Below are 144,179 nucleotides of genomic sequence, written 5' to 3'. Positions count from 1 at the left end.
TTCTAAGGGAATCAATTTTGAGAAAATAAATGCCTTTTTATCAAGACTTAGACGTGTCAGTTGCGCACTTGGTCCGTTTAAGCTCATCACGGTGCTTCCGGATCACGAGCCTCATGACCATCATGTGAACGCCGGGTTATCCAGCTTCTCGACAACACGAACCTAGTGGGAAGACTTAAAAGAACTAAACTAGAGTTAGTGTAGTTAAGAGCTAATGCAACGTAGTGCAGTGAATAGTAAAAGTAACATATACTAAGTGTAATCATGGCAATCAAGAACATAACCCAATTATACACAACCACGATACTCGGTTGATGTCCGCTGGTAAGTTCGAGGTTCCTAGAATCAATAACTACTACGGAGACAGAACTTTAAAAAAACGCCTACCTTATCTATTAAACAGCTTGCCTGAGGACATCCGACAAGAAACCAGTAAAAGAAAATTTAAAACTAAATTTAAGAAATATTTATTGTCAACACTGCCTTAAAATTAAATTTTTTATTATATTTTTATCAATATTTGTTAATTACACTTGTATAAAATCAATGTTCTAATAAGCATTAATGTATTACAAGAGACTTGATCCTGCAGACAAACTGTCCGAACAGTTTTGCGGGACTATGTTAGCTTGTAAGATTCTTTCTGTAAATGATTAATAGTATAAATAAATAATAAAGAACACAAGAACATAGTTTCTTCCCCTTAATAGAGACAATAACAATAGTCTTACAGCCGTTCCCAATATAGTATCTATAGATAAAGATAAATTACTACCTTCTACTGTCAGTAATCAGCTGTCAATAATCTGAAGCTGTCCCAATATACCCGATAAGTCATTCTTATCGCCTTATATTGGGACGCGTGAATTGCAATTTCCATACAAACTTCTATCGCTGGTAAGCTATACGTCGTCCCACTGACAGTCAGCGTGTATAGATAAGGTGAGTTACCGTCGATAAGTTTATTGGGACAGAAAAGTCAACGATAGTTACGATTTTTATCTCAAGTAAGAGATAGACTGAATATTGGGAACGGCCGTTAATAAACATGCTCATAAGTCTTACTATTAGGTCCTTAGTAAATTAAGTTAAAATTTTATTACTTAATAGTCTAAGGCAAGATTGCAAATAAAATGATAAATCTTACGTTTTTATAATAAAAGGAAAAAAACTCTGGTGTTAGAAGAGAGCAAGTTTGTCTTTCTGTTCCATTAAAAATCATTTTAAATAAGGTACCCATAGATTTATCTACATATTTTGCAAATTTACTGTGCAATTATGACACTAACACTAAAATTATGCAAAATTATTAATGCGCTTAAATGTAATTTAGTGATAAGAATTATAAAGTAACATCCTGTTTTGTGCAGCCGTAATAGCACTCAAAGATTTCATTAGTGTTCGCTATATTATTACTACTATGTTTCTATTCGCAGTCAATGATAAGTTTACCAGATGCTGCTTTATAATAATAATAATATTGACACACTTTTTACACAAATTATCTTGCCCCAAGTTAAGCATCTATAGCCTGTGTTATGAGTTACAAGACAAAGATATATTTAATACAATATACTTACTTAAACATACATAAATTCACATAAACATACATAAATACATTTAAACATCCATGACTCGGAAACAAACATCCATATTTATCATATAAATGCTTGCACCTACCGGGATTCGAACCCGGGACCTCTAGCTTAGCAGGTAGGATCGCTAACCACTCGGCTATACAGGTCGTCATATCGATATCATGATGCAGTTAAGACAAGATAACTTCTGTGTTCACGTTCCTATCTGACATTTTTCAAATGCTTTGTCGTCGTTCAGGTAAATCGACTATTAAATCAGGTTTAACATCTTTTACTTACTCTCCTCTGCTATATAGGTCATAAGTGCACATTTTGAACTGATTCAAAGTCGATTGTGTTTAAGAGGAAATATTAGCGACCATTTTCCAAACAAACGGTCTCGACTCTATTCTATATGGTTTTTAACACTAGATCAAAGTTTTTTATTTCAAATTAACTCAATATCATCGTTATCATGATCAAATTTCTCATGAAAGATCAATGTCTCTGTGGCTTTATATGGCTTCATCATCATCATCAGTCGGAAGACGTCCACTGTTGGACAAAGGCCTCCCCCAAAGATCTCCAAGACGATCGGTCCTGCGCTGCCCTCATCCAACGTATTCCGGCGATCTTGACCCAGATCGTCAGTCCATCTTGTGGGGGCCTACCAGTGCATCTTTCAGTACGTGGTCGGCATTCGAGGACATTTCTACCCTACCGGCCGGCCATCTGTCCGTCGAACTACAGTTTCGCAATCATTTCGGCTGACATCAGTGAAGTTGGTTCTCCTACGGATCTCCTCATTTCTGGTTCGATCTCGCAGGGAAACTCCGAGCATAGCCCTTCCCATTGCCCTCTGAGCGACCATGAGCATTCTCATCAGACCCATAGTTAGCGACCACGTCTGCAACCGTAAGTCATAAGTGCTTATAACGGTTAAATCACATAGGCCACAAACAGAGGCCTAGTATACAAATCCGACAGCAATAGGCGAAAAAACCAAAACAGTCCGATATCCGATATAAACAGGCGCCTATTTCTGCCATGAAGGAGTAATGTGTAAACATTACTGTTTTTCGGACTGAAGGGCACCGTAGCTAGTGAAATTACTGGGCAAACGAGACTTAACATCTTATGTCTCAAGGTGACGAGCGCAATTGTAGTGCCGCTCAGATTTTATGTTTTTCAAGAATCCTGAGTGGCACTGCATTGTAATGGGTAGGGCGTATCAATTACCATCAGCTGAACGTCCTGCTCGTCTGGTCCCTTATTTTCATGAAAAAAAAATACAGAATATTTACTTCCCATTCAGTTTCCAAAACGTCGTTACGAATGGTTAATTTTTGGAGGAACAAATTTCTGAGTACGAAACCCTGATGTTTAAGTTTTTAACCCACAACTTACAGTCTAATGTTGTTTCGCCCGTTTTAGTCCAATAGTATGTTGTTTAAGAACTCTTAAATCTGAAAAAAAACCTCTGCTTATGTTTCCTCCTTATTGTGTTATCATATTTACAAGTTCATCTTGTACCCTTGGTCATTTTGTAATTTGATATTTTTTGTTAACTAACTGTTTATTTAGTGATAACGAATTATACCTACTTAAAAGCAATTATGTAAATTATTATTAGATACTAGCTGATACCCGCGATTTCGTCCGCATACACACATGACTAAGCACGTAGTAATTATAAAATTTTTAGATTAAAACTTAGAAGACTTAATTATTAAAATAATTGTTCCACGATGCGCGCACACTCGAAAACCTCTATCATTTTATTTATATTGATATATTATATTAGTTGGTTGTTTTTTGTTTGAGTGGAAAAGATTCATAGGAAAGTAACAGGTATGAAGATGGTTCAAAAAGTTCTCATCCATTTAATATCTCAATTCGATTCGTGTGGCTGGTTCGTGTGGCGGGTCATCTGGTCCATGTGCGTGAAAGGTTGTTTTGTGTGACTTGTCGATCCTGTCATAGCAAACTTTGCTTTCATTGGTATTAAAAAGCGTGATTGTATTTTTTTTCTTAATTCAAATGTTGATACAACTTAGTTGGATATTGTACTCAATAGCTTTTTTGTGGTTCAAGTACTTAGATCATTTAGCTACACAACATGTAACTTAATCAATTAATTCTAAGCGTTCTAGTTCTGTCTGTCAAGACCCTTTATCTCGGGCACGCGTGAAGATATGGAGTTGAAATTGAAGCTGTGAAAAAATCAAACTTGTCTATCTATAGTTATTAGAATTACAATTCATAGGGGTAAATGCTGCCCGCGACGTCTTTCGCGTACATGCTATAAAGCAGTATCGATTTCCCATTATTTGTTCATGCAAAATAAGAAATCCATCTAGTAGTTTTTTCGTTTAGCCCGGACATACACACTGACATTCTTTAAAATACCCAAAAAGGCGTCCGTGTTGTTTTCTTTAATACAAACTTAATGTACAGTTTTTCATTTTTACAATTTTATTATTTGTGTAGAATAATCTTATAGATAGTTTTATTATTCAAACAAAACAAATCTTATAACTATATTTACAATACTATGACTACATAAAATTAAAACTATCATTACGTGGAAGCGTACCAAGAATACTGGTAGCATTACCACGTTGGATAGCAAGGCTGATCCGTTGACCGAAATAGCATACATAAATACATCTTTGTGCCATTTGGTGTCGAGAAACTTGGCCCGTGGGGCCCAGAGGCGCGGAGAATGTTCAAAATACTATCTTCGCGCCTCAATAAGGCTACTGGAAGCCCAGGCGCTGGCAGCTATTTTGGTCAATGGATCAGCCTTGCTATCCAACGCGGTAATGCTGCCAGTATTCTTGGTACGCTTCCACGTAATGATAGTTTTAATTTTATGTAGTCGTAGTATTGTAAATATAGTTATAAGATTTAGATAGTTGAAAAAAAAATACTTACATTAAAAAAATTTTTCTCATAAGTTTTTTTTCGTTGGGAAGCCATAACATCGAAAAATTATATTTAAAATTAGATGATTCAAACACCAATATGGAGTTTGCCGCTATTGATGAAAAAGTGAGATATCTTTGTGTCTATTAAAAATATGCTTTTTGTAAAAGTACGCTCATTTGTCCTCCTCTTCTATAAAGAAATGTATACTAGTTTAAGCTACCCTTCCGCTTTGAGGAACTAGATATCTTCAAATGGGACTCATCTGTAGGTAGCAACATTTCGTTAATAAAAATAATTCAAACAAATTCATTAACTAGTAACTACAGAGTTCTATACCAATTAAATAAAATACTTTGAAAGGTTTAAAACGCGTTAAATTGTGACTGACATTTTTAGAGGTAGAGAGCACGTTAAGGGGGGACAAATTAAAAATGTAACTTTTTCGCAAAATATGTTTTTTTTAATAAAAATAAGGGACGAGGCGAGCAGGACGTTCAGCTGATGGTAATTGATACACCCTGCCCATTACAATGCAGTGCCGCTCAGGATTCTTGTAAAACGCAAAAATTCTGAGCAGCACTATAAATACGCTCGTCACCTTGAGACATGTAAAAACACAGTTACAATTACACGCGTTTTATCCTTTATAAATTGTTTTATTTGAATTTGTATCAGTCGAACACTATATATTAGTTAAGTAAAAAAATCACACGATTTGAGAATCTCCGCCTTGAAGAATATAAGTACCTAGATTTATAACGTTCATAGAATTCTGTCGACTTAGAATTATTATATTCAGTTATTTAACTACTTAACATATCATTGAGAATTAGCAATGAAGTGGGCGGTGGCTACAGAATACATACAAGTGTCAGATATTGTAAACCTTTGAACAGCAATTGTTTTTTTTTTTTTTTAAATATTGTAGCTACATATAATATTACCGTTAATAAAAACCCATTTTAGTTCAAGTGCTTTCAATATTATTAGTTACTAGCTGACCCAGCAAACGTTGTATTGCCGATATTAAAATCGCGATACAAAAGTAACTGTTGATCGTAGATGGGTGAAAATTTGAAGTTGTATGTTTTTTTTAATGCTGATAAAAAATTCTGCTGAAAAAAAAATTAATGGTGATAAATAAAAAATGTCGCGGTGTTTGTAGTTAAACTCCTTCGAAACTGCTTGACCGATTCTCATGAAATTTTGAGTGCATATTGGGTAGGTCTGAGAATCGGACAACATCTATTTTTCATCCCCCTTAATGTTAAGGGTGGTCCACGCCGAATTTAATTTTTTAATTTTTACCGATTATTAAAATCGCGATACAAAAGTAACTGATGATCGTAGATGGGTGAAAATTTTAAGTTGTATGTATTTTTAATGCTGACACATAATCAAACAAATTTAAAAAAAAAAAAAAACAGAATTTGGCGTTGCCCACCCTTATCATTTAGGGGAATGAAAAATAAATGTTTTCCGATTCTCAGACCGACCCGCGAAATGAGAATTTTATATATTAGATTACTTGGGTATTTGGTTAGATGTTCTTATATAAAGACGCTAAAACTATGTTATAACCCAAGGCGTGATTGGTTTAATTAGCTATTATTGTATAAAGCAATTATTTCCTGTAATATAATCAGACATAGTTACCATGAACAATGAGGCATAATTAATACGACATCTTTGTATTAAAAAAAAATACATACACAATTGAAATGAAGTACTGATTTATGAATTACACACCGGAAATGAATTATTTATTAAAAATAGCCATAATTACAGAAAGATTTTCCAGTGGGAGGCTCCTTTGCGCCGGATGCCGGCTAGATTATTGGTACCACAACAGCGCCTAGTTCTGCCGTGAAGCAGTACTGTGTAAGCATTAAGGAGCAGTCGCTATTGATATAACTGGGCAAATGAGTCTTGACATCTTATGTCTCAAGGTGACAAGTGCAGTTGTAGTGCCGCTGAGAATTTTTGGATTTTTCAATAATCTTGAGCGGCACTGCATTTTAATGGGTAGGGCGTATCAATTACCATCAGCTGAACGTCCTGCTAGTCTTGTCCCTTATTTTTATTTAAAAAAAGATATCTTTTTTAACTTTATCATAGGTATTTTTTGGAAAAGGAGATCAATCGAGCGTATGGGTCTCCTGATGTTCAGTGGTCACCGTCGCCCACATTCTTTTGCAACACTAGAGATGCCTCTGGCGTTGCACACAGGAGCGCTGTCCTATCGTCCTGGAAACTCCACGCAAGGATGCCCATTCCATAGTTTGGGTGTACGTGGAAGAAATAGCCTTGAAAACCTCACTGTAGTGGAACGCTAGGCATCCAGATGTTGGGGAGGGTGGCGTGTGCGAAAGTGGAGTTCGGCGCCAGAGATCAGGTCAAACGGCTCTCCGGTAGAAGACGTCTCTACGGAACTCCAAGTGATCTAGCCGTTCAAAGAGAACTGGATCTCCGACAGTTCGATTTTAATAAACATATTTAAGAATTATATAAGTAAAGTAATCCTTAAATATGTTTTAAGAGTTAGAATACGAAGGCCTTTCAATAATTATGATCTTAATTTGATTCAGGCCCGGTTTCCACCAAAGCGGAGAGGAGATGTTTAGTGGAATGGAAGAGTGAATGATGTTTTTTTTATGAAAATAAGGGACAAGACGAGCAGGACGTTCAGCTGATGGTAATTGATACGCCCTGCCCATTACAATGCAGTGCCGCTCAGGATTCTTGAAACCCCCAAAAATTCTGAGCGGCACTACAACTGCGCTCGTCACCTTGAGACAAGACGTTAAGGTTCATTTGCCTAGTAATTTCAGTAGCTACGGCGCCCTTCAACCGAAACACAGTAATGCTTACACATTACTGCTTCACGGCAGAAATAGGCGCCGTAGTGGTACCCATAATCTAGCCGGCATCCTGTGCAAAGGAGCCTCCCACTGGTATATGTGAGGTGTGGAAGCTCGAAATCAGTCAAGTTATATCTACGAAAGGAAGACGTCCTCCTTTATTTGAGTTAAAATACTTCGCAAAATTACTAAAGTCGGTTAAAAATACGGAAGGAATGCCTTTTGCATTCAAAATCAGTCAATCGGGTTAGTGACGCTTTCGGGTGTGCGAGATGCGGGGAGAAGGCGCGGGAAAAAGGGCGCCGCGCCATTTGCTCGCCCGCGGCACAAAATCAAAGAAAAATGAGACATCTCGTCTACTCTCCTCTTAACCCATTTACACCGAAGCTAAGCGCAGAGATGTGGAAGTAACGAAATCTGGCTCCCACAAGCATACAGCCGGTCTGAGGTTCGAGTCTCCTTAGGAGACGCCCCGCGACTGTTGTTGCGTAGTCTTTGCGGCCTCCACGGCCCACGTCCTACTTCGCTGTGAAAGCCAGGGCTGCTAACAGCACAGAGGAGGTTTTAGTCGGTATGGGGCGTCCGCTTACGCGGACACTCGAGTCCGACATATTACGCCCCGTTCCGGGGTGTAAATACGTAACAGTATTACTCCTCTCAAAAAAAAAAAAAACGAAATCTGATTGGTTATCAAAACGCATCTTCTCTCAGAGGAGGGAGAGCCGAGAGGAAACCGGGCCTAACTCGTATCCGATAAAACAAAATGCCGTTCAGAACACATTAACACAAAAAATGAACAATACACTTAATTAAAATAAGCGTAATTCATTAATTAAGTTGGTTAATTAATTTAATAGTATTCATAGCTCCCAATTTACATATTAATGTTGATGATCAACATTAATATGTAAATCATGTAGATAAGATTTATTTTTTCATAATTCCCTGCGCGTGCGCATTGAAATGAAGTATCGTTTTGCGGTGTTTCCGTGGCGATACGGCTTGAATGCCTTCAAAACAGCACGCACTCAGTGACAAACAGGGATGAGACGAGCAGGAAGTTCAGCTGATGGTTTTTAATACGCCCTGCCCATTACAATGCAGTGCCGCTCAGGATTCTTGAAATATCATAAATTCCGAGCGGCACTATAATTGCGTTCGTCATGCCTTGAGACATAAGGTGTCTCATTTGCCCAGTAATTTCACTAGCTACGGCGACTTTCAGACCGAAACAATAATGTTTACACATTATTGCTTCACACATACCTAAAAGGCCGCGTACTTAACTAAAAGGCTTGGTACTTACTTTAAAAGCTGTTTTCTCACCTAAGTCCGGGTACTTATGTATAAAGCTGTGTACTTATCTAAAAGGCCGGCTACTTACCTACGAATATAAGGCTGGGTACTTAACTAAAACGCCGGGTAAACGCTCCTGCGATTCCGCTGGTGTTGCGAGAGAGTCAGCACTGAGCATCGGGCGATCTTTACGTTCGCTTACTCTGCTATTCCATTAAAAAAATCTTTTGATATAATATTACATTTTTTTGTTTAGTAATATGATTCATAATAATAGATAAAATATACTCAATGTCATATTAAAAAGGTTTCGTCTTACATCGACCCGTACGGATTAAGTTCTAAGGCTTCTTCGGAGCTAGTCCTTGGTCTAGTCGCAAACCAATGTGGGTTACGAAGAGGTTACCAACTGAATGATTTGTGAAGTGATAATATATAAGTAAGATTTGTTCATAATATTTGGAAGTGAATCACTTAAAAGGTAAAGGTAATAATAATAACTTACCGAATATTTGATAAATAGTGAACAATATAGAAATTCCTCTAATATTTTATATATTAGAAGACAAACGGGCAAGATGCTCACGGGATAGGGAGTGGTGAGGCAACCGCCCATGGACATCCGCAACACAGGTCAAGAGATGGGTTGCCGGCATTTAAGATTTTAGTATGCTCTTTTCTTGAAGGTCCCTAAGTCGTATCGGTTCGGGTAAACAGCAGGCGGTAATTGATTCCACAAAGTGGCTGTACGAAGCAAGAAGTTTCTTGCGCGGTTGTGGAATACCAAACGTCAACGTGATGCGGGTGGTCTCTGCATGATCACCGTGATAAAGTGGTAGAAGACGCAGACAGAGACATCAGCGCTATGCAACGCCAAACAATCAAGCCAATCAGTTATGATTTGATTGTCGAACCGATTTTTGTGAAGTGAAAACTATCTTTTGGCGCACTTAGTACCTTCTTCATTTTGTGTGTATTTTGTGTAATTTACACTTTGTCAAAAGTTCAGATTGCTAACCACAGACTAACATACCGTTTAAACGAACAAACCGTGCGATAAATAAGAACATCTCTATCGGAAATACTTGCTGTATTAGAAAAGGAAAGCGAATCGATTGTGACTGTAACCGATTTTGATCGACAAGTCGTAAACGATCAGCCACTCTCCTTTGCACAGGATGCCGGCTAGATTATGGATACCACAACAGCGCCTATTTCTGCCGTGAAACAGTTATGTGTAATTGCAAGTAAAAGCAGTATTGTATTATTGTGTTTCGGTCTGAGGGACGCCGAAGCTAGTGAAATAACCGGGCAAACGAGACTTAACACCTTATGTCTTAAGGTGATAAGCGCAAATATAGTGCCGCTTACAATTTTTGGATTTTTTTCAAGAATCCTGAGCGGAAATACATTGTAATGGGCTGGATGTATCAATTACTATCAGCTGCATGTCCTGCTCGTCTCGTCCCTTACTGTCATAAAAAATTATCTCCTTATTATTTTGAATAATAAACTAGCTTATCACTATCTAACACACACTCTGACAAATCAAAATTAATGATGCATTGTCTGGCTATCATCTGTATGCTAGTATATACCTACTTAGTCTATATTTCTAATTAATGCGGTCCATGAGATATATCCCACTGAGCTTAAAAAGTAGCAATATTGTCATCTATCGTCAAGTCTTAAAATTTACTTATTTAAATATATTCATAATAATTTGTAAGTTTCAATATACGAAACTCAATTACGTACACGTTTCAAGTTAAGTTAATCCAATAAACCAAATTATAACAAATGCGTAGTTACTAGATTATCCAAACTACTTAAATTATAAATGTGAATTTGAGTTTGATTGTTCAAATTTTGTTTGTAACGCTAGCAAGGGTTAAACTAAACAATTGATTGAAATTTTTCATATATTTATCCAATAATTATGTGGGAATCCGACGGTCTCGGAACCTGAAGAGTATATAACCAATAATGCGAAATCGTGGGCAGACTGTTATGTATTCTTTGGCGGAAGCTATTTATCTATGGGCTGGAGCATTCCAATTGCCAGCACTAGTCAATCTCCAATATCTATTATATAAGTGTAACTGTGTCGTAAAAAGATGTGAGCATACTATCCTACCTAGTTAAATAAAAGGCATACCTACCTAGGTTATATTTGAAAATATTTTAAACGTGAATATTATGATATTCTTGCCTAATTTTATTGCGACATATATTGAATGTACTTACTTATAAGACAGATATTATATGTATATTATTATACATATTATAAGTACATTAAATTTGGCTTCATTTTATAAAAGTACGTACTTATCTAGGTATATGATTTTAGAAGGTAATCATTTTTGTCACTCTTCTCGCTGTTACCTATTATACCTATATATAGGTATTAAATGTTGCACAATTCTGTCCTATTCTGTCTAATCTGTCCTGTAGCAAAGTAAAGCAGAGGGCCTCCACTATGATACTTTATCTTCATCCCGATCGATAATCATCTCCTTTAAATTTGCTCCAGGTCTTTCTGATGGATACTTCTTCAAAGATATATTTCCTTAGCAATTCCAGTCTAAAGCTTGCATCGGTATATCACTGAAGTGTTTGGCTAATCCAGCTTCTGTCAGCGTTCCCAAAAAGTGTGTATCAATGATTTTACAAAGACTTGCAACTTCATACGGAAATATATCTCCATTGTGCTTCTTCTATCTTCTTTCAAAATTTCACAAGTACTCATTTATGACGCAGAACTTATTTTACAAACAACTATCTTCTATTGGAATTTGTTACTGATCGTTACATGAACTATCTCCCTGGTTAATCTATTCAAAATCAGTGTAGCTTAGTGATTAGTCGAAACAAACAAACACATAATATACAACGTGTGACAAAATACCCCGTAAAAAATATAATTAATTATCAAACCTAAAAATTTTGTCAACCCTACCCTAAGGGTTGTCATGTCAGGGAACCAGATTATTAAACAGAAAGGCCTACGTACCTATTTTAGCTAATAATTGTCTACTTTAATAGATTGTCTATTTTTCATTCATAAATGTTTGCTACCTCAATACAAGGATGTCATTATACTCAAATACTGGCTTCGAAAAATGTCATGTTGGAAAAAATGGTTATGTGAAGGACAGACAAACGTAGTGTTTACATTCTCTTTGGGACAGTGTGTGTTCTCCGATTGCCGGGATGGAACAGCGTATTGGATCAGTTTTCGCATCTATAACACCGACGATGGTGCGAAATGCCACAAAAGCTATATCCCGACGAGCGAGGTTGTGTATTAATCAAGGCGGAGTTCACTTTGAGCCGTTTCTGTAAATTTGATGTTTCTTATAAAGAAGTACCTAAGTGTTCGTTTAGGTTTGGTCTTTTAAATTTTTTGTCGTTCCGATAATTAGGTAGAAATGTAGGTATGTTGTGCGTAGTTTACTCTTTCATTTTACTGAAATAGGGATTGCACATGAGGGAAAAATAATATATATATTTAATTTTTTGGGGTATATTATACAACGTTGCTATGGTTCTTAATTCTTAAATATTGTGAATATAAGGATATAAGGTACCATTTAACCTCCTTTCGGCTTTACTGGTAGTTTTGTAACATCCTGTATTAAGAATGGCATGTATTTAGTAAAAATCTGTTATTTAATATTGGTTGCAGACAAACAATTATTATTTTATATAAGACATAATATTATAACATGTCTGAAATAGTTTATGACTAACAGTAATATAAGTTTCAGATTTTATGATGACTGACGAGTCGGGATGTCATCTACGTAAGCGGAGATTTTCAGCAAACCCTAATTTGGCGCTCAACCTTGAGGTCGGGTACCAAGTAAACGAAGGCGCCAGTGGGTGCGGTACTCCATCTCCAAGCCAGAGCAAAATAGCTGCAACTCCGACCTCAGCCCAGCTCCGACAGCAATTTAAAAACAAACAGCAATCATTTGACATAGCAGTAAGTACCTTCCACTGCAGATTAAACAAACACCTATGCGGGAATCGCATCGTTCATACAATTGTTTTCAAATTTTATTTGTGTATTAATCCTAGAGGTGAGGGTTATCACTTTAAAAACATAAATTGTTTAGATTAACAAGAGCGACATCTCAAGTCAATTTCTTAATATGCAAATATTGGGGTTAAGCAGGCTATCACCTGTAAAGAAGATCCTGTATATGAAGCCACAACCTGAGAGTTGAACAAAGCATCCAAGATTTTATGTCGATACGTCACTCGAACGGTTAGTTTAGTTGGCAGAGCACTGGCACAGAACGCCAGAGGTCGTGGGTTCGAGTCCCGCATCGTTCATAAAATTTTGTTTTCAAATTTTATTTGTGTATTAATCCTAGAAGTGAGGGTTATCACTATAAAAACAGAATTGTTTAAACAAACACCTCTCAATCTTTGGCCTCAGATGTTGCAGAGCGTGTAGATTCTGTAATAGTGAAATAGTAATCCTCTCTAAATGTGGTCTTTTAATCCGTAAGCGTAGCAATTTTACCATACCAGTGGGAGATTTCTTTGCAAAGGATGGATGGGTAGATGGATACTGCGGTACTTTTTTCTGTCTTCCGTGAAGTTATAATGTCTAAGGATTAATATTTCGGTTTGAAGGGCGCTGTAGATAGTAAATTACTAGGACTACGCGTTGCGTGGAGACGTCGCTTCATTTTGTCTTCTACCGCATTTACAATGAGGAGTGATCCGAAGAGCTGTTTGACCTGATTCCTACCGCCGAATTCAACCTTCGCACGACACGCCATAAATAACGATTTCATAGTTTTTTTAACGTAGGGTAACAGCTAGTCAGCTGTATTTCAATTATAAATTCAATTCATCTTCTTAGATTGAAGAGTGTGAAGAAATAGAAATAATAATAGAGAGTGATGAAGAAGTTGAGAAGGAAGAAAATGCAATTGCGAACACACCGACTATTGTACGTCCAATCACGCCCACGCCGGTGCAAGACTTCGGAGCGAGCGTCGTATACACTGAAGGTATAAATTAGGTCTCAATTAGTTTTTGGGTCATTTTATTAATAGGCTTGCACGTTAAGAGAAATACGTTGTGATGTAGCAGTAGATTTGTAAGCAAGCGTTATTGTGTCTCGATGTGAATGGCGCCTTAGTTAGTGAATCTATATGGAACCCAATACAAGGCACACATAAATAGACTTGAACTTATTCAACGCAATTTCACTCGATTTATGACATTTACTGATCAGAGCTGTCCATACCGTGCTGCCTATAATTCAAGGCTACGATCACTCGAAAATCGCCGAAATCTAAACCATTAGGGATGTCTTAAGTGATCCAGATCCAGATCGTGACATCAAATAAAACATCCCTCTCGGAACGTCCGAACATTGGCTGGTCAGGAGTGTAGTGCCTATCCGACGTCAACGTCGTAGACCACCAGCGACCCGCCGCGTTTGGCACTACAAGTCAGCAGATTGGGGTAGGATGCGTTCCTTTTTTGCATCCTACCCTTGGGGCATGGTTTGTTTCCCTTCGGATGATCCTAGTGCCTGCGCCGGTGCAGTAGCCGATGTGATACTGCAGGGTATGGATATTTTTATACCAAGCTCTGTAGTACCGATCGATGGCAGATCACAACCCTGGTTCGATGCGGCAGTTAAAGCAGCATCTGACTGCAAAAAAAAGGCGTATCGAACTTGGGTTGCGGCGCTGGGCTCAAAGGATCCGAACTGCAAAGTTCTAAAGAGGAAATATAGCCGTGCCTCCAGATTTTTTAAGCGGCAAATCGTCAAAATCGGCGAGCAGCTTTCCACTTACCCGACTGGAACACGCAAGTTCTGGTCGTTGTCAAAAGCTGCTCTTGGTAACTTCAACCAGCCGTCCATGCCGCCGTTGCACATGAGGAATGACACCCTGGCCCATACGGCAAAAGAGAAAGCCTAGCTTCTGTGCGCTCTTTTCGCTTCCAACTCGACTCTTGACGACAGCGAAAAAACACCGCCGACCATCCCGCGCTGTCAGAGCTTTAGCCTGAAGTACAGTTCAGACAGAAAACTGTTAGGCGAGCTCTGTTTTCGTTCGACGTCAGGAAGTCGAACGGGCCGGATGGCATTTCTCCAATCGTGCTTAGAACGTGTTCCCCTGAATTGACGCCGGTGCTAACGCGTTTATTCCGGCACTCTTATTCTAAAGGCGTAGGTAGACCCTGACTCATGGAAGTCAGCCCTTGTCCATCTGATCCAAAAAAAAGGAGACAGTTCGGATCCGCCGAACTACAGGCCTATTGCTATTAGCTCCCCTCTCCAAAATCATGGAGAGCATAATTAGCCGTCAGCTCTTGGTATACCTAGAGGGTCACCAGTTGATCAACGACCGACAGTACAGCTTTCGCCATAGTCGGTCGGCAGGTGATCTTCTGGTATACCTAACACATAGATAGGCGGCGTCTATTGAAAGCAAGGGGGAAGGCCTGGCAGTTAGCCTGGATATAGCGAAGGCCTTTGATCGTGTATGGCACAAGGCGCTCCTCTCAAAACTTCCATCGTTTGGGCTTCCCGAGAGCTTATGCAAGTGGACCTCCAGCTTCCTCACTGGGCGCAGCATACAGTTCGTTGTCGACGGTTATTGCTCGAACCCAGTGGCCAGTTGGCCAGTGCCGGGAGAAACTTGTGTCTTCTATCGAGTCCTCTCTTGAGAAGGTCGCGGAATGGGGTAAATTGAACCTTGTCCAATTTTACCCCCAGAAGACTCAAGTTTGCGCATTTACCACAAAAAAACCCCATTTGCCGTATCACCGCTCTTCGACAACACTTCCCTTAAAGTCTCGTCCAGTATCGGTGTCGAAATCTCAAGCGATTGCCAATTCCGTGGCCATCTGGAGAGCAAAGCCAAATTGGCTTCGAAGAAGGTGGGCGTCATCAATAGAGCACGACAATACTTCAAGCCGGCCCACATTCTAGCGCTCAACGAAGCGCAGGTCCAGCCGCACATCGAGTATTGCTGTCATCTCTGGTCTGGCGCACCCCAGCTTGACCGATGATGTCGCCTGATTGTGTGTCTTCTACCGCATTTATCATGGGGAGTGTTCCGAAGAGCTGTTTAACCTGATTCCTGCCGCCGACTTCCACCTTCGCACGACACGCCACAAGTTAGGATATCATCCCCACCATCTGGATGTGTGGCGGTCCTCCACAGTGCGGTTTTCAAGGAGCTTTCTTCCACGTACTACAAAGCTGTGGAATGAGCTTCCTTGTGCGGTGTTTCCGGGACGATACGACATGGGTATCTATAAAAAAAGCGCATATTCCTTCCTTAAAGGCCGGCAACGCTCCTGTGATTCCTCTGGTGTTGCAAGAGATTGTGGGCGGCGGTGATCACTTAACACCAGGTGACCTGTACGCTCGTTTATCCTCCTATTCCATAAAAAAATATTAGGTAATGGAAAATTAAAATGACACACCTCTTAGCCAATTATAATCTGTATGTTCACATCTTTTTATAATATTCTTATAGAAGATTTTGATTTTTTGATGACAGATAGATGACAGCTGTCAAAAATTGCGTTCCGTTCCTTTAATTATTGTTCCTGTACACTTCAGTTTATGTTGTGCTTAGCGACGTTTTAGTTAAACACAAGCTTAACACTCTTTTGTAATAGAAAAAGATAAACTCCATTTTAGACGTCGTTATTTTTAGGTCACTGACGTTGTTATAGTCATAGATAATACACTATTTACCAGGTTATAGTTATGCCACTGTCTAGCAAAACACGTGTCGAAGCCATGTTTAAATGATTTTTTTTAATTAACACTGCTTATTTCTCATAGTGACGAGCATAATTTACCATCACGTTTTGCTTGTCTCGACACTTTTTATCATAAAAAAGGAAACATAATAAACCTTCTTTACAAATAAGTAATGCAAGTGTTCAAGCATATTTAGCTATGCGTCGAGGATTTACGGTTTTTAAGTTTTTTTTCGAGGGTAGGTCTATAGATTATTTCACGATATAATTACAAATTTTCATTTTCAGGTCCGCAGACATCAGATTTCCTTAACGTAAACGCAATAGAACACGACTGCTACACCGACGTATCTGATGCCGATTCGGACGATGAGGAACAATGAATATGCTACGATTTTAGTATTTATTTAAGAAATCAATAATTAAGAGCTATATTTATCTACCTTCAAAAATATGCCTTTTATTTCTCAGTATGTCTTCTGGGTTTTGAATAGTGGGAGGGTTCTTTACACAGAATGCCGGCGAGTTGTTTACCAAGACAGCGCCTTTCTGCCGTGTAACAGTAATGTACTATCGACAAAACTGAATCATAACCCACTTTAACGTCATTTTCCTAGTCATAATAAACAAGTAGGTCGAAATTCACTTGAACATATATTTCCTAAGTAATTGATCGTGCAAATATAAAACTGTTGTTATGATTTTAGCCCTGTTCAAACTGAAGCGAATAACGCGTGGGACGCGAATTAGAGCAATTCGCTCGCTCGCTTAGCCTCTCAAACTGACGCGACTTCCCGCGTCGTTTTTGGTTCTTCAGTGGAGAAACATCATGCATTGTGAGATTAAACAATCCCGCTGGGCATCCCGCTCTTGTTTCGCTTCAACTTGAGCTGTTACAAGTTACAAGTTAGCTGACACATTCGGCGCGAGCGACTTCTGTCCCGCGTCCCGCGCGATAGTAGCCTCAGTTTTAACAGAGCTTTTAAAAGAATTATTACCGATGTGGGACAAGATTCAATTTTACCGATGGTACGTGCATTATGGTGTATCGGTTTGACGGGCGCTGTGGTTAGTGAAATTACTTGGAAAATAAGACTGAACATCTTGTCTCAAAGTGACGAGAGCAATAATTGCGATGCTGCTCTGGGCTCAATCAAGAATCACTTAGAACTAGGTGTTTGGGTGACTGTCATTTCTGTTAAAAAAAAAAAATGATGAATAAATCACCAATATGTACAATAGTCCAACATTATTAGTAAAATAGTAATTAATACTTCAAACTTGAAATTACTACTTACAGCAACGCTTATTGAATTTAGACTAGATAATATTTACAGAGACTTACCTGTAAAAAATCGGATACCTACTGTATTTCTATTTCGATGTATTTTCTAAATTCGATTTATACACGATCGTGTAAACATAGCCTATTTCAATATTTTGACGAGAATATTAATATGTTACTTTTTATTATGATTAAATTAAATTATGATATTATAACGTACTTATAGTCATAATAAAGTTAACCTGTTATAATATTATGAGAAGTCTTATTGTCCACAATCAATGAATGTAAATATTTTTATTCAAAATAGGATATGATATCACATGTGGGGACACACAGACATGAGTAATGTGTAACATCATTGTGAGTTCAACAAGTAGTTCTTACCTAAATAATGGGCTTGAAGTTGAACCCACAATACTCCTCAGACACAGTTATAACCACATTATCGGTAGCTAACAAAATACCGAGTTCTTGGCCAGAAAATCCACATATGTGGTTTATACAAGTTTAAGCAATTTTGGCACCACAGAAGACGTCAGATACGAATAAATATTACATGGTCGTAGCGAAACTTAGTAAGGAGTTTATTGAGCAAGTTGCAGACATTTTAGCAAACCCTCCGGAGACCAACAAATTGGAAACGCTAAAGAAACGTCTACTGCAAATATACGGAGAATCTGATACAAGGCAAGTGCAAAAGATAATATCTGAGATTAATCTAGGAGACCAGAAACCAAGTCAATTTCTGCGACGAATGAAAGAACTGGCAAGAGGTAAAATAGATGATACGCTGAAGATATAATTATGGCAAGGTCACTGACCTCGATACGAGCTGTACTCACCGTAACATCCACGAAGGATCTAGAAGAATTGGCTGTAATAGCAGATAAAATCACGGAAACTCACCAGTCTCTCAAATCAAGGCGATTACCTTTACCAGAGCACATTCGACGTCTACTAACTACGCTATACCAACAGTCATGGCAGAAATAACACAGATTAATTTGAAAATAAGTGACATGGACAGAGGAAGAAGATTGTTCACGAGAAATAGAGCAGTGCAGGAGCATAATTCGGAAAACTAGCTGAACTGCAAACGGCAGTGGGAGGTCAATCAGTCAACGATTGCCTCTTAATAATAAATGATAGGATGTTTTTATCTTAAATTTTTAAAAGACTTTGACGCGTGCATTTCAGTTATAGTTACCTAAATATATGATTAAGAAAAAAAGTGAGTTATATTTAAATTGTAATTTCAAACTTTTTGCGGCAAACGGATCAGAAATTACGACTTTAGGTACAAAAACACTTATATTACTTAAAATAAAGACGATCATTTAAATGGAATTTTGTAATTTGCAAAGTTAAACAGCTGATTCTTGGAGTAGACTTTCAAAATCATTATAAGTTAAAAGTAGATATCAATTGTCGTTGTTTAGTAGATAAGAGTAGGTACTAACTTGACAGTACGAGGAACGATCGCATATCATCAACCGGAAGACGTACACTGCTGGACAAAGGCCTCCGCCAAAGATTTCCACGATGATCGGACCTGCGCTGCCCTCATCCTATTCAGCTGCCATCATCGTATTCCGGCGATGTTGACCAGATCGTCAGTCCATCATGTGGGGCGCCTACCAGCACTGCGTCTTCCAATACGGGGTCGCCATTCAAGGACTTTACTGACCCAATCTTTCCGTCGAGCTATGTGCCCTGCCTCATCATTTGGACTATGTCGACACTTTGGTTCTCCTATGGATCTCCTCATTTCTGATTCGATCTCGCAGGGAAACTCAGAGCATAGCCCTCTCCATTGCCCTCTGAGCGACGATGAGCTTTCTCATAAGGCCCGTAGTAAGCGACCACGTCTGCTTCCGTAAGTCATCACTGGCAACACACTAGTTGAAAACTTCTTCAGATACTGGTATTTGGGACGAGAAGATTTTACGGAGCTTCCCGAACGCTTCCCATCCGAGTTGGATTCGACGAGTGAGAACGATCGCACTCCATTTGGAAACAGCGATTTCTACGATACGATATGATCATTCAGTATACGTCATATTGATAACATATCCGGAGGTTCTCGAACTCATTCTCGTCATTCAAAGAGCCCCCAAAACATTTTGTGTGTATACCTATTGACACAACGGGACCACCTGTTTTTTGTAAACCTAGACCCTTAGCTCCCGAGAGATATATGATTGCAAAAGAAGAATGTAAAAATATGCTAGAAGTAGGTATACGCACGCCTTCGAAATCAGACTGGGCAAGTTCGTTACATTTAGTACCATAGAAAGTCGGTCAATATCGTCCCTGCGGAGACTTTTTTATGAAAATAAGTGACGAGACGAGCAGTAGGTTTAGCTGAAGGTAATTGATACGCCCTGATACGATTACAATGCAGTGCCGCACAGGATTCTTCAAAATCCCCAAAAATTCTGAGCGGCACTACAGCTGCACTCGTCACCTTGAGACATCTTATGTTAAGTCTCATTTGCCCAGTTATTACACTAGCTACGGCGCCCTTCTTACCGAAACACAGTACCTAATGCTTACTTACATATTACTGCAGAAATTGGTGTCGTTTTGCTGACGATATATTGATAAGCTAATTAAATGAAATTGAGCACTTAGAACAGGTATTTAGAATAGAATAGAATAGAATAAAAATTTATTGATAACAAAAACCACCACCACACAATTATTAAAAATATACAAACCAAAATAAGTAATAATTTCTTAAAACAAATTAAATAATATAATTTATAGCTTAAAACGAAAAAGGTACTGTGCGGCAGTGAATGTCACCAAATGGAGCTAGCTCAGTAAAAAGCTGCAATGGCGTGGTGCCAATGTAGCACTGGTTTTCAGTAGCCCCAACATTATTGAGTCTGGGAGTAGCAGCGACTAGTAATTTTTAAATTATAATTATGAATATAAGTCTATGAATATAAATAAATAAATGCAGTATAGATCTAATTTTTGAATATAACTCTTAAAAAAAAAATATATAAATAAATAAAAAATTGAACGTTAAAAGAAGATCATTTAAATCTTAACGACGGAAAAATCATAAAAAATTAGGTTATTAATAATAAATAAGTTTTAATATATATTATGGTTACTATAAATGTTAATATTATAATATTAAATTTAAAAGAGGTACAAGCAGTTAAACAGGTTTATAAATATCATTAAGTAGGTAATTTTTAGTTTTTATTTTGAAATTTTGAATGGTATTACTAAGTTGAAGTGGAGGTGGCAAATCGTTCCAGCACTTGGTGGCTTGATATCTAAAACTTCCCCGAAACGCAGCAGTTCGGTGGCTAGGAATAGCTAATATACGAAAAGCTGACCTCGTATCCATATTCAAAGCTTTATGCTGTCCAAGCCATTCTAACTTTTGATATAAGTATTAGTAGTAGTAACACAGCAAGGTGTAAATGCCTTCTTCCGTCCATCTTGAGTACTTTTGCCTCTTTGAGATATGGTGTAACGTGACTACGGGGAGGAATATTCCAACAAAATCTAGCGCACGCATTCTGCACTGATTGTATGGCATTTTTAGTTTTACTCAGTAGTCGTGGGCCATAAACGGTGTCCATATAATTAAATTTAGAAAGGACGAGAGCATCACACAGACGTATGCGTGTTTCTAAATTTAAGTATTGTTTTAATTTATATAACACTTTAAGACGATAAAAACAATTTGAAATTGTCAAGTTTATATATTTTTCGAATCGCAGACTTTCATCCATTATCAGTCCTAATATATATATTTAAGCGTTTAAACGAATATGGCATAACTATAAACATAGAAAAGTGTTCCTTTAAAGCTACTAAAATTGAACTCTTAGGATACGAGATTGAGTGATTGAGAGAGAGAGTACAACAATGTTGCAACCGCTAGATTAGTATACTTCACTTATTTTCGCCCAATCATGACGTACAGTATTTTACTGTGGGATCACATGCTGCTGATATTGATAGTTTGCTCTGCAAAAGAGCTGTTAAAAAGGCATTTATTTTCTCAAAATTGATTCTTTTAGATTTCTTTTTGATGTCATTTCTAATAACTACTATATACTACTACCGCTTCGGAAACAAATGGCGCTCTGAGGGAGAAGAAGCGGCGCAAGAAACTCTCCCAGCATTCTTTTTTTTGCGCTCTTTTCAATAAAAATATACAATATTGTACAGTCATTTCTATCGCTATAAAGAAACATAATCTAGTCCCAGGCTGTCCGATCATTTAGATATTCAACAGTGGAGTAATAGGATTTACGACAGAGCCATTTTTTTATAAAACATTTAAATTTATTTATAGATAATGCCTGAACAGTGGCTGGGACTTTATTATAGAAGTGTTTACATTTACCCTTAAAGCTATTATGTATCTTATGAAGCCTACTAGAATTAGTAACAAGCAATCCCTTATTTCTAGTGTTATAATAATGAAAATCACTATTAAGAGCAAAAAGGTGACAATTTTTGTGAACGTATATTAAATTTTCATAAATGTACTGACAATGAACAGTCATAATATTTATTAAGAGTAAATGTAATTCCAGCCACTGTTCAGACATTATCTATAAATAAAATTAAATGTTTTATTAAAAAATGGCTCTGTCGTAAATCCTACTACTCCACAGCTGAATATCGAAGTGATCGGTCAGCCTGGGACTAGATTATGATTATTTTATAGCAATAGCGACGTATAGTATAGACGATATTGTATATTTCATTAAAAAGAGGCAAAAAATGGAATGCCGGGAGAGTTTCTTGCGCCGCTTCTTCTCTCTCAGAGCGCTATTTGTATCCGAAGCGGTGGTACTATCTGCAATATTAGAAAGGACATCAAAAATAATTCAAAACGAATCAATATTGAAAAAATAAATGCCTTTTAACCGACTTCAAAAAAGGAGGAAGTTCTCAATTCGTCGGTTTTTTTTTAATGTTTGTTACCTCAAAACTTTCGACTGGGTGAACCGATTTTGATAATTCTTCTTTTATTTGAAAGCTGGTGCTTCTCGAGTGGAATCCATGAGAAAACCATAAAAGTCTTAAATTTTGCTATACATACGTATAGCAAAGTGGATGATAAATTTACGAATAACTCAATATCCCGCCAACCAATTTCGATGATTCTTGGAAAGGATATACTTCAAAGATAGTTTGGTGAGAGTTTGGTTAGGTTCTGATTACGAAATCCATGACAAAGTAACGGAACACTGTCTGTAATCAAATTGCAAAGTACTGACGTTCATTGCTGCATTGAAAAATTTTGTATATTTACACATATTTAGAGAAATTGTTAGTTAGTGTACTTCAAATTCACTAAAAATCATAAAATAAAATAAAAATAACAAAAAAACAACCGCATTCAAAAACACTATTCCAAAACAATAGATATAATGTGTACTAAAAAGTATAAAATTAATTGCGTATTTTTATACAATCTAAATTATTAATCTTATTCTAGTTACGATTATTGTAATTTTTGGAGTCGGTTTCATGCAAGATAGGTTTGTTATTGCATTCATAGTTATAGGTGAGATGTGCTTGAATCGTGAGAAGGCGAGAGGCAAGAGGGGGTTGCGGCGGAAGGACACCGATTCCAAAAATTACAATAATCGTAACAAGAATAAGATTAATTAATTAGATTGTATAAAAATACGCAATTATTTTTATACTTTTTAGTGTACATTATATCTATTGTTTTGGAATAGTGTTTTTGAAGGTGGTTGTTTTTTTTTAATTTTTTTTAATTTTAGATTCCTATAAGACAAGTCGTCAAGATTATGGATAAAAGCTGTTCAATTAGAGACATGATTACTAATTATACCTAAGAAAACATCACAAATGTGATCACTTCACGATGCTTTCTAAAAGCGCTGTACCATTTTTTTTTATGAAACTTAGGGACGAAACGAGCTGGACGTTGAGCTGGTACAATTACCAGTATCAATATTCGCCGCTCAGGATTCTTGACAAACCCAAAAATTCTGAGCAGCACTACAATTGCGCTCGTCACCTTAAGACAAAACATGTTAAGTCTCATTTGCCCAGTAATTTCACTAGCTAACGCTAACTTCGCCCTTCAGACTGAAACAAAGTTATGTTTACACATTACTGCCTCACGGCAGAAATATGCGCCGTTGTGGTACCCACAATCTAGGCGGCATCCTGCGCAAAAGAGCTTCCCACTGGTAAAGGAAAATAAGTACAAGGAGAATTTATTTGGCTCTATGTCAATACGATTTTGTTCAATGCCGTACTTAATTCTTTAAAAAAACACACAACATTCGTTTTTCAAGAGTTTGTTAACACTCATATACATTGCAAGAAGAGACTGCTTGATATACTCATCTGCTCAAAAACTAAATTTATTTACGATTTTTCATGGAATATAAATTATATCCTTGTAATAAAGTGCGTCATATAAATATTAAAAACATAAAATTATATTCAATGTTGTAACAATATCTATCAATCAATCATTTGAATTGATTGTAACAATAAGTTTCTCTACATTTATTTTTAAACATATCAATTTTCTTTGTAGGTTTTCTGTGCATTGTTTTTGTGATTTTTAATAAATATTCTGGCGACAATTAAAATAATTATACAAAAAAAACTCACAAATTATTAAATAAAACCATCGGCGGCGATATTCTCCTGTAGCACCAGAGGAACCACAGAAGCGCTGCTGGCCTTTTAGAAAAGTGTACGCCTTTTTTTTAAAGTATACACCAAATCTAGCTAACATTATAGTTCACAAATTTTTTTTTTTTATCATGACTGATCTCGTCATACATAACATGCATGCGTGTTGCGTAGAGACGTCGCTTCATTGTGTCTTCTACCGCATTTATCACGGGGAGTGTTCCGAAGAGCTGTTTAACCTGATTCCTGCCGCCGTATTCCACCTTCGCACGACACGCCACAAGTTAGGATATCATCCCCACCATCTGGATGTGTGGCGGTCCTCCACACATCCAGATGTGCGGTTTTCAAGGAGCTTTCTTCCACGTACTACTAAGCTGTGGAATGAGCTTGCTTGTGCGGTGTTTCCGGGACGATACGACATGGGTACCTTCAAAAAAAAGCGCGTACACCTTCCTTAAAGGCCGGCAACGCTCTTGTGATTCCTCTGGTGTTGCAAGAGAATGTGGGCGGCGGTGATCACTTAACACCAGGTGACCCGTACGCACGTTTGTGTGTACATGTCCTCCTATTATTACATAAAAATGGCGCGCAAACCAGGTACCCTTAGTTACCGTACTCATGTCATGCCGAAAATCACGTTGGACGCACGACAAAGTAACTGACAAAGTTAAATAGGAAAAATCTGCACTAATAATAAAATATTCAATCAGAACTTTGATTCATACATAGGAGTTATAATATTCTTATAGATTGGACTAGATTATTCGATAATAACATATATCTATGCGATTTTAATGATTGGAAAATGTCTGTGAGCTGAGAAGTCAAAATCTGGCGGCACCGTAGAATCCTTCTTATGTCCGTCGGCCAACAGTTTAAGAACAATGAAATTCGTTTTCGCCACCTTCAGCAAATCTTGTACCTGTAAATATTAATATTATTCATTTTACACTGTGTGTTATTATAATTCGCGTACAATCAAAAACTTTGGGGCCATGTAAAATTTACTTAAGAATTAACAGTTTTCGAGCGCACTACCTTTGAAAAGATACTCTTAAAAAAAATTGGTTTTGATAACGTCATAAGAAATCATCATTTATATTAGTCATACATTGACGTACAGTAAACAACTAGTATCACAATCACGCTCAAAATTCGCGTCTATTAGGCAGATTTCATTCAGCTGTGTTTGGACCGCGCTTTTTTTTTATGCCAATACGGAACGAGACGAGTAGGACGTTCAACTAATGGTAATTGATACGCCCTGCCCATTACAATGCAGTGCCTTTCAGGATTCTTGAAAAACCTAAAAACTGAGCGGCACTACAATTGCACTCGTCACCTTGAGACATAAGATGTTAAGTCTCATTTGCCCAGTAATTACACTAGCTACGGCGCCCTTCAGACCGAAACACAGTAATGCTTACACATTACTGCTTCACGGCAGAAATAGGCGCCGTTGTGGTACCCATAATCTAGCGGGCATCCTGTGCAAAGGAGCCTCCCACTGGTGCTTTGAATACAACGCCACGCAATGACAAAGTATTCAGTGAAAAACTGTCCAAATAACAGCATATTCAAACTTCGACTGTCGTATTCATAAACTTATTATACCACCGTTATAGACGAATCCTGTGTGAAAATGAGATAACTATCCTAACATATAAACCTAGGTGTGAGAAAGAGACCGAATAGAAGAAGAAGACTATGAAACCATTTTGAAACAATTCAGTGTCCATTAGTCTCCTGTCAAATTGGACCGTATTTCAGTTTTAGTGTTTTAGCGTAATTCTTCTGTGATTTAACGGATATTACCTAATTTTAAAAATATAATGATGTCGTGTTCTGTGTTAGTTTGTGTTGCTGTAGATAAATAAATACAATCCAAAGAAAGAAACATTTCACAGGTAACACTGATGCTTCAATACTGCTTATTTTCGTAGAATATATTCACTAAAATATTTTGTAATATATTTTATATAATACCACTCTATTTTTTAAAGATTATATTAAGTAATTAAAAAATATGTGTTAGAAAATAAAATAATGCATACGTAAAACGACGCCGTTAATTAATATTTGTCATGGGGATTGTCTAAAATACTACACACTTCATTAACTCACTAAAACATCTGTAAAACTAGCACACCTGAACATTTAAAATTTAGTCTCAACGTAATGAGGAGAATGTTTGTCTATTACATATGACAACGAACAACTCTCGCACCACCATCAACGAGCTTCTTATAAGCTTATACAATAGATGGAATAGACTTTGAACATTACTGCTACGAAATAAGATCTTAATTTGAATGAATGTTTTAATTTAATTTATACATAACGCCACACGGACATTTTTGTCGATCTTTTAATAGGCAATTGTGAGTCCTAGTTTTATATAGTAAGTCAATGGAGTCATGATAATTGTTTAGACAAAATTTTATCATAACCTATTATTACTGCAGTCCCCGACCGATGCTACTTTTTTTAATAGTCAAAGTACAAGATGCATTACAAGTCTCAACTTTTAGGCCAATCGTGCCTCTCTATCCCTCAAATTTTAGTAATTAAAGTAAAATAGTACTACTCATTTCAGAATATAGGACCGACACGCAACATTCCATGACAACAAAACAATATACAGTAAAACCTCTTTATTCGCGGAGTTCCGTAAATATGCCGCGAATACAGAAACCGTGAATACGGAATAGTAATTTATATGGGATTACAGGGGATACGTTCCTGGTGACAAAATAAACTTAAAAAAAAAAACAATTAATTTGAAGTTTTGAATATACGGCAACGGTTTAAAGAATTTTGTAATTTTTTCTTGCTTGGTAGTTTTTAAAAGCTCCTTTAGTTCAAATTGAGTAACCTTTATTCAGTAGTGGCACTAACAATTTGTCTCTTAAAAATAAGACTTCGTTCCATAGACGGATCAATTTTCATAAAGAAATCACAAAGCTCATTTGCCATTCTTAAACCTTCACTAAGACTTGTCAAATTAAATGTCACATTTCCAGTGCTTGTTGAAGCCTCTTCTTCAATGGGCTGTGAATTTAACATTTCCTCCAAGTGGATTTCAGTCAAATCTTCATCTTGCGATTCAAACAACTCCCGAATCTCACTTGATTCTATCTGTTCGAACCCATCTCGTCCTATTCCATTCGCAATTTCGGCTATGTTGGAATTCTTTTTATTAATAGGCATGTACTACTATGTACCGATTACATCCGTGAATAAAGAAATCTTTAGCCGCGAATATAGGAATTGGGTCACAATTTTTAATCCGCGAATAGTGTAAACACAAATGAAGGAAGCGCAAATAAGGAGCTTTTACTGTATTTATAATCAATACCACGGTATTCGTACCTCTTGATCAGGCGTCGTAATAGTCTCTAGAAGATTCCTTGCTTGCTGGAAATGTTTGTAACCAGCTACATATAATAACACAGGATTTTCGTACCTGGAACAATAACATTTTATTTTTCCCCGTTATATTAGCACTGCATTATAAACAACATCAAATATTTTTTTAGTTTAACTGAAACGTTAATGGTCGTATGTACAACAATAAAAATACAAATCAGATTTTTAACGAAAATTTATGAACCAAGCGGTACTCGAACCCGCGCCTCTAAAGTTCCGTCAAGCCAACCGTTCGATTGACGCATGGATCGTAAATGTTGTTAATTTTCTGGATATAATAAAAATGATACCATACATTTATACCACGAGTGTCTTGCGACTTCTTCTCATTTAAACTGAACTTTTTCCGAAGTGTTGTTAAATGGTAGATGTCACTACTATGACCACTAATATAGATATTTTACCAGTGGGAGGCTCCTTTGCACAGGATGCCAGCTAGATTATGGGTACCACAACGGCGCCTATTTCTGCCGTGAAGTAGTAATGTGTAAACAGTACTGTATTTCGGTCTGAAGGGCGCCGTAGCTAGTGAATTTAATGGGCAAATGAGACTTAACATCCTATGTCTCAAGGTGACGAGCGCTATTGTAGTGCCGCTCAGAAGTTTCAGGCTTTTCAAGAATCCTGAGCGGTACTGCATTGTAATTGGCTGGGCGTATCAATTACCACCACCTGAACGTCCTGCTCGTCTTGTCCCGTATTTACCATTAAAAAAACTTACTTTTACATCGATAACTGTACATTTTTGACCTAATTGAATAAACCTGATCAGAATCTAAATTTGATTTGATTTATATTCTCTTAAACTTGCGTAAAGTTGGAAGTTTTTTTGTGACGTTTCACATCTTTCAGAGCGACATCCTTTTTTGTGTTAGTAATTTAATTGGCATCAAAAATAATTGTAAAGTAATTTAGAGAAAATAAATGACGTAACTTTCTATGCCTTTTTTGATTATCGTCAAACCGTCTTGTTATCTGAACTTTCCTCAAGACACTAAGAGCCTTTAATAAAGCCTATATCAATCGATGCTATAATTAATTCATTGAACCGTTTTTCTTAATACGTGATAAGATTTAAGAAGTTGTAACCTTCACGGTAAATAATCTGAAATTAAATTTGATTTATTATTATTCATAGTGTAATATAATTTTATGCACCACTGACCTATGAATAATTATCTGGTAGTTCTTGTTGTATGCAGATGTGTTCTTATCTAGAGTTAGCCTAACTTTAGTGTTTTTTGTTCTTGATGTATTTATATGTTTGTAGATTTAATTATTATATTGATAAATTTAAAAAAAAAATGTCTATATTATTTATTTTGCAATTGGACCATGATTCTGAATATTGGCAATCAAAATTTCCAAGAAAAAAAAATATTGTGATGCAGATTATTTTTATTTAATAAAAATGCAATGCAGACCGTTTATGAATAAAAGATATCTAATTCTTCTTCTCCTTCCTCTCTTATCAAAAATCCCTAGAATAAAAAAAAAAGCAGAGATGTATTTCACCGTACCAGCTGACAGCATTACTAACGTTGTACAAGTGATATTGACCCTTATTTTGTAATAACAACTTTCTTGCTAAAATTACAATAGATATGATGCAGTTATGGGGAGTTCTGCGGGGCCCTTCCTAATTCGGAGGGTGTCTGGTTACAGCCGGTATTTTGTCAATCTTCCCTGTATCTGTACTGTTTATACCAAATAAAGATAAACTTATGTGGTGATTGCTATTGTAGTGCAAAAAATATGACGATCGTAAAAGTACAGGCAATATTTTTTAATTATAAGGCAAATGTAATAAACTTCTCTGAAGTTTCCTTTTTCCATCTCGTGCTGAGACATACATTCCATGAATTTCTAAGCCTTTGAAGAATCATCATGTGGTTCAAGTGGGATAAAGACTTTTCCAGGGGAGTAACGGCTTTAAGGAACCGTACTCTCATGGTACCAATAGCTTCACACTCGAGTAGGATGTGTTCGGGATATTCAGTGGCTCAAATGCCCTTTTAGCTTGTAATGGACAGAGAGAAAACCTTTGTAGTCTAAAGTGTTCTGTATTTTTTTCAGACAGTAAGGGACGAGACGATCAGGACGTTCAGCTTCAAAATTTTATGAACGATGCGGGCCTCGAACCCACGATCTCTCGCGTTCTTTGCGAGTGCTCTTCCAACTGAGCTAACCGTTCGAATGACGTATCGTTACAAAATCTTGCATGATTTGTTCAACTCTCAGTTTGTGGCTTCATCTACAGGATCTACTTTACAGTTGATAACCTGCTCAACCCCAATATTTGCATATTAGGAAATTGACTTGAGATGTCGCTCTTGTAAACCTAAACAATTTGTTATGTTTTTAAAGTGATAACCCTCACTTCTGGGATTAATACACAAATAAAATTGAAAACAAAATTTTATGAACGATGCAGAACTTGAACCCTCGACCTCTCTCTCGCGTTCCGTGCCAGTGCTCTGCCAACTGAGTGACGTATCGTCATAAAATCTTGTATGCAATGCTTTGTTCAACTCTCAGGTTGTGGCTTGAGATTCAGGATTCTTGAAAACAACCAACCCAAAAATTCTGAGTGCTTAAATGTTTACACATTACTACTTGACGGCAAAAATAGGCGCCGCTGTGGTACCCACAATCTAGCAGCAGGCATCCTGTGCAAAGGAGCCTCCCACTGATAACATAACAGTTCCTTTTGGAAAAGTAAACTAACTACTCACTGCAATGGTTGAGTCATTTCGCAGAACTCGTGGTAGTGCACTTGCGGCGGAGAGATAACGGCGAGTGGCGCAAACCGGTGTTTGTAGCGGACTGCCTCGTTGTCGAACTGGCTCATCGGCTGACGGATTTTTCCCTGAAGCTTGAACGCCACCAGCGCCTGAACAAAACAATAGAGTATACTAGAGTTAAGGGCTCTTTCATAGGTCTTGGTTTTAAATTTAAACATAAAATACCACACAGTATTCTCAAACTCACTAAGCACAAATTCAAGAAATTAAAGCATCTGTACAATTTGTTATTATTTCAAAGTAATAGTAGATAACCCTCAACTTCTGGGATTAATTACACAAATAAAATTTGTAAACAAAATTTATGACATCTCACAACCTGATAGTTGAACAAGACATATCAAGATTTATGAACTATACGTCACTTGAAGAGTTGGCTCTGAGGTTCGTGTCCCGCATCGTTCATAAATTTTGTTTAAAATTTTATTTGTGTAAAGCTTCTTTGATAAGGAAAGCTAACTATAGTATAGTAGATTATATGGAGGATAATGATGCATGGTTCTTGTCTGGTTCTGCGAAGGCCACCTAAAATTGTATTATATTATAGTAAGCAGGCTATACTGAGATGGTTTGGACTTGTCGAGAGAATGAATGAAGAACGATTGACAAAGAAAGTGTATAAGGTCAGTGTGAATGAAAGTGTTGGAAGGGGTAGACCTAGGCGGACGTTTCAAGATCAAATCAGGGACGTCTTGAAAAAAGGCCAGGTCAAGAGTACCCTAAGCCGGAGAGCATGCATGAAAGGAATAATGAAAGTGGAAGAAGCGAAACAAGTATGTAAGGATCGTAGCAAGTGGAAAGAAGTGGTCTCTGCCTACCCCTACGGGAAAGGCGTGATTTTGTGTGTGTGTGTGTGTGTAGGCTATGTTGTTATATGATGTAATAAAAAAAAGGCTGGGAGTTTCTTATCAATTCTGTTATTCCCATGACATAGCTCCTTTCCGAACTGATGTAGCTTCATCACAGTTACCAATTGTTGTTGCAATATGTTATGTTATTGTCACTCCCTGTGGTATAAAATTATATATCAATTTCATAGCTACTAGGCACCCAATAATTCGGGACTTTTGCAAGTGCCGAAATACCGCACGCTCATATGTAAAAAACGTAAGAGAGTATTCTCCCTTCGGATTATTATCCCTCACTAAGTGTTATTATTAACCAAAAAACCATACAACAGTGTATCGGGCAAATAAAATGGTATAATTCGAAAAGCCTTTTCCAGAGTTATAGGAAAATATAAAAAAACACTGAAATTTAAAGAGGCAACACTTTCTACGCTCCCACAGATTTCTAAAGCTGCTCATGTTGAGAACAATAAACATGAAACTCAACCATTGTTCTTTAAAAATCACATTTCAAAGAAGCCTTTTCCGCTGGTAGAAAGTGTGAAAGTCAGCCAGTTCTTCTGTAAGTGGTGGTAAATATAACAGAAAAGAAAACTTTTGAAATTCATAAGTGTGATTTCCTTGACCTACATGAATAAAGTGATTTTGATTGGATTTGATTTGATAAAGAGACTAGGAAGAAGAAAAAGGTAAGGTTACAAGTTAGATAATTTATATGTTTATATAGACTATAGTGTTTTGACTATGCAGCTAGACAACCGATACAAACAGGCGAGTTTTATTATTTCAGTGTGCGTGACTGTGTTAGTGCGTGTGTTGCTCGAAATAGAGGCTAACTCTAAACTCATTTTTTTTACGTTTTCACTGACTGACTGACTTTAGAAAGAAAACTAGTGGACTGTAACACTGGTTATAATATTGTAAATAACTACAACACAATGATTTGGTAAATGGATATCAGAGCAGAAATGCGCGTGCGTCATTCCTAGAGACGTAAGATGAAGTGCCGGTCGGCGGCCAGTCCCCGGCTCACATTCGGAATCCGCGACGTCGAACCTGGAGCCCTATGACCAAAATCGAAATACGAAGTATCGGTTGACGGATGGTACATTTTCCTATTACGAAAGTGTTTCGGATCCGAAAATCGATACAAATTCACGATTATACATTTTATCTTTCGATTACCTTTATATTCGAAAAATCACTTACTTAACTTTTTCGTTGTGTCACATTATTATGATCGTAACTACAACTTCACTTTATATGGTTATCTCTTAGTTCTGAAACGACATCCGTCCGCACTATACGGATCCGAAGAACTTTGGTAATAGGATTTAATTCGCAGTTCGTCGTTTTTTCGTTTCGTACCGAATTTCGGGTTAATCGGCGGTAATCTAACATAAGACCTCCTGTATGAAGCCGAGTGCCGGCGGAGACGCCCGAACAGAAGCAGACGTAAACTGCACACAACAACTAGTACTCTGTGGGAGTGAGTAATTTAAGAAGTTCCATCTCACCTTATAGTAGCCCCCGCACATGTTCTGCATCACCTGACAAATCAAGCTCTCCCTCATGTTGGGTCTTGCTCGCTTCTTCAACTTGCGTGCTCCACCCCGCTTCTCAGTCTTTCTCGTGGGCTCTGCAGACAGAGCCTCTGCTCGAGCCAGTGCCGACACGAGCCACCCATAAAGGAACTCGTATAAATACCTGCAGATTCAGATATTAATCATTAACTATGGTTGCGCTCAACAAATATAATGTATTTCTTTTTATTTTTATGAAAATAAGGGATAAGACGAGCAGGACGTTCAGCAGATGGTAATGGATACGCCCTGCCCATTACAATGCAGTGCCGCTCAGGATTCTTGAAAAACCCCAAAAATTCTGAACGGCACTAAAATTGCGCTCGTCACCTTGAGACATACGATGTTAAATCTCATTGCTCAGTTATTTCATTAGCTACGGCGCCCTTCAGACTGAAACACAGTAATACTTACACATTACTGCTTCACGGCAGAAATAGGCGCCGTTGTGGTACCCATAATATAGCCGGCATCCTGTGCAAAGGAGCCTCTCACTGGTATGTATATGGTTTTAACTTATGCAAAAAAAATCCAAGTTGAACAAATTTATATATTATATACAAGCTGACAAAGCAAACGTTGTGTTGCCATATTAATTAATAAAAAAAATTCAATAATTAAAATTGGGTATAAAAAATAGATGAAGACCGATTCTCAGACTACCAAATAAAATATAAAATTTATTGTAGGTACTACAATAATCATTATACTATTCATCATCATGGTACTACAATATTCGATTGCCATCGTGCAACTCTACTGCGTATCTGTGGATGGAATAGAATAATATTAAAAACGCGATACAAAAATAGGTGTTGATCGTAGACGGGTGAAAATTTTGAGTTGTATGTATTTTTAATGCCGAATCATTATAAAATAAAAATAAATATTTAGGGGTAGGTGACCCTTATCATTTAGTTGTATGAAAAATAGACGCTGGCCGATTCTCAGACCTAACCGATTTACACACGAGAGGAGACATTTTCGGAGGAGTTTGGGAACAAACACCGCGACATGAGAATTTTATATATAATAAGACTAGCTGACCCAGCAAACGTTGTATTGCCGATATTAAAATCGCGATACAAAAGTAACTGTTGATCGTAGATGGGTGAAGATTTGAAGTTGTATGTATTTTTTAATGCTGACTCATAATCAAACAAGTTTAAAAAAAAAATCAAAAAAATTAAAAAAAAATTGACGTGGATCACCCTTAACATTTAGGGGGGTGAAAAATAGTTGTTGTCCGATTCTCAGACCTACCCAATATGCACTCAAAATTTCATGAGAATCGGTCTAGCCGTTTCGAAGGAGTTTAACTACAAACACCGGCACACGAGAATTTTATTTATAAAAAGATGACATTGGCGTACAGTAAATAAATAGAGTCACAATCACGCTCAAAAATTGTCTGAAGCAAAACTCTGCCTACACGTCTATTAGGCAGAGTTTTCATTCAGTTAAACTAGTTACTTAAACAGAACTTATCAAATACCTGTCAAAACAGTCATCGACAAGTATGAATAAAATCAAAATTGTTAAATCTGTTTTCTCTTTGTATCATTCTAAACTCGCTTACCGTTGCGAATTAGATAAGACGCTCTTTCGGTATCTCCTAATTTAAATTATTAATAAGTGTTTCCAAATATTTGTTATGGTCAAGTTCAATTGTTAATTAGTGAATAAAATTAATTATAGATAATACAATTCAAACAATGATGTTGTAATAAATAAACAATTACAAAGTTTTGTGAATATAAGAATCATTGTGTGAATAGCAGTGAGCACGCTGCGCATTAGCGGACAAACCGGTTGACGCCTACCGTCAGTTTTTAATACTGCTTGCTACACTTGATTTCTATTGAAATGTCTAATAGCAACGCATGTAAAAAATCAGTGCGCCAATCTGAGAAAATCATCTGCTGTCGTCCTAATTGTACGAGATCTTATCACTACCAATGCGTCGGATTGAGTTTAGACAATGCTAAGAAAATACCTTCGTGGACATGTCCATTATGTGTGAGCAAACTGCCCAGAGCTGGTGACAACATAGATACCCCGGTAAAATGTCTCGAGGATGTATCGTATATCACAACCAGGAAGGCTAATCCATCAACTGCTCAGTCCACGGAATACAGTGGGCAGCCCGAAAAGACGAGCTACCTTTATTAATTTCTAATGCTATAAAAAGTGCACTGTCGTCGGTTAAAAGCCAAATTTCATCTATAGAATCAACTCTCACTTACATAAGTAATCAATATGACGATTTGTTAAAAAATCTGAGCACCACTTCTGCCGAATTAAAACGCCTGAGAGAAGAGAACGAACGGCTACGAGCAGATGTCGACACGCATACCTCGCGTATAAAACGTTTGGAGGAAGAAAATGCAAGCCAACAACAGTGGAGTCGTTTGCAGAATATTGAGGTGGTGGGTGTACCAGAATCGAAAGATGAAGATACTACTGACATAGTGCTTAAACTGGCTGAAAAGATAGGTATTAGCATTCAGAGTGATGATGTGGAATTTGCGCACCGAGTCCAGGCCCGTCGAACAAGTAGTGCCGCTAAGGGTCGCACCATCATTGCTCGTTTCCGTCATCGTCGTACTAAGGACGCGATCATAGCAGCATCCCGTAAAAACCGGAATGTTAAACCGTCCGATGTTGGAATACGTGGCGAGGTTAATACATTAGATAATACCAAAATTTACATAAATGAACATCTTACTAAGAATAACCGTACACTGTTCAGAGAATGCAAACAAAATGTAAAGATATGAATTTTAAATTTAATTGGACAAAAAACTGCCGAATTTTTGTACGTCGCAACGAAACCTCGCCACCTATCTCTATTATAACCTCGGGGGATTTAATCAAAATATGCCAATTAGTTTATATGTACAGTTGGTTAGTTTTAATACGTTACTCGTTTTTATCACTTGTTGTAATTTAATATGCATCGCACCATATACTTTACACAACAACAACACATACAATAACTATACGAAAGAATATCAACACAACTTAGTAATTACTCACATTCACACTAAAAAACTGTTTTACACACATAATACATCACAACTCTTTCACAAAACAATTTCTTTTACCGTAATTTCAAAAATAATAATGTATTTCCAAACACTTGCAAAAAGTTTTGTATCTATATTTTTTATACTTATTTTCCTGATAGTCGATACTGTATATATATTATATTCCCGTCACATAATAGTTAGTGCTGATAACTCTCGGTTCCAATCAACTAATAATTACATAAAATTACAAATAAAATTTAAATCATTACTTTCTATTCAATTTATCATTAACTTTTACGTGACAATGCTTAAAATTATTACTTATTTATTTATTTATTATGTCTTCCACACTGAATAGGCAAAATATAGGATTAAACTTAATCTATCAAAATGTAAGAGGACTGCGGACAAAGACAAACATATTTTTTAACAACCTATCAATATCACAAATAGATATAGCACTTATTACTGAGTCGTGGTTATGTCCTAGTATTTTAGACTCGGAATTGTGCGATTCTGCGCGATTCGACGTATTTCGCCGTGACCGTACCACGAGAGGTGATGCGTTTGGTGGGGGAGTATTAATTGCTTGTGCGAAGCGATTCGGTGCTCGCCGGCGCTTTGACCTTGAACATGATGATCTGGAATGTATGTGCATATCTATACCTGCCTGCACTCTAGGCTCACTATGTGACTTAAGTATCATTTGTGCTTATATTCCTCCTAACCAGATACTTCCATCACGGATACAGAAACTCTGCGAGATATTATCGAAATTATTTAATTCTCACCCTGATGATAATTTTATTCTGGCAGGGGATTTTAATTCGCCATGTATTGATTGGAAACAGGGGCATCCTATTGTACTAAAAAAAGGAAGCATCGTTATCCAGAATACTGCCACGGAGTTAATTTATTCCAATACATCTTTAATTATAAATAAATCAAAATCACCTTTAGTTAAAGAGGATATTTTCCACCCTGCCATTGATATTTGTGTTATTGATATCGTATTACCGTCAATAAAACGTACAAATACGAAACGTTATTTATATAATAAGGTAGATTATAATGCTGTAAACTACTATTTTTCTAATTACGATTGGACTTCGCTTGAATGCTTACCACTGCATGACGCGATCGATAAATTTTACTCCATATTGTATGAATCGATATCGCAATTTGTACCTCATAAAACTGTTTCGCACACTTACACATTTCCTATGTGGTACACTAAGGAAATCTCATAAATATAATAAAAGAGAAAGGAAAATATCATCATCTATGGAAAAAATACAATAATCCGAACGACTATGCTTCCTTTTCTAAATTACGTCGGCGTGTTAAAAACGTTGAAAAAAGTTGCTATTCAGAATATATTAGGAACTCTGAGGATAAAATAAAATCTACAACTAAATTAATCTGGACTTATGTTAAATCCAAAAGAAATAATAAATCTGCTTACGCTGGCGTCATGCTTTATAAAGATGAGACTATCTCAAATCATTATGATATTTGTAATGCTTTTAATGATTTCTTCTGCAAAAATTTTATTTCACCTGCATCGTAATATAAAGTTTTTTCAGAGGAACGGTCTATTTGTCATGATACAATCAGCAATTCAGCAATATTCAACTTACGATTGACGAGGTAAAAAAATTACTAAAAACTCTTGATACATCAAAAGGCCCGGGTTGTGATAAAATTCCACCAAGCTTTCTGGTCGCTTGTTCTGCATCACTATCAGCGCCTATAACACTAATTTTTAATCGCTGCTTTCTTGAAGGATATTTCCCAAAAATATGGAAAACTGCTAATATTGTACCCATACATAAAAAAGGGTCTTAAGCATCTGTTGAAAATTATAGGCCTATATCAATACTTAATACGTTAGGTAAATTAATGGAAAGGGTAGCACACAATTACCTGTATCCCATAATCATTCGTCACTTACCTCTAGAGCAGCATGGCTTCATACATGGTCGCTCCACTAATACCAATCTTGCTGTTTTTACTAATTACGTTCAGCGTGGAATGGATGATGGTTATCAAATTGACGTAATTTATACTGATTTTGAGAAGGATCGAGTCGACCATATTATACTTTTACGCAAGTTGCAGGAACTAGGGATTCGTGGTGATCTTCTTCGTTGGATGGAGTCTTACCTGTACAATCGTTCGCAAGCTGTGGTCTTGGCTGGGCATCGTTCTGACCTTGTGGATGTTCCTTCTGGAGTTCCGCAAGGGTCAATTTTGGGACCATTACTATATTTATCTTATTTATATGATATTGGCGACTGTTTCCAGTTTGCTAAGTTTCTTATGTATGCTGACGACACTAAAATTTACGCTCGCATTAAGACTAAAATAGATTCAATAAACCTTCAGAGTGATTTAATCAGACTGTGTGACTATTATCATGACAACCGTATTGGAGTCAATGTAACTAAATGTTTTCAAATCACCTTTACGCGAAAAAGAAATAAATTAGAATACCAATACACATTACTTGATGTTCCTTTAACACGAACGAATAGCATTAGGGACTTAGGAATAGTGTTTGATACAAAAATGTCAATGTCAGATCACATTGCTGCAATAACTGAAAAAGCTTACAGGAAACTAGGTTTCGTTATACGCGTAAGTCAACCTTTTTCAGGTTTAGAGTGTATAAAAGTTCTTTATTTCTCACATGTTCGTAGCGTCTTAGAATACTGCTGTAATATCTGGAATTCATATTATAGGATATATATCGATGAAATAGAGAATATTCAATCAAAATTTGTAAAGGTATTTGAATATCGCCTTCAGCATTATGGTTCTAGTTATGAGGAATCCTGTAACCACTATAAATTAATGCGGCCGGCGAACTTTACTCGATATTTTATTTCTGTATGACGTGTGCAACAATAAAATTAACTGCCCCGAACTTACATCTTCATTCATGCAATTTAGAATCCCGAATAAGCGTACAAGGCATACCACCCTTTTTTCGTCCATACTAAAAGCTCTTTCAAAAAGGAAATCATTTTAAGTATACTGTAATCGAAGAGTTGAAAACTACTTAAGACATACGCACATACACTCGTACACACATACACACATACACTCATACACTCATACACACATACATTCATACACATATACACTCATACCTTTATATTTATTAGTTTTTTTTTTATTTAATCATAGTTTAATTAGAGTGTTAAATGTTATACCATAAAATATAGAGTGAACCTGTAATTGGCAGTCGGCCATCGCATAATATTTTTGTTATTAGTTTAATTTTTGTGTGCTGTTGGTTCAATAATAAAAAAAAAAAAACAAAAAAATGTCAATGTTTCTATTACGATAACTACAGTTACCACTCTTGAACGTGATTAAATATGTTGAACATCCAAAATTCGGCGGTTAGCTTTTAAACGTGTTTAGGCTTAAACTGCGTTTAGTTTGTCTTGAAGAAATCAGCATTGAATCTGTAAACTCGTGCGTGTAAAACTTACATGCGTAAGATTCGTTTAAAGTGTTCTAAACTTTAATGGTGAAATCGGGGCTTAGTTACGCTCTAGATGGTGGGACCAGTGGGAGGCTCCTTTGCACAGCATGCCGGCTACATTATGGATACCACAACGGCGCCTATTTCTGCCGTGAAGCAGTAATGTGTTAGCATTACTGTTTCGGTCTGAAGTGCGCTGTAGCTAGTGAAATTACTGGGCGTGTCAAGGTGACGAGCGCAATTGTAGAGCCACTCAGAATTTTTGGGTTTTTCAAGAAATCTGAGTGGCACTGCACTGTAATGGGCAGAGCCGTATCAATTACCATAAAACAATTTGTTATGTTTTTAAAGTGATACCCCAACTTCTAGGAAAAATAATTTTTTATGAACGATGCGGGACTCGCCAGAGGTCGTGGGTTCGAGTGCCGCATCGTTCATAAAATTTTGTTTTTCAAATTTTATTTATGAATTACCATGTACTGAACGTCCTGCTCGTCTCGCCTCTTATTTTGCACAAAAAATATATAAGGGTTCCTAAAAATGGAAACTTCATCATTTCCTCACCAGAATATGTAATGGTACTCGTGCACGCTATACAGCTCCAGCTCCAACCCCGACAGCAGGTATGCGATCATGACCCGCAGCACGTGGTACAGGATCCACGTGTTGAAGCACGCCCTGGTAGCCGTGCCATTGGCACTGCTTACTACTTCATCCACGTTATTTGCCTGAAAACATTTAGATTGCGAAATAATAATAATATTGACACTTTTAAACAAATTATCTTGGCCAACCTAGGCATAGCCTGTACTATGGGTACAAGACAACAATATATTTAATACAATATACTTACTAAAACATACATTAATACTTATAAACATCCATGACTCGGAAACAAACATCCATATTCATCATAATATAAATGATTGCACCTACTGGGATTCGAACCCGGGACCTCTAGCTTAGTAGTCGGGTTCACCAACTATTCGGCTATATGGGTCGTCATGACATAAATGATTCGATTTGCGTTGAGGGGTGGGGGGGAGGATGTTGAATTGAAAGAAGTGGCAAAGGGAACTTAAAGCTACAGACTCAATAGAAAATGTGGCCAACACAATCGGGATTCCAAAGTTTTACATGACACTCTAAAAGCCGCTGAAAATATGGGCCTTCCTAGAGAAACCGCTATTTGTTGAAAGTTGAACCGACATAGCATCATTTGCAAAGATAATAAACTATTCTATATCGAAATTATCCATCGAATGCAATTAAAAAACAAAAAACAACAGTGCACACGTGTTGCATGCAATGAGGTGATAGCGTCTGTGGCGGCCGAGTGAGTAAGACCCCATACAGCTCGCGGTGGTGGAGCGATCAGCGTGGTGGCGCCACCAGTAACATTCTGTGCCCGCATCTGAGATGGTCGCGCAACCAAATTGGTGGACACTGGGTAGAGTAACTCTCTATAGATCTGTATATATCTGTTGGTTGCCTGATTGCGCCTCCATCGTGTCCTAGTGAAATATAGCCCTAAGAGCCATGACGTTGATTTTATCGTTTCAACTTTTTTTAAATGTATTATACCTCTTCTTGCAAGGCCGCCAGCTCGTCTAACAACAACCCGAGCTTGTCTCGTTGCCGCGCGCGGTTGTGTCCACACACCTGCAAGAGCACCGCGAACGGCCGCACGCAACGCGCCAGGAAGTTGTCCACGTACTCGCGAACCTGAAATTACAACCCGTGAATGAAATAAAAATATGAAAAAAGGATTTCTAGAAAAGCCTCCGATAAATTAAACCATACCACGCTAGTTATTAAATTGTCGAAATTCGGTATACACGGGGACTTACTTCGTTGGTTGATTTCTTATATTTCCAATCGTAGCCAAGTTGTTGCACTAAAGAGTTATACATCCAGGTACCTTGAAATCTCTTCGGGTATACCACAGGGCTCACATTTAGGGCCTTTTATGTTTATACTGTACGTTAATGATATAGAGAAGTGTATTAGGAACACTCATCATTTTCTCTATGCAGTTGCTACAAAGATATGTAAAATAATAAAATCTCGAGAAGATTGCGTTCAGTTAAAATCAGACTTACAAAGATTTGAATTACTTTGTGAAAATTACCAACTGTTCATAAATCCTGATAAATGTTATTCAATAGCAATTGCCCGGAAACGTAATTTAATTGTTTTTGAATACTTTCTTTCTAGTAAGAAACTTCAACGAGTCAACAGTATTAAGGACCTAGGTGTAACCCTTGATTCTCAATTAAACTTTAATCTTCATATCGACAACATTTCCTCTAAGGCTTACAAGCAATTAGGAATGGCATTACGTCTGTCAAAACCATTTAGGCAACCAAATACACTCACAATTCTTTACTACGCTTTCATCCGCAGTATCCTCGAGTTTGCTTGCTTGATTTGGAACCCTCAGTACGAGCTTCATATCGCTCGTATTGAAGGTATACAAAATAAATTCTTATGATCATTGGAATACCGGACTGGGCATATTTTTATCGATTATGGCACTACGTTACAAAGACACAGAATATCCCCACTAATTAACAGAAGAAATTATATCGATCGAGCTTGACTCAGCATCCTTGCGAAATCTAATTAATTTTATAAAACCGCGAATCTCCTCTCGTACTAAGATTACTTTTATGTATCACCTTATAAAAGCAATTAGGCAGGAAATACATTTGTGAGGCGCTCTTGTAGTTTTAACAATATACATCTTACTGAAATTGATAAATTTTCATTAAATATACAAAAATAGTACGTGATATTATACTCAATGTAAAAAATTTGTAAATCTTAATAATAAAATCGTTGTTGTGTCCTGTTCTTACATAAATCTACTCTTAAAACTGATTAAATTTTCGTTTTGTATATTGTAATTTTGTAGTTTTCACTTTTGCTTTAAAATATCTATGTTGTTTTTTGTCTCGCATTGTCCATCGTAAACATAATTAGTATTTAATTTATGGAACTGTTTTGTCTTCTAGTTTATGTATATTTGTAACCTTACTATTGTTTTGTTCCTGAATAAATAAATAAATAATAAAATAATACAACTCTCAAATACGTCTAATACACAGTAACTTGCCCTGTGCTTCCCTGAGCATAGAAAGGGAAGTCCCAGGCCCAAGATTGCCGTAAGAGGCAACTAAGGGCATTTACCGATGGGATCCATTGCACAGGATGCCGGCTAGATTATGGGTGGGCGCCTTTTTCTGTGGTGAAAGAGAAATTTATGAAGAATCTTGAACAGCACTGCATTGTAACGGGAAGGCGTATCAATTACCATCAGCTAAACGTCCTGCTTGTCTCGACCCCTATTGTCATAAAAAAACACAGAACATAATTATTCGATTCTAATAAAATTCCGCAAAAATGTAACAGTTATTCTCCATCAATTAACATTTGATAATATTATGGCAAACTTGCAAGCACCATCTGTCAACATACGATCATAGCGCATGCAATAGAGGCGAATTAGCGGAGAATTAAGTGATAATTTCAGTGTAGAGAATACTGGTAAAAGATTTTTTTAAATGATAATAAAGGTCGAGATAGATTTTTACGCCATGCCCATCCGTGCAATGCGGTGCCGCTCAGGATTCTTGAAAAACCCAAAAATTCTGAGCGGCACTACAATAATTGCGCTCGTCACCTCGAGACATAATTTGTCAAGTTTCATTTGCCCAGTAATTTCACTAGCTACGGCGCCCTTCAGACCGAAACACAAAAATGGTTACACATAACTGCTTCGCCGTAGAAATAGGCGCCGTTGTGGTACCCATAATCTAGCCGGCATCCTGTGCAAAGGCCCTCCACTGGTATAATTATTAGATTAAAGCCAAAGTGAATCCTACAACAATCTTTTTGGGACTTTGGATATTTCACAATACAACTAGCACAAAATACATTTTAAAGGATTTAATCTAGGCAGAACTAGTAAGGACTGGGCCAAACCAGTTTCTCTGAGTTGTACTTATATTAGTTATGTGAGGCTCAACTAGTTCAGCCCCGGCGAAATGGGTTTGTCCAAAGGCCAATAGGAGTTACTAATTAAATCTAGTCTGCACTGGTTTATCCTTTCGCCTAAAAGATGAACTGATTTGGCCTAGGAAAAACTATTTTGTTCTAAAATCGAGTTCTGATGTTCGATATTTTTGTATTTTACATCATGCTTTTGCAGTAACATTTTACTATTTTTATTAATCCCGACGTTTCGTGACCTTTGCAGGCTCATATTTTCAGGGGGACGAACAAACACAATACCTGAAGCTACAATTACACGCCACTTTAATCTTTTAAGTATTATATTTAAATAAATTGTAAACGCACTCGCGTCTCAACAAAAGTACTAAATTCAACTAGAAATTAGAACAAGAAAGAACTCGTTATTTTGAATAAATAGGTACCTGGATCGATCCAACAGATCCCGACTTAGCAGTGGGCATTGCAGGATTCACAAAACTCTTGACCGACTCCCTCAGGATCTCAATGAATAGATGGTGTGGTCTCGCTTGCACCGAAGTGCTACTGTGGACTGTCTGTGAGGCCATCGACGCAGGCGATGGACTGAGGTACAGCAATTGCAGGGCTGATCGGGAAAGAATGCAAGCGCGTTGACGACTGAACTCCATAAAGAAATCCTGCAAAGAGATTTCGATACATTATTTAATTTTATAGAAATAACTACGGATTAAACTCTCCCATCCAATTCATATGTGTAAGCTATAATAAAATATTTAGGTTTGATCATAATATTGATAGTTTATCAAATTATAACATTTATGAAAAAAAAGGTCCTTGTTTTTAAAAAGCTTAAATATAGACTAGTAAGCAAGTAATTAGTAGTACATTCATTACTTTTATTTTTGTAATTTTTTTAGCATTAGTTAGTTTAATAACGTTATGCATAACTTTAATATAGATATGTAAATAGTAACACTTATCTATATGTAATAGTAACACTTATACATATTTTTTATTAAACCATTTATTTCTGATACAACATTACAAAGCGATGTTTACATATTATTCTGCCAAACTGCGCAGCAGTTTGTCGGCAGTAATTCTCGTGTTTCGCAAATTATCAAATCAATATTATGTTTTTGTGTGTGACAATTTAAAAGTCCCTACCAGTATTTCTTAAGTCTATTTATTATGGACATTGTGCTAAGTAGAACTTTCGCAATAAGTTTTTCACCTGATTTTTTGTTTTACAATTCGACAATTGTGACGCTATATGGGTAGTTAATTCATTTATTAATGTAGGTATTACCCATTGCATGCTACGCATACCGTAATAATTACATATTTTAGGTACCTCTAGCTTGTTCTTGTTAGATAGCCGAGTTTATTTATATATTTTAAACTATGTATCCAGTTGGTAAGCTATAATAAATAAATACATTTTTTTCTGTAAAGCGTACTTCACTTTATTTGTTTTATTATTTATTATTAATAAACAAACAGTCATTTACAAAAGAAAGTAAGAAATGCTTAAAATTTGATCGGGCGTTTCCTTACTGTATTACAAATAGTGAGTATACATATTGATTTAGTTGCAAAAATAAAAAAAATTATCGTATAATATTATGAATTGAAAATTAAAGTTAACGAAGACATTTGCAGTTGAACGAATGTTTTTTTTGAAGTTTCTCATTTTCGTTGAACAATTTGCAAGCACGCCTTACAAATACATTTTATGCATAAAGGAAAAGGAAGAACAAATGAGCATACGGGTGTTAAGTGATCACCGCCGCCCACATTTTCTTACAACAACAAAGGAATCACAGGAGCATTGCCGGGTTTTAAGAAAGGTGTACGCGCTTTTTTTGAAGGTACCCATGTCGTATCGTCCCGGAAACACCGCAAGAGGAAGCTCATTCCACAGATTTGTGAAAGAAAGCTCCTTGAAATGCGCACTGTGGAGGACCGCCACCTATGTAGATGGTGGATTAATATATATTTTAATATGAAAAGCGTTTTAAATATTTCACACAAAGTAATAAAGAGCAAATTGTACAAATATAAATTATTCTATATAATCTTTTGAATTAGGCATACAAAGGCCGTGTGGACTGATTGATGTACTATTAGTGTCAATGTGTCAAGAGTTTCTCGCCGCCTCCGCAGTTCCGCCGCGACCACGATTCATGCAATTGGATCGAAATATCGGCATCAAATTAATAAAATATATATCGTGATTACCCGTCATAATAATTACAATGTTAAAGTTCCGCGATGATAAAAGTAAAGATGAAAAAAGTGTTTACCAGTTCGAGGATCCTTTCCACAGGATGTCGACTAGTTTATGGGTACCACAGGTTAGAATCAAACTAAGCTAATATATTTTTATAACTACACTTATATTCATACAAGTAACTTTTGTAATTAAGTATTAATTAATAATTATGAAATTTATTACTGATATTTTTCTAAGCACTGCGTGCTACTGTTTGTTGATAATAAAATAAAACATATAATACCAGAGCAACATGAAAGTTAGTGCAAGAAGTGATCTTCCAAGCAAGCCGCAGTCTCGTAACCAGTTCATCAAAGTACAGCAAGGCTTCGGATCTTGGTTTAATCTTGGTGTAACGTGGAAATGTCGGCGGGAGCAGACGTTGATTGATCATCGGCTCGAAGCCCATCGGATTTGGTGCGTCCGCTGGAAGTAACAATTGACAAATTAATTGTTATTTAATATGCCTTTTTGCTCTAATTAGATGATATTCATTATTGTAACACTGGAAATAAGGGATTGCTTGTAACTAATTCTAGTAGGTTTCATAAGATACATAAATACATAAAGGAAAAATGTATACACTTTTATAATAAACTCCCACTCACTTAGGCAATTCAGGCATTATATAATATAAATAAATTTAAATGTTTTATTTAAGAATGGATCTGTCGTAATTCCTACGACTAGATTATGATTATTTTATAACAATGACAGTACAAAATTGTATATCTTATTAAAATGAGCAAAAAAAATGCTGTCAGAGTTCCTTGCGCCGCTTCTTCTCTACCAGAGCGCCATTTAATGATTTAGAAGTGACATCAAAAATAATTCTAATGGATTCAATTTTGAGAAAATAAATGCCTTTTATGCTATAAGTAGTCAGATCTGTCAAAATATCGACTTAAATACTGCTCTTGATATCACAGAATCATTACCAGAAATACCGTAGATATAACAAGATTTATTTAAACAATTTGTTATTATAAAGTGATAACCCACTTCTGGTATTAAATATACAAATTAAATTTGTAACCAAAATTTAGGAACGATGCGGACTCGAACCAGCGCCTCTCGGGTTCCGTCTGAGCGCTCTTACTATCTGAACCATCCGTCCGAGTGACGCATCGTACGTAAATCTTGGTATATTTTGTTAAACTCTCAGGTTTAGATGAATGTATTATATAAAAAAATATAATCTCAGGTGAGTCACAATATTTTTTGAAGTTACTTCAGCGGTGTTTACTTTATTTGCGTTAGCAGAAATTTGAATTTCGGACTTTCTTTACCAAGGACTGATAGTCCTGGGACAAGAAGTAACTGAACAAAGCATTAAATACCACGCATTCGTAAGATGGCATGAAAGCATCAAGAGAAAATTTTCATATTCATATATATATTTATTGCACTCATATGGTGTAGTTTTACAGTTAGGTACAGTATATGAAACCCTATTTTAACCTAAGCTACGCTCTCATGTCCGGCCGCAGACGCCACCTGCTCAGTTGTTTTGGCGCCAAACCGGGCGCGGCCACTTGAGATGCTATAGCCACTGGTGTCTACTTTAGCCGAGGTATCATCATGTGGTTTATGTTACAAACAAGCTTGGTTATTGTAAACAAAAAACGTGATTTGTGATAGATTCAAGCTGTGATATCGCCGCTCTTTCAGAGTTGTACGAGAAATTGACTATTTATATTAAAAAGACTATTTTGCTAAACACGCCAAAATAAAAATACTGCAATTGAATTATTTGTATTATTTTTAGTATGGTGGACACGTTATAATATGATCATATGATTACATTAAAAAAAATTCTTTTCTAAAAAAAATTTCACGAAGTTAGTATGGCAATAATATCTTATTAATATGGGCATGTTTCTTAGAAAAGTAATACTTAATAAAATAAATCTTTAAGAACTGGTTACAAAATTAAGTTATACCTAATAACAAAATAAAAACATATTTCTTTAATTAAATATGACTTTGGTTTTTGTGTGAATAAATAATTGCTTGCCTATCACGATTTTAGCAAAATTGTATTTATATTTAAAACTGATGAAAATCAGAACTTACAATTCTCCTCAGGCTGAGTGCCTTTTTCAGCTGTTTTTATTATAACCTTCATAGTCTCCGAACATCCGTTCAATAATGCAACACAATCTACCCCGGATTGTGAATCTCGCTTAGTGATCAGAAATAGTGCTTGATAAAACATTCTCGTAAAGCGTATCCTTGCGGCAACACCGGCCCATGCATTGTTTGCCTGAAATTAATCGATATTTTTAACTAAATCTAATATTAAATAATTAAATACAATTATAATTTGTACCAAAATTTAGACGATGCCGGATTCGAACCCATAATGTCTCTCGGGTAACGGTCTTCCCAACTAAGCCACCATCCGAATGTTCCGTAAATCTTAGTAATGTTTGTTCATTTGCGGGTTCGAATACCGCATATTCCATAAAATTTAGTAAGTATTTCATAGTATATACTTATATAAAGTTAAACTTAGATAAATTTGTTATGTGACAGTGCCCCGTAAAAGTGTGTAATCCTAAATTTTGTGAAGAAGAATAAGTACTATAATGTGTAATATGTATGTACTGAACATCTAAAGAACGGCGGATAAATTATTACAACATATTTTTATGTTCTCATGTAAGTGACAATATTATGTTTTTAATGAGAAATAAATATCTTTAAACCTAAAGTTGGATTAATACCAGAAGTCAGGGATATCACTTAAAAATAACAAACTTTTTAAATACAATTAATAAGCTAAAAAGCCAACCACAAAATAGTAGAATGATTAGGAAAAATTCAGACGACGGATGTATGTTGTTACTACTGATAATGTTTATTCAGTAGTGGCTTTGACTAGCTCAATATGACAATTATATTAAACTCTATTAATTGTCTAAACACTGGCCACATGTTGAGGGATGGCCGGGAGAAATGGAGCAGAATTGTCACAGATTGGTATCCCAGAGGTTGCACACGGAGCCAGAGGAGACCTCGAACAAGATGGGAGGATGAACTCAAACTCACAGCGGGCCCCAACTGGAGAAGAGTGACCCATGACAGACTCCAATGGAAAGAGCTAGAGGAGGCCTTTGCCAAGCGGCATACTAAGTTAAGAGACATCCTCTTACTTAGAATAAAAAGTGCTTAATAGATAATAGAATTGTCTAAATTGGCAATATTCAAAAAGAAGTTTTACCTCATCATCAATGCTTTTAGCCTTTTTATTCAAATCCTCTTCCTGCTCTTTCAACATAGCAATACACTTCTGTTCTGTCACTTCAAGTGAGGCGTCATAATTGCTTCCAGACTGAGGGTTAGAGCCAAGTCTGTAGCCGTAGCACATCGGCAAAAAGTCTTCCTCCTCAAATACTTGAGCTCTGCCAAATAAAAAAACATTATGTGAAAAAAGTTTTTTATTTTGTCAAAATTGATTCCTTTAGAATTATTTTTAATTTTAGTTAAAACACTATCAGCGCTTCGGAAGAAACGGCGAATCAAAAATACATGTTATTTTGATCAAACGTTCAGTATACTGATGTAAAGAATAATATACATAACAGTTTGAACGTGATAAAATAAAAATACTTATTTGTATGCATGTTTATAATAATTAAATAGCTATATTTTAATATGGAACTCTTTTCTTAAGCCTTATATACCCAATTTCTGTGAAGTTGTAAATAGTAGAAAAAATATATGTCATAAAGAATTTTCCCTTCTTACCCATGTCCACACTACTCTGGTACACACATTTATTTTTGTTTATGGAAGTGAAAGGCAAAAGAATATATGGGACAACTGATGAGTAACTGTCGTCCAAGCTCTTCAGCTCGCCTTTTAGATAGAATATGCTGTGAAATTGTTACTTACTTATTAATACAATCCCGTATACAGTCAAGTAATTTGTACACAGCAATACAATAGGCCTTTAATGTTTTATTTCCAATTAAATGAGGTTGATGTAAATATATATTAGTGAGCACAGTTTGTGCAAGGGAATGTCCTTCCAACCATGAGACAATACAGGCCATAGTCGCATCAATCACACCAATTATTTCACCAGGTTCTAGATCATCTACTTTTAGCTTGCCACACTGAAAAAAAAAGGGTATAAGAATGATTTATATCTATATACAGCGCGATGCTATAAGGGCGACATTAAATGAACACATGGTAGAGCTATCTAACCTTAATCGTAATAAAATTATATAAGTATAATTGAAAATTTCAAACAAACAAATTATATATTCATCATCATCAGCCGGAAGACATCCACTGCTGTACAAAGGCCTCCCCCAAACATTTCCATGACGATCGGTCGTGCGCTGCCCTCGTCCAACTTATTCCGGCGATCTTGACCAGATCGTCGGTCCACCTTGTGGGGGTCTTCACTTTCGCAATCATTAGGACTATGCCGATAATTTTGGTTATTATATGGATCTCCTCATTTCTGATTCGATCTCGCAGGGAAACTCATAACCCACGCATAACCCTCTCCATTGCCCTCTGAGCGACAATGAGCTTTCTCATAAGGCCCATAGTTAGCAACCATGTCTGCGTACCGTAATTCATCACTGGCAACACACACTGGTTAAAAACCTTCGTCTTGACACTGTGGTATTATATATAAAGAAAACAAATATTTAATCACCCCTACGTGGTCGCATAAAGTACGGAACGAGATACATGTCAGTGCGTAAGCTAACACTCAGCTACTAGATTTCTTGCAGATTGTTCCAAAATGATTTTATGGAAAATTTATTTATTTCGATGAATTTTATTTTCGTATGTTTAAGTAGTTCTACCCTTGTATTTATTTAATGTCGCCACTGTAGCGACACACTGTATATCAAGTATATCTAATTGTAAATCATCACCAATGCTAATACCTCGATCGCAGCACCAGAGGTATCAAAAATGCATGATATGACAGACTGGAAATCGAGCAAACCCCTCAGGCTATTTAATTCTACATTTTATTGCATGATACTACATAATACATTGTAACGTAAAGAAAAACAAATCCCGCTCAGTTACTTGCACTGTTCTTCTCAGATCTGAGGCATACTAATTGTTTATGTTGTATGTAGTTGTTTGATGTTGAATAAGTGATTTTAAATCTTATTTTTAGTAAAAATATTTGAATTTGTATTGTTGGCTGTTAAGGTATACACTTTATATTTATTGATTCCAATAGTCAGTAGATTGAGTGGTTTACATAATAGAATGAAAAAATAATAGTTCTCTGCCTGGGAGCTCCTTGAGACATAAGATGTTAAGTCTCATTTGCCCAGTAATTTCACTGGCTAAGGCGACCTTCTGACCGAAACACAATAATGCTAACACATTACTGCTTCACTGTCGGAATAGGTGCTAGTAGCGTTTATTATAAATATTATAATAAGTATAGTTAAATAATTACTGCTAAAGCCTGCTGGAAGTTCAGCGGCTTAGGATTTCCTCTGTTGCACAACATTCCTGCATCCATCTTTGGGTCCATCATTTCAATAGCTGACATTGCTTCAAATAGCCCAAATAAATGTCCATCATGAAGAAGCTCTCCCAATTGCAAGTCTGGAAATGTTATTTAATTTAGATTAAAAAGATTGCCTGTAGAATATACATAAAAATAGCTTAGAAAAGTAGAAAATAATTTTGTTTGCTAGAATTATAAATTCTAATGGAGAGTGACAATTATAAAGGCTTACTTATAGAGAACATAATTCAATTGTAAACAAAGGTTTCTTAATAATATCTCAATACACTAGAATCTATACAATTATAGCTCTAATAAAATAATATAACAATTAAAGTTCTTGAAAACTGTTGCACTGCATTTAAAGTCACTTAGTTACAGCTAGCTTATTGATATTTATATATTAAAAAAGAAATAATAGTTTAATATGTTATACATACCTTGAATATGACTAAAGAAATCAGTGGTTATATCAACCCAGTTGTAAGTGACTTCTGGTGAAGTCCCAAGAGAATCCATTGTCCTATAAACAAATGAAAGCATGGATGATAACGGATATGGCTTGTCATTACATTCAAACTTCAGTGACCAGTATCATTTCCTTTTTTATACATATCAAATCAAAATAACTTTATTCATGTAGGAAGTGACACTTATGAATGTAAAAAAAAAAATCTTTTTGAATCTACCTCTACTTTGTAAAGGGTTGAGTTAATGAGAAGAAGTAGCATGAAACTCATTGCCACTCTTTTATATAAATATTTATATTCCCATCGATTTACAAATAATTTCAATTACAATATAATATGTAAAATGATGCAACAAACATACTCAAATGTCAAATAGTCAATGACTATAAGAGTCGGAAGATAGGTAGGCTCATGTGATGGGGGGCTCAGCTGCCCATGGACATCCACAGCACCAGGAGTCAAGAGAAGTGTTGCCTTCCTTTCAGGTGGGAGTTTGGTCTATTCTTAAAGGTCTATAAGTTTGGGAAAACAGCAGCCTGTAATTGATTCCACAAAGTAGCTGTGTGAAGCAAGAAATTTCTTGCAAATTGTGTGCATTTATTTTGGTTAAAAAAATATTTTTATATATTAATACAGCTACAATACCGCTATAATCCGAACCCATTCTAATCCTTTAATTGACTCACTAAATACATGCCTTGGAAGGGCTGACAAAGTACATTTCTGTGCCAGAAAAAATGCTTTTATTTAAATTGAGAGAAAAAGATTTTTATTCATTATTGAATACATCAGACAAGCTAAAATATTGGATTGGTTGTTTATATGTGTGCATCTACATAATTTTACAATATTATTTGTTTTTATTTCATAAAGATGCAGGAATCCGAACAGGTGGTATGTTTTTGGAGTTTGTACTAGAGGCACTGCTATATATCTGAAAATGATGTACTGAGAAGAGGCCTAATGGAATGTGCACAGAACAAGAGAGGTTGTATATGATTGATGAGAGCAGAGAGGTCAGCAAAGTATCTATGACTAAGGCCTACTTGTGGCAACACCTCTGCACATATGATTGTACTTTTTGTGACTATTTTGTCCCAAGAGTAATGACAGTTCACCATGTTCAGCAAGTTTGATATTAGTATTGTTAAATAGCACTTTATAAAGTAGTGAGGTAAAGAAAAAGTAGTACTTAAATAAAGTCAATAGGAATTATGTGTAGAAATAACTGCCGAGTTGCTTCAATAATTATTGAAACTTAATGTAACTACAAGGACACTTTTATACAATAGACAGATCTAAATGAATATGAAATAGTGTCAAAACAGTGGAAACACCATAAACACCACCACCACAATGAAAGCTTTACATTAATCAAAATAATTTTAGTCGTTCTTTTAAGTACACAAACCTACCCAAGCAGTGTGAACATAAAAACTGTATACCTACCTGCTTTGATTGTTAAAGTGCACTATTTATTTTCAGAACAATATTTTTTTACTATAATAATATTTATGAAGCGGTCATAATAGTTTTGAACTTCCTTATATTTTGAAGAGATTTTGAGTCATAAAACTGTCGTATTATAAAAAATATTGTTAATAATTTTAGACAACACCGTGCAATCTTTACTTTACTAACCCATTACCGCAAGAATTATCGTTAATATCGCCCATTAAAGTAAATTTCAGGCCTAAGAAATGTAACAACAAATATAACCTCTACTAAATAATATTATTATGTATGTTTAGGAAAGGTGTTCTTACAACCTTTTGGTAAAGTTCACCTTTTTATTCGAATCTTACGTTGTTTAATACTTAAATGTAATGCAATTCATGGATATTTCCTTTCCGATAATACAATTATTCCGATTCCCAAATTTGTTCTATTCCAAAAATTTAGTATAGTATTTATTGTTAGCTGTCAAAATCAAATTTTATGGACACTTTTGACAGTTGACACTGACTGCACAATTCGATCTTATAGTAGAAAGTACCCAAGTCCCAATGTAGAGATCACTTCTTGTGTGAATGTGGCTTAGACGAAGGTACTGTCTCTGATATAGTATTTTCCTGTCCTAAACTTCTTCATCCCCTTTATGTCGTTTTTCCACCGAAATTTCCCCGTCTAGTAAACCTAGAATGTTTGTTAACGTCTGTGTTTAGTCCATATTGTATTTTTTTATGGAAATATGTGAAATATAATAATAGTTGTAAATATGTAATGTAAAGTGTATTTTGTATAATATTGTGTTGTTCCAGGCTAGAAACTAACCATATAAAATAACACAATACTCAAAAAAACCTGCCACTTATAAACACCACTGCCACTTATACCACTTATAGACAGAGTACCGCCATATTATGTTAGCGTGTTTGGATATTTTACCAACGCTATAGCTACACATAACTATACCTACTTTAAAATTATTTAGCTACATAGCTATGGTTAAATAATAAAAATAAAAAGAAATCCATTAATTTTTTTCAATTCAAAATAATTGCCAAGTCACGTCACAATGCCGTGACTTTTTATTAATTTGGATTTTGGAGAATTAATATCATATTTCTATGACAGCAGCGACATCTCTGTGCAGGTTTTGTATTAATTGTATTGCTATCAAATTAAAATGCTTTTAATAGGGGTTAAAGAAGGCAGTAAACACTTTATTTTCTAAAGAATATATTTATTAAAAAAATATATGTGTTAGATAAAATATTGTATACGTGAATATGACGCCGCTTATCAATATTTGTCATAGGGATTGACCAAAAACAAAACACTACACACTTCACTAATCCACTAAAACTAGCTCACATGAACATTTCTTTAGTCTCGCCGTAATGAGGAGTGCGTTTATCTATTACGTTAGTATAATAAGTTTATGATTTATTGGTACTTTTTAATTTTTATAGTTATGCGTGAACACATTGTTGCGATACAACTAAGATTGTATACCTACCCTGATACCCATTTACAAATAATAGAATTACTACAAAAGTGCTTAAATCTTAGAATGGATGCACGATCATTTAGCTATTCTGGGGAATGAAAGTTCAGATATATATGAAAACTCAGCGTCATAAACAGAATTCCTCCAATACCTCCAAATATTCTCTAGCGACTTGAGCACTACTCTGAAACTCACGATGTATAACGATATAGTTGGTCGAACATTTAAAAAAAATAGAAAACTTCGAAATGAAAATCCGATAGCGAATTCCAAACTGAAATACCACTTTCATCGTGTCATACCCATATCTAAAATTAGGGTTCTCGAATGCAAGAATCCAGTATTTTCAACAATTTTTCCACCTATGTCATAAATCATGCCTGAAATTCAATATTTCTGGCTATACCTAAAATAGGTGATCACGCTTTTTGTGTCTGTGGTCTGATGAAGGAAATCTATTATATTATGTTCTCCTCTTTATTTATTTTTAACATCTTGTCTGGTAATAGTATATTCTAAGAATTTTGTAGAATCTAGTGACATGATCATGTTGCTGTAGAAAATATTTTTTTAATCTAAGTAAAATGGTTAAATAGCTTTTAACAATATTAAACTAATATTAAGCTTATAAGTCAAGATGTATTTATATATTATTACTAATATGTTTTAATGTTTGCACGCTTTGTATCAATATGTATAACAAGAAATAATACTATACAAGGTATGATATTAGCTCTTCAAATAATTTCCATGTAAAGTGTAATAGAAATCTTTACAGTTTTTAATAAAATAAATAGAAAGTTTTACAGGTAAATAGAAAGTTCTAATATTTTCGCTCACAGAATGTAAACATTTAACACTTTGGCAAGTCAGCACTTGATCGAATAATAAATGTATATTAGGGAGGGAGAAAAGTAGGTCATTCTCACCAGCGGATGGTGGAAAGCGTGGTGCGTGCCTACACGTTTTTCCCACCTGGATAAAAAGTTCGAATTTAGTCCCTGGTACGACGGACTAACTTTTAGTCTTGCCGGGAGAGAATCTGCCACTTTTTTCCCTAGTAAGAGGGATTAAATTCACAGCTTTTCATCGAGATGGGAAAAAAAATTCTAATAATTATAATGTGTTGTAGCGTATAGACCACGTGACAGCCCGATAATACGTGACCAGTTATTTGTCAATGTACGCTAGTGGTTTAATATTCAAAATACTAAGGAACTAATGCCAAGCGTGGCGACTGTTTACGAATTTTCAATTAAAATCTGTTCCATAAACTAAAGATTCGTTTACCTTTTTTATCTTGCTGTATCTCTTCTGTGTTGCACACTTTGTCTATACAACTAATATATTGTTAGTCTATGGTACGTAGTACGCCAACACCTACGTATCCACGTACGTAATGTACCTCGACGTCGGAGCTTCCTTCCATACAGGGTTTTAGCCCCTATTTGTATGAAAATTTCACCGCCTTTAGTAAAACACACTCTGTCAACAATTCACCTGTCCGTGCTAAATAACTATTGCTGTTTATGAAATACATCCCACTAACAGACAGATGGACGGATGTATAATGGAACGTTACTCTTAATAAGAAGTAAAGGTCTAATTTGGATTTTTGAAGTGATAATTTCTTATGGGAGGTTAAACCGCTTCGTAACGTAACGCGTTACGGCGCCAGTCTGTCTGGCTTCCCTTTCTCTCACGCATACGGATCCTCCTCTCTCACTCTAACCAACTGTTATGTTTATAGAATTAAATAATGATACTAATAATGTATAGACACAAAATTCTAATATACATATTCAAGAATTGTAACTAAGAATAAAATATTTTTTATAATCAATAAAAGAATTTATTAATTAATAATATTTCCTTACATTATCATATTAATGTACATAAAATTTAAGTAATAACTTGAGCTTATCTCAAGTTAAACAATTTCAATATTAAAGAGATCAAAGATTAGTTAAAGTTATGACTTCTTTAAAACCGTGTTTGGGATATTACAAAATTTTTGACTAATTCAGTCAAACTAAAAAAATCCATATTAGAGCGCTTTCGCACTACTTCCGACCCGAATCCGATCCGTACCCGTGAAAACACGGTCCGGTGTGTTGTCGTAGAACTATTACTACGGTTGACGGAAAGAAATCGGATGATGGAAGCCGGATCTAGTGCGTAAAGTACCATAGAAATAGTTCTACGACTACTTCGGACCGTGTTTTCACAGATACGGATCGGACTCTGACCGGAAAGCGCTCTTAAAGTCAGAAATAGACAAAATATTTGTTTATCTATATACATGTTTATCTATATATATTTATATACATATTTTTATTGACCATGTAAATTATTGCAATAGTAAGAAAACAATATTCGAAATCTAAATATATTTAATGCTGTTCTTGAAAATTGGATTTGCAGTTATGTTTTTGTCCTCAAAGACCGGATCGTACACGTCACTATTAACCTGGGTAGGCTCTACAGCTGTTGTTGTGGTTGAGTCTGTTTGATTGTTGCTACCTCCAGGTTTCGATAGTCCTACACCTCCGGCTCCCATATCCATGCAATCGAAATGCAGTATCTGGGAAAATAACACATTCAAAATCAAAATTATATTCTAGTTTTTAAAGTGATATTATTATTATATTATTTCCACTTCTAGGATTAATACACAAATGAAATTTGAAAACAAAATTTTATGAACGATGCGGGACTAGAACCCATGACCTCTCGCATTCCGTACGAGTGCTCTTCTAGCTGAGCCAACCGTTCGAGTGACGTATCGTCATAAAATCTTGTATGCTTTGTTCAACCCTCAGGTTGTGGCTTCATAGTAGTGATATATAGGCACGTGAATGGACAACTTGCCTCAAATCGGCTTAATCTCTCTAATAGCAAAGAAAATAAAAGTAATACGTAGAATATCTTCGCGATAATTATGTCAACAGACAATTAATATTGACAGTTGGCAATGTACCATCCATTATTGACCATTGCTTCAATCATATCGATACACTAAAGAAATAAAATAAATTAGTTACGTTTTTGAAAGTTTCATGAAAATAAGGGACGACACGAGCAGCACGTTCAGCTGATGGTAATCGAAACGCCCTGCCAATTACAATGTAGTGCCACTCAGGATTTTTGAAAAGTCGAAAATTTTTGAGCGGCACTACAATTGCAGTCGTCACCTAGAGACTCATTTGCCCAGTAATTTCACTACCTACGGCGCCCTTCAGACCGAACCGCAGTAATGTTTACACATTACTGCTTCATGGCAGAAATAGGCGCCGTTGTGGTACTCATAAACTAGCCGGTATCCTGTGCGAAGAAGCCTCCCACTGGTCGTCTCGCGCTTAACCAGCATGATTCAACGCTAGTAGGGAAGATGTTCTACGTAATAGGGTGCCGCATGCTGCAAGCATTTTACTAAAAGCAGATCCAACAGAAATCTCTTGCATGAAGTTTAGATTAGTTAAATATATTCGAGAGATGTAGCGTGGCGAGGTACTATTCTACTCGTAGACAAGATAGCGTATAGAGTCTATAGACGGCCTGACAGCCAGATAGTGCGAGATTATATCTGATTTTTTAAATGTTTGCGTTGTCTATACGGTAGTATATTATAATATATAGTTCTACTCATAGGATCAAGTGAAAATTTGCAATGGTAGCCATTATTGTTATGGATAAGTGTCTTAAGCATAGCTATAGTACCTAAAGCTTATATAATACTAGCTGCCCCGACAGACATTGTTCTGTAGATGAAAAACAAAATACTGTTTTATAGGAATTTGCCAATAATATTTCAAAACATCAAGAATTATTTCGTAAAAAATGCTCCCTGTTGTTATAATGAAATTGTTTTACAGCGGAACTGTCAAACCGTGCTTCACTATATTCTCTCATAGAAAATATGTCCATACAAAACAAATATTGAAAATAAAAATAATTATGGCTCCCGAATGGAAATAAAATCTATCTCTCAAGTTGGACCAAACAGCACACCATGAAGTAATCCCCATTAAAATCCGTTCATTAGTTTAGGAGTTCATCGCGGACAAACAACGTGTCACGTAATTTATATATATTAAGATATTATTACATGTGCTTAGGCAAACAGTAATCGATCTTATTAACCTTACAGTTCTAGCGTAGAATTTTTGCAGGCAGTAAAGAGAAAGTAATTCTAGCCTAAGCAAATATATATTTTTCTAAGCAAATGTTTTTAAAACATTCTGAAGATATATGAAATTTTCCATAAAGAATCTTGATAGAGTTATTTATAATTTATGTATTAAGCTTAATAAAATCTTTTGTAAGACTTTCTTACCAAAACTGGTGCCTTGTCCACTCTTGTGTCCATATCCATACAAATATGAAATTTGCCATCGACAACAGAAACATCAAAGAGGCGCACACACATGTCTACAAGACCCGGCGGTAGGTAGGGCACAGGTACTGGGACACAGAATGGTGGCGGATTTCTGGCTGTAAAAATTGCACATGGGTCACATGTGATTCAAATTCAAATACAAATTAGGCTTTTTTATTAATTTTATTTTAAGACTTTTTCAAAGTAATGGCAAATAAACTTTATTCAATTAAGCTTAAACTAAGCGCTTTTGAATCGTTATTATAAATATTTCTTTTAAATTACTGAATCTACCATATTATGGTCGGAAAAAGTAGAGCTCGTGAGGAGAATATACAATTAACCCTTCTTTTCAATCAATAGAGTATTTTACACTGTCTATAAGCACTAAAAGCATTTTAAAAGCAAATATTGTACGCACTTCTTTGTAAGTCAGCATTTGATGATCTTTTGATCTCATCTACTGTCAGAACAGAGCGTGCCCGTTTTTGGCAATAACACAAAATGAGTCGGGCTTTTGGTTACAAGCCTTGCCTTCTGCGCCGATTGGAACGCTACTTGACAATATGACATTGTCAATATGCGTTTTATTCCGGCTAGGTATAAAACTGAATGAACCACATCAAAGTAGATGTGGCGTTCAGTTAGATGCTCTTGGGCGTCACGGGTTATCCTGACTAAAATCGGCAGGTCAAATCAGTCATCACGCCAGCATTAATGAAGTCATCCGCAGGGCTTTTGCCGCTCTTAATATACCAACTGTTTTAGAGCCAAATGGCATTACCCGCCGTGATGGCAGGCGTCCTGATGGAATGACGCTGGTGGCTTGGGCACGAGGAAGGGAGCTGGTGTGAGACGCGACATGTGTCGACACTCTGGCTCCTTCTCATGTCCAAGTTACGTCACTTGGTTTTGGAGCTGCAGCTTCGACTGCCGAAGACGGAACACCAGAGGAACCAGAGGGACGCGCGTTGAAATCACGCAAGATTACGATTTCAAAGAAGGGGATTTATGCAAGCACGTCGTCAAATGCCGCTGGAACGCAGCCACACACGCATAGATGCGGACGCGGTCCTCAAAGTACACGGAGCCAGAGAGTAGACAGGTCCCTACCCTCAAAATTGCCGCCTCTAACGTACACACCGGGGTACGGCATGAGGCAAAAAATTATGCTCATTTTTGTACCCAGGGTACGTTAAATATGATGTATCTATATATTCCTATAATTAATTTCACGCTGAAATAATTTTTTAATATTCATCTTTGCTACAAACGAACCGATTTTAATCGAACCATCTGAACATGTTCATTCGAATTCGCTCTTGCAAAAAGGTTGCTGAACTAATAACGCTCCGTATGAACCCGTTGTACGGTTACCGTACCGTTGTAAGGGCTTACGTACCTACATGTAGTATCTGATAAGATACATAAATTATATTTGTAATATTAATTTCATTAATCATCAAAAATCATTATAAATATACGAATTTTCAAAGCTGTTATGTATAGATTGCACATTTTTGCTGGAGTTTACGTATATTCCCAAAGAGAGACAAACTCATGTATCGTTTATAAAAAACAATGTTAATTAAACTGGATTTAGTGTTGGACCAATGTGTAATTTAAGAGAAACCTCCTTGAAAGACCTAAAAGTTTCGTTCTGTATTGGGGGCTCGAAGAAATCGATGGTATTTAACTATAAGATATACCGCATGGTCTATAGAACTCTTACATGATCACAATATTCATAAAAATAACCGAATTTTTAGCTTCATATATTTATGTAGTGACTACAATATAATAAATACCTGAGTACGTATTTTGGAAGACAGTAGCGTTGTTCACCTTGACGTCCATATTGAAAATAGAGTCCTCGGGCTCGTAACTCAAAACTGTGCACGCTACAAGAATATAATATAAGTTTTTAATATTCTCTCATACATACAAACGGAAGACATTATTTTCATAAAAAAATAGTAGAAATCGAGGAATATTTGCGATTTCTTTTGCTTAATTAGCATAAAAATGTTTGAAAACACTAAACAAATATAACAGAATACTTAATTTCTCATACTATATAGAAGTCACGTAGTTCTAAAATGCAGTAATATGTAGCTAAACATACTTCTTCTGTCATAATTTAATGTTTGAATTCTAATTCCCGTGCAACAAGTGCATTGCATTTGCTTGCACTCGCAAGGTCCCCCAGAAAATGGCAAACGCAGCAACCATCCCGGCTTATACCAGGGTCTAGGCATCATTCTTCGTATTGTCTGAAAATTGTGTCACAATTTATGTATTTTAATACAGTTAAGTATGCAATAATTTAAAAAAACATATAAAAATATTATGTACTTCATTTGTATTTAGGTCGTAGTACACGGAGAAATCAGTAACGTCCATAACTTTGTCTTGATATCTGTTCCAAAAATCAATGTGTCTCGATCTTTTAACAGTTTCTGCAATAACAATATATATATATTGAATAATATTATTGATAATCAAAGTTTTATGAATGAATACAATACGTTATACTTATTTTAACTTATAAACATTTAGTTTGATAGAATACGAAATATAACCAAAATGTATTACCTATAGGTGGACCAACACAATACACGACTAAAACTATAAATACTGCGAGCTCTTTCATTTTTATTTCAATTTAATGTTCCCTCAATATACAGAGTATCGTTCACAAAGTACACAATTCAAATGACAACACAATCGTAGTTATGTCAACACTAACAGATATAGGATGGACATAATATATTTGTATGCAAGATGCGGTGCTCGATCGTTACTAACTTGCGAGGCTTTCTAAAGAAACTCCTGAGCATGTAGACGCACCACCACTGTCCATCATTAAATATCCATTTTCAATATCGTGCTCAGATATTTTCCCAGTAAATCGAGGCTAAGTGATTGAGAGAAATAAATTAGATGTGTTATTATCTGCTTTCGTGATGGTCTACGTTTACTTTTCACGCGATCGGAGCGTATCGTATATTGATAAATAAAACATCAACACAGCTCAATAATTTATTAAATTAAAATAAATAAGTTAGTAATTTTACAAACTATAACTAAATAATATTAATACACACAATGAAATATCCTTATTATTCAAAGTTTATGCGTAATTTATTCATCAAAGATTTCAAGAAGAGACCGGACAATATTCTGTTCATCATATTCTTCAATATCATCATCACCAGCATCTATTACAGCATCAACACCACCTTGTGGGTTTGGAATAGGAAGACCTCCGTTTTCTTCAGGTTTAATCATTGCGAGACCATTTGCCCCCATTCTGTAACAGTTAAAGCATTTTAAAACTATCGTCATTATAACTACATCATCTAATTACAATTTAAATGGGCGTTAGTAATCATTTAAGGTCGGCCTTTGTCCTATTCTATAACAACAAAGTAGTACGCTGTTTATACTTAATACATTTCTATATTTATGATTGTAAATTTTTTCATTGGTATGCCATAGTGTATGAACGATTACCGTTATTTAACAGGAAGCAAGACTGACAAATAATACCACGGCCTTAGTGGAAGAAGATGTAATGACTATTTGTGGAGGTTTGTAGATATGACAGTGTCTAATTATTAAAACGATGCAAGTTTTCATAGTACCTATACAATATGTGATTCTTAGAGTGTTGAAGTGTTTTCAAACATCTGTGATGGAGCTTCAGAGAAATATAATATTGGTAGTTCACAAAAGACATACTAATAGACTAAAGTATTACAAGTTGTGGCAAGCAATTCTAGATTCTTACTGTCCTAATAATTTTATAAGGTTGAGTTTAGGAACCATGAAAAAAAGATAGAGAAAATAAATCGAACTAGTCAACAAAACAAAAAAACGGGTAATATTACCTTAAACAGTCAAATACAAAATTAAATAGCTCCAGCTGTCTCCATTTTCCATTCATTGCTAAGCAAAAGTGAAAGTTTCTGCCAGGAAAAAAGACGTTGTAGAAGCGACCGCATACTTTTAAGTTTGGCATTCTTGGTGGATTTATACATATTGGTTTTGGGTTCTTGCCTGGAATCAACAAAATATTATAAAATGTGGTTCACTATTACATGGTTATATTATTACAATTATTTTTAAATTTTATAAATTACCTGACATGGAATCTTCATAGAGTACACGGTCGTTAAGTGACATGGCGACATCGAAAGCGAAATCTCCAGGGTGATAAGTTACTTTCATACAAGCCTTCTGCTTGAAGAGATCGAGAACGTAGCCAGTACAGCATTTGCAGATCCCTAGTGAACAGGTACACCGTCTATTTGATGAAGTATCGTTTTGAACGTCTTCATTCTGCCTCGCATAATACGACAGCACAGAAAAATTTCCCATCTTCAGTTTTGATATTAGCAAAGAGTTATTTGAGTTTGCGACATTATCAGCGGTGGTTAAAATAGTATTAGACTCTGTAATTAAAGATTTACTGATATATCATTCCAGGAAAAATTTTATTCATTTATGACAAAAATTATGTAAATGCCAATATTATACACTGCGATATATTTACAGCTTCAGCATTTCACAAAATTTATATCTAGTCTATGCATATAATGCAAAAAATACTCAAATGGTTTCAAATTTAATAGCATATATAATGAGTAAGTTGAGAATGCAAATAAATCATAAAAAAACTCAAAAGATTTGAGAGTTCAGGCGGTGCATCAACCTACCCACACCATGAGTAAAATTAAAGGAGTTATGTATCTCATGAAAAGTTCTGTTAAAGCAAATCGATTAATTAAATAACACCTTTTTAGAACTCCTAAAAGCAAACCAGAATATAATACAAAAAGTTAGATAAGAAAAAAACTTTCCACCTTATCTTTTGTAAGATGTAGGTAAAATATGTTTAGATAATTAGAAATAATATGATGATAAGAAACATATTTTCAATATTATTATATTCGATCGTAAGCGAATGTTCTTCACACTTGACCCCTATTTTTTGTGGGTTAATGAGAAATAATGATGTCACTCTAATTAATTTGAATAGAAATTTAACCTTTCTATACTTCAACATTGAATTTGACCTTTATATTACTAAAGATGTTATCTATAACAAAATTAAGTTAAGTTAAATGTTAAAATTTACCTTTAATAAATCCATGACAAAGGGGAATTATTGAGGTCACTGCTAAGACTGTTAAAAATAGTTTTTCCAACATCTTGGAGCTTAACATGGCGCGAACGTGTTCGTAAATCCGTCGTATGAATAAGGTTTACCTCTTTGCATTTCACCACAACACGTTCCGTGGTGGCAGCGAATTATTTGATCCTATTGGTCAACTTTCACAAACAATGAATTGGAAGGAATCTTGACTGAGAGACAACTATACATAAATTAAATATCATTTAATTAAAGTAATAGGTGTGTAGATCTTAAAAGATACTTTATTAACAACATAAATAACGACACGACTAGTTTTAAAAAATCCTAATTTAAATTTCTTCCATCAAAGAGTCCACCAATAGCACCTCCAATAGCATCTAGAGGTCCCCCTGAGCCCCCACTGAAGATACCTCCACTTGGCCTACGATTCCCACCAAGTATTGCACCAGCTGTTTCCAAAACGGATCCCCCACCATTATTATTGCTTCCACTTCCAAACAAATTGATAGGTTTTGGACCTGATGATACTGGCTTAGGTTTGAGGCCTGTTTGCACTCCTGATGATCCAAACCTATGATAAAAGGTTTATTTAAAGGTATCTTTAATATAGGGCATATTGAAGTTAAAAGCAGGCTGATTAGAAATTATGTGTCATTATAATTAGATTTTTTCTTGTTAATATATAAATGATTCCTTTACCCGAAACATCTAAAAGAAGCAGAATATACAGGGAATCCAGCTATGTCAGCGTTTATGTCTAAACAAGCAAATGCGTTTCCGTTTCGTATACGGATGTTACTGATTTCTGCGCACACTCTTACAAAGGGAGCACGTCTTGGATTTATGCAAATAGGTGGTGGATTGCTTGCTGTAAAAACAATCAAAACATAAATATGCATAAATAATACACACATTTGAGGTGAAGATATTTTTCTCCATAAATTTATGGCACTTACCAGAAACTCTTGTTCTAACTACAGTTTTATTGTTGACACTTAATCGTACATCAAACACGAAGTCTTCAGGGACAAACGTTATGTTTCCACATGTTTTCATTTTAAATCTTTCTAAGATAGCCCCTGTACAGCATCCACATTGACCGGATAAACACGTACATGGGAATCTTATCACAGTTCCATTTACACCTCCAGTTGGAGCTATAGGTTGATCTTGGACGGTTGTTGGCTTTTGAGTAACTATAGATGGTGTGCTTGATATAATAGGTTCTTGGCTAACAGGCTCTTCAAATATTTCTACTGGTGTTGTGATATCAGATACTTCATCCTCCTCTTCAATATTTACTTCATTTTCATCATTATCCGCCACCTGTATCGGTACAACAATCGTCACGGGAGATTTTAAAACTGTTTTTGGTTCAAATGCTTGTATCCATACATCTCTGGGTACTTGAAAGTTAATTATTGAATACGATTGATCTTCTTTGTCTAAAAATTCTCCTAAAATAATTCAATAAAAACGTTATTATTTTATTATCATATGTTTTTTGTTTGTTTCAAATTCAAACTTACCATGATCCCCAAGACATTGATTAATTGATGAATATCCAATTAAAAGTAACAATGTAATTTTAAAATTCATGAACATGTTTGAGCAAAGCATTGTATGATTTATAGATGCATTATATTTACAACAGTTTCGCCTGGCTGGTTGATTGAAATTGTTGTTGGAACATGACAACCCCACCTATTTAAATGTTCAGAACAGAGTTACAATGCACTGTTTCTACCGCACGGTCAATGAACATAACAAACAAGTTTTAAATTTTAATGAACAGTAGTGAAGAGAAAGTTGTATTTAAAATGACAGTATTGATTCCAACTTTCTGTATTGGGAACGCAAATGGAATAAAGAGTTCTAGATAAATACTATTAGCATTTTAAACGGTTAGTGCGTACAATATATTAAGTTGTATTGTGTAGTGAAAAATTTGAATTTTGAATAATTCTTACCTGATAATTATTGCCTGAAGGGTATTATTATCACTTATTAAACCTTTTGAACTAATTTTACATTTGTAATTATTGTCAACATAATAGTCTTATATCATATATAATATACCCTGTCAAGATCGTTGGAATACGTTGGATGGGGAGTAGAGCAAGACCGATCGTCACGTAAATCTTTGGGGGAGGCCTATATGATGATGATCATGATAATATAACTATTCTCACATTTATTTTGTTTTGAAATTATAAATAAAGAACACTTCACCACGATTCTCATGAATCCTTAAATATTAAATAGTAGCTTTGTTATTTACATATTATAAAAAGTTTTTTTCCCTTATTCACTACACTTAAAATGTTATGCGCTCCCGATCTTTAGGCCCTGTTCCAACAGCATTATTTACGAGTTAACTGACGATAGGCGAAAAACAGCTATCTAGCCATTGTCTTTTTCTACGCGCACTCTATATTATTCACTACAAGCCATTAATTAATCTTTTTCAGAGGATAAGTGACGAAATGACAAGTGAGACGAGCAACAATGCAATGCCGCTCAGGATTCTCGATTTAACCGTTTTGGAACAGAATTAAGAATTGTTCAGAGCGGCATAAGATGTTCAGTCTCATTAGACCAGTAATTTCACTAGCTAGCGCTCTCATCTAAGCTAAACTCAATAACGCACATTACTGCTTCACGATAAAAAAAAGCTGCCACTGTCCCTCTCCCGCTCATTTAGAAGCCTTCCACTTGTAAGAACGTAGGCTTATTTCAGAGGATATTATCCTGTTAGCAAGAATTTAATTGTTCTCTTGGGTTATTTAATAAAAAATTGACACATAATTTTTCGTGCACAGCAGCTCTCGTACAAATTTGCCAATTGCTTTCCACGTTTTTTTTAACTTTAGAGGGGGCAGGATATTCACGTGATGGAGAGTGGTGAGGCAGCCGCCCATGAACATTCGCGAAACCAGGGAGCAAGAGATGCGTAACGTAAATTAACACTATTAAAGAAATATTGTTTTTACTCAATAAACGAATATTATCAAACGAAGTGGTAACTGGCACCAATACTATCATTACCAATAATATTATATTTTTTGTGATTATCTTTACTACATTATCTCTTAGCATTTCATTAATTATTGTAATTGTGTATTGTAGGGTCATTTAGATATGACTTTACGTTGGTCAAATTAAATGTAGCCGTAATTATTGATTATGTTAGGCTTATAATATTGCATGTCTGTCAAGACGAAACATGTGCCTGCTCTCGAATTTGTAACAACTTTACTTGTGAATGTTTCTGGCAAATAAAGAACTTTGACTTTGACTGTAGGTCATTTTGTGATGCAAAGCAACTAATATGATATTCTCACTTTTATAAATGAACATCTAATAAAGGACGATGACCAGCAATAGTAAGCCTACCAAGAGCATTAATAAAACTTGAGCTAAGCATCAGTGTTTTAAAACTCTTTGGAGTTACTAAAGTGTCTGAGCCGGGATATTGTAGAAGATTTTAACTAATAGGCTTAAAACACCTCTACTAATTCTATACATACAATACTATATGTTTTATTAGGTATCGAAGATCAGTCATAATGGTCTATCATGTCACCGAAGACCGAGTCGTTTCACAATCATGCCATTTATCAGACTTTTGCTATCGTCAACTGGCTATTGATTCCTTAGTCATATCAAATCAAAGTCCAGCTTTTTTCGTGTTATGTAAAATGTTTTGCACCGCGCCTATTTCTGTCGTAAAGCAGTAATGTGTAAACATTACTGTGTTTCGGTATGAAGGGCGCCGTAGCTATTGAAATTACTGGGCAAATACCTAAGACATCTTATGTCTCAAGGTGACCAGTGCAATTGTAGTGCCGCTCAGAATTTTTAGGTTTTTCAAGAATCCTAAGTGGCACTGCATTGTAGTAGGGCGTATCAATTACCATCAGCTGAACGTCCTGCTCGTCTCGTCCCTTATTTTAATACAAAAATGGTTAAACATTTTTTTCTCAAGAAGGTGTTCCCACTCTTTCTTTATTTCTGTATATCAGTTATATGTTGGACGCCTCCAACATGCATTGCTCTGCGGATGACAGTACTGGTGATGCCGTATATATGGGTCATGCAGGTCTTTCACGTGACATCGTCGATCAGTGCCGAAAGGAAAAGCCAAAATGGCTTCGAAGAAGGTGGCCGTCATAAATACGTCATCTACAGTCCGGTTTTCAAGGAACTTTTTTCCACGTACAACTATGCTGTGGAATGAGCTTCTTTGTGCTGTTTTTCCGTAACGGTACAATTTTTTTTCAAAAACAGCGCGTACACTGATCTAAAACGTTGGCAACGCACCTGTGATTCCTCTGGTGTTGCAACATGTGACCCGTGCGCTCGTTTGTGTCCCTCTTCCTTTTATTTCATTAATAAGTTAATACAAATTACCTTCAGAGATTATTTAGGCCAGGTCGCAATTTTACCGGAAACGCATATATGAACTTCTCCTTCAATATGGAAATTTCATGCAATAATCTCTATATAGAATCATGCTGTTGTTTTTACTACGATTTTAAATCGACCAATTTAATATCAAGATTCTGGATTTAGATAAATTTTAAATTAAAGATCAATGATTAAAATCGACTGTTAGCTACTGTAAGAAGACGATCTGATGTCTAAAACTGAATCTACTGTTAGGTTTTTTTTCATTATGACAATTATTGACCCTTGTATTATAAGAAATTACAAAATACATGCTAAATATTGAGACACCACCCATAGTGAGAAGTGATTAGATTATGAACGGATGGGTCAAATATTGTAAATGTATCTTTAATCTTTAATAATCAGTTTTAGGTTACTTAGAAGTTTGAAGTGCTGATATAAATAATACTGCACAGCAGCAAATTGGTCTTTGAGAACTAGCACAATATTTTCAATTGTAAAATATGGAAATATGCATAATATACAAACTTCATCGATGCTTCTAAATACTTGTACAAATCCATAACAAAAGTCAAATTAATTTTGTATTTAGTAAAGGGGAGAAAAATTTAAGGTACGTTATAATAATTTTATTAAGTAAAATATACAATTTCAGAATAAATTACTATTTACAGAGGTGATAATAAGTTATGAAATAAATAAGTTAACTAATTTTTAACTAAAATAAATAAGTCTTGACTCTTTCTACAACCACTGGCCTCGCATCATTTTATTTTGCCGTGAACGCCCTTTTCGTCGTTCCATTTCCACATCAGGTAAATCCAAGCTTTCATTGATTTCGTCTATTGCAGCCATGTAGTCATAATCATTATTTTTATTATTGTTGTTACGTTTATGTTTTTGTGGCTTTCCATTTTGATTTTTATTATTTTTATTATTTCTTTTGTTTCGCCCAAATAATCCCAATTCATGCCCAACACTTTCTCCTATTTCCGCTAAATCAAAATCTAAATCTTCTAAGTCAATACCCCCATCACCTCTATGCTTCTTTTTGGGTAAACTCAAACCCTCATATTCTATTTGCACGTTGATATTATGCCCTCGACTCTCATCTACAGCAGCGTCCTTATTAGATGTTTGTTCTTCTGATTGTGAATCAAGATTATGAACTATCTGAACCGTCTCTTCATGTACATCGTCATCTACTTCCGTTGCAAAGGGTATTGTAGAATGGGGTCTTGGTGTTATTGTTTGAACTTTTTCGTATGTCATTTGTTCTTCACTAAGCTTACTATCTCCTTTGTTATTACTCGGTATTATCTGCGTTACTGGTACAACAGACAGTTGGCCAGTTATGTGCGCAAGTGACATTTCTAATCCAGGATCTGAGAAGCTTGTTGAGCCTTTCAGTGTTGTTGCTGATTCTGTTACATCTGGTTTATCGTTCATTGATACAGTTGTTTCATGTAATTGAATATTTTCAACATTTGATAAAGTTTCTAGAGTGTTATCCCAATTTGTCGAATGAGTTAGTTGTGTTTCAGCGCTCACAGACACCTCAGGAGAGGATGCTGGAGTAATTGATGCTGAATTTTTTTCTGCTGAAGTAGTTGGCCGTCTTATAGGTCTACGCGTCGGAATACGATTAACCGGGCGTACTCTAATCGTCGTGGGTCGTCCTACTGGCCTTTGTGGAACCCTAGTAATGGGTCGTCTCGTTGTTGTGCGACGTGAAGGTCTAGGACGTCGAGTGGTGGTGGATGGTGATGGTAACGCTGCCTGTTTATTCTTATTTTTGTTTGGCTTTTTGTTATTTCCTCCAGTCGATCCAAATAGTCCTCCTAATAAGTCTTCTCCTAAAAGACTAAAACCGGTGTAGTCTTCACTATCGACATCATTCGCAGCATCTAATTCCCCTGAAATTTAAATCGATTCAATATTATGCTAAAATTAAGTGAAAAATCTTAATAAAATAGAAATTTCTGTAAAAATACTCAACTAACCATCATCATCATCACCTTCTTCATCTTCATCATCGTCGTCGGCGTCAACATCATCATCATCATCATCGGCTCCAAGACCGAAGTCATCTTCCTCATCATCGTCATCATCATCATCCTCATCCTCTGTTTCTTTCTCATCTTGAGGTACTAAAGGGAGTGGATCTGCAGGTTCCGAGGTAACTCCTCTTTGTCCAAATTTGAAACATGATACCCTTACGGCAGCTTCAACGGCATTTTTAGCTTGCAGTTCTAAACCAAGACAAGCCCTGAATTCTTCTCCTGTTCTTGCTATATTGTAAACGCGTCCACAAAACTTTGAAATGCCTCCAGGCAGAGGCATGCAAACAGGACTCGGCTTGCGACCTATTAATATCAAAATAATAATTTAAAATACTTCATATTTCAAACATACCGCTTAATCATACGAGAATACGTACTAGCAACTGTTCGATTTGTTATAATTTTATTTCCAAAACTGAGTGATATCGACATCTTATCCCCATTGAGGTACATCAAAGAAGCACATCCTGAAAATAAATATAATATTTTTATTACTTTAGACAGCTATATGTAAATTGACTGGGATAGCGATACAGTTTACCTTAATCCTACATTCAAACGAGAAAGGTTCTAACTAAAATTGTTTTTTAACATAGTCAAAGCCAAAGTCAAAATAAATTAAACTTTATTCAGATAGGCTTAAACTAAGCGCTTTTGAATCGCCATTATAAATAATTAATTTAAATTATTTAACCTACAAAATATTTGGAAAAGTAGAGCTAGTGAGAAAAACTTACAAGAAACTCAACGGCCACTCTATTAAATCAAATAGATTATTTAACATTGGCTGTAAACATAACAAATTATTTTGTATGGTGCTGCATGCAATTTAATATGAATCATATGTTGCAGCTGTTAAAAAGCGATTTAAATATGAAATATTTCATAAAAAGTAATCTACACTCTATAGCATAGAGTCTATACTGATGTTGTAAAAGAAAGGAAAGATTTGATCGTTTGTTTGCATTGAATAGGCTCCGAAACTACTAAACCAATTTGAAAAATTCTTTCAATGCTGGGAAGCTATATTCCCAGGTGACATAGGCTATATTACATTTTCAAAAAAATTATTTAATTAATTAATTCCCTTCTAAAACTCCAATTATCTAACCCCAGGTTTAAAAATATTCTATACATCGCGTGCGCTGCGGAAAGTATTGATGATAGAATAAAATAATGTACTACGACTTTGCAGAACACATCATTATTTACACTAAAAGTGTTTAGTCAGCATATTTTATAAGTGTTCTTTTATTTTAATAATTTAATTGAAATGTCGCTACTGCGTGCTCAGTCCTGTGTGAATATGGCATAAGCTATAAATATAAACTATTTAAATATAAATTATATATTAGATGCATCGACGAGAAGTTAAATTTAAAAACCTGATAATGGGTTCGAACATACGTCGATAGATTACTATTAGAGGCTAGAAACCTCAAATTAAATTGATTATGAGTCTATAATTTTATCTGGATTTTATGTGCATTAAGTTCCTTGTCAGATTTTTAAGGAAAAAACGATGACGAAGGTGGGCCATGTAATGTATTACTAATAAAATCATCATCCATATTTATGAAGTTATTATTAATAGTAAAAAAAAAAACAAATAAATGAATAGATGAATAGATAATCTCACCTGGACCGTTTAAGTTAACCACTGGTACTGCAAAATCTCTGCAGCAGTTACATAAGGATTCTGAACATTTACAATACTTGTTCAGACTATTATCTTCGATTTTTGTGTCGTCATTTCCATTGCGTAGACCTTTGTTATTAGTCTTATGTCTACCTGTAAACATTGACCATTTTCACTGACACTTGATATTGACAAATTAATAATTTATGAGAAAGCAGGCACGAAACCAACTTTCATCACGCACAAGTGGCTAGTAACTTATTATCGATTGTATTTGGTTACTAAATGAAATATTCTGTAAGTTTCAAACATATTAATCTACATGTGTATAATATTGTTATTAATTCTTCAAACTTCCATTTAAATCCATAATCGATTAAAGTTTTGAAAGAATGTTAACTTTAACATGGGCATTAAATATAGTTACTATATAAAGTGTGTAGATATATATTTTAATATCGATAAGTGATTCATCAAAAATTGTATGGAACAAGTTTTATATAATTGGCTATGTATAGCTTTCTAAAATGAGAATATCAAATCATTCGGTCATGTAGCTAAGTAGTATACAAGTCTTATATTTTTAAAGGAACATAAGTTATGTGACCTTTTGATACGCTTACATACGTGAATATGTCATATATACATAGTTAAAAGTAAAATTCCTAACAAATTTACTTTTACGATAATTATCTGTATAAACTATAAACATTTCTCATATTCATGTACAGATACTTACGTAATTAATTATTTATTTTTAGTTTAATTATTAAATTAATTTAAAAAAATGTAACCTTCTTCTAATTAATGCACTCGCCTTATTAAACAATATTATCTTATTTAACATAGTGTTAGTAAATATTATATTATAATATTTTTACATACCTATTTCCTTTGACGCAGCAAACGCAAGTAACACAAATATCAATAGAAGCTCAAACACTAGGGAGAGCTTCATTTTAAAGCCCTACCCTGCCTGAAAACAATAAAATATGTCAAAAACCACCTTATTATAATTCACATAAATCTTACAAACTTTCTTAAAGTCGAATGTAAATAGCCTATTACGTTTAAAATAATAATAATGTAAAAATACCAAAGTGTATTTACGAAGCTTTTTAAGCTGCAAGCGCGTTTATATCTTTAGTACAGAACAAATTTCACAAATAAAAATTTTAAAGAAATATATCGTTTTTTATTACAGAACTTACCTTGTTAGTGACTTATATATGACTCCTCGAAAAATATTCAACTTCAAAAATATATCGCGCAATAAGTCACACCTCCGCCGATGTTCGCTTGCTATTAATGTGTAATTATTAAAAATAGCTGACAGCCCCTAAAACGTAGCCGACGTTATCGTGTGCCACACTGATTTCATATAACCCACTATAACCACTTCGACATAACCGGAGAAATGTGAGCCGATGCACGAGAAAGGAAAACGAAAACAAGAGACGACTGTCTCTATCTAACTTGTACGAAATGTAAAGGAGAGGGGCAGTAGACGCACTTGGACGGCTATGTAGAATACAGTGTCAAGCGCATGTACTAATTTTCCGTCTGATGAACAAGGATGGGAATTGAGAATGTTGTTGTACGATCTAGAAGGAATGTAAGCCAATATAGCAATTAATATTCAAACACATCAAACAGTTAAATATAAATTTAAATTAAGTCGGTTACAGTTATTTTTTTAATTGATTAGTGGTGAGATATTAGTTTGTCTACTGTTCATAACTTCAAGTTTTCAGAATCGTGAGAAATAGTAAGAAAGTCGTAACCTCCTTCCAACTCACATCATAGAATATATTACATATTTTATTATTAAACTTCTTTTCACTTGCATTTATTTATTTGTCTATTTAAATTGCGTTACATGTGACTTAGTTACTAAAAAAAATTGAAGTAAAAAATTATCACATGCACCTCGTAAGGCAGAGAGCAATGAACAACAGAGGGGCAGACATTCAACAAATTTCCCTTTAAGTATTCATTAATAGAATACTAATATTTTTCCAAAAGTAATTTTTTCAAAGAGCTAATGATTTTTTTAATATTGATGTCGGCTGTTAAGTATTCTGGTTACTTATGATAAATTTTAATTGACATTGGATAGGGACCTAAACTATATAATGTTAATTTAGATTTGGGTATTTTCTTAAAAACTTACATATTTCAAGTATATATTTGCACGGTAATGTTAGGATATTTAGATTTTGCAAATGAGGTTTGCAGCTTGTGGACTTAAGCACTATTAAATTACCTTGAATTAACAAAAATGTCATCAAATATTAAAATATACTGTAAGAAAATTTATTGAAGTAGGCGTTACTTTGCGGAAATATATAATTATCCAAATGATTTGAGCCAAAATCTAAATCTGAATCCTCGTGCCGAATTGTTAAAAGTCAAATATTGGCGGAATTAACCCTAAAGGAAACTCAAATCATTTGGATAATATATTGTAATACAAAAGAAATAATCACTAGATAATATTATTAAACGAAGTCCTCCACCGCGTCTGTCTGTTTGTTCGCAATAAACTTAAAAACTACTGAACAAATTTTCATTATGTTTCACCAATGGAAAGCGTGATTCTCAAGGAAGGTTGAAGTATATAATTTGTTGAGTCTTATATAAATTAACGATATTTGTTGTAGGTGTCGGAAAAAATAAGCCTACTCTAAGCTTTCAACGAAAATGCTGTCTAAACTCTTTGAGATATAACAAAATAATATTTGGTGGAATTGTGTATCTTACATAGTTCTATAGAAAAGTATGCGATGCCATCGCATACTTTTATGTCTATCTCTTAAGGAGAACATACTATATCCATTTTAATACTTTGAAAATTGGCTTTTATAAAGCGGTAGTGTAAAAGCTGTTTACACAAATACTATACTTTATTAATCCTTATAATTTTATTACTACATAATTAAGATCATTCATTTCCGATGGCTGTAGCCCACATTATTCCTGAATACTTCGGTACTTTCTTTTGCGTGTGTCGGGTCAGCTAGTATTTAATAAACCTACATTTAAATAAATATAAAAACGTATATATTATATATGTATTGTTAATTTATCATACTGAAGTAATGTGCCATTACAAATCGGGTTGAGTATTAAAACGGGCTACAAGCGCCTAGTATAGTAACGATGGCATCAAGCAGGGTCACTTTCTACCGGGAGAAAGTTGTATTCCATCCGACACCGGACTTGTGTTCGTTTTGTGTCCACGTCATTCCTCGTAATATTTAATAGCCACACTGTTATTATTATGGTAATAAGGATCATTGTTAATATAATAATGGTAATTCACAAATAAATATTACACATATGAAATTACGGTTATACGGAATAGGGTAATTTTTGCGTCACGAACAATTGTTGCTGTCAATGTGATTATTTTCGGCTCTTTTATATTGTTACAGTATCTCTATTTTTTAACGAATGTAATTAATGTCCTTTGGAAGAAGGTAATTTATCTCCTAGATGCTGGCTCCTTTTAGTGTGAAGCACACTGCATTCATTATTTATGGGGGAGAGGGGGCAATTCATGATATCCCAGATGCTGGTTCCTTTTATTTTGTAGTGTACTGCATTATTTTTATTTATTTATTTAATTCAGAGAGATCTTCATTGATATATTAGTAAATGTATTTGTAACAATATTTCTTATGGACTATGTTAGTATTATTAGTGAAATATAGGTACTGGTAAACCTAGAGTTAACTAAATAAAAGCAATCGCAGAGGATTTTGCAGGGATTTGTGGGATGGAGAAGGTAATTTATGTTCTCCCATATGATTGCTAGTTTAAGTGTGACTGTGTGTGAATAGATTCAGAGATCCAGACTCAGTGTGGAGCGCACTGCTTTCACAAACGGACCTTTTTATAATTTTTATTTCTATAAATCATTTTGATCACTTCCAAGTGATGACTTACCGACCATTTAGACCAATTCTATTAGTTATTAGTCGTTAAATACGTTCGTTTTAATAATCCAATTACCACTATAAAACTTGTCACTGGTCTCTCTCTATCTCTAAAATATACGTAAAAATGGAAAAGAATACCATTCTTTAAAAAAAAACAGTCAAAAATGTAATAAAAAGTCAATTGCAAACCACAATGTTTTATTATAATTACAAGCTGCCCCCCGCGACGTTATCTGGGCGCTTTATAGCAGCAAAAAACTTTACTTATATTATGTTGTTACAATCTCTTGTTAATATTACTGCAAAAGTTTAACAAATTCAGTATTGTTTGGAGAATACACAGCAAGTATTCTTTAACTAAACTTCTAATATTATTCTTCTAATATATTATGGGTTTCAATTATTTATTTATTGCGTGAACCAGTCATCAGCATGTTGGTGACGCGAACCCATTAGATTTTCCGCTACCAAAAAGTGTCCAATACGGCTAAAGCAGTTTTCACTTCAAAAAAGATATTTCACGTTGAGTGAGAGTTGTGATATTCGACAAATACACGAAAAAAAAATTGTTAATATGTATACTAATTAAAAATCACTTCCGAGTTATAAAACGGTTGCAATTCAATTTATGATAAAGTTAGCATGTTGGCACGACGGCTATGCTTCAATAGCTAATACGGATTATTAATTCTCCGCTAACTGTATTGCTAATTCGAGTAAATCAATGCAAAAAACAGTTCTTCATTTACCGTATGTGTGAAAAGTATCATTTAATCAAGAACAAAATTATTACATAATTGTACAAAAAAAAGTACGACAATTGCAGTTTGTATGTAAAAGGTAATTTTAGGAGTAGCTCGCGAGCTCTACCTATTTGAAGCATTTTTTAAGTTATTAATTTGCGTGCATGAAGGTAATTTTTTTATGGATGAAACGCAATAATAATAATATTAGTGAAACGAAAATGTGGGATGTTTTTCCAAGAAGAGGGAGAGTCAAAGAGTTAACGATTGAGACCGATTGAGAGAGAGAGAGAAAGGGCGAACGTAGCATGAAGCACATAGTCATGGAGCAAGAGTGAGCGAGAGAGCGAGTGAGAGAAAGGGAGAGAGGTACCGGTAATAAATAAATCTAAATCGTTTCGTCCTTACGGCTGTCTAGGAATACCCTTAATCTCGGGGACGAGTGGAGTTCAATTAATGGAGTTCAATCGATTTCACATTAAAACGATATCCTATATCTACAGTGACTTGAAACTGTGAAAAAATTAACTAATAATAAACAGATTTCGTTCGAAGATACGGCCGATATATTGGGATATATCGTTTTAACATATATCTCGACACTATCAAGGGAATAAAAATTTATGGACAACTTACCGTTGACTTAGAACTATGAATTTTAGTAAGTTATACTGTCTTATACTACAAGAAGACTAAAAAATCTCAAACTATACATTATTAATAAAAACAAAAAAAAAGAGCACGGAATGCTTGGTGGACGAGTCCGGATTTTTCCAAATTTCATCCGTGGCGAAGGTCTATGTCTATCATATAATTATATGTATTCTGTAAATCCCTACTAATATAATAAATTTTAATGTAAGTTTGTTTGTTACGCTTTCACGCCTAAACCACAGAACCGATTTTGATAAAACGATTTAGTACAGAGATAGAGCTTGAAAAAGGACATAGGCTACCTTTTATTGCAAAATAAATAAATGGAAGGGATGAAATAGGCGATGGCAGTTTGTATGGTCGTCATTATCGAAGATAAAACCATGAAATTTATGCATTTGATAAGAAATAATTTATAATTAAAATTTTTTGAAACTTTGATCTACATGAGGATGAAATAGGATATTAAAGTTCACAGGAAAATACTATTAAAGAGACTGTCCACAATGACAAGGGATTTGGGCTGTATCATAGAAAAGTGCTGCCTGCAGCGGAAACAGTTTGTATGTGTATTTTTTGCAAAATATCCTAAAAAATAAAAAAGTTGCCGAAATACAACGCGGACGAAAGCTAGTTATAAATATTAATGTAATAAGGTAGGTATTTAAAATCAAGCACATACTTATTTTCATGATATTAAAAGTTGGAGGTTAATGACTCTTTTATGGAGCAGTAACGTCTTATAACCATGACCAAACGTTTATACTGTCGTATTATGTATTGTTACCCAAGATTATAAGGCGTCTGTCACTTATGGGATAAGTTTTTTGATAGATAATAGTTGATTTGGTTCTATGCTTATAATTATCTGATACAATTTATATGTTATTTATATAAGGCCACTGGGAACCCAAGCACTGGCAGCTATTTCGGTGAATGGATCTACCTAGCACCTCCAACGTGGAAATGCTGCCAGTATTCTTGGTACACTACCCCGTAATGATAGTTTTAATTTAATGTAATCATTGTATTGTAAATATAGTTACAAGATTTGTTTTGTTTGAATAAACGAATTATATAATAATTTTGATGTAATAATTTATACGTTTACATAGAGCTTCTTGCTGTTAGACAACGCATGACAACAGGCCATGCTTAATACTTTAGTGGGTGTGATTAGCTACGTATTACACTCGCGATATGAATGTCACTTTGTTTTGGTGTGCGTGTGCTGTGTTCACAGCTGTCACAACCTAGCTAGACGTATAAATTATTGAATTTTTCTATTATGGAAGAGGACAAGACAACGGAAGAGTATTTTTGGTGTCTGAGGTTGTCCTTGAGTGAGTAATCATAGGTTACATACTCCACTATCTTATTTTGGGTGTGAGGAGAAATTGATCGTAGTTGGGAACACAAATGGTAAACACGCCCGAGGCCGGTCTCCTACCAGATGGACCGACCAAATAAAAGACTTCTGGTCCCTGAGGTTTATCTCCGTCGTCAGGGCCGCAATGGACAAAAGCTGATGGAAAAGGATAGTTCCGACTCTAGGTGTGGACCACTTGTTGATGACCACGATCCTCAGTCATGAAATAACGACTACAGAGAGATTTTTAGTGTGTAGCTTCTGTCACAGAACTGATGATACTATATTGAATGAAGGTAGCATCTCTTTGGGAAGATTAGTTCTTCAACCGTATGAGATAAGTCAACTGCGGAAGCTCTATTGTTATGAATCAATCTTTGCTGTGAGTAATTAATGTGAATTAGCATTAGCATATTGGTCGCAATGAGACGGGACTAATCGATCTGTATTACGCCACTTTACAAACCATAACTGCATAACATATGACGTTCACAAACATTTTTTTTTATAGAGAACGAGGACAAACGGGTGTACGGGTCACCTTGTGTTAAGTGATCATCGCCACTCCCCAGACGCCTTTAAGTAAGGTGTACGCGCGATTTTGATGTTATATCGTCCCGGAAACACTGCACAAGGAAGCTCATTCCAGAGCGTACTAAAAAGTACGTAGAAGAAAGCTCCTTAAAATCCGCACTGTGGAGGAACGCCACACATCCAGATGGTGGGGATTATATCCTAATTGCTTACGCATTAGAAATCTTAATAAGATTCAAATTTAATTATGTTCTAAATTGGTTGTATTCCATAGATGTATAATTTGTAAATCGAAAATTGGTACGATAAAACAATTAATCGAAAGTATGATAAAACAATTTATCGAAAGTATGAACATTTGCTACAAAAGTCATACATTTTATTATAATACCATAAAATTTTCGAACACGGTCCATAAAATCGCCAGCTTTCTCGTTGCATCTCACCAGTGCATGTGATTACTCGTTATGCTTTATTTTAAATTTCTCCGACTATTGTGTGCGAGGTGAAACGACCGGAGATAGGAGCCAAGGAGCAGTATTAACTGAGCTCTGGCGTCGCGCGCCTCAGTCTGTACTGCGCTTGCGCATTAAATATTCGTTTTTCGTATTATCATAAATTCGCCGGTGACACGAAATGACGCTAAAGTTGACACTTTCGCTCTTTGTGGCGCTGTTTGCGGTGACACAGGCTGCGAGTATTTTAGGTAAGTTGCCCACAAATATTTACTGTCGCTTGCAGTAAATGTGTGATTGCAAATTTTGTTGATTTTAGTTTTTACTCTCGTGCGTACAGAGTGTTTGGAGCTTTTTCACATAATACATAATATGCACATAGCGTCTTCTGTATTTCCTCGGTAACCATTATTTACAAAAACTAATTGTGTAGTACATTTTCATATTTGAACAAATTGGCAGAGACAGTCAAGAATTGTTTTTATTTTTACAAATACATATTTCAATGTAATGACTAAATCTTATACAGCAACCCAAAGAACAACTGATTATTTTTTCTATTCTTATTATTTCAAAACTTAGATTATTTATACATCTAGATAGACGATGACAGCTGTGAAAACGTCGAAAAAATTATGCTTAGAACTAACGTCTATTAAGAGCAATTCACGCACACTAACACAAAGTGTCATACAAATCGCGAGTGTAAGACGTAGCTTGTAACGCACACTAAACTAATATTCCTGGCCTGTTTTCATCAGTTCTCTATCTAGACGTATAAATTATCTAAGTTTCAAAAACAAACTGTTTTTATATATTTCCAACTGTTAAATTTTATTGTCCGGTTCTTTTTTAGATGTACTAACGATCTTTTCATTTACATATCACAGACCGTTTAGTCAGCGAAAGCGGATAAAGCCGGTCTGAAATGCTTTTTACTTTCACATACTTCACAGGAATCCATACTCGGCGTCATAAAACAAACAAACAAAATCTAATTTAATCTGTCTTGAAACTAAATATTTACACAGGATACAAATATAGTATAGACATTACACGTGAAAAGGTAGAAAAGTACTTGTTAAAACTTGACCCAACCAAAGGAAGTGGTCCCGATCATTTACACCCAATTTTACTGAAGGCATGTAGTAGACAAATTTCAATACCTTTAGATATACTCTTTAGGAAATCATTACATTCAGGTAGTTTACCATCAATATGGAAAATGTCTTTAATTGTTCCCATTTTTAAAAGTGGTGACAGACATAATATTAAAAACTATCGTGGGATTTCAAAGATATCGGTCATCCCAAAATTATTTGAAAAAATTATCTATGACACTTTATTTCCTTTATTACGACCACTAATTATTCCACAGCAACATGGATTTATAAATAAACGCTCGACGGAAACTAACCTTTGCGAATTTCTAGATGAAGTAATGGATGCCTTAAACAATGGATTCCAGGTAGTCACAATTTATACCGACTATTCAAAGGCGTTCGATAAAATTTCGCATGCTCGACTATTATTTAAACTTGAGCGTATCGGTATTCAAGGAGATCTTCTAAGATGGCTGGAGTCGTATCTCCGTAACAGAACACAAGCGGTAGCTGTTAAAGGATTTATTTCTAGTTTTGTCCCTGTTACATCGGGCGTTCCTCAGGGCTCTCACCTTGGCCCATTGTTATTTAACATATTTATTAATGATGTTTTGCAACCTTTTCAAAATTCTAATATTTTACTTTATGCGGATGACACCAAAATATTTAAAATAATAAAAGAAAAACAGGACTGTGTTGACCTACAAAGCGATTTAATTGAGTTAGGCAACTATTGTTCCGCTAATGACTTATACCTCCGAAATTTTTTGGGTTTTTTAAGAATCCTGAGCGGCACGGCATTGTAATGGGCACGGCGTATCAATTAACATTAGCTGAACGTCCTGCTCGTCTCGTCCCTTATGACCATAAAAAAGGGGTAGTAGATATTGTAGTCTATCTCGCTTACTCTCATTACCCATCTTATTTATGTGTCTCTGTCACATTATTATTGTTATTCTTGTGACGCATCTAATGTTCATCTTTTATCTATCCTTTATGATGTAGTACACTAATAGTAGTCACGCAAATTCGACACTCTGACGTTAGCTGTTCAACCAGACATACTTCAGCTACCATGAGCCTCTTATCTCTACTGAACCACAAGCAATGGACGAGAATGAAATATATTTCAATATGTTATAAGTTGTTAAATAAAAAATAAATATTTAATTCTAATTTTATAAAAATAATTTAATTATATTTTTAAATAAATGTTTTTAAGCTAAATAATACAGTATAATAATAATTTAATTATAATTAACACCTTATTGTTTTTACAAACGTAAAATAGCACAAGGAATATTTTTTGAGAATTTTTGTTTTGTGACGTCACAGAAGTATAGGTATACCTCTGTGACGTTACAAAACAAAACTTGTTGCGTGCGGACAGACACACACACTGTACACACAAACTGTTTTTATTAAAACTTTAAGTAGTTTTTACTCGATTATTTATTTAACATTACTCGAATACTGACAGTTTTCATGAGCATGAATAACTGTCTTCCGCACATAGAGTTCTTTCACCTGGTGATCACAAGCGTGACAATACACCGGTTATTTAACGGCGCCGCGGCCGGTTACGTAACCAACAAAACGATGCCTTGCTCTACATAGAACAACGACCGCGGGCGCGGGCGTCGTGCCTGCATGCAGCGAAAGTTCTCCAATGTGAAAGTTGTATGTCTTATGCACAGACGAGTAAAAAAATAAGGACTCCGTGTCACCTTACATAACAGTGAGGCACCAAAACAAGCCGGTAAACGTGTAAATACATAGCCCCACGCATACACTTACACTAATACAAGACTATATAAGGATGAAAAAATTGTGTAACTAGTATACCCCGTAACCGCACACACACTATAGCATAAAGGTGCTTCATTTGCTAACGGAGACGACTCCGCGCCGTGATATTAGCAAAAGAAGGATCTTTCTTTACTAGTCCGTGGTCTTATGCATTTAAAAGATTCGAAAAATAAAAGTTTTTTTTTTAATTTTCTTTTTTCCGGTTATCATTCACAAAGTAGGTAACTACAACTGCCGCGACCAGCAGTGATTTTTGAAGTGAAAACTTAAACGTATTCCGAGCAACCAGAGAAAATTTATTTAAGTTACTATCATCTTGGATGAAACATGCATATATAACTAAATAATATTGACTCAAATGACTTTGTAATTGTGATTCAATTACTTGATGTTACAATTTGAATATCCAATCACAATTGAAAGTATCTATTCTCAATAATATTATTTTTTTATTACTTCTCAATGATTGTTTATTACAACCTATCTGGCACACGAAACTCATATAATTAAATACCTACGCTAAATAATTGTATTCAAAGTTTTTGTCAAATGTCAACAACTTTTTCCGCTTTTAATAAAACATGAAGTTATTGAAACAAGAAAAGTTATTCTGCACAAATAAACAGACAAATAGAAAAGAATTGTAAGAATAGATGATTCCTGGTTAGCCTTTCTTGTACATTGTACAGACCCACAGAACATCGGATTCGGCTGTTTTATAACACAATTGATTATATTAATAGCATGCTAATGACCTTATTTTTTGCATTACTATGAAATTCGAATTACTATGAAATTCTGATTTACGGGTTAATTAAACGCAAATAAAATAAGCGAGTCTAATATTTTTTTTATAGTATTCGCGGTAAATATAAATAATTCTATCTATCTATAAATTTATTATCATACCTGCATAATATAACAAAAGAAGATAAGAAAGAATATTTTCTTTTCGTAAAAAGAAGTTGGCGTCAAGTTAGGCAAAAAACTTAATACTTTTACTATATACCTAATGTAATGTCAATATGAAATATATTGGTCTCAGGCAGTATTTAACTTCGAAATGTAAAGAAAAATCATTTGTAACCTTTTAGTTAGTTTTGGATATAATATAAAAAAAACTCTTACACACATTGTCTTGCTCCAAACAAGGCAAAGCCTGTACTTAGGGCCATTTAATAATGTTTTGCTCCTACTTTTCCAACCGTAGTAAAGTGGCCATTTTTTGTAATTTATTTTTAAAGTTTTGAATTAACCAAATTCTTATAAAGCAACTGGCTAAGGATATAGTCAACTTTACATTTATTAACATTTGCATATTTATAGTATAAGTATACTAAACACAAGTAGAGCGATTAAAAAGCAATTGGAACGGAAGTCCATAAATACCATTACAATGTAAGGAAACGTTATTTATATGAAGAAAGAGTGCGTTTCATGATAATTCTGATGAGCCCAATCGTTGGAATTAGGTTCATAAACCGCACAAATATGAAGTAACAAACTTACAAAGAAGTACAGTTAAATCTTACTTAATTAATAATTCAATTTAGTTAATGCATAGGTTAATAAATTATACTACACTAAACTTATTTTTAGTACATTTGCTCAAATTAGTGACATTTTCATAAATCAAATCAAAATCAAAATCAGTTTATTCACATAGGTCACGGAAATGACACTTATGAATGTCAAAAAAAAATATTTTTCTTATTAAATCTACCGCTACTTCGTAAAGGGTCGAGCTAATGAGAAGAAGTAGCAAGAAACTCATTGCCACCCTTTTATATCAAGATTTACATTTACATCGATTTACAAATCATTTCAATTACAATATAATATGTAAAATGTAAAATATGTGTTAAACGTGCGGAAAGTTATTCATTTCCGCACTAATGCTTTTATTTAATGTGTTTAGTGCTTTTTTCCTCAACATTTGTTCAAACTGTAATTATTACTGGTCCAATGATTAAACAATTTTTTCATGAATTCCTTCAATAGTTTTTACTATTGCAAACATATTAAAAACATTGTTCGATATAAGTGCAGAATTGTAATTTCCACTACTTCCTATTGTTGTCAACAAACCGCGGGGACTCGTGAAGAGATTATGTACCTACTCTCCGCGCATGTATCGAAATGATTTATTATTTTCACACAGAATATATATTGACTGTCACTGTTTTTTTTTTAGATTTATTAGATTGGGATAATGGAAAGAAGCTCATTGAAGTGCCAGAGTTGAGAAACGATCAGCCAAACAGAAATTGCTTGTGCAAAGGACCCGCTTGTGTCTGTTGCGTCGACTTTAACATTACCTTCGTCGATCTTGGAGGACCTGGTAATTTTATTAAAAAATATTTTTATACTATAGATATCGCGCGAGTTGAATGCAGTCTGGGTCTGAGGTAAAAAGGGGAGCATCTCCCCCCGCAGTCCGCGCGCCTCGCCTCGCGCGCCTACAATGTATCGCTGTTCTGTCCTTGTCAGTTATTGTACACTTAATGTGTTATTGCGTTAATACTGAAGTTGCGAACCCGCGTTTCTTTTTTTTGATTTTCATAATGACAGATCCGAGTCCATCAGGTTCCGTCCAAAAGAAACAAGATTCAATTCGTCGCCAAGCACGAGAAAAAGGGAAAAATGTTTTAGTCACGTGTGTTGAAGAAAGGCATTATACGCGAAACGCATTATAAAATAGTATTATACGCAACAGTTGTGACAACCCTCTTGGCGTCATTCATTGCGATGTTCGCCTGCAACCCACGCAACTTTTGACTCTCATTATACAACGTGTCGCATACAATATTTTTTATTACAAACAAATATCATAAGTTTTCGAGTTGCCGCTTAAATGGGTGGCAAATCTATCGTATACCAACCTAGCGAAGCTATGTACGGAAAAAAACCGAAACAAACGAGCAGTAATTTATAGCTTTGGCAGTCCCACCTCTTATTACGAAGTATTTATATCCTCTTTGTTGTATACATACATCTTTAGTGAGAGGTTTCATTTTTCCTTCAAGAAATGTCAAAGATATGGTAAGGTTTCAGCCAACGCGGGAAAATTGAAAATTAAATAATATAGCCACATCTTGGCAAATTATATTTACAAGTTTTTTTCTTAAGTTGACATTAAAATGTTTAGTTTAATGATTTACAGATATATTATGACTGTGACTTATATTTCTATAAACCTACAATCCCTAACCTTTGATTTAGTTGTCCGAGGGAAAAACTACTATTCTTTTATGACGACTTTAAAATAATGCTTTTTTAGGCCGTAGAGTATATTTTTTCAAAGAATCAATACAGTATGTACTAAAATTACTGATCGTGGTTGTATAAATGACAGATAACAGTAAAGGAGTACAATATTTTTTTTTTCATCATTTTAAGCTAGTGTTAAATGGTAAACATAAAGCATTGTTAACTTTATCACTATCGCATTCCTGAACTCTGCATTCTGCATTCAACTCGCGCTTTACATTTTTGCTAAGCAATAAATGTATTTAATTATATTGGAACAAATTTCACGCTTACAGATGCTATTGTTTTGATCTATGTTTTATAAAATTGTAATTTATAATGTTCCACATATCACTTTTTTAAGAGTTACAACACCTTGAGTGGCAGCCCTAGAGCATGCCTAGAGCGGTGCGACCTTATAAAAAGAGGCGCCGAAGTCTCATCTGTAATACCACACTAGTATTCGTACTGATCAAACGAATTTTGCTATGATATAAAATAGCAGAAATTCGGCTTAGCTCGATTATAACCACTAAAATCGTGTATGGAAATGTCAAATCCCAACAACAAAAAAATGTACTTGTAGGGTTGCCACTGTTAGTTCTCGCACCATCTGAAAATGTTGAAAGGACTGTCAATGGCTAATGTAGTGACTACTAATATACATAATTAATATTAACGTTACAATTTTTCAGGATGTGTTCATATGAAATACTTATCACCAGATGATGGATTTTCAGTCAATGTATCGTACGGTAAAAACCTACTTCACAGCTCTAAAATACAGGGTAAGTAAGCTTTCTATACAATAAATCATCTATTACAGATATATACATGCAAGCTACTCGTAAATAGTAGAAAGTTACAATTTGCAATGCCCATACACTACACTGTCTAGAAAGCTCGTCAAGTTTTAAGCATTCACAAACTTTTACTTTTACAATCAACCATACATTTGGTTAAATATATAACATAATACAATCTTACTTATTACACTATTTCTCAATTCGTTTATAAGAAATCTAAAGTTTAGTTGTAGCTATCAACATTAACAAATTTTTAATTGTATTTTGGGTACTATTTTGATAGGGTAGCAGTTTTTACTTTCAATAAGTTAAATATATTTGAAAATGAATGTGATCACTTAGATAGATATAGACTATAGTTCAGTCCTGAAGTGAATCAATACTTTACAGATTTTTTAAACTTTTTTTAAACCACTTAGGACTTCACTTCATGTCCGTTAATTAAAAATCGAATAGAGGTAGTTGAAGGCAATCTTTCCTTAGACTATCTTGCTTGGATCGTAGCCGTTTTGTCCTTTTTCATTCCAAAAATATAACAATTCTTTTCTATGAAGACATTCAAAAATCTGCCAGCTCTTCTTATCTTGATCCTAAGGTAATTTGGCTTATGCGACACATTTGATATAATCTTTTCATTTTTATTATACCTTTATTATTTTCACATTTACATTTATTTTCGTTAATTAACATTTATTTTTTTGACTTGCATACTTTTATTATTTTTGTTACATAATATAATATATTGAAATTTAAATAATTTGTAAAAGGATTGAAGAGTGGCTGTGAGTTACTTGCCACTTCTTCTCATTAAAGCTCGACCTTTTCCAATGTGGTGGTAAATAGGCAAGAGAAAAGACTTTTCATATTCATAAGTGTCATTTCCTTAACCGACATGAATAGTGATTTGGATTTGATTTAATATATTTAAATACTTAATTGTAGCTTTATTTTAAAGTAGCACTCTACTTCTAGGAACAAATCCAGCTCCAATTTGTTTACAAGTATTCGGCAAGTTCGCTCAAGTTTGCGCCAAGTTTAGTGAGCTAGCACCAACGTCAGATGGTCTTCGAGGCTGTCTTGAACTTGAGCCCAAACTTTTAGGAGAAGCGCAATTGGAATTCCCTATTGGCTGCTTTAAGTCTTCACCCGGAGGAATGGAAATGGAGGATCCGCCCGAGAAGCCTGCTGAAGAGGTGTAAGTTAAATATCAAAGCAAGAAATTGTTGTTGCTGCCAACGCGGTCCCTGAGGCGCAAATTCAGCCTCACATACTGTACTCACCTCTGGACGGGCGCTCCCCAGTACCAGCTTCTTCTATCTGACCGCATACAACGAAGCGTGGTTCGCATCATCAACGATCAAGTAATCTCCGATCGGCTTGATTCTTTGGCGTTGCGTAGAGATGTAGGTTCTGTTTCCGGGGAGTGCTCAGAGGAGCTGTTAGGGTTATACACACCGGACATTACGCCCAAATGCTAAATACCAACCGCATCATGTTGACGTTTGGCGTTTTACAAACGCATATTTTGCGGAATATATCTGCCTTGCACAGCTAATTTGTGGAATTAATTATGGATTGCAGTTTCCCCGAACCGATACGACTTAGGAACCTTCAAGCTAGCGCATACTCCTTCCTACCTTAAAGACCGGCAACGCATCTCTTGACTCCTGGTATTGCGGATGTCCATGGATTGCCTTACCACGTTCCCTAACGTGAACCTCTTTATCATTTACCTCCTTTCTATTTAAAAAAATCTAAGGAGAAGTATCTACCATATCTTTGTACGAAATGATTATATATTGTATTGATGTAGCATTAATCCATTAATCATTATTATTTCATCATCATTAGCTAGCAGCCGGAAGACGTCCACTGCTGGACAAAGGCCTTTCCACGACTATCGGTCCTGCGCTGCCTTCATCCAACGTATACCTCGTCGGGTTGTTACCTTCCCTAGGATATTAGCGAAGGAAGCAATTATAGTTAGTTCATACAGTATATGACATTCTCCTGAATCGGGCCGGTTGTGGTGCTTGGTCAATCAACAATAATCACAAACAACGTCTGTCGAGTCAGCTAGTTTATAATAAAACGACATCTTACCAGATTTCCCTTATATGTCAAATATTTATTGAGAAATTATTTGAAATCAATTTATTCCAGAACAACAGAGGCATCTGCTACTGAAGAAACAACATTCGATGCTGAATCTTTCCTCGAGAGCGTCTACCAAACCGCAGAGCAAGGAGTTGCCTTCCTCAGCAGCTTATTAGATATACCATCAAGAAGGAACCTCACAACTACGATCAAGCCCCAAACACTTGAAGAACAAAATCAAAGAAGAGTTTCTAAGACATTGAAACACCCAAATCAGCTGTGATCAAGCAATTCGCATAACAAAGTACAAATAAGCATTTTCTAGCGTTATTTTGCTTGCCAAGCACTGTTAGTTATATACTATTTATTACTTTATGTTCACTACTAATTTTAGAAAATAAATTTTAATACTGCGTTTTTGGTACTATGATTTATTAATATCCCGCCTTACATGTAAATACACCTTTATGTTATCCTTGCGAGAAAGGTCTAGCGCCGTTTGTCTCCAAATAGTATACGCCAGTTTTGCTGAAATCATATTAACATTTGTAAAAAGTGGATTACTATTATGATATTTATATTCAAAATCAATTTCAATTATTTTTATTAAAAAAAGCATATGATATTACTTCTTGAAAGTCAAAAACAACCATCCATTCGAAAAAGTATGCCGCACTTTGTATGCAGACTTTTCCGTTTCGTCTCAAAGAACGGGTGCAAGATGCTCAGCGGGTTTTTTTTTTGTAAAAATATGGTTACAATATAATATTGTACAATAAAACTGACTATTTAATAGCCTGAGGGCGGTTGTTCCATTCCCAATCCATGGCATCATTAAGAAAGTCATTTTTGTTGTAGTAACCTTTACACACAAATGTTATTTAACAATTCTTTTGAATTTCATAATACATTTGTTTTGAACATTTTCCGAGATCTTGTTGTAAAAGCATAAATATCGCCCCACAAAAGTCTTACTAACTCGACTTCGCCGAGCATTAGGCATTATAAGTTTGTCTGTTCGTGGTGCTAACATTATGGTTATGACAGTTTCTAGCAAATTCACTTAAGCTTCTAAAGTAATGTCTAGCTTACCCGTATTTAGGTGTTAAACCGCCCATTTGTAGACGTCCTGAGAGAAAATCACACATTCTAAGTACAGCTGCATAATAGTTTAAACATTCTCTCCCGGTGAATCCGCCTGATGTTACCGATTCAGCAAAGTAGAAGAAACTCCTTGCGTGGTCGCACTCATTAGAGTCACATCCAGGCATTGATATGCCCCCATTGGGGTAGAAATCGACGTGTCCCAGCTCTTCCACATATCCGGTCAAGTAGTTTGTATGTATAACTTCAGTATACAATGAATCACTTGGTGATAATCTATCTATATTGTTAACCCAACCAATGAGAGCAGGGTTCAAACCTAAAAAGTATAAAAATTTAGAGTAACGTAGAAGAACGTTTAATGTGCGTGAGAAGCTACGTCTTACACTCGCGATTTGTATGTCACTTTGTGTTAGTGTGCGTGTATAAATGACCTTAGGTAAAAATATATACCAAAATTATTCACAACAAAACCAAAAGGACATGCACACAAAGCGATCCGTATCATATAGCACTATGTATTTTATTTACGGAAAAGGAGGACAAACGAGCGTACGGGTCACTTGGTGTTAAGTGATCACCGCCGCCCACATTCTCTTGCAACACCAGAGGAATCACAGGTGCGTTTCCAGCCTTTAAGGAAGATATACGCGCTTTTTTTTAAGTTACTCATGTCGTATCGTCCTGGAAACACCCCACCACCGAGGAGGACCGCCACACATCCATTTCGTGAGGATGGTACTTACTTGTGGCGTGTCGTGCGAAGTCGGAATTCGGCGGCAGTAATCGGTTGATACAGCTCTTCGGAACACTCCTCGTGATAGATGCGGTAGAAGACGCACAATGAAGCAACGTCTCTACGCAACGCCAAGTGATTCAGCCGTTCACAGAGCACTGAGTCCCCAATGTATTTTTTAATTACATAAGGAAATGAAACATTTTTTAAGTTTGAATGTAAAACCTTGCCGGCAATAACAATAAAACAAGGTCCAACAGCTAATAAAACGTTCTATTCTCTTTCGGTCACCCCGGCGTTATACAATCTCTGTCAAAATTTCAGCTGACTAATGCTCGCTGCTTATGAAATACAATTCGCTGATAGATAGAAGGTTAGATAAATTGCCAGCAAAGTCTTAAATATTGCCGTTAGAATTTGGAAAAACCTTAAATACAAAACAAGGGCTAAAATTTTGACCACCGTCTTACAGGCAACATTGTCTAAAGGGCATAGTTATCAAATTTATTGCACACGAATTATTTTTGATGTTTTATATTCGTGAATATTGGCTGTTTTCTTTTGCTATAAATAAGAAACTCAATGAGCTTGTCATTTCAACAAGACTAGACGGAAAGGTGTTAATTATTGTATAGAGTATGATTGTGCTACAAAAACCTACAGGCGCTTTTTAATAGCGAACAAATTGTGAATCGCAATTATTACTGCAGTGAGTTGATATAATTTTACTGTAGGCATTTCATTCAGATCATGTGAATCTCGTCACCAGTGGTAAAACCCTTTACTGCAAAGGTAGCTTACTAAGGGTAACAAAAAATAAAACTAAACAGTAAAAGTAGTAATTACTCTATAGACGTCGGGAATTGATTGTACACGAATGATTTTTGTGGTTTTATATTCTTGAATATTGGCTGTATAAGTTGCTATAAATAAAAAACTCAAAGAACTTGGCATTACAGCAGACTAGACTTAAACGTGTTACTAATGTTTTAGAGTATAATTGCGCAATAAAAACCTACAGGCGTTTTGAAATAGCGAACAGACGTAATATTGAAAACAGTGTTACGACTATTGACAACAATGTAACATTGACATTTGTCAAAATGTCAAACACGGACGAATGTCAACACACGTTTCATTTCTTATTTTTAAAGTGAACGAAAAAAACTTTTTCGCATCAAGATTTGAAAACATACAGATAACGAGAGATATAAAGAGAATTACAATGAATTTAAATATCAATAAAGACAGTTATGATATTAATATAATGTTTCTAAATACCTAAGCATTTTCTTTTTAAATCACATGTAGTATGAGTGATGAGTGATGAGGACCGTGGTTAACATTTTCTATGGTGCGGTATGGTGCGAATATGCCGTTGCATTTATTAATATTATGAAATCAAAACGGTCAAATTTGGAGAGGTGAAAAGTAATGTATTCTTCTTTCTATAGTTTACCAAAGAATTCATTTAGTGTGTACCTATGTATCCATCAAATGGACTTTTTTGGACATGTCGTTTATTGCGTTATCAAATTTTTGCGTATTTATTTTTATCATAGCTGACCCGGCAAACGTTGTTTTGCCATATAAAGTATAATTCACGCGATAGTTTTATAAGTAATAAAATATTGCCTATATTATAGCCTGTACATTATTTTGTTCTATTGTCAATAGTTTTTGCAGCGCATGCAAAAATAGGTTTTCGATTTTACACCTTGTGTTACAAAATAGCAATTTTATTACGGATCCCTAATTTTGAAAAAAAAAAAACATAGCCTATAGCCTTCCTCGATAAATGGACTACCCAACACTGAAAGAATCATTCAAATCGGACCAGTAGTACCAGAGATTAGCGCGTTCAAACAAACAAACAAACACTGCAGCTTTATAATATTAGTATAGATTAAGAACTTATATTTAATAATTTAAGTAATTATATTTGTGTATGTCTTTTATAGTCTAACATACTGTCTGTGTATAATATGTTTCAGGAATAAAATAAATAAATTTTACCATAAAAATTGAAAACAAATACTGTAGCTTACAAGGCTTGGTGGTCTACTTTAACGTGATATTGGCTAACTTGTGATATACCTTCCACAGAAGCCACAGTAGGAAGAATAGAATAGAATATTAAATAGACTAGTTTACTTACCAGTTATGTAACCTATTTGCCCATTAAGATTTCTTCCCACAACACCAGCCTTATGGCCACCAACTCCATGTCCAATAATGTGATATTGGCTTAAATTTGAGCCTGTCCATTGATTGACAAAGTTGATGAACTTGGCCACTGCTTCCCCTGACGTCACACTGTTCCAGTTGACAATTCTATAGTTGAGCGAGTTAGCTCCAGAACTCCAGTCAACAACGATAACGTTAACATTTTCCGCAGCAAGAAGAACTAAATTTTTTAAGAAATAAATTAGTAAAACCAATGAATAAGGCAATGTTATAATTGTTTCCCAATAACTTGTACTTATACAAATTCAATTTGATAAGATGCCCCGAGTCGCCGAAAGAGAGAGCCCGATTTTGGTTACAAATTAATTTATTAATTTAATCCAAGAAGTTAGATTAATTCTTACCTGGAATTAAAGCCATATTAAAATCGGATGTTCCAGAATTCATCCAACCGTGGATTAAGACTATAGTTCTTCTGCTGCCGTCGAAGTTTGACTCTTGTAACATATTGACATTGTTAAGCAATAAAGGTTGACTTCTTGTAGGATTTGACCTATAAAATAAACATTTCGTTTTTAATTTTGCCCTTTTTTGTGTCTCTTAAAAAATATTCAGATACTTACCTTGTGAAGAGATGATAGACGTTAGAAACTTCTGGAAAGAATCTTGCAGCTTCAGAAAGGTCATTTATCGACATCCATAGGTCAACTAGATGGTTGTTGCCATCGGAATCCTGAGCATATTGATATCGTAAGCCAGGTTCAACTTTGGATATAATTGGATTCGTTGGCACCGCTAAAACAGTTGATTATTATTTCAAATTATATTTCATTTGTATTGGACTGAAGTTTAAAACTTAGGAATGTCTGTAAGTTCTTAAATTTTGATTATAATTAAAAACTGCAAACTTATTAAATTCTTACCAGAACATAACGCTGAATAAAACGAAATAATTAGCACAAATTTCAACATCTTAATTGTAGGAATACGCTAGTTATTCTAAATTTCGAAACAATTCTAATCTAGAAATATCTTTAAGAATAATCAAAGTAATCCCTGTTGTTTTCATTAACTTTAATCTTTATCAGTTAATTGTTAGATGATTAAAATTAAATCATGTAAATTATTATATATCTATATCATTTGGTATCATTTAATTATTCTACCAACACAATGAATAGATATAAAACAGCTTTTTGGTCAAACAACATAATATCTACGTAATAACATGTTTTGAATACAATTTATGAAAAAGTTTTTGAATTAAGTATCTATTCTTTTATCACACAAATAGTTTGATGCTATCATGCACCATGAAAAAGCTATCCAATTAGGCATTTATTTCCTTATATTAAAGTTTTTATTACTTACAAAATACCTAAGCACCTACATGTATATTTGATTAAAAAGAGCGCAATAAAAAGAATGCTGGGTGAATTTCTTGCGCCACTTCTTCTCTCTCAGAGCGCCATTTGTTTCCAAAGCGGTAGTTGTGTCTATTATATTAGAAATTACATCAAAAAGAATCAAATCAATTTTGAGAAAATAAACGCATTTTATGCCTTTTTTACGTCATTACATATACATACAAAGTAACTGATATAACACTATACAATATTATTTTTTATGTCATCTATACTATATATAATATTATAAAGCTGCAGTGTTTGTTTGTTTGTTTGAACGCGCTAATCTATGGTACTACTGGTCCGATTTGAATGATTCTTTCAGTGTTGGGTAGTCCATTTATCGAGGAAGGCTATAGGCTATGTTTTTTTTTTCAAAATTTTCGCAAAAACTATTGACAATAGAACAAAATGATGTACAGGCTATAATATAGGCAATATTTTATTACTTATAAAACTATCGCGTGAATTATACTTTATATGGCAAAACAACGTTTGCCGGGTCAGCTAGTTTCTAATATAATAGACACTACTTCAATTACTTTAACAATTATTAAAAATATAGAGAGTAGTCAGTACGTACTACTGACAGTCGTTTTGATATTCGAAAATAAATACATATTTTGTAATTTAAATCTATTTTTAATATTAGTTTCCTTTATGTACAAGAAATTAAATTAATAGAAATGTATCACAAAAATTGTGCGTAGGTTCCGGCTTAAGAGGATTCAAATGGCAAAACAAGTTATATGGTTTTGTTTTGTAGTTTTGTTTTGCTCAAAAGTTATTAGAATTTGTTTTTTGTTCAAATACTGCTTTAGTGTTTATAAAATTATATTATTTATTGCTAGATTGACTTAAGAAATTAATATAGAGTCACGGCCCGCAATGCTCCTGTGATTCCTCTGGTGTTGCAAGAGAATGTAGGCGGCGGTGATCACTTAACACCAGGTGACAGCGTACGGGACTTTCGTTTGTCCTTCTTTTAAGTAAAAAAATAGATTTTTTTGACCTTAATAAATACTGTCAATTTAAAAATCGTGCTTCGGTGTTTGGCACATATATACACATACGTATATCTAGATTTGAAAAAAAATTTTTTGTTTTCATATTTTTATGTACTTCGTAGAACTAAGTTTTTGTTTAAAAATATTGCAATTCTATTTTAATCACTTATAGAGTCTTCTTACAGGTGTATGATATATCGGTCCCTACTCGTATTCCAGAAAGTATCTTACGATATTCGTGATCAAGTGTGTTTTGTCATTGTCTTTATATGTGTGTGTAAAATATTTGTTTCTGACGTCACAAAATGGCGGCGAGTACAATCTTGTCGCGCGGCGATTATATTACGCATAAATAAATCTAATTAAGAAGATAACACAAATGTTATTAGTGCTCATCAATATCTGATAATATTAAAAAGAGATAAAGTTTTAATCTCTGGATCTGCTAAAACGATTTTGACAATGGTTAACTCATAGAAAGCCACATTGTTTCTGAGTGTTATAGGCCGAAAAATAAAAAGACTATTTCATAGTAGTCGTATTTGCAAAGTTAGTCTCAGAAAAATTGGTGGAATGAAAACGTTTCATAACGATGTGAGATATATGATTTTTTTGTATATTAAGTGTATGTGGCAGTATTGTAACACGAACTAATATGGTTACGTTTATATGATATTGATGCCCAGCCAGTCCAGAAGCTTAAAGACATTTTCCAAGGCAGCGGTGAACAGCATCGGCGATATGACATCACCTTGTCTGACTCCCCGCTGCAGGATCGGATAGGCTTCGACAGAGGCGGCCCTACTCATTGCAAGACTCCGGGAGGCAGTTACTTGCGAGGCCCTTTGTACTTCGTGAAAAGTTGGTCTGTTTATTGGGTTTAGGTATTAGGCATGTTTGAAAGCTAAGCAAATAAATAAAATTTGAGTTTTAATAGTTATTTATGCAACTGTTGTGTAATAAGGGGTATCAAAACACGAATGTTGCTTTATGATCAAGAATCATTAAGAGAAAAATTTAAAGAAATAAATATTTTGACTGTTGCTTCTCAATACATTTTTGATAATAATCTGTATGTTCATAAGCACATTGAGGAATTTTCTAGAAACTGTGACATTCATAATGTTAACACGAGGAACAAACATAAACTTGCTAGCCTACTACTCGGCTGGGTCGAGTTAGTAAGTCTTTTGTTGGGCGATGTATATGATTCTACAACATGATCCCAGAAAATGTACAAAACAAATGTGTTACGAAATTTAAAAGAATTGTTAAAAAACGTTTGTGTGGGAAAGGTTACTACAGCATAAACGATTTTCTTAATGACACCACGGACTGGGAATAAAGCGAACACCCTCAGGCTCTTAAATTATAAATGTTTATTTTACGATACATATATCACATTGTAATCCATATTTTATATTAAAAAAAGACCGCTATGTTTCTTGCGCCCATTCTTCTGAAGTCTGAGGCAGTCTCTTTTGAATGGGTGGTAATTTTCAATAAGTGATTTAAAATCCTATTATGAATAAAAATATTTGAATTTGAATATCACACGAGGCGAGTATCGTATAGCATCACATGAGTGTATACCTATAAAAGATTCTGAAACAGTTACCTTACTGCTAACATTAAAAAAGCCTGTACTAGTAACCATTAAATCATCCAAACGAGTGTTGTAATGTTGTACTGAATTTCAAAAGCTTTCTTCGTATAATTATGTCCATGAATACCACAGGAATCTCCTACTGTCATAGATATTTGCAAGTCGCTGCATTGCTTCAAAAGTTCACTATCACTTTTTTCCTTTAATCTTTTATATTATACATGAAACCACGTCATGTGCTCTCATGATGTTTAAGAGCCTCAAACCTAGGATGGCAGTTTGCCCGCACTTTGTCGACAATGACATATTAATAGTTATTTTTTCCTGTTTTGAAATTTTCAACCGCATTCAATTCATGAGCTTCATCTTCTTCATAATCATAATGCCTTTTTACGTCGTCTTCTGACTTCTTTGAACTGTCTGTAAATATCATTTTCCTCGGCTATTTCTCTCGTTGCTATTTTTATTTTCCACTTTAGATTTTCCATTCCAACAGTCATGGATATAGACATAGACTCGGGCTCAGATTCGTGTTCTTTACTGGATAGCATTGACGGCGGCACCCATGATGATGCTAAAGGAACGTTTTCATATTTATTTAAGATCCACGTAGATTTGCTTTTACCTGCTTTCTTTTGATAGCTCGTTTCCATTTTGAACTACCTAACTCAAATTTTATACCGAAATCACGATCACGTGAACTCACTTTGTAAATGTTATTTTGTTTTACATAACCGTTAGAAATATTTTTACCGTCATAGATTATTTACTATTTTTTCAGCTTACTCAATAGCAAAGTCTACATAATGAATTTAATAATTATGTTTTGAATAAATTATTAGTTAACTATCTTTATTTTAATTTACCATTATGATGTAACCTTAATACGTCTTATTAAGTTTATTATTATTATTATCCTTAATTACTTAATTAAAGATCAAAAACAAAAGTTTTAAGTAAAAAAAAATATAGTTAAAAAAACTATATATGTCGGAGAATTAGAATATAAAAGTAATATGGCCTGTATGATTATATTCAACTCTGTGTATTGGGCTGAACTGATGGCGAACGTCATCTGTCAAAGTGTATTTGAAGTCGTCATTGTGTACGTCAATGTCTGTGACGTGATTGAAGTTGGTTATTATTGTCCATCAGTAGAGCGCTCATTAAGAAGTCGCAACTCGCAGTCGTCTTCAAGCTAGCGCCCGCGCCGGTTGTGCGCACTGATCGACTTAAAACAACATGGTGGATACCAACACCGTGACGCCCGATTTTAAATCCAAATAAATCTCCGAGATATATTTCTTAAATATTATGTTTGGGTTGTTGCCCCTACAAGAGCGAGGCCCCGGGCGATTGCCCTGTTGGTCACCCCCTAAGGCCGCCACTGGGCTTCGAGATCCAATGCTGGAGGCGGACTGAGGTGTCATGGAGGCGTTTGAAATGTGGCATCTCGGGAGAGACTGAAGCACCGCCCAAGTCTCTATCGAATCAAAAGACTTCTCATAGTCCACGAACGCCAAGCATAGTGGCTGGTTATACTCCTCCATCTTCGGTATTACCTGCCGCAGCGTATGTATGTGATCTATAGTGTTAAAGCCTTTTCTGAATCCGGCTTGCTCTTGAGACTGGAAACGTCGAAACTGCGCACGAGACGATTCGTAGAAAATAGCCTGTATACATTTCTTAGAAGTTTTTTTTTTATGAAAATAAGGGACGAGACGAGCAGGACGTTCAGCTGATGGTAATTGATACTCCCTGCCCATTACAATGCAGTGCCGCTCAGGATTCTTAAAAAACCCCAAACATTCTGAGCCGCTAACTGCGCTCGTCTCCTTGAGTCTCATTTTCTCAGTAATTTCACTACCTACAGCGCCCTTCCAACCAAAACACAGTAATGCTTACACATTAATGCTTCACGGCAGAAATAGGCGCTGCTGTGGAACCCATAATCTAGGCAGCATCATATGCAAAGGAGCCTCCCACTGGTGATAGCCATCGGAATGGTTTGCTATTGGAACTTTCCATTGATTTTAAATGTAACTGTCATTAACCTACAAAATATAAGTTTGAACATAAAAATATATAATCTAAGCGGCTCACTCTTACTTCACTTAGTTCACAAGAGTAGTCCTAGCTGTGTGTGAACCTCAACTATTCAAATCATTTTACTGCTGTAATGATTCACAATGTAGAACAAAATGTAGGCACACAAAGGAAAAAGTAATATTAAATACTTATTTATTTTCAAGTAAGAATGTACGTATATTAATAGAGATATAGCGGACCCGACAGACGTCGAATCGAACGGGACGTTAGGACATCACTAACATAGGCAGGAGAATGATATATGGACTGTATTGAGAATCTAAAAAATCATCAAAATCGGTCCAGCCATTTAGGAGGTTGTTCAATTGTGAATCTAAACCATCCTCGAATCCACTTGAACACACACAGAAAAATTCATTCAAATCGGTCTAGTCATTTAGGAGGAGTTCACTGTCAACACACGTACAGAAGAATTATATATATAAAGATAGTATTATGATTTTTCTATATGTCTCTTTGGTACTTATTTCAATAATTCATTAAACGGTTCCAAATGAATACAATTTGATTTGTTACTGTATGAAACGAAATATTCTAGACTTATTATGAAGATATATATAGATTATAAAAAATGGCTCTGTCGTAAATTCTATTACTCCACTGCTGAATATCTAAATGAACGGACAGCCTGGGACTAGATTGTGATTATTTTATAGCGACAGAAATGACTGTACAATATTGTATATTTTATTGAAAAGAGCGCAAAAAAAGAATGCTGGGAGAGTTTCTTGCGCCCCTTCTTCTCTCTCTGAGTTTCCGAAGCGGTAGTAGTATCTAGTAGTTATTAGAAATGACATCAAAAAGAATTCTAAAGGAATCAATTTTGAGAAAATAAATGCCTTTTATGCCTTTTTTTTGATATGAAAAGATAAGAAATATTGGAAGTTAACAACTTAACTACATTCATTTATCTTATTGTTTCTCTGTGGTAATGGTGGGTTATCGTTTATGGAACAATTTCTCATACTTATCTTAAACTAACAGAATTTCAGACTCGTTACACTTTGTAACTTAGGTATCGATATATACCTAAATAAAACAAATTATATACTCATAAAAAAATTTATTGCATAAATCGCTTATTTCAAGAACATTTTCAAAGATAATCTGTGTATATACGGTTACATTTTGTTGTTCTGTGTTGCATACATACTATTATATAACTGGAATTAAGCTTCATTGCTTGTCTTAAAAATATCGCCGTTTTAATTATTTGTACTGCGTTTCTGGCTCACCGTATTGAATATCTTAGAATGGCCAGTTAGAACCAGTAGTAACACCAAACAATCCAGTCCTAAAAATAAACTGTGATTAATACGAATATAAAAATTGTTAAAAAACGTTTGTGTGGTAAAGGTTACTATAACATAAATGACTTTCTTAATGATACCACAGATTGGGAATGGAGCGACCAGGCTATTAAATAATAAGTTTAATTTTACAATGTTAGTTTTTTACTTTGTAAATGTTACTTTAATTGTAAAACATATGTTGGATGAAAAAAAAAGCCGGATGAGTTTGTTGCGCCCATTCTTCTCAGGCCTGACGCATTCACTTTGGAATGGGTGGTAGTTTTTTGACTTTCAATAAGTGATTTCACATCCTATTTTGAATAAAAATATTTGAATTGAAATGTTAGGACGAGTCATCAAATATTGGAACCGCAGAGGACCTAAGCCGCAGTTTCGGCAAACATTTGAAAGAAATTAACTTTCTAGATAAGTCTAAAGAATGGTTCTTTTGTCGGGTAATAATGATGACCCGGTTTTGTTTTTATTTTTCTAGATTTTGAAAAGGTATACCCAAATGAATAACTCATTATAACAACTATAAAACGATATACTTAGATTTAATACCTAACTTAAATTAAGAATATTTAAATTATTCAACAATAAATATTCAATCCAAAGAAGAGAATCAGTATGTGTTACCAAATACCAGAATTCTATCATAATTCTTTCATTCACATTTTTTTAGAATTTAAAATGTTAATGATTTGATATTTGTATATTAATATTAATAAAATTTCGATACAATCTAATTTAATTTTAAATAACCTGTCTGCGATCCATTCCCAACATGTGGTATCATAAAAAAAGTCATATAACCCTTCCCACATAAACGTCTATTAAGAATTGAACATTTTCTGGGATCAAAGCACATCGCCACACAAAAGACTTACAACTCTACTTATCCGAGTAGTGGGCATATTAAGTTTATGTGTGTTGTATTTTCTATTCAGTATTTAATACTTAATTTTGTTAAGTGAAACTTAGATAATTTATACGTCTAGATAGACTCTTCTTGCTGTTAGACAACCGATAAAAACAAGCCAGGTTAAACACTTTAGTGTGCGTGACAAGCTACGTCTTACACTTGCGATTTGTATGACACTTTGTGTTAGTGTGCGTACATTGGTGAAAGTGCAGGTAATTCTAAACTCTAGAAATGTTTTTCGGCGTTTTTACAGCTGTCATAGTGTATCCAGAAGTATAAATGATCTTAGACACATTCAATATTCTGAATCTTGTCAGATTGTTTTAAAAGTATGTACACAATATTTTGACTATTATACTTTAAACATTATTCAATCAAAATAAATCTTATCGCTACGGGGAAGTATACCAAGAATACTGGCAGTGTTTCCGCGTTGGATAGCTAGACTGATCCGTTGACCGAAATAGCTGCCAGCGCTTGGGCTACCACTAGTCCTTTTGAGGCGCGTAGATAGTACTTTTTACATTCTCCGTACCTCTGGGCCCCACACCAAAGGATTTGATTATTAAACTTAATAATTACTTCAACTTACCCTCTTTTACCAATAACAGCATTTCCCATTCGATGGCTGGCACCAGTACAACGGCTATTGCGGGCATCATTAAGATTTGCACATTGTCTGCCATTGAAATGATTGTATCTAACACTAGCAGCAAATAGTTCATAGCCTCGGCTATGTGAACAGGTACTGAGCATACATCCAGGCTGACGATTCCTTCCTCCATTTGGATAGAAGTCAACATCCCCAACTGGGTCAAATATACCCAGCAAACCTCCGTCTGTGTGGATGTTCTCTACGTAAACGCCATCGTTTCGGTTGATGGCGTTGCTATTGCGACCCCACTGAGGACCCGCCGGGTCAAGACCTCAAAATTAAAAAAAAATCACATTCAACAAAAAAAAATTTTACAAGCTTAAAGCGTTTTAATGAATCGATTATAATTTTAATGAACAGTTGAATAACGCATGGATGGTAATCTTATTATGTCAAGACATTGTTGAACAAGTTCAACTCAAAGGTTGTGGCTCCATCTACAGGATCTACTTTACAATTGAAAACCTGCTCAACCCCAATAATTACATATTAGGAAATTGACTTGAGATGTCGCTCTTTTAAATCTAAACAATTTGTTACTTTAGAGCCACAACCTGAGAGTTGAACATGCCATACTAAGATTTACGATCTATGCGTTACTCGAACGGTTGGTACAGTTGGTATGAGCATAAATTTTAGTAACAATTTGCACAAAATAATTATTATATTTAGCAGAATTGTATTTAAAGTAGTGAACATTATTATCTCACCAGTGAGACGCCCCGCTCGGCCACCAATAGTACGTCCAGCATTACCAATAACGTGTGCGCCCAAACTGAACCCAATCAAATGAAGGTTGTTCCAATTACCACCGAAATTGTTAAAAAGGAACTGTAAAAACCATCCAAGATGCTGTCCTATACCAGGAACGGACCAGACTGAGGTTGTATATGTTCCCATGGCAGCTCTACGCCAATCCACTACTATCACATTAAAATCTCCCACATGTAGTAACGCGTCCCTGATTTGTGGGTTCATCCTTGAAGATCCTTTACTATTCCATCCGTGCACTAATACCTTGATTGGTCTGCTTGGATTAAAGTTTGAATTGCGTACGGAATTAACATCATTATGTCTCAATACTTGATGGTTCGTAGGATTACGCCTGCAAAATAAAATCGATTGTTTTTACAATAATCACGACCTCCATGTTCACGAAGCATCCTTAAACAAACAATGAATTCAAGCTCTAAAGGTTGATGCATCGAATAAACGACAATTTATATTTAAACAGTAATTTCATTATTTCTTTTTATGAAATAATTTATATTTTTAAACACGATTCATATATTGGATGCAGCACCTTACAAACTTATTTGTTATGTATATTAAAGTCATTGTAAAATACTCTATTTGATTGAAAAGAGTGGCCGTTGAGTGTCTTGTATGTTCTTCTCATAAACTCAACTTTTCCCGAACATATTATAGATTCAGTCTTTTTTAAAGAAATATTTATAGTGACGATTCAAAAGCGCTTGAATAAAGTTTATTTGACTTTGACTTTGAATAGAATTTGTTTGACAGCCGTAATATTTATTACAATTATTGATTTATTACTATTTTTTTTTATGGAATAGGAGGACAAACGATCGTACGGGTCACCTGGTGTTAAGTGATCACCGCCGCCCACAATCTCTTGCAACACCAGAGGAATCTCAGGAGAGTTGCCGGTCTTAAAGGAAGGTGTACGCGCTTTTTTTGAAGGTACCCATGTCGTATCGTCCCGGAAACACCGCACAAGGAAGTTCATTTTATAACACTATATATTTACAAAATACAACAATATCAATGTATAATATTCAGTCATCCCCTATGATACACAAATTAATTAAGATGGGAAGTTCACACTCCACACTCCACAGCAACTGTCAACTCCAAATGTCACGAGGGGCTGCTGAAAACCAGTGTTGTGTTGGTGTCTTCTGCACAAACTGCTCCTTTTAGCAGGGAATCTGATTTTTTTTATATATATTAATAATAATTTTACCTTATTTAAAAAAGTTTTTTAGTGTTTTAATTAATATTGTAATTTAAAGGTGTTATGTATTTCTTGTTGCTAATAAAGTGTGTTCTATTCTATTTAATTTACCTTGTATATAGCCAGTACTGATTGTCAGCGCCGTTTCTGCTCACTTGACGGTCTATTGGTGCATGAAGATCGACCAGGTGCGGCACTCCATCACCATCAGGCATCCAGATGTAGCGACTCACTCCCTCCACATAGTGACTGTTGTCACCAGGGGTTGAGGAAATAGCGAGAGATACTGAAATATCATGGTGTACATCTATTTGAACTTCTATGCAAATATTAAAACATTAAAGGCAATAAGGATACAGTCAAATTTATAATTTAAATAGCCTAGCGACGGCCGCTCCGTTCCCGATTTGTAGTGTCAGAAATCCATTTATCTTTTGCTCCACCAACGTCGTTTTAAAATAGATCTTTAGTACTAATGAAGAAACATGAGATTTTTTTTTAATTTGAGATCAATGAGTATGTGAAATTATTCCATCGTACGTAGCTACAAGAAAAGCAGTCCATAATACATGATGCCTTTGAGTTATTACCTACCCTTTGCTCATAATGAAACTTAAAAAGTCTTAGCTCTGACAAAACAAATATTTTCTTTTTTACTTACATGATATAAATGCAGCGAAAGCTATAAATATCTTCATGGTCGAAGTAATTAAGACATCTCGGATTATTTTTCAAAGTATTTATTGAATAGGATATCGTGGATTATCTGTGATTTTATTATTCCTTTCTATTTTATCGCTATTAAGATAACAGTAATCAGCTTTATAACACGAGCTTAATTAATTCACTTGGGGTACAATAACTTAAAAAATAATAGTAGGTACCTACTACATATATATAGAGATCATATATTTTAGTTTTCCTAGTATTTTTTTAACTCTTAATATAACATTCCAGTAAGGAATCTGAAATCTAAACAGGAGTGGATGGAGGGAGAACAGATTTTCGTATATTAATATAATCTTTATCACCATCATATCAGCCGAAAGACGTCCACTGCTGGACCAATGCCTCCCCCAAAGATCTGCACGATGATCGGTCCTACGCTACCCTCATCCAACGTATTCTGGCGATCTTGACCGGTCCATGTTGTGGAAGGATTACCAACACTGTGTCTTCCGGTACATGGTCGCTTTTCGAAGAATTTACTGCCCCAACGGTCATCTGTCCGTCGGACTATGTGCCCTTTCCGCAATCATTTGGGCTATGTTGATGACTCTGGTTCTTCTACGGATTTCTTCGTTTATGATTCATTCTCGCAGGGATACTACGAGCAAAGCCCTCTCCATTGCCATGCGACCATGAGCTTTCTCATCAGGCCTAGACATAGTTAGCGACCACGTACGACTGCGTACCGTAAATCATCACTGGCAACACATACTGGTTGAAAACCTTCGTGAAGAAGATTTTACGGAGCTTTCCGAACGCTGACTATGCGAGGTGGATTCGACGAATAACCTTTTCCGCAAAATTGGACCTACCTAAGTGGATTGTTTGTCGAAGGTAGACTCGTACTCAATACAAAACTCGAGAGAACACTTCCCAACTGTTCAAAATAGTAGGCGAGTCAACATCTCCTGAGGCTGCCAAGACAAATTTTAGCGGAATTAACACTAAAGAAAACAATTATGGATTTCCGCAAAACAGTACCTTATTGAATAAAATATCTATATTTCATTTTATTATTCGGCGTTCTGCATAGATCTTAAATCATATTATATTATTACCAGATAAACTATTAAAGATTTATACAAAGAATAGGACCAGTGGCGTGCATTGTTTTTCTTGTAAGGTAGGCACTGTAGATCTTACTAGTCATAGTTGTGCCTGGAGATTGCTTGCCGTAGATATTTAGGAAATTTTATGAGTTCAATAGAAGTTTGGTTATAAAATAACGGCACCAAATTAAACTAAATTAACATTAACACTATATTTATTTAGGTTCAGAACGAGGTACGCACTGCCTCATTGCCTATATGATATTCACGCCCCTGAATAGGACACATGTTTTTTGTTTGTCCCTTTGTACCTATTAACTGTCATAATTACAATAAAATTATCATTAGGTATTATTATACGTTATCATATTAATGTAATCATCTTTACTTTGATAGATAACTTCATTCTAGAATGATCGTCCGCTTAAATAAAATTTCAATGTCATTGATTGTTGCCATGTTATGGGGTGGGTTATTCTAAAATTTGGCGAAATTTGGCGTGGGAAGCGATGGCTGGTCCATGCGTCATACTCGTAAATGGTTACATGTCGCTTGGGGTGACTATTTGCTCTTGTGTGTCTAGTGAAAAATGACTAAATTTATTTTTCTAAATATATATATTTGGTGTCGAGACACGTGGCCGTGGGGCCCAGAGGCATGGAGAATGTTCAAAGTCCTATTTACGCGCCCCAATAGGGCTGGTAACTCTAGCGCTGGCAGCTATTTCAGTCAACGGATCAACTAACTATTCAACGCGGAAATGCTGCTTGTATAATTGGTACACTTCCCCGTTATGAAAGATTTAATTTAATGTAATGACAGTTATTGTAAATATAGTTCTAAGTATAGTTTGTTTGAATAAATAAATATATTTTAATTATAGACATAATAAAGATCTGCACGACGATCGGTCCTGCGCTGCCTTCATCCAACGTATTCCGGCGATGTTAAGATCATCGGTCCACCTTGTGGGGCCTACCAACACTGCGTCTTCCGGTACGTGGTCGCCATTCGAGGACTTTTCTGCTCCACCGGCCATCTGTCCGTCGAACTCTGTCCACTACCACTTCAGTTTCGAAATCATTTGGGCTATGTACTCGTATGTTGTAAAATAATATCGCAGCGGTATAACAGCGTCTGTAGACCACTAAACAATTTAATATAATGTGAAGGGAATTACTTGGAAGAAACATTGTGTTTTAATAGAGTTTAAGTGGCGAATATTTTCCCCTGTGCTTTCGCCACACAACGAGAACTCATCGTGTCATTGTAAGATCGTAACCAGTGGGAGGCTCCTTTGCACAGGATTACGGCTAGATTATGGGTACCACAACGGTGCTTATTTCTGCCATGAAGCAATAATGAGTAAGCTATGTTTCGGACTGAAGGGCGCCGTAGCTAGTGAAATTACTGGGCAAATGAGACTTAACATCTTAAGTCTCAAGATGACAATCGCAGTTATAGTGCCGCTCAGAATTTTTGGGTTTTTTCAAAATCCTGACCGACACTGCATTGAAATGAGCAGGGCGTATCAATTACCATCTTCTGAATGTCGAATGCTCGTCTCATCCCTTATTTTAATAAAAAAAAAATACCAATTAGGACAACACCTTTATTACACCACCATATTTATGAAAGTAAGAACTTTATTGTAACACGCTTTATTTGTTTTATATTAAAGTGTCAGCCGCTGTTATCACTACTGTAAAGGCCTGTTATCTATTAATTAATTTAGTGATTTACTAAAAAAATACTGCTGTTAATCCGATAGTCCACTGACAGACAGACAATTGGACGGACGGATGAACCACAGAGCTAAGAAACACGGTTCATTTAGAACCCTAACGATCATTCTGAAAAACTTATTTAAAAAACAAGCCTACATGTATTTTTGCATTGCTAAACATAAAACATTTTCCCAATAGAATGATTAATGTCCTCTAGAAGAAGAACAATAAACTAAATGGCAATCGTCTGAGTGAGTCATTAATATCTTTGTGTTGTTTGGTGTCGAGACACTTGGCCTATGGGATGCAGAGACGCGGAGAATGTACAAAGTACTATTACCGCGCCTCAATAGGACTACTGGAACTACCGAACGCTGGCCTGCAGCAATTTCGGTCTACCGACCAGCCTAGCCATCTATAATAATCTGTGGCTACGATAGTATTAAATAACTGAAATCATGGTATTGTAAATATATTTATAAGATTTGTCTTGTTTGAATACATTAACAAAATTAATATTTAGTTGCCAAACTAGATAGGCAATAATGGCCGACAATTCGATAAATTTATATCAAAAAGATAAATTAAAATCATAAATCAGAACTGTACACGTTATCTGATATTTTTCAATTAGCTTCATATTTACTAATAAGTAGTACTAAAAATTTCCTGGAACGTATTACACAGATAAAATTTATTGTATAAAATAGACTGTTAGTGTTTATTTACGATTTTCTGGTTAGAATTGACAATGCTGTCGGTGGGGAAATGTGTTCTTATCTTATGTGCTGCAATTGCAGGTAAGATTTATTGAGATAAATATAGTAATAGTCAGTGATTAACATGGCGATATACTAATTGTCTAACCATGAGATCTATAGAGCGTACTTAGAACGTATTAGACTTTACTTACGTAAAACTTATCTAAGTGTGATAAAACGCGAACTTGAATTTTACATTGAGCTGACTTAGCATCATCTCAGCCTAAGAGTCGAATAGTAATCTACTTTTACCCATCTATTAAGTGGATGAAGAGTTTAATATCAGTATCAATATTTACCGTGAAGCAGTTATGTGTAAACATTACTGTGTTTCGGTCTGAAGGACGTCGTAGCTAGTGAAATTACTGGGCAAATGAGCCTTAACATCTTATGTCTCAAGGTGACGAGCGTAGTTGTAGTGCCGCTCAGAATTTTTGGGTTTTTCAAGAATCCAGAGCGGCGCTGCATTGTTAAGGGCAGGGCGTATCAAATACCATCAGTAGAATATTCTGCTCGTCTCTTCCCTTATTGTCAAATAAAAAAATCAATTTTAAAAAAAGAATAGCGGCTTCATGGCGGAAATTTTTCCGTCAAATGATTGTATAACAAAAGATTTAATCTACCAGTAAACGTCTAATCTATATCAGTCTCACCTTATTAAGATAAACAGCCAAACAGATTTTTGTTTTAAATTACTCATTTTCCATTATTATTTCTCCTTCCTTCCCAATTTTATTCAAAAACATTGGTTCCTCTGTTTGCGAATATGTTCAAAATAAGTTAGGAAGTAGTTAGCTTAGTAGTAGTTAGTTTTAATTAAAATAATCGTGTGATCTTATTATTAGTTTTTAATAAGAATCGTCTAGCATTTTAGTAACCCTCTGTTAGTTATCAGAATAAAATATAACAGAGAAACGCAAGCCTTTTGTCTATTTAGTTTTGCCATAAGATTAGTTATTCCAATAATGTTATATGTTCGCGCGGACTCTTTAGTAGATTTTTTTTAAATATATCATCTTAACTATAATTTAAGTCCGTTTATTTATCCAGTCTAAGCTGAAATCCGTAAGCGGTGTATTTTTCTCCGAGTTCCTTGGCTACAACTATAAAATTGTCGATAACCTAATTTCCATCTCACTAAAATATTACCCTGTAATAATAATAATAGCTTTGGAGCAGTAAAATAATTTTTCGAAATCTATTTAGTAGTTTTGGAGTTTGACTTGCAAAATAAGAAACTTCCGATTTTGAAACCATAATAAATAAAATGTGATCGAATATACTTGTCTCGTTTTTCTATTAAACATAAATTACTAGGTTGTAAAAATCCATCCCTTTTCTGTGGTTTTACGTCGCACCAATGTGTACTTATCAAGACTTAATACGATTAATATTTTTATCAGGAATCGGTAAAGTGATAAAATTAAAAATTTGATTAAATATAATTTATCCAAGTTAGAAATTTTATAAATTTATTTACTGCTACACAAAGAAAATGTTCAAAATATTGTCTTCTCAATATAAATTAATGAGGTTTTGCCAAAATCGCCCCACTAAAAACTTACTATTAAGTGCCATTGTACATAACATTACCAAGAATATATTCAAAGGCAAAAAATGTTTATTTCTTTATGAATGAATGAATGAATGAAAACTTTATTAATAACCACACAGAATAATAAAACTAAGAAAGACTTAGAGGTAAAAAAATAATAATTAAAAACTTATACCTAGCATAAAAATATACAAATGATAAAAAAAAATGAATCAAATGTATGCATAATATTATAGTGATTATCTTAATTTAAAAGTACTGTGTAGCCTTTAAATATTGCTGTCAATGATTCTTTGCATCCCCTAGTCTCCTACGGAACCCACGGGAGGAAATGGGGATTTTGGAAGAGGCCTTTGTCCGGCAGTGGACGTCTTCTGGCTGAAATAATGATGTTGGATGAAAATTAATTTCACATGGAAAAAAACTGAGACTTCCATTTTATTTTAATCTGGCTGTTTTCCTTAGCTTGAAAGTAATATCAGCGACAATTGCATTAGGACGTCGCATTGTTATGCGAAGCTGATCGCGGGATAGTTAGCAATCAAGCCAATCAAGAATGCCAAGGCAAGTCTGGAGATAACATGACCCTACGATTTTCTTTGATCTTAATGCATTCTCAAATGTATTCAATTTCAGTATATTCAAATGTTAAAATTTATAAATATACATAAAACCTAAGAAATCTAATAATGTATTGATGAAATTGTTGCGGGTACAAGTGCACGGAACTGAATCCGAACTGTTCATCAAGACTACATCTGTTGACTTAATTCCTAAATTGCGTGAGTTTTATTCTTTCGTAAAGCTTACTAAAGGAAAACTCCTTTAAAAAATAAGCTAATTGGGCTATAGCTGAGGTCAATTTTCTTATTGCTGGTTTTATGATTTGTTTTGGGTCTAACTTTCCGTTCCTTCACCACGCGCTGCTGATAGCGGAGGTGACGCCTGTGCTACACGACGGTGTCACAAGTAACTGCTTCGAGAAAGCTGTAAATAACAAAAGTGTTACAAAATTCAAAGGAATTGTTAAAAAAATATTTGAGTGATAAAGGTTACTATAACATAAAAGATTTTGTTAATGATACCACAGACTGGCAATGGAGCGAACGCCTTTAGGTTATGAGGTCCAATAAGTAGTTTTAAATCCTATTTTGAATAAAAATATTTGAATTTGTTCATATTCTGAATATGAGATGTGACAGAGGAATTAACCCTGTGGCTAGATGAATAGGCTGTGGCGAGCGAGTCAGTAACTTCTGGGATGCAAGGTAGGTCCTCGGTTAGCTGAAGGGACGTTTCATTTAATGATCAGTGTTTTCTTTGCTTTTTAGAAAGTTTTCTCACTTAAAACTACCAAAAAGAAAATAAAACCTTTTATTGAAGACCAACAAGCAATCCTGAAAATATGATTGGTTATTTATTACTTCAATAATTAACAAGAAAAATATTGTATCATAAAAGTTAGATAAAATAGCATATTTTTGATATAACGCAATTTTCCGAATGATTATAGTTAATTAGTGATTTCTTAATACAATTTTGAGTTAAGATATTTCAATTTGGGTTTATAAATGGTTTGTTTCAGTACGCAGCTACCCTATGTCGGAAACAGATGTCATCTTCCATTTGTATACCAGGTATGTTTTATTAATAACTCTTGTTTCGTAAATCTTTTTAAACTTCCATTTACATCAATCGTTTATATCATAAATATGGATGTTTGTTTCCGATTCATGGATGTTTATTTGTATTTAAATAAATTAAAATATACCGTTGTCTTGCACCCATACAGGTAGTGTCAAGTTTGGGCAATATAATTTATGTGAATGGTGTGTCAATATAAAAAAAATCAACGCTATATTTGAATGGCATACAATGAATTATGAAATATTTAACACAAATATTTACTTCTTGTTTCGACAAAGTAAATCCGCAACCCACTGCTCAAGACATACACTGTTAAACCACATTCTCAGAAGGAGACAATTATGTTTTTCTTAATATTAATAAATACTTTTATTTTTTTCTACTAATGCATAATCTGCAACAAATTCATGTCAACGAACGGCCATTTTCAATAACTATCTATCCTTAGTTTAACTTACGGATACATTGCTGTCACCGTTTAATGACATGATCTTATCTATCCATAGTTATGTCCAATAAAGTTATAGTCCAATGCTATCTGTCTATAGGTTATTGAAATGTAACGGCCGTTTTCAATAACCTATATATCATTAGTTTAACTTACTAGAGGTAGACAAATCTATCCTTTTACGCTTACTTACATTTCAATAACCTATCTACATAAAACATTGGACTATAACTATATTGTACGTAACTATGGATAGATAAGATCTTGTCACTAAACGTTATTGAAAACGGCCGCTACATTTCAATAAACTATTGACAGATAGCAATTCGTTGTAACGACCGTAAATCATGAAAATAACTACAATCAAGTCGTAGATATGTGTATATATATAAGAGATTTCCACCTATGTTAATACTCATCACGATATCTCCGGAACCATAAAGCGCAGAGACTTGAAATTTGATAGAAATATTCCTTTCGTGAAGTAGAGATCAGCTTATAAAGGAATTTACGAAATTGACTACAGTTTTTTTTATTACGAACAGAACAAAGTTTGTCGGGTCAGCTAGTATTATAATAATGCCATTGTGAATTATATTCGTCTAAAGGAGTAATTGCACAAACTCTTACATGTTGATTAGAATATTTATTTTTTAATTTTTGGACCGCTTTTTATAATAGATTTGTGTAAATATTTTTTTTGCATGAAAGTTTTGTAATTGAAGTAGTTTCACTTAAATTAAATTATTTATTTTCAGGACTAATCCGACGGTGAGCCAGCCTCTGCTGTCATCGATAGCATCTATCTCCATGTCATCGTTCTCGAACAATCGCAAGACCATCATCACCATACATAGCTACGATGATGACGTCACTGGAAACTTCAACGCATTTGTTGTACCAGGTGTGTTACTAAATATATCATTAATTTTAGAATAACATATTAAATCATTATCTCATCATCATCATCATTTTTGCCGAAAGACGTGCACTGCTGGACAATGCCCACTACCACTTCAGTTTCACAATCATTTAATAAAAAAAATCTGTTGTGCTATGTCGGTGACTTGGGTTCTCCTATGGATCCTCATTTCTGATTCAATCTCCCAGGGATACTCCGAGCATAACCCTCTACTTTGCCCTCTGAGCGACCATGAGCTTTCTCATCAGGCCCTTAGTTAGCGACTTCGTCTGCGTACTGTAAGTCATCACAGGCACAACACACTGGTTGAAACCCTTCGTCTTCAGATACTGTGATATTTTGGACGAGAAGATTTAACGATGCTTCCCAAACGCTGCTCATCCAAATTGCATTAAACGAGTGACCTCTTTTGTGAAATCGGACCAACACAACTGGATTGTTTGTCCAAGGTAGAGGAAGGTACTCGTCAACAATTTCGAGAGAACAGTACCCAACTGTTACGGGAGTAGGTGCGACATGGACATTTGACATGATCTTCATCTTGTCCATGTTTACGAAACGAACTTGCTACTCAACTTAAGGCTTCCAGGAGCCTAGTATTAAGCTAAGTTCATATGGCCGCGCGGCACCGCGCGCCGACGCGCGATGTGAGAGTTCACATGACAGGGTATATACGAGCGCCAGTCTGGCATTAACATTGATATACAATGGACGTGGAGGAGGCAATTTGCTTGTGGATTTTATATAGAAGACTGAGACGTCGCAGAAGACGACAAAGGCGATACTGGGTGCATCCAATATTAAGTGACAGACTTTCTTCAAGCCTGTTTGTCACCTTATACCCTAAGTTGAGGTTACATGAAGAAATTTTTTTTAATTATTTCCGTATGTCAGTTGCAACCTTTGATTTTTTATACGATTTCATTGAAAATGATTTAAAATCCAGTGAAAATGCTGTAAGATATTGCATATCACCAAAAGAAAAACTCATTGTAACATTGCGGTAAGTTAACTGTTTATTAATCATAATCACAGTAAAAATTATAAAAAATAAGAAATTATGAGCGAGGCTTCTTGGCAAATTAACTTTTAGTTTAATTGAACAGATCTAATTCTTGAGAATCTTCGTATGACGGGTCACAAGTAACATCACCCGGGGGTGATGTTGCTTGCGATGAACTTGTGGGAGGTGAAGTGTATGAACTAGTTGTATAGCCATATTGTGTTGATTCTCTATCAGAGTACTGCATTGGGTTGCTATATTGAGAACTTTGAAATGAAGCATGATAGTTTCTGGGTGGTCGTTGTGAGCTATATGAAGTAGACGGGTAGTTAAAATCTTCAAGTGGCTGTGCTCGTGTAGCTTGGTATCGTTCTAATAAATTATAAATTTCAATTTTCAGTTTTAAACGCCGGTTTTCAGGAACTTTTTTTATTTCCCTAACCAATGAAAGACAAAATAATTTATCTTCATCGTCATCTTTCTTTTCTGCTGCATTATTATTTCGAGTATTTATGCTTTGTTGTAAAAGATTTGCAAAATGTTCATCGGCAGGGTGAAGTTTGAATTTTTTCCGGGGCACATTTTCTGTTGAAGCTTGAACGCCGCTGCTGTTAACTGCACTATCCAAATCAGGATTCTCTGTAACTTCCGCAACATCAAGGCTGTTGTCAGTTTTTCGTTTCTGGACAACTTGTTTAAGAAATGACAATCTTTGGAAATACGAAAATGAAGATGGTGTTGATGCTGAGGAACCAGACTTCAAATGTTTTGTTTTCTTAAGTTCTTTTACATAGGCATCTCGTAAATTTTTCCATTTTTTTTGCAAAATCGATCCTAGAAAGTAAATAATTAATTATTAGTTTTCATTGCAAAACTATTGAAAAATGTTGTACGATACGGGTGCATAAAGAGTCCTTATGACCTACTCGTACTTTATGCAAATTGTACTTTGTGCACTTTAGGCTCACGTGCCACACTGTAAACACTCGCTATGAATGTGTTTTCTTTGTAGCACTTATTCAGTAAAGATTTCCTTAAAAGAAATAGACATAGACATAGAATTAGGAATAGGAATAGGAGTAGGAATAGGAGTAAGTAGGGGTAGGAATAGGTATGGGAATAGGAATTTGACGAGGAATAGGAGTAGGAATAGAAATGGAATATTTATCGTGGCACGTGAGCATATGCACTTTATGCTCGCGTGCCACACTGTAAACACTCGCTATGCTTGTGTTTTCACTGTAGCACTTATTCGGTAAAGATCTACTTTATGCACGTGTATCTTAAATAACTATTATGTTACAGGTACCTAGCAACTGGTTCTTCATTTGCAGAGTTACAATATGGTTATAAAATTGGCAAGTCTACGATATCGGGTATAATTAAGCAAGTGTGCCAAGTTTTTTGGAGAAATTTAAAAACTTTGGTCATGAGTCCACCAACAAAAGAAATCTGGACACAAATATCTATACAATTTGAAAATAAAGCATATTTTCCAAATTGTGTTGGAGCGTTGGACGGCAAACACGTTCGTTTAATACAGCCACCAGAATCAGGATCAATGTATTACAATTATAAACACTTTTTCTCATTAGTTTTAATGGCTTTATGTGATGCTAACTATTGCTTCATATGGATAGACGTTGGAGCTTACGGAAAAGACAGTGATTCGGGTGTTTTCAAGGAAACGTCATTATTCAAAAAACTCTCAGAAAATTCGTTGAACTTACCAGAGCCTAGATCTATCACAAATAATGAGAGCGATGCATTTAAACTACCATACGTAATTGTAGCTGACGAGGCTTTCGCTATGACTAAAAATTTGATGAGACCCTATGGTGGTAAAATGTTGTCAAAAGAAAAAAAAATATTTAACTACCGCCTTTCTTTAGCACGAAGGTATGTCGAATGTACATTTGGCATAATGTGTAACAAGTGGCGTATCTTACACCGGCCAATAGACGTGAAGATAGATTTTGCTGTTGATATCGTCAAAGCTATTTGTGTTTTACATAACTTGGTAAGGATGAGAGATGGTATAAATCAGGATGATATGATCAATCCAGCGCCATTACCTAATGTGAATCCAACTAACAGTGGACGAGCAATCCATGAAGTAGATAATATTCGAACTAAATTCACAAATTATTTTGTTACTGAAGGTAAATTAGATTGGCAAGATGAAATGGTGTAATAGGTGATGATTTTATAAAACTTATTTTAAATAAATAAAACTAATTAAAAAACAACTTACCCAAATTTTTCTTTTTTTCTTCGGAATCATCATTTTTGCAAAAAATTAAAACTAGTTCTTCCCAAGACCTTCTTTTTAATATTTTATTTGAATAATCCTTAGAGTTAAGATTCCAAATCGCATCTCTTTTTTCGATTTCGTCGATAAGCAAATCGATAGGCACAATGTCATCTTCGGTACTCATTGCATCGATCTATGTGTCTTTCCGTCTCAAGGCGCGCGGATCAACTGAACAGGTCGATACAGATTTGAAATACTTGGGCCGCGCGGCAGCGCGCGGTTCTAGATCTTGCGCGCGGGTCAGAGCGCGCCGCGCGTTGGCGTGCGGTACCGCGCGGTAATGTAGACGATAATTATCGTTTATATTGATCTTGTGCCGCGCGGTTCGTAGTTCCGCGCGGTACCGCGCGGCCATATGAACTTAGCCTTAGTGTCTCTAGCGCCACAGCATTCAAAGTCTGGCAGCAAGATTCACCGACATTCAGCTTCTCTTTGGAAAATCATCTTAAAAACAACACCATAATACATACATATGAAGTCATTACATTGGATCTTTGTTGAAAGACAGTTTGCCAAGAGACAAAATAGAGAATGAAGAATGACTGTGATTATGGTAAATTGGTGAATATCGCTATTGATAGAGTAGGAACAAAGATACTACCATCATACCCATAAATCTTAATACATTCGGTCTTCCATAACACAAATTCAAAAAAGGGTTGGATAGTCAGCATTCTTTTCTAATGCAGTTTATGGTGAAATTTTGCTACGCATTCACCGTAAACTAAGACTAAGAACAAACTATTTCTGCTGTAGGCGTAGAATTCAGTTGTGCCTGCCTTTTGTGCACTTTTGCATTGCACTTTCCCGCAGTGTTGATTTAAATAATATACGCGTAAATTAATGCAGATAATGTGGCAGGTTCAGCTAGTTCAGAAATAAAATAAAAATCTTTTGATTTCAGCTCATTTAGATACAGAAGACGTAAACATATTGGCGGTAGATTGGCGACACGGATCATTTGCAAACTCTGTTGGAATTGCCAACGTGCCACAGCTTGGTCAGCTCATTGCCAACTTCGTCAATATCCTGATCAATACTTTTGGATACAGCCCAAGCCTCATTCGCTTTGTTGGACTTGGTCTCGGCGCACACGCCGCTGGTGTTGCATCGAGAGGAATAAATGGTGTTATTCCTCATATTGTTGGTATGTATATACCGAAGATCTATTCAAAAATTTGACTTTATATTTTTATTTTAAGTTCTCATTATGAGAAATATGAGATTTTAATATATTTAATACTCTGAATCCAGATTTAATTTGCAACATCGTGCGATGCACGATATCCAGGTGGATGATGCAATATTTAAGAGTTTCATTGCACTTTTCTCATCTGTGATTCATTTCGTAAGTCCCCCGAATACTAGACTTTAAAAGAAAAATTCTGATGAAATATTTCCATTTAGTGTCTTATATTATGCTCATGCATGTTACCCAGTATAAATTATTGTATTAATCTACTCTATTAAAGTTTCTAAAACGGTTAGCTTATTGCCAACATTAAAACAGCCAATGTCTGTATTAACCATTACATCATCCAAACAAGTGTTGTAATGAAATTCACTACAACATTATATCATCCATTTTCATAGTAAGACTCCTTTGGGTGATATTATGGTTACTAGGACTGGATTTTTTAATATTAGCAGTACAACTAACTGTTTCAGAATCTTTTATAGAGAATTTAAAGCATGGGTGTAGATAAAGTCTTGTATGCAACTGTTGATAATTAGGTATTAAAACACTCATGTGATACTATTATCAATATAAACCCACATTCGTGTTTTAATAACTCTTAATACACAACAGTTGCATAAATAACTAATACATATATAAAAAATTTCAGCAATCGACCCATCTTTAATCGGCTGGGTATTCAACTCTCACAAGTTGAACAGTGACGACGCTACTGTAGTTGAAGTTCTTCACGCTACTGCTGGAGTTTACGGCTATGATGCACCACTGGGCACTGTTGATTTTTATTCCAACGGTGGAGTTGTTCAAGCCGGGTGCGGTTCTGACCCCTCCTGCTCTCATACCCTTGCATATGCTTACTATGCGGAGTCCATAAGAGCTAGTGCAAATAATGGTCAAAGATTTCTTGGAACAGCATGTGACAATTATAGCCAAGCTCTTGCATTGGCGTGCACTGGAGAAAGGGATGCTTTCTTTGGTGGAACGGAAACGAAGACTGGGTGAGTAGTAGTGGTAGATTACGATCACGGTAACAACACAAGGTACTCACCAGGCTCCTTTGCACAGGATACCGGATAGATTATGGGTACCGTAACGGCACCTATTTCTGCCGTGAAGCATGTAATCTGTAAGCATTATTGTGTTTGGGCCTGAAGGGCGCCATATCTAGTGAAATTACGGGGCAAATGAGACTCTACATCTTATGTCTCAAGGTGACCAACGCAATTGTATTGCCGCTCAGAAATTATGAGTTTTTCAAGAATCCTGAGCGGCACTGCATTGTAATGGGCAGAGATTATCAATTACCACCAACTGAACGTCCTGTTCGTCCCGTCTCCTGATTTACCTATTTACTGGCCTTATTTGATTGTCTGAATCCCCATTTAAATAATCTTTGTGGACTTTGGAGACAAGTCTGATTATATCAAATTCCTCCAGTACATATTTTTTGCAATTCGAGAGGAGACAAACACCAAATGGTATAATAGAAGTACACCATTTTGTCCAAGAGGCTAAGACTATATAGACATATTTTCAGTTCTATTAATAAAGAAGCATTGAAGAAGTTTTAAGAATTGTATATAAAGCCAATGTAATTAGTCGGCGAATGTGATCACGTATTTGTAACATAAATCATTTTTTAAAAGAGAATAAAGTAAGTTCTGGATATTAGTTTGATGTATATATTATACAAGAATAATGAAGGCAAAAAGCATCACCCCATATTGTGGCAATTCAGTAAACAATACACATCTAATAGCATAATATATGAAAAAAATCCCTTTGAATAATTACAATAAAAATCAAATACAAACGTCTATAAACGCTCCTGGATATTCAAAAATATATTCTTTATTAATTTGTAAATATCATTTAATTGTTAATCTTTATTAGTTTGTATAATAAAAAGCCAATAATAAGCATACAAATTAATAATAAAATTTTATAATAATGTAGATCTTTCTTCAATTCTTGTAATTAATTATAGCCTAAGATCCCACTGCTCAATTATTCTACAGGTATGTGTTTTTTTATAAAACCAATTTTAAATTAATAAGCTACACTTACCTGGAGAGAAAATCGCTTATTGTAATCATAGCAATCATGATTTATCGTAAATAGAAAACATAAAACGTCAATTTTGTATTAAAATTTTAAAACAGCTGACAGACTGCAAAAATAATAATAATAATATACCTGTTTACACCTGGCAACCCTAGCGTTGCGAAAAAAAATCACCTTATTTCAATTTTTTACAATTTTCTTTAAAATGATGTAAAATTTATCAAAAAAAAACATAGTTGAAATTTATATCGGAAAATTAATTATTCTTAATTAATTTCAGGTAATTGCGGCCAATTTGTTGTGGGCAACCTATCGTGGGTAACACTGAAAATGTCTAGAACTGGCCAGTTGGAAACATTGCTAATGACAACTTTTTAGAATTTCAATTTTAGAACTCTTTGGTAACCTAATGTAGTATATTGCATTCATTTGTCATTTGTTTTTGTGAATTGGCGGCCAATCTGAAACTCTTGTTACACGTAAAAATGAACCCTGGCACCCTGCGACTTTTATTTATTACCAAGAACTACAGATAAAATTCGAGGTATTCGCTTTACGAGCCCTGAAGATGTGGTGAAAGCGTACGAAAATGCCATAGAAGAGACCCCTTAGGAAGAATGGGTCCACTGCTTTTCTCAGTGAATGCGACGATGTGTAGAGAGGAACGGAGATTACTTCGAAAAACAATAAAAGTATTGGCAACTTTCTACATTAAGCCGTTTTTCATTTTCTAAACATTTTCAGTGTTACCTAGGTATTACGTTGCATACCCCTCAGCATTTATTTAAAATTAGTTTTTATCAAAAAAACACATACCTGCAGAATTGAGTAGTGATTTAAAATTTTACATTTCATAGCGTTTTTCCATACAGATGATTAATCTATACTTTTCACTCTGTTGTAACTGGATGCTGCGTAGCACAATAATTTTACATCTTACCTACTTCAATCGATCACTTGAATGACACAGTTTTTTTTTATGTTATAGTGTTTCCGGCGTCTACATCTTCCTAACGAATATACGCCCACCGTTCGCAAGAGGATAACCGGACACGAAGATTATCGGGGAAGACAACAATTTTAAATAAATTAAAAATATATTTCAAGCTGCTGAAGTGTTTCGTTAATAATATCTTCATAAAATATTCAAATAATCGATTTCGATACAAAATCCCCAGCATTTCTTTGTTCACACGAAATTTGAAATAAAATTTTACTTGTACTAATTGCTACTATTAATAATAATCTTCTTCTTCTTTAGCCGTTCTCAACCTGTGGTGTAGGCCTCCTTCAGCTTATCCCATCCTTTCCGGTCTAGAGCAGTTTCCAACCACTTTGTTCCCGCCAGTCTTTTGATATCGTTATACCAACGCATCTGCGTTCTTCCTCTTGGGCATTTCTCACCCCAAGGTTTCCATTCTATCACTGCCTTGCACCACGAACCATGCTTGCGGGTGACATGACCAGCCCACTCCCATTTCAATTTCGCAACACGTTTGGTTCTATCGCTCACTTTGCTGTGCTCTCTGACCCATTCGTTTCTTTTACGGTCTCTCAGTGTAACTCCTACCAGTTTTCTCTCAATTGCCCTTTGAGCCACCTGAAGTTTGTGGAGGATCTCCTTAGTAGAAACCGAAGTCTCAGCCCCATTCGTAAGCACGGGCAAGATGCACTGGGCGTAAAAACGAGCTTTTTGGTCGACACTAATTTTCATGTTGAATGCCAACTCGAGTTTGAAGTAAGCTGTTCACGCCAGTCTTCCATTACGACCTCTTGACCAAGATACACATACTTTTCCACTTTTTGATGAAAGTGCCATTTACGCTGATGTTTTCGGTACTATTTAGGATGTTGGTCATGGTCTTGGTTTTGTCGAGGTTCATTTCTAAACCACACTGCTCAGATGCTTGATTGAGTTCCTGTATCATAGCTTGAAGGTCGTCCGGGTTGTCCGCAAACACTACTATGTCATCCGCAAATCGTAGGTTACTCAGTCTCTTGCCCTCTATATTAATGCCACGCTCTTCCCAATCTAACTTCTTGATAATGTCCTCCAGTAGGTACTAGGGTGAACAGGTTTGGAGAGAGTGTATCTCCCTGTCTAACTCCTCTCCGAATCTTGACAGATTAAGTTTCTGGTGGTAAGTTAACCTTTAAAGTTGCATTGTTATATATATTTTTTATGAGGTTAGTGATCAATACGGGCATGAGTTTTATAGGTGATCAATACGGGCATGCTGAAGGGACTTCATCACTTCCCAAGTTTCGATGCTATCAAATCCCGCTCTTGTAGTCTTATAGTTACGACCCACAGTGGTAGTTGATATTCGGAGGCTTTTTCAATAATGACTCCTGCTTGCTCAACTGGTTGGTAATAGTCAAGTTTCCTAGTCAAACGAATGGTAATAATTTTGGTAAATAATTTATACAGCTGTGATAATAGGCTGATAGGTCGGCAATTGTAAAGGTTTGATTTGTTTCCCTTTTTGAGTAGCAGAATGATCATTGCGCTTTCCCATTTTCCCGGTACTCGGCATTATTCTAGACACTTATTAAAGAGTTTAATGAGGAACTGTAATAACCTTGCCATTAGATATCTTGTATATTGCGGCCCGTATTTCAGCTTTTATCTCCGGTACGTCTTCAGAAATAACGTTTGTTACTTTTCAGGTCGCTACATTTAGTGGTTTAGGATTCCTAGAACTATAGAGTAGCTGATAGTACTCTTGTACCACTTTCAGTATTTTATTCTGCTCAGTTACTAGTTTTCCCTCCTTGTCAAATAGTTTTGTTATTTGTTGAGTAGGTACCGGGTTTCAGAGCCTTCATGAATACTTTTGGACCTCTATGCTTCCTAATTATGTTTTGCACGGTTCTTTCACGTTATGCATCAATATCCCTCTTAACATGCTGTCATGTCTCCCTGCAAACTAGTTTAAACTCGGCAGTGTGGCTTTTCCATTGATTAAGAAGGGTTCTCCTTTTTCTAGAAGTGGCATTGTTTCACTTTGTAGCTTACGTATTCGACCAGTCGCGTTCTTTGATGGAACACTTTAGACGCCTTATAGAGTGAAATACTTAGATGATCAAGAAGTTCATTAATATCAGAAGTCTCAACGTCGATAGAATTTAACTGATTATTTATCTCGTACTGATATGTGCATTCAGAGTTTATTTTGCTATTTTATCTTCTAACTGACGTGTACCTTTCCTATCATGATTTTGATCTATACCACTGCACTGATAAGACTAAACTACGTCCACTTTCTGTTAGGTCTTTTCTTGAAGAATGAACTCATGTGAAACATTTTTTGCAGTTCTAGAAAGTTACATGAAAAATTAACATGGTTCCTCTAGAATTTCTACTGCTGTAACCAAAATTACCCATCACGGATTCAAAATCATCCTGCTTTACACCGATTTTGGCATTGAAGTCACTATTGATTATTATGTATGTGGTTGTCTGGTCTCTCAGACAAGTAGTAATGTCTTCATAGACTCGTTCAACTTCTATATCTGCGCTTGTGCTGGTGTGGGCATATAATTGGGTAAGCATCAGAGAGATTTTCTTGGACACTTGCAGTACCTCATACAGTCTGAGACTGAATTGATTTTAATAATAATAGAGGTTAAATGTAAGGGCGTTATGGTAAATGTTTGGTGGTCTCATCATAGTTTTATTCACCATAGCTTTCTACAATCTGGTCAAGCCTTAACGGCAGATGTCTACTGTGCCGAACTCCAGATAATGATGCCAAAACTAGCAGAGAAAGAGCCCCGACTCATGAATTGATCTTAAACATTTTACCCCATGCGAGACATACAGCACGAGAAACCATTTTAACTCTACAAGAATTCCAATTAGAAACCATTCGTCACCCTCCGTATTTTCTAGACCTTGCTCCAACGGTGTACCATTTTTTTCGTGATGTCGAGAATTTACTACGTGTTTTCTTGTCAGGAGGCAGTACAAAATACAGTTTAATACAGGCGCTATAACACAGTTTGTCGAATCTAGATTACCACAGTTCTATCGCAGAAGGATAAATGACCTTCCTATCAGATGCCAGCAATGTATAGATAATAATGGTTATAATTTTGATAAAATAAATATGTTAAATAAAAAAAAAAAAAAATTTCAGTACAAATCGGCAATTTTATACATTAACCCCTAACCCCGGAAGTCAACCCATACGTCATAATTATTTTTCCTGAATAATTCATAAAAATTACTAAATAACCTCTTTAATCATTCATACAGTATTTTGCAATTCGTGATACATGCTATAATGATATTCGTATTAGCTTTCTGCAATTAAACTCTGCACTTCTCCAATTACACTATCCTCTCTGTGTGTACATATTTCTTATTCAAATTATTCGCATCACGTTTTATTAAAAAGATAATTTTGTAAAAATTATCCCGCCATAGAAACTGTTACAACATGAAATAGTAAATTTTGGAACAATAATGTATTGAATAAAGTATGAAAGAAAACAGAATTGCAGTGTTTGGTCTTTCAGAAAGGGTGTATGGAATATTCGGTCATTTTTAAGGCACTTCAAAATATATAAAGACGTATCAGTCATGTTCGTATATTTAGCTATCTTTAGACAAACCAACATATACTCTGTCGAATACCGTTAAAGATCTGAGCGGCCGCGTCGTATTCTTACTACTAAGGCGATTAAAGCAGTGAAGGCAAAAATTCGAAGACATCATTTGAGAAGTAACATATTTTATCTCGAAAAATGAAAATAGCACCTAAAAACATATCTCGTATTTTAAAAGAGCACATAAGAGTCGCACTAGTCATTATCAGCCTGAAGACGTCCACTGGACAAAGGCCTCCCCCAAAGATCGCCATGACGATCTGTCGTGGGCTGCCTTCATCCAACCTATTCCGGCGATAATGACCAGATCATAGGTCGCCATTCGAGGACTTTACTGCCCCTACGGCCGCCGTCGAGATAATATGTGGCCTGCCCACTGACACTTCAGTTTCGCAACCATCTGGGCTTTGTTGTTGACTTTGGTTCCGCCAACAATACTAACTTATATTTTTTTTCTATAAGGTTAAGAAGATCATTTATGTAAATAAGAATGAGGAACACCTCCTTGTGGTTCCTCCATAGTGAGAGGAGTCCCAGTAGATCTCCTGCCAATCATGTTGACCTAATGTTTTTTTTTTAAACAAGAAATCAGAAGATCGAGCGCAGTTCCTTTTATGCCACACTGACACAGCTTCCTGGCCAGCGATGATTGTGAAAACAATCAAAGGCCTTTGATAAATCAAAGAAGAATTTAGAAGGAATCCGCTATTCCGCGAAAAAGCTGATAGACCACTCATGTCAATTCACTACTCATTTTCTTTTACAACCTCATGTGATTAAAAGAAACTGAAGAGAGCATGGGTCATGGTGTGATAACTCTGATAACTGCAGTCCACTAGGACTGCAGTTATTACACGGGGAGCAAGCAGCAAGGATAAAGAGCCACAATGGCAATATCTCTAGTTTCAATAGTTTCAAATTAGACTGTAAAATTTGTAAGTAGAGATTCCCATATTTATAGCAACTTAACTTTTGAATTGAAATCGAATCGAATTTTGTAAATAATTTTAATCACTTTCTCGTCACGCAAAGTACTCTTATTATCATATTATTATGCTGTAATGAAAAGGTAATTAAACGAATGAAAATAATAAAATATCACAAATCTTTATTGTTGTCGTAAATTTACACATGCATATTGAAGTGGTAATAAATATTGACAATTTGGATTAATTCTTCAACGAGTTGCGTGAATAATGTTATTTAGAAAGGCCAACTGCCTCCTGTTACAAGTCCATATAATCCAGCTCTGAAAAACATAATAAAAAAGAGTTATCACATTGTTACTATTTTCATTCTATATAATACAGGCATTTTTAAAGTACGTCACAGATTCTCATAATGATAGATTTATTTAATTTTCCAAAAACCTTGTGTCTTGATTATTTATTTTATATACAGGTCACCTGGCAAGTACACATCACCAAAATTATGAGCAGCATTACTACTGCGCTCGTCATATTGAGCCAGTAAATCTAAGTCTAAGTCCTTCAAACCTAAACTAACTAACGTCACAATTCGCCCCAAAACCCCTTCATTTGCGTGTTGGGTCATCATGGTACATCATACATCAACGCGTGCTTCTATATGATGCTCAGTTAAATCATGGGGCAACCATTCTCTAAGTATTTTATGTTTATCAATTTGATGCAAAGGGGTCAATATTGTGGTACAATCCAAATACAACATGTAAACTGTTTCTGCTGTGTTCTTTACTTTTGAATGCAACAACAATTGAAAACAAAAACAATTGAAAGTCAAACAATCCGATGTGGTACATTTTTATCATCTAGAATGTTTCATCTTCTAGCTATTATGTTAAGAAAGTTTCACTATCACACATATCACCGAGGAGATTTTATTTTTATCTAAAGTAGCCATTATGACAAAATACTCGTAGCTATTTCATACATCAACCCCTATTATATAGTGGAGTAATAAAAAAAACATGCATTAACTTACCCTCGTTTGCCAAGCTGATTGTTGCCCATCATAAGAGTGGCTCCAGTGCAACGGACATCGCGAGCTTCTTGGAGATTGTTACAACGTCTGCCAGTGAATCTGTTGGATCTCACACTTGATGCAAACAGCTCATAGGCGCGGCTGTGGGAGCAGGTGCTTCCTCCACATCCAGGTTGGTTGGACCGTCCGCCATTGGGATAGAAGTCAGCATCAGCAATAGGGTCCATGATACCCAATAGACCTCCATCAGTATGAATACATTCAACATAAGTACCGTCACCTCTGTTTAACGCGTTTCTGTTACCACCCCACTGTGGCCCAGCTGGGTCAAGACCTAAAAAAAATATTTTTTACAACAGATATTGGGACTTTTTAGATTAGATTACCACATTAATTCTGTCAGTTAAGGGTACATATTTGATATAACCATGAATAGATTATATAATGTTTAAAATCACACATAACCGTTTCATTTTTTTGAGATGATCAAGATAATTGTTGAGTAAATAAAGAAATTGACTTGGTAGATTTATACCTGTAACACGCGGAGTTCGTGCACCAAGGGTACGGCCGGCATTTCCGACAATGTGAGCTCCCAAACTGAAGCCGATTAAGTGGAAGTTGTTCCAGTTACCGCCTGTAGTAGACACCAACCAAGTTAAGAAGTTGCCCAAGAATTGTCCAACACTAGGCACAGCCCTCACGGATGTGGTGTAGGCGCCGCTAGCCGCACTCCTCCAGTCAACAACTATCACGTTCACGTCAGATACAGCCAAGAATGCTGATGTAATCATTGGGTTTATTGCAGAGTTGCCGTTACTGTTCCATCCGTGAACAACTACTTTCGTTTGTCTGTTTGCACGGTAGTTGGAGTTCCAAATTGTGTTTGCGTTTCCATTGACAATCAGTTGATGGTTTGTTGGATTATTCCTAAAAAAGAAAAAAATATCTTTGCTGGCTATATTATAAAATGAAAATTTTGGAACCTACAATTATTTGCATCCAACTGTGGGTACATTTTCAATACAGAATTGCATTTGTACGTGTTTTAAAGACTTTCCAATTGAAAGTTAACCGATTAGCTTCTAACAAACATATATATTATAGTGCTCATGTAAATGAATCAATCATTTCATTTTTTTAAGTATTTAAACAACTTATTTACTTATTATATTTGAGATATAACAGATAAATGAATATGTCAACTATATCAGCTTCACGAAGAATCCAATTAATATCATTTGAAATCATTTTCTGGTTTGGAGGTCCGAAGTAGATATTTTGTTCCAAATCCTACTTCTGGCATTTTAGTAAGTGATGTATTTGTTCAATGTATGGGTAATTTTTTTCAAACCATCTTTCAGCGCCATAAGTAATAATTATATTGTAATCATCTGTCTACTGCTAATAATAGGTTCGTGAAATAGTTTCTTCGCATTTAATATGAAAATCAAAACATTTTTTGTAGGTGATGTCACTTCATGATCCAGTTGCTGCAGAAATTTTATAAGTCCTAATCAAAACAATGTAAAACTGTTGATTAATCGAGCTTTCTCGCAACTTCTCGCTTTAACCTACGACATAATGTTCATAATCTATTCGATTTTTAAATTGGTTTTTATCTGTAATGTTTAAATTCTAAAAATTATTTTTTTACCTAGTGAACAACCAGTATTGATTGTTGGCACCGTTTCTGCCGTTGAGTGACTCTGTGTCCACCTTCTCTTCAAGATCCACAAGGTGGGGAACACCATCACCATCAGGCATCCAAATGTAGCGGCTTTCTCCCTCTACATAATGGCTATTATCCCCTGGCACTAGGGGAGTAGCACTTACGGTACTTACTGAAAAAAAAAATTTTTGAGCATTCTAGAAACTTCAGTTTGAAACACTTTAATTGTAAAAAATATCGAAGATATAAATATTTTTTTTAATAAATAAATCACTGTAATATATAATATACTGAACATGAAGAGTGATGAACAAGAAAAACTATGTTTTATAGAGCTAAAAAGTGAGACTAAAGCTAGAATTAGCTTTAGTCTCACTTTCACCTGGTGGGATTTAAGAGGCCATACATATATTAGCACCAAGAGGATCCATGAACGTTAGGAAGGAGAAAGTTAAACCTAAAACAAAGGGTTTGCTATATAACATTCTTACCCGCAATCAGTCCTAGGAGCACTACGAATTTCATAGTTGATACAGGGTATATTGTACAAGTTTATTAATTGTTCGTTCTGTATTTATTGGCCATATTATCTGATAAGCTTTTATCTTCAGCGACACATTGCAGAAATCTTACTCCCGCAAATACAATTGGGGGCATAATTCAATTTATTTTTTATATGCATTTTAAATATGCCGTCTGTTATTTAGATCTATTTTGGACTATATTAATAAAATGTTTCGATCGGCAAAAACATAACTGTTTACGCTACCTATACTACTGTAGTTTTTTTTCTATGGTAAAAACGTAGTCTACCGTGGTATTAGGATTCAAAAGCAGAAACTTTAAGGTTTTTAAAAATATAACTGCTTTCTTATATTCTTTGATTATTTTTATAAGCACTTATAATGCTATAGTTCGCTCCCTCTTATAATATTATTTTTGTATTTGGAACACACACTACCAATGTCATATGGATCGTATAGAGCATAATAAGACAAAAAAGATTCCTTTATAAAAAAGAAACTCATGAAGACCGCCTGAAATACTTTTAAATTATCACACTGGTCGGCGCTGTTCGATTGCTTTTTTTTCTCTACGGTACATAATAATATGATTATAATGATGTCTTCTGTTAGAGTATCTTCCTAGAAGCCAGTACATACATGGGGCACACTAAAAGTTTCGCACTTCTAGCTAATCGGAACTATTTGAATTTAGAATGTTATATTTTTTGAAACGTTGCAACCTTCTAAGTAATAAAAAAAACAATTGATGGGAAATCATTTTTCGATTGTTTTTATAACACATCAAAGTTCTACGTACGCATCGAAAATGGAATTAAGTCGAAAAGATTTTAGAGCGATGATTTTTTATGATTTTAAAAGTTCTCTCCCTCCGCGAGACTGTGCCGCTCGTCTTCAAAATGCTTTTGGGAGAGAAGCACCTTGTTTGAGCACCGTGAGGCGATGGTTCGCTGAATTTGAGAGAGGCTTCTTTACATGGCAAATTTCGTAAAGGGCGGCCTTAAACTGCCGTCAACGAATATAATGCTAGCCGCATAAGCGGCTAATTGAAGAAAACCTGCCGATAACCTATGAGACAATTCGAAGTCTAATGGGGATTGGTATGAGCTTAATTCAGAAAATTTCACACGAAGAATTGAAAGTTCGGAAACTTTGTTGTCGTTGGATCCCTCATGACTGACAGCGGAGCAGAAGCGGGCTCGCGTGGAATGGTGCTCACAGATGCTAATGAAGTACGACCACGGACATTCTAATGCTGTTTATGACATTGTCACAGGAGACGTAACGTGGATTTATTGTTTTGAACCCGAAAAAAAACAGAAAACAGTTTGAAACTGAGAACAGGCCAACAAAAGTGAGGCAGGCGAGAAACGTTGGTAAAAAAATGATCCCATTATTTTTCTCAGCTATGGGTCCCATCTGCACATATCCACTTTAAGATCAAAAGAGTGTTAATGTCGAATGGTATTCTACAATTTGTTTACCCAGGGTGTTAAAAAAAGTTCTCAAAAGGCGACCAAAAAGCCGCATTCTCCTAGATCATGACAACGCTTCTTCACAAACTACGTAATTTTTAGCTTACCAAACTTACCAAAAAAGGACAACTCGTCACCCATCCTGCACATAGCCCGGACCTAGCACCCTGATTTATGTATTTTCCCTAAAATCAAAGATTTGATGAGAGGTTTCACTTTTACCAATTCCGAAGAGGCAGTGATAACGTTCAATCAGCACGTAGAAAACATGCCTTCAGATCTGTGGTCCTCCTGTTTTAAAAAGTGGTTCGATCGCATGAAAAAATGCTTAAAATGTAAAGGAGAGTATTTTGAAAAGCAATAAACATAATATTTTGGTTAAAACATATTGTTTTTTTAAGTTACGCAAAACTTTAAGTGTAACCTACCTATTTCTAAAACGAAGTTCTAATTAATATAAGTAATTGTCCTCTATTTTTCTTTAAGTGGGCTTGCCAGCGGAGCTTTGTGTCAAGAGTCATGTCCATATATCTGGCTGTATTTTCGTATTTGTATTTTATTATTAATGTTAATAGGCTCATAATCTAGTTTCTTATTACTAAAGCTTACATGAATAGATTTACTTTCATTAAGTTTTATTCTCCATTTTTAGTCCACTTAACTAATTTGTTTACAGTTTTACTTGAACTTTTCTGCTGCTTCTTTATGATTATTTCCCACGCCATTTAGAGCACTATCATCAGCTAAGGTCGCAAGAGCGTTATTTTCTATTTCAGGAACTTCATTTGTGTATAGTATGTATTTCTGGCGATCATTATTTAGCAAAAATTAAAGTCAGACATTTTTCAAAGCAGTATAAGTATGTATAAAAAAAATCTTTCTTACAATGCAACCCATATTGACATGCTAATGCTTAGCACTAGCGTAAAAAATAGCATTTCGTTTATTGATTTTCTTGTTGTTATTGTTTATAAGTCTTTGTTTTCCCTCGATTGAATTAGATAGACCTAAATAAATAAGTTGTGTTCGCCTATAATTGGATTGACATTTTAACATAGTTATTAGAAATATCTGTACGATCAATAATCGTGTGAACGGTGTAAATCTGTTGGTGAAACATTAAATAAGTGCTATGTTATAATATTAAAACTTCTATTAAATTATTCTCTGAATTCATCGTCTTGTTACCCTTCTAAGCGAATCTTATCTAAATCATTGCTGGTCACTCTTTGGTTTTTTCACCCTTAAAACGGTATCTTATACAGGGCATGTCCTTGTTACAAAATCTGTTAAGAATACATTTCGCATTATTTCTCTCTCACACATACATTTGATAGTACTTGTGATAGATTGAGGTATTTGTCACACAAAGTTCCGTTCTAAAAATACCTGTTATACATTAACACTACCCTCAGTTACTTTGCTATCACCGTAACATCCTATATCCGCTACAATCAATACGCTTTACATGAGTGAACTACTAAATTTGTAATAGTATGAACTATTAAAACATCTACCCTGTAATTTTGATCAGTTACATTCAAGGTATCTCTCAAGACCACCCAAAACTCTTCTCCTTCTTTATGGACTCTGTGGACGTTCCCCGCGTTCATATCTGGATCACACACTCCTGGTACATAAAATCAAGTCTAGTATTTTCAGTCTTAGTTAAAGTAGTTTGTTACTAATTCACTCATACGAATAGTCAATTACGTATTGTTCCACTCGTTCGGAATGAACCATGCCCACCCCTTGACAGTTTTGTGTTGTTGCAGGTACGCCTGACCAGTAAGTTGTATTTGCTTGGTGTGGATTCGATAGTCCATAGGCATAGGAGACCTTAGAGTGGTGGACTAGGATACTAGGACTAGATACTGTTTCCAAGATAGGATATTGATCATGGTAAAAGAAGCTCGGTAAGCCTAAGTCGCCTATCCGTACATTGCACTTGACTATACGAATATAGCTTAAAACATATTTTAATTTTACCAGCTATAAATGTCAGTTTTTATGGTTGTGACTGTACTCTAATATGAGATTATGTCTATCAATAATGAGTAAAAAACGATAAATAATTAATTAAATAAGATATGACGTAGAAATAATTAGCCTGGTGGCATAAAAAATGTTGATCATTTTTTATATCTATTAACTATAAATCTCTAAATTTATAGCTATATAATTTTAATTATTAATTACATTACTCTAAGTAATAACTAAACTTTTACGATTGGGAAATCGTATGTCAAAAAAACAGATCGTGACCTCAAAAAGCCTGCTGAAGTTATTATACGATGTTAAAATATTACATACTAACATTAGGATCGGATATGCAATAAGTTCAAATTTAAATTCAAATATATTTATTCAAAATGTGACATCACTTATTGAAAGCCAAAAACTACCACCCATTCCAGAATGAATGCCTCAGACCTGAGAAGACGGGCGCAACAAACTCAACGGGCTTTTTTTTCATCGAAAAAATATGTTTACAAAGTAATATTGTACAATTAAACTTATAATTTTATAAATAGCCTGAAGGTGGTCACTCCATTCCCAATCTGTGGTATCATTAAGAATGTCATTTATATTATAGTTACCACACAAACGTTTTTTAACAAATCTTTTGAATAACGTAATACTCTTGTTTTGAATATTTTCTAGGATGTTGTTGTAAAAGCATGAGATGCGGAGACACCACAACAACAAGAACAACATCAAAACTACAACTAAAACAATAAAAATTAGTAATGTTTTAGAAAATTTTGCGCTCGCGTTACTTGCGTGATTTTCGGTGGTTGTGTGAATGATACTTTTTGTGCGTCCTGTACTCGAACGAGTATTTTCGGTGAATGTTTGGAGGAATTATTCTAGTCAATACCAGCAACTGAATTGATAACTGAAACCAAAGCTGGCGTTCGACAGGGGTCCTTCCTCTCCATTGCTTTCAACATTTACACCAAGCACATAGTTTGGGTTGTTCTGGAATACTGGGATAGGCATATCGATCATAGTCGAAGGGCGGAAGATATATAATCTGCTATATGCGGAGTACACTTCTTGTCCAAACAAGGGAGGGATATAGTTGATAAGGATATTGAAGAAATACTCACACGTTTTCAGATAACCAGCCTTGAATTCGGACTGGCCATCAACTGAGTTAAGACCAAGATGACGATAGAAGATTTTGTAAATAACTAATGAATAGAGATTCAACGTATTGCAAACTATCTTGGTTATAGTATCTTCAATACCGGTGGTTTTGAGCTGGATCACCAAAACCACCAAGGTTCAAGTTATGAGTTGCCTTGTGTTTCCAATCGTCTTCTACGGGGCTGAAACCTGGTCCCCTAGATTGCAATACCGCGACTCCTGAAGATCCCTTGTACGGCTTTTCGAACCAACAATGCCATCTTGAAGGAATTGAAGATAAAAGAAAGACTATCGTCGACTGTGCATTTCTGAAGATTTTTGGTAACAACTCCGGAATGAAGGATGGATTGAGCGGTTGGTAGTGCAGGGCCAGGTGGAGGGTATTAGAGTAAGAGGACGCTCACCCCCGCGATTAACGGATCTGATCAAAGCAGTGACCCAGACAACTGTATTAGAGTGCTCTCGCAATGCAACAAACTGCCAAAAGTGGAGGAGCATCGCGGAGGCAGTGGACCAAAAAATTGAAGAGACCAATGACGACTAATGACGCATCATCTTAGCGGCCACGATCGCTCTAATTTGTTAGAGTTTCAATCTTCAATCAAAGCAATCTTCTCCTCATTCAGTCACTCAAGAGGAGAATTCATAATTTAAACTAATTTTATTAATTTATTAACTCTTTTAAATTCGACTTAATTATTATTAACATTATTATTATTTTCTGACACACAATATGCAATAACTTAAATTGTATTGTAAATAATTATTAATTTCGAGATAAATAAAGAGGGTTTTTAATGAAAAGGTGATTAAACCAAAGAAAATAATAAGATTTTATATATATTTATTGCACACGTCGCGTCGTTAAAATATTAAGCAAGTGGAAGTGGTAATAAGTTAGATGGACAATTGGATTTTTTCTTCTACGAGTTGAGTAAGTGTTATTATTTAGAAAGGCCAACTGGCTCCTGTTACAAGTCCATACAGTCCAGTTCTGAAAAAAAATAAAATAGATTTATCACATTTATTACTATTTTGATTATATATTACTTAGGCATTTTTACAATAAACGACAGATTCTCATATTAGTAGATTTATTGAATTTTCCAACAGCCTTATGTCTTGATTATTGATTTGATATACAGGTCATCTAATAGCAAGTGCATGTCACCAAAATTATGAGCACATCATTATCATTAGTCCAGTTAATTCACCAGCTACAGTGTCCTTCAAACCAAAAGACATGTATCAAACAAACAATGCGCAAGCAAGTTCATGGTTTGGTACACAGAAACCAAAGTTTGTTAGTTATTTCGTGGTACAAATTTGATTGAAAACCGCACTATATAGGCCGCGCCTCACATCCAGATACTAAGGATTATATTTGAGATGTAATGCGTAATTAACATTTTACGGAAAAATCATCTTTGCAGAAATTCTAGCCCCCACGCGTGAAGCTGAAATCTGCCTCGATGTTTGCTGATGTCCAATCTTCGTGAGTTTGAAAACGGTATTATTATTTATAGAGTTCTATGACACAATTCAAAAATCACCAATTAAAATAAGCTTGGACTCAGGTCATCAACAAAAAAATTATTTGTCGTTTGGGGTTAGGTGTTGCGAGTACAGAGGATGTCGCAGAGCTTCTTAATGTAGGTCATTCATATTTCATTTTCATTACACGTCACAGTTCGCAAAGGACTCAGGGGACTTAACTGAGCAAAAAAAAATCAGAACTATTGAGAACTTGGATGAATATAAAACAGCATAAAAACGCTACAAAAAGTGGATTAGATTCCGAATTCAACAAACCAAGCCGCAAGAATAAAGAAAGTCCTGTCTCAATATTATGTAAACTTGTTGGGATTCCTTAAAAAGGAAGGCGGCTCTTATACAATTACAACCAAATAAACCAGTATAGTGTAACTAAAAACACACTTCCCCGGATGTCAAATCACGTCATACTCCGAGTGGTCAAATGAGCCTTACAGCACACCAACAACCCAGGAATGGGCGTTATCCTTGATAATAAATAGAATTAGGCGAGCCGGTTTTGCTTTTTACCAATGCAAAAGGCTAGTTTGTAGAACATGGGGTCTTAGTCCAAAAATCGTACATTGGCTGTACACATCAGTCATCGGATCCTCTAAGACATATGGATCAGTTGTATGGTGGCCCAAAACTAATAGACGACGGTGAAAGCGAAACTCCAAATGCTTAGCGACTCTAGCAGCTACTGGATGTATTGGAATTAAGAGTACCTCTTAAACTTAAGACCTTTAGATCTGGCCATACAAGAAGAGGCAAAGACAGTCGCCTGGAGACTAAGAGCAAATGGACTGTGGAAACAAAACATAGAAATGACACACTCTAAAACTCTACAGGCAATCCTGTAGGAAATTCCACTTCTTGAGGCACCCATGGACAGAATACTGTGTCATCGTGTATGCGATCGAAGATACAATATTCGACTTTCTGCTGAAGCAAAGGTAACTCTGGTATGAATGATGTTAGGTTTTTTATTTTTATTTGGGAAACTGACAGCCATTTTTACAATTTTTTTGCAAGAAATAGATTATATATAAATACTTATTACAAGCTTCAGTAATGTAATATAAAATAGCGTTTAATTTATAAGATGAGCTAAAAGATGAGATTAAACACAGTCGGATTCAAACCCACGCGTGGTACTGGAGCTGGTGTCTTCTCAAATGACTTTAATATCAAATTTGGTAAATTGGCTAACTAAACACAATCTTCCAGGTAGTATGTATTGGTATTACTAGAGCGGCACAGACGGTAGCAGAGAGAGACGTCAGAGACAGTGCATCTGTTCTTCTAGCCCTACAAAACAACACCATAACATCTGTCCTTATATTAGAATGTCACAACGCACTACAATCTATCCCAAATACAAACAGACTCATCCTGCAATTGATCAAAGGACACAGCTTCACTGGATAATGATGCTGCAGACGAACTAGCTAAAAGGGAAACAGAGGCTGTAGTATATGGACCGAGACCTACGCTACCTATGCCCAAATTAAAACATGGCCGCGCACAGTAACTGAAGAAACCCACTTAAGAGAATGGAGATACGGTGAAGAATGCAGGCAAACAAAAATTGCAGTTCCAGTGGCATCAAAGAGGTTTGCTCGCAACTTAACCTAAGTACCCAGATACAATGTACGCAAAATTATAGGTGTTATAACCGGCCACTGGCCCTCAAAGTACAGTGCCCTCAAATACAAGACATGCACGCAGGCAAAAGAAACGCCACTGCATGTGTTCACAGAATGCAACAGTGTGGCCAAACAACGGGCACAAATTCTCCAATCTCCAATACCACTCACGGATACCTGCAACAGTCTGCTATCTTTCAGGGACGACCTAGGCTGCTTGGAGTAAGAAGATTAACTGACGCGCACAATAGCCCAATCATAAAGCTAAGTGCGCAAAAAGCCCAGTCAAGTTAACTACTAACGGCACAGTTCGCCCTAAAATCCCTTCAATCACGTGTTGGGTCAACATGGTAAATCATGCATCACCGCGTGCTTCTCTATGACGCTGAGTTAAATCATGGGGAACCATTCTCCAAGTATTTGATTTTTACCGATTTAATGCAAATAGGTAAATATTGTGGTCCTCTCCAAATACAACATTTGAACTGTTTCTGCTGTGTTCTTTACTTTTAAATAAATTACAGCCAAATTAAAATACAATTGAAAATCAAACAATCCAATGTAATACCTTTTTTTTAATCTAGAATGGATCTTTCTTCTAGCTATCATGTTAAAAAGTTTCACTATGATACACATCACCGAGGAGATTTCAATCCAAAGTAGCCATAACGCCTATTATATTATGGAGTAATTAAAAAAAACTTGCATTAACTTACCCTCGTTTGCCAAGCTGATTGTTGCCCATCATAAGAGTGGTTCCAGAGCAACGAACATCGCGAGCTTCTTGGAGATTGTTACAACGTCTGCCAGCGAATCTGTTGGATCTTACACTTGATGCAAACAATTCATAGGCGCGGCTGTGGGAGCAGGTGCTTCCTCCACATCCAGGTTGGTTGGACCGTCCGCCATTGGGATAGAAGTCAGCATCACCAATAGGGTCCATGATACCCAAAAGACCTCCATCAGTATGAATACATTCAACATAGGCACCGTCACCTCTGTTTAACGCGTTCCTGTTACCACCCCACTGTGGCCCAGCTGGGTCAAGACCTAAAAATAATATTTGTTACAGCAGATATATCGATTAGTTTATTGTTTTAGCTAGTTCTAAGGCAGATAATACATAAATTTTTTATTTATTTATGCTATTAACGATATAATTTTGTGTCAGTAAAGCCATACAAAGTATACTTAGATATGATCATGAATATATTTTATTGTTATGATTACAATCACATTCAAAATTTTTATATTTTTAAGACGATCAAGATATTTATTGGATAAATAAAGAGTTTGACTTGGTATATTTATACTGACCTGTAACACGCGGAGTTCGTGCACCAAGGGTACGGCCGGCATTTCCGACAACGTGAGCTCCCAAACTGAAGCCGATCAAGTGGAAGTTGTTCCAGTTACCGCCTGTAGTATTCACCAGCCAAGTTAAGAAGTTGCCCAAGAATTGTCCAACACCAGGCACAGCCCACACAGATGTGGTGTAGGCGCCGTTAGCCGCACCCCTCCAGTCAACAACTATCACGTTCACGTCAGATACAGCCAAGAATGCTGATGTAATCATTGGGTTTATTGCAGAGTTGCCGTTACTGTTCCATCCGTGAACAACTACTTTCGTTTGTCTGTTTGCACGATAGTTGGAGTTCCAGATTGTGTTTGCATTACCATTGACAATCAGTTGATGGTTATTTGGATTATTCCTTAAAAAAAAAACAAATTTAGGTTTGAGTGGCTATATTATGTGTCTATTTTAGTAACTTAACCTAAGCTTTTTTTATACGTGTGGAAACCCCCACGGGCTGTCACCCCACCGGGATTTTCTGTAGGGAGGTGTGTCGGAATCAAACCGACTAAAATCACACGGTGTACCATACCACGCCTTGGTAGGAGGAGTCCTGGTACGGCGTTATTAACACAATAGTACGTCGTAACTTAAACTAACTTACATAATTTTTTGCATTTGAATTTATTTTTAAAAGTATATTTGAAAGTTAGGCGACTAGCTTCAATTAAAAAAATAATTATTATGTTATGACGTCTAGGTATGTAGATAGGGCTAGATAGATAGTTTTTGGTATCACAACGGCGCCTCTTTCTGCCCAGACGCAGTAATGTGTAAGCATTATTGTATTTCGGTCTGAAGGGCGCGGTAGCTAGTGAAATTACTGGGCAAATGAGACTTAACATCTTATGTTTCGAGGTGACGAGCGCAATTGTAGTGCCGCTCAGAATTTTTGGGTGTTTTTGAGCGGCATTCCATTGTAATGGGCAGGGCGTATCAATAACCTGATTGTCCTGCTCGGCTCCTCCCTCATTCTCATAAAGAAAATAATCAATCTGTTTATTAATCTATTTTATTTGAGATTTAACTGGATAAATGATAATAGTATAATCTTTATCAGCTTCTCGAAGAAGACATTCAATTTAATTACTTAATATTATATAATAATTTAAAAATATTTTATCATGTTGTAAAGAAAGATTCGCCCGTTCTTCTCAGATCTAGGAAGTCTATTTTGAATGGTTGGTACTTTTTGATTTTCAATAAGTGTTTTTTAATCCTATTTTGAATAAAAATATTTAAATTTGAAAGTCAACGATCGGTTTCTGTATTTCTGTGAAAAGAAACCAAGCTATTTGCAGTGCTTCGACAATGGTCGCGATTGTGAGGGTAGACGGCTTCCATGGCATCCAACGCAAAAGAACCGCGTCATCGCTGAAGAGGTTGCTGGGTAGCCCTAACATAATTCTGCAAACTATTACTAGTCATTATTACGCTGTGAGTTCCATGTTTAAAATTTAAAAAGTCGACGTAAATTGTCCTAATTTGACAATTAATTTTAAATAGGTACTACTAATATTATTATATATTATCAATAGTTTCGATAAACAACTAGTTTTATTTTAATCATATTCGAAATGAAAAGTAGAGTGTTTAACAAGTCTAAATACCTCGGGGGTTGATTATTCGACTTTCAGTTAACAATCTACTATTATTACCTAGTGAACAGCCAGTATTGATTGTTGGCACCGTTTCTGCCCTTGAGCGATTCTGTATCCACCTTCTCTTCGAGATCTACAAGGTGGGGAACACCATCACCATCAGGCATCCAAATGTACCGGCTTTCTCCCTCTACATAATGGCTATTATCCCCTGGCACTAGGGGAGTAGCATTAACGGCACTTACTGAAAAAAAAATTTCGAGCATTCTAGAAACTTCAGTTTAAAAAACTTTTATAGTAAAAAATATCAAAGATATAGATAATTTTAAATTAAAAAAATCAGTATAACCTTTAGATATAATATGTAACACTATAAGATACATAATAGCTTTAAGGGTAAATGTATACACTTTTATAATAAAGTCCCAGCCACTGTTCGGGCATTATCTATAAATAAATTTTATTGTTTTATTAAAAAATGGCTGCGTCGTAAATCCTACTACTCCACAGCTGAATATCTAAGTGATCCGACAGCCTGGGACTAGATTATGATTATTTTATAGCAATAGCAATGACAAAACAACGAGGACCGGAGGCCATCCCTTCCCCCCCCCCCGCACACAAATTATGAGAGCGGTCCGTAAAAAGATATTACCCCAGGAGGGTACCAGCTCTACCAGAGCCGGAGAATCCCTCCCCGAGCACTCTTGCTCGGGCCGCCCTTCGTATTCTGGGGTGGGCACAGAACCGCGCATGACCGAGGTCAAACGAGGCAGTAACACCACGGCTCCCCGCTCCACGCTCAACGTGGACTTTTGCAATATCAGGGGAATTCACTCCAATTTAATCGCCGTCCACCACCACCTTGAGACGGCGCAGCCGGCCTTGTGTTTCCTTACGGAGACGCAGATATCTCGACCTAGCGATACGTCATATTTAACGTACCCCGGGTACAAAATTGAGCACAACTTTTTGCCTCATGCCGGGGTATGTGTGTACGTTAGGGAGGATATCTGCTGTCGCCGTCTCGGCAATTTTGAGGGTAGGGACCTGTCTACTCTCTGGCTCCGCGTAGATTTAGACGACCGCGTCCGTATCTATGCGTGTGTCTACAGGTCCCATAGTGGTAACGCAGAAACCGATCATCTCATGGGCTGCGTTCAAGCTGCAATTGACGTCGTGCTTGCACAGATCCCCTCCGCTGAAATCGTGGTCTTGTGTGATTTCAACGGGCACAATGCCGAATGGCTTGGATCACGTACCACAGACTACGCAGGGCGATCTGTGCATAATTTTGCATTGGCGTATAGTCTGTCCCAATTGGTTGAGTCGCCAACGCGGCTCCCGGATGTGGATAGCCACATGCCGTCCTTATTAGATCTTCTGCTGACTACACATCCCGATGGTTACCAGGTCTTTGTCGACGCCCCTCTTGGAACGTCCGACCATTGCCTGGTCAGGAGTGTAGTGCCTATCCGACGCCAACGTCGCAGACCACCAGCGACCCGCCGCGTTTGGCACTACAAGTCAGCAGATTGGGATAGGATGCGTTCCTTTTTTGCATCCTACCCTTGGGGCAAGGTTTGTTTCTCTTCGGATGATCCTAGTGCCTGCGCCATTGCAGTAGGCGATGTAATACTGCAGGGTATGGATATTTTTATACCAAGCTCTGTAGTACCGATCGGTGGCAGATCACAGCCCTGGTTGGATGCGTCAGTTAAAGCAGCATCTGACTGCAAAAAACAGGCGTATCGAACTTGGGTTGCGGCGCTGGGCACAAAGGATCCGAACTGCAAAGTTCTTAAGAGGAAATATAACCGTGCCTCCAGATTTTTTAAGCGGCAAATCGCCCGTGCGAAGTCAAAGCACGTCGTCAAAATCGGCGAGCAGCTTTCCAGTTACCCGACCGGAACACGCAAGTTCTGGTCGTTGTCGAAAGCTGCTCTTGGTAACTTCAACCAGCCGTCCATGCCGCCGTTGCACATGAGGAATGACACCCTGGCCCATACGGCAAAAGAGAAAGCCGAGCTCCTGTGCGCTCTTTTCGCCTCCAACTCGACTCTTGACGACAACGGAAAAACACCGCCGACCATCCCGCGGTGTCAGAGCTCTATGCCTGAAGTACAGTTCAGACAGAAAACTGTTAGGCGAGCTCTGTTTTCGTTGGACGTCAGGAAGTCGAGCGGGTCGGATGGCATTTCTCCAATCGTGCTTAGAACGTGTGCCCCTGAGTTGACGCCGGTGCTAACGCGTTTATTCCGGCACTCTTATTCCAAAGGCGTAGTCCCTGACTCATGGAAGTCAGCCCTTGTCCATCCGATCCAAAAAAAAGGAGACAGTTCGGATCCGGCGAACTACAGGCCTATTGCTATCACCTCCCTGCTCTCCAAAATCATGGAGAGCATAATTAGCCACCAGCTTTTAGTATACCTAGAGGGTCACCAGTTGATCAACGACCGACAGTACGGGTTTCGCCATGGACGGTCGGCAGGTGATCTTCTGGTATACCTAACACATAGATGGGCGGCAGCTATTGAAAGCAAGGGGGAAGGCCTGGCAGTTAGCCTGGATATAGCGAAGGCCTTTGATCGTGTATGGCACAAGGCGCTCCTCTCAAAACTTCCATCATTTGGGCTTCCCGAGAGCTTGTGCAAGTGGACCTCCAGCTTCCTCACTGGGCGTAGCATACAGGTCGTTGTCGACGGATATTGCTCGAACCCGAGGCCCGTGAATGCTGGAGTGCCCCAAGGCTGTGTGCTATCTCCTACGTTGTTTCTTCTGCATATCAATGTTATGTCGGACACCTCCAACATGCATTGCTATGCAGATGACAGCATACAGAGGTATCATATTGCTGGTGATGCCGTATACACGGGCCATGCAGGTCTCTCTCGGGAAATCGTCGACCAGTGCCGGGAGAAACTTGTGTCTTCTATCGAGTCCTCTCTCGAGAAGGTCGCGGAATGGGGTAAATTGAACCTTGTCCAATTTAACCCCCAGAAGACTCAAGTTTGCGCGTTTACCACTAAAAAAACCCCATTTGTCGTATCACCGCTCTTCGAGAACACTTCTCTTAAAGCCGCGCCTAGTATCGGAATACTGGGTCTCGAAATCTCGAGCGATTGCCAATTCCGTGGCCATCTGGAGGGCAAAGCCAAATTGGCTTCGAAGAAGCTGGGCGTCATCAATAGAGCACGGCAATACTTCAAGCCGGCCCACATTCTAGCGCTCTACAAAGCGCAGGTCCGGCCACACATGGAGTATTGCTGTCATCTCTGGTCTGGTGCACCCCAGTATCTGCTCGATCCATTTGACCGCGTGCAACGTAGAGCAGCTCGAATTGTCGGGGACTCAGTGCTCTGTGAACGGCTGGATCACTTGGCGTTGCGTAGAGACGTCGCTTCATTGTGTGTCTTCTACCGCATTTATCACGGGGAGTGTTCCGAAGAGCTGTTTAACCTGATTCCTGCCGCCGAATTTCACCATCGCACGACACGCCACAAGTTAGGATATCATCCCCACCATCTGGATGTGTGGCGGTCCTCCACAGTGCGGTTTTCAAGAAGCTTTCTCCCTCGTACTACAAAGCTGTGGAATGAGCTTCCTTGTGCGGTGTTTCGGGGACGATACGACATGGGTACCTTCAAAAAAAGCGCGTACACCTTCCTTAAAGGCCGGCAACTCTCTTGTGATTCCTCTGGTGTTGCAAGAGAATGTGGGCGGCGGTGATCACTTAACACCAGGTGACCCGTACGCTCGTTTGTCCTCCTATTCCATAAAAAAAAAAAAAAAAAAAAAAACAAAATTGTATATTTGATTAAAAATAGCGCAAAAAAAATGTTGGGAGATTTTCTTGCGCCGCATCTTCTCTCTAAGAGTGTCATTTTTTCCGAAGCGGTAGTAGTGTCTAGTATATTAGAAATTATATCACAAAGAATTCTAAAGCAATAAATTTTGAGAAAATAAATGCCTTTTATGCCACACGATAACGATAAGATTGATTTGCACCAAGAAGATCCATTAACTGAGGCAGGAAAATTGGATAATTCAAACAAAGCTGTTTGATCTGATTCCTGACGCCGTCTGCCATCTTTGACACGCCACTAATTATAATATCATCTCCACCATCTGGATGTGTGGCGTTCCTTTTCAGTGCGGTTTTCAAGGAACTTTCTTCCATGTACAACCAAGCTGTGGAAAGAGCTTCCTAGAGCGGTGTTTCCGGCTCAATACGACATGGGTAACTTCAAAATGGGGAAAGGGGTTAAGGAAGAACCCTTAAAGGCCGGTAATACTCCTGTGGTTTTTATGGTGTTGCAAGATAATGTGGGCGGCTGTGGTCACATGGTCATCACACACAGGTGATGCGTACGCTCGATTTAAAAAAAAAGCAAAGGATTTATTTTATTAAAATTCTTACCAGCAATCAGTCCTAGGAGCACTACGAAGTTCATAGTTGATGCAGAGTATATTGTATATGATTGTTAATTGTTTGTTCTCTATTTATTGGCCATTTTATCTGATAAACTTTAATCTTCAGCGATACTTTGCAGAACTATAATTGTGGAAATCTTATTCCCGCAGATACAATCGTGGGCATTATTCGATTTATTTTTTATATTCGTTTAATTATTTATTTACTATATATACAGACACTTTCGAACAATATTACATAGTATTTGGTTCCCACACTAGGCGTAGCCTTTCCTGTAGGTAACCAATTTACATTCTATGGTTACCAATTAGAAGCGAAAGGTATTCAGGCAATAGGAAAAATGCTTTGAGATAAGCTTAGGTTAGATATGGTCGTCAGGAAGGAGTAATAAATTTTTTTTTTTGAATATTCAAAAGGTGGTTTGATATTCCCTTATATATTTTACACGTCTAGATAGAGCTTCTTGTTACTAGACAGCCGATGAAAACAGGCCAGGTATTATTTTAGTGTGCGTAACAAGCTCCGACTTACGCAGTTGTTACAGTCTATCTAGACGTATAAATGATCTAAGGATATTCGATCGAGTCCAATGGTACTGT

General features: G+C 35.7%; 12 protein-coding genes across 20 annotated transcripts; 3 read left to right on the top strand and 9 right to left on the bottom strand.

The window, feature by feature from the left end:
• Positions 1-25,090: 25,090 nt before the first annotated feature.
• LOC126969540 (N-alpha-acetyltransferase 35, NatC auxiliary subunit) lies at positions 25,091-53,736 on the bottom strand. 5 transcript variants are annotated; one of them, XM_050815031.1, is made up of 14 exons: positions 53,603-53,736; positions 51,787-51,869; positions 51,293-51,444; positions 49,741-49,964; positions 49,067-49,247; positions 47,917-48,106; positions 46,085-46,266; positions 44,009-44,242; positions 41,154-41,294; positions 40,134-40,297; positions 32,976-33,165; positions 30,542-30,699; positions 27,750-27,843; positions 25,091-25,299 (listed from the first exon to the last, which is right to left on the bottom strand). In XM_050815031.1, exons 2-14 carry the CDS (start codon positions 51,863-51,865, stop codon positions 25,159-25,161), a joined length of 2,130 nt encoding a protein of 709 aa, XP_050670988.1. In that variant the 5' UTR covers positions 51,866-51,869; positions 53,603-53,736; the 3' UTR covers positions 25,091-25,158. The 5 variants fall into 5 exon arrangements, with proteins under 5 accessions (XP_050670988.1, XP_050670991.1, XP_050670990.1 ...); XM_050815034.1 differs by having other exon boundaries at positions 53,622-53,727; XM_050815033.1 differs by having other exon boundaries at positions 53,586-53,718.
• Positions 53,737-57,144: 3,408 nt separating this feature from the next.
• LOC126969598 (uncharacterized) lies at positions 57,145-61,925 on the bottom strand. The gene is made up of 6 exons (XM_050815141.1): positions 61,743-61,925; positions 61,503-61,606; positions 61,273-61,420; positions 60,956-61,048; positions 59,106-59,263; positions 57,145-57,353 (listed from the first exon to the last, which is right to left on the bottom strand). Exons 1-6 carry the CDS (start codon positions 61,798-61,800, stop codon positions 57,153-57,155), a joined length of 762 nt encoding a protein of 253 aa, XP_050671098.1. The 5' UTR covers positions 61,801-61,925; the 3' UTR covers positions 57,145-57,152.
• A 251-nt stretch (positions 61,926-62,176) lies between these two features.
• LOC126969601 (uncharacterized) lies at positions 62,177-64,416 on the bottom strand. Of its 2 annotated transcripts, XM_050815144.1 has the most exons (4): positions 64,291-64,416; positions 63,293-63,604; positions 63,041-63,209; positions 62,177-62,460 (listed from the first exon to the last, which is right to left on the bottom strand). In XM_050815144.1, the coding sequence occupies exons 1-4, from the start codon at positions 64,376-64,378 to the stop codon at positions 62,292-62,294; spliced, it is 738 nt and encodes a 245-aa protein (XP_050671101.1). In that variant the 5' UTR covers positions 64,379-64,416; the 3' UTR covers positions 62,177-62,291. The 2 variants fall into 2 exon arrangements, with proteins under 2 accessions (XP_050671101.1, XP_050671102.1); XM_050815145.1 differs by lacking the exon at positions 64,291-64,416 and having other exon boundaries at positions 63,293-63,680.
• Positions 64,417-64,531: 115 nt separating this feature from the next.
• On the bottom strand, positions 64,532-65,976 carry LOC126969582 (uncharacterized). Its single transcript, XM_050815117.1, has 4 exons — positions 65,838-65,976; positions 65,265-65,765; positions 65,008-65,176; positions 64,532-64,879 (listed from the first exon to the last, which is right to left on the bottom strand). Exons 1-4 carry the CDS (start codon positions 65,926-65,928, stop codon positions 64,633-64,635), a joined length of 1,008 nt encoding a protein of 335 aa, XP_050671074.1. The 5' UTR covers positions 65,929-65,976; the 3' UTR covers positions 64,532-64,632.
• Positions 65,977-69,335: 3,359 nt separating this feature from the next.
• LOC126969544 (myosin-G heavy chain-like) lies at positions 69,336-73,808 on the bottom strand. Its single transcript, XM_050815039.1, has 6 exons — positions 73,635-73,808; positions 73,309-73,399; positions 72,424-72,576; positions 71,162-71,251; positions 70,725-71,087; positions 69,336-70,637 (listed from the first exon to the last, which is right to left on the bottom strand). The coding sequence occupies exons 2-6, from the start codon at positions 73,379-73,381 to the stop codon at positions 69,466-69,468; spliced, it is 1,851 nt and encodes a 616-aa protein (XP_050670996.1). The 5' UTR covers positions 73,382-73,399; positions 73,635-73,808; the 3' UTR covers positions 69,336-69,465.
• A 6,396-nt stretch (positions 73,809-80,204) lies between these two features.
• Positions 80,205-89,603, top strand: LOC126969600 (uncharacterized). The gene is made up of 5 exons (XM_050815143.1): positions 80,205-80,373; positions 85,229-85,375; positions 86,979-87,071; positions 88,062-88,284; positions 89,253-89,603. Exons 1-5 carry the CDS (start codon positions 80,304-80,306, stop codon positions 89,467-89,469), a joined length of 750 nt encoding a protein of 249 aa, XP_050671100.1. The 5' UTR covers positions 80,205-80,303; the 3' UTR covers positions 89,470-89,603.
• On the bottom strand, positions 89,602-94,229 carry LOC126969581 (pancreatic triacylglycerol lipase-like). The gene is made up of 6 exons (XM_050815116.1): positions 94,137-94,229; positions 93,837-94,008; positions 93,618-93,766; positions 93,185-93,433; positions 90,279-90,609; positions 89,602-89,714 (listed from the first exon to the last, which is right to left on the bottom strand). Exons 1-6 carry the CDS (start codon positions 94,183-94,185, stop codon positions 89,657-89,659), a joined length of 1,008 nt encoding a protein of 335 aa, XP_050671073.1. The 5' UTR covers positions 94,186-94,229; the 3' UTR covers positions 89,602-89,656.
• A 6,155-nt stretch (positions 94,230-100,384) lies between these two features.
• LOC126969587 (pancreatic lipase-related protein 2-like) lies at positions 100,385-104,922 on the bottom strand. Its single transcript, XM_050815129.1, has 5 exons — positions 104,853-104,922; positions 104,303-104,477; positions 102,924-103,318; positions 102,151-102,484; positions 100,385-100,635 (listed from the first exon to the last, which is right to left on the bottom strand). Exons 1-5 carry the CDS (start codon positions 104,887-104,889, stop codon positions 100,590-100,592), a joined length of 987 nt encoding a protein of 328 aa, XP_050671086.1. The 5' UTR covers positions 104,890-104,922; the 3' UTR covers positions 100,385-100,589.
• Positions 104,923-108,442: 3,520 nt separating this feature from the next.
• LOC126969595 (pancreatic triacylglycerol lipase-like) lies at positions 108,443-120,719 on the top strand. The gene is made up of 6 exons (XM_050815137.1): positions 108,443-108,496; positions 111,598-111,649; positions 112,866-113,011; positions 117,251-117,493; positions 118,194-118,542; positions 120,597-120,719. The coding sequence occupies exons 1-6, from the start codon at positions 108,448-108,450 to the stop codon at positions 120,652-120,654; spliced, it is 897 nt and encodes a 298-aa protein (XP_050671094.1). The 5' UTR covers positions 108,443-108,447; the 3' UTR covers positions 120,655-120,719.
• On the top strand, positions 113,630-116,281 carry LOC126969575 (uncharacterized). The gene is made up of 2 exons (XM_050815107.1): positions 113,630-114,032; positions 115,338-116,281. Exons 1-2 carry the CDS (start codon positions 113,737-113,739, stop codon positions 116,224-116,226), a joined length of 1,185 nt encoding a protein of 394 aa, XP_050671064.1. The 5' UTR covers positions 113,630-113,736; the 3' UTR covers positions 116,227-116,281.
• Positions 114,020-116,520, bottom strand: LOC126969592 (uncharacterized). The gene is made up of 2 exons (XM_050815135.1): positions 116,287-116,520; positions 114,020-114,866 (listed from the first exon to the last, which is right to left on the bottom strand). The coding sequence occupies exons 1-2, from the start codon at positions 116,468-116,470 to the stop codon at positions 114,124-114,126; spliced, it is 927 nt and encodes a 308-aa protein (XP_050671092.1). The 5' UTR covers positions 116,471-116,520; the 3' UTR covers positions 114,020-114,123.
• Positions 120,720-125,310: 4,591 nt separating the features above from the next.
• LOC126969584 (pancreatic triacylglycerol lipase-like) lies at positions 125,311-143,629 on the bottom strand. 4 transcript variants are annotated; one of them, XM_050815124.1, is made up of 5 exons: positions 143,566-143,629; positions 139,203-139,389; positions 137,508-137,902; positions 136,907-137,240; positions 125,311-125,471 (listed from the first exon to the last, which is right to left on the bottom strand). In XM_050815124.1, the coding sequence occupies exons 1-5, from the start codon at positions 143,597-143,599 to the stop codon at positions 125,426-125,428; spliced, it is 996 nt and encodes a 331-aa protein (XP_050671081.1). In that variant the 5' UTR covers positions 143,600-143,629; the 3' UTR covers positions 125,311-125,425. The 4 variants fall into 4 exon arrangements, with proteins under 4 accessions (XP_050671081.1, XP_050671079.1, XP_050671078.1 ...); XM_050815122.1 differs by lacking the exon at positions 136,907-137,240 and adding an exon at positions 126,185-126,518; XM_050815121.1 differs by lacking the exons at positions 136,907-137,240; positions 137,508-137,902; positions 139,203-139,389 and adding exons at positions 126,185-126,518; positions 126,720-127,114; positions 127,842-128,028 and having other exon boundaries at positions 143,566-143,600.
• Positions 143,630-144,179: the final 550 nt, after the last annotated feature.

This window comes from Leptidea sinapis, chromosome 18 (assembly GCF_905404315.1).
Source record: "Leptidea sinapis chromosome 18, ilLepSina1.1, whole genome shotgun sequence".
Taxonomy (NCBI): Eukaryota; Metazoa; Arthropoda; class Insecta; order Lepidoptera; family Pieridae; genus Leptidea; species Leptidea sinapis.
This window is presented reverse-complemented; position numbering and strand designations above follow the sequence as displayed.

Coding starts and splice junctions, on each gene's coding strand:
- LOC126969584 (XM_050815124.1), bottom strand. CDS start 143,599: ATGAACTTCGTAGTGCTCCTAGGACTGATTGCTG. Junction 139,390..143,565: donor GCTCCTAGGACTGATTGCTG/GTAAGAATTTTA, acceptor TTTTTTTTTCAG/TAAGTGCCGTTAATGCTACT. Junction 137,241..137,507: donor ACGAACTCCGCGTGTTACAG/GTCAGTATAAAT, acceptor TATTATTTTTAG/GTCTTGACCCAGCTGGGCCA.
- LOC126969595 (XM_050815137.1), top strand. CDS start 108,448: ATGCTGTCGGTGGGGAAATGTGTTCTTATCTTATGTGCTGCAATTGCA. Junction 108,497..111,597: donor CTTATGTGCTGCAATTGCAG/GTAAGATTTATT, acceptor GGTTTGTTTCAG/TACGCAGCTACCCTATGTCG. Junction 118,543..120,596: donor GGAACGGAAACGAAGACTGG/GTGAGTAGTAGT, acceptor TTTATGTTATAG/TGTTTCCGGCGTCTACATCT.
- LOC126969582 (XM_050815117.1), bottom strand. CDS start 65,928: ATGCTTTGCTCAAACATGTTCATGAATTTTAAAATTACATTGTTACTT. Junction 65,766..65,837: donor TCAATGTCTTGGGGATCATG/GTAAGTTTGAAT, acceptor GAATTATTTTAG/GAGAATTTTTAGACAAAGAA. Junction 65,177..65,264: donor AGTTAGAACAAGAGTTTCTG/GTAAGTGCCATA, acceptor TTGTTTTTACAG/CAAGCAATCCACCACCTATT.
- LOC126969587 (XM_050815129.1), bottom strand. CDS start 104,889: ATGAAGATATTTATAGCTTTCGCTGCATTTATATCAT. Junction 104,478..104,852: donor TTTCGCTGCATTTATATCAT/GTAAGTAAAAAA, acceptor ATGATATTTCAG/TATCTCTCGCTATTTCCTCA. Junction 100,636..102,150: donor GCTGTTATTGGTAAAAGAGG/GTAAGTTGAAGT, acceptor GTTTATTTTTAG/GACTGGATTGTTTGGTGTTA.
- LOC126969601 (XM_050815144.1), bottom strand. CDS start 64,378: ATGTTAAGCTCCAAGATGTTGGAAAAACTATTTTTAACAGTCTTAGCA. Junction 63,605..64,290: donor TTGTCATGGATTTATTAAAG/GTAAATTTTAAC, acceptor CTTTAATTACAG/AGTCTAATACTATTTTAACC. Junction 62,461..63,040: donor TTTGTATTTGACTGTTTAAG/GTAATATTACCC, acceptor TAACTGTTACAG/AATGGGGGCAAATGGTCTCG.
- LOC126969581 (XM_050815116.1), bottom strand. CDS start 94,185: ATGTTGAAATTTGTGCTAATTATTTCGTTTTATTCAGCGTTATGTTCT. Junction 94,009..94,136: donor TTATTCAGCGTTATGTTCTG/GTAAGAATTTAA, acceptor CAACTGTTTTAG/CGGTGCCAACGAATCCAATT. Junction 89,715..90,278: donor GGTTTAACACCTAAATACGG/GTAAGCTAGACA, acceptor ATATGATTTCAG/CAAAACTGGCGTATACTATT.
- LOC126969600 (XM_050815143.1), top strand. CDS start 80,304: ATGACGCTAAAGTTGACACTTTCGCTCTTTGTGGCGCTGTTTGCGGTG. Junction 80,374..85,228: donor ACAGGCTGCGAGTATTTTAG/GTAAGTTGCCCA, acceptor TTTTTTTTTTAG/ATTTATTAGATTGGGATAAT. Junction 88,285..89,252: donor GAGAAGCCTGCTGAAGAGGT/GTAAGTTAAATA, acceptor AATTTATTCCAG/AACAACAGAGGCATCTGCTA.
- LOC126969592 (XM_050815135.1), bottom strand. CDS start 116,470: ATGAGTACCGAAGATGACATTGTGCCTATCGATTTGCTTATCGACGAA. Junction 114,867..116,286: donor AGAAAAAAAGAAAAATTTGG/GTAAGTTGTTTT, acceptor TTTACTTTCTAG/GATCGATTTTGCAAAAAAAA.
- LOC126969575 (XM_050815107.1), top strand. CDS start 113,737: ATGGACGTGGAGGAGGCAATTTGCTTGTGGATTTTATATAGAAGACTG. Junction 114,033..115,337: donor AAACTCATTGTAACATTGCG/GTAAGTTAACTG, acceptor ATTATGTTACAG/GTACCTAGCAACTGGTTCTT.
- LOC126969598 (XM_050815141.1), bottom strand. CDS start 61,800: ATGAAAGAGCTCGCAGTATTTATAGTTTTAGTCGTGTATTGTGTTGGT. Junction 59,264..60,955: donor CTTCCAAAATACGTACTCAG/GTATTTATTATA, acceptor CAATTTTTACAG/CCAGAAATCCGCCACCATTC. Junction 57,354..59,105: donor TGGACAAGGCACCAGTTTTG/GTAAGAAAGTCT, acceptor TTATTTTCCCAG/ATACTGCATTTCGATTGCAT.
- LOC126969540 (XM_050815029.1), bottom strand. CDS start 53,492: ATGGGCGATATTAACGATAATTCTTGCGGTAATGG. Junction 51,870..53,457: donor GATAATTCTTGCGGTAATGG/GTTAGTAAAGTA, acceptor ATTTGTTTATAG/GACAATGGATTCTCTTGGGA. Junction 27,844..30,541: donor GAAATGACTCAACCATTGCA/GTGAGTAGTTAG, acceptor TTATTGTTCCAG/GTACGAAAATCCTGTGTTAT.
- LOC126969544 (XM_050815039.1), bottom strand. CDS start 73,381: ATGAAGCTCTCCCTAGTGTTTGAGCTTCTATTGATATTTGTGTTACTT. Junction 72,577..73,308: donor TGCTGCGTCAAAGGAAATAG/GTATGTAAAAAT, acceptor CAATGTTTACAG/GTAGACATAAGACTAATAAC. Junction 70,638..70,724: donor AGAAGGTGATGATGATGATG/GTTAGTTGAGTA, acceptor TTTAAATTTCAG/GGGAATTAGATGCTGCGAAT.